The 144179-nt window shown below is 41.4% G+C and overlaps 5 protein-coding genes and 2 long non-coding RNA genes across 16 annotated transcripts; 4 read left to right on the top strand and 3 right to left on the bottom strand.

Moving 5' to 3' along the window:
• The first annotated feature begins 4496 nt into the window (after positions 1-4496).
• Positions 4497-26979, top strand: ZFP30 (ZFP30 zinc finger protein). 4 transcript variants are annotated; one of them, XM_050769065.1, is made up of 6 exons: positions 4497-4905; positions 5445-5609; positions 12438-12524; positions 15612-15738; positions 16979-17074; positions 25035-26979. In XM_050769065.1, the coding sequence occupies exons 3-6, from the start codon at positions 12516-12518 to the stop codon at positions 26357-26359; spliced, it is 1557 nt and encodes a 518-aa protein (XP_050625022.1). In that variant the 5' UTR covers positions 4497-4905; positions 5445-5609; positions 12438-12515; the 3' UTR covers positions 26360-26979. The 4 variants fall into 4 exon arrangements, with proteins under 4 accessions (XP_050625022.1, XP_050625020.1, XP_050625021.1 ...); XM_050769063.1 differs by having other exon boundaries at positions 16976-17074; XM_050769064.1 differs by having other exon boundaries at positions 4541-4905; positions 4988-5609; positions 16976-17074.
• A 17289-nt stretch (positions 26980-44268) lies between these two features.
• On the bottom strand, positions 44269-63927 carry ZNF540 (zinc finger protein 540). Of its 2 annotated transcripts, none has more exons than XM_050768979.1 (5): positions 63736-63927; positions 60413-60493; positions 58826-58952; positions 57473-57568; positions 44269-47388 (listed from the first exon to the last, which is right to left on the bottom strand). In XM_050768979.1, exons 2-5 carry the CDS (start codon positions 60419-60421, stop codon positions 45638-45640), a joined length of 1983 nt encoding a protein of 660 aa, XP_050624936.1. In that variant the 5' UTR covers positions 60422-60493; positions 63736-63927; the 3' UTR covers positions 44269-45637. The 2 variants fall into 2 exon arrangements, with proteins under 2 accessions (XP_050624936.1, XP_050624935.1); XM_050768978.1 differs by having other exon boundaries at positions 57473-57571; positions 63736-63753.
• Positions 63928-72108: 8181 nt separating this feature from the next.
• On the bottom strand, positions 72109-106037 carry LOC126942118 (uncharacterized). Of its 3 annotated transcripts, XM_050769354.1 has the most exons (6): positions 104956-106037; positions 94060-94118; positions 80122-80236; positions 77285-77363; positions 74307-74384; positions 72109-74126 (listed from the first exon to the last, which is right to left on the bottom strand). In XM_050769354.1, exons 2-6 carry the CDS (start codon positions 94085-94087, stop codon positions 74115-74117), a joined length of 312 nt encoding a protein of 103 aa, XP_050625311.1. In that variant the 5' UTR covers positions 94088-94118; positions 104956-106037; the 3' UTR covers positions 72109-74114. The 3 variants fall into 3 exon arrangements, 2 of the variants coding, with proteins under 2 accessions (XP_050625311.1, XP_050625310.1); XR_007721498.1 differs by lacking the exon at positions 77285-77363; XM_050769353.1 differs by lacking the exon at positions 72109-74126 and having other exon boundaries at positions 74193-74384.
• Positions 72707-97258, top strand: ZNF571 (zinc finger protein 571). Its single transcript, XM_050769017.1, has 3 exons — positions 72707-72793; positions 75081-75207; positions 93858-97258. Exons 1-3 carry the CDS (start codon positions 72785-72787, stop codon positions 95549-95551), a joined length of 1830 nt encoding a protein of 609 aa, XP_050624974.1. The 5' UTR covers positions 72707-72784; the 3' UTR covers positions 95552-97258.
• A 2219-nt stretch (positions 106038-108256) lies between the features above and the next one.
• On the top strand, positions 108257-123650 carry LOC126942162 (uncharacterized). Its single transcript, XR_007721515.1, has 2 exons — positions 108257-108770; positions 122399-123650. It is a non-coding gene; the product is annotated as an uncharacterized LOC126942162 (long non-coding RNA).
• On the bottom strand, positions 113586-140357 carry ZNF793 (zinc finger protein 793). Of its 4 annotated transcripts, none has more exons than XM_050769225.1 (7): positions 140070-140176; positions 138971-139109; positions 128536-128651; positions 127737-127782; positions 124018-124144; positions 123120-123215; positions 113586-119678 (listed from the first exon to the last, which is right to left on the bottom strand). In XM_050769225.1, exons 4-7 carry the CDS (start codon positions 127749-127751, stop codon positions 118696-118698), a joined length of 1221 nt encoding a protein of 406 aa, XP_050625182.1. In that variant the 5' UTR covers positions 127752-127782; positions 128536-128651; positions 138971-139109; positions 140070-140176; the 3' UTR covers positions 113586-118695. The 4 variants fall into 4 exon arrangements, with proteins under 4 accessions (XP_050625182.1, XP_050625181.1, XP_050625183.1 ...); XM_050769224.1 differs by lacking the exon at positions 140070-140176 and adding an exon at positions 139731-139825; XM_050769226.1 differs by lacking the exons at positions 128536-128651; positions 140070-140176 and adding an exon at positions 140272-140357.
• Positions 140358-140428: 71 nt separating this feature from the next.
• LOC126942155 (uncharacterized) lies at positions 140429-142898 on the top strand. The gene is made up of 3 exons (XR_007721507.1): positions 140429-140536; positions 141351-141545; positions 142242-142898. It is a non-coding gene; the product is annotated as an uncharacterized LOC126942155 (long non-coding RNA).
• The last annotated feature ends 1281 nt before the right edge of the window (positions 142899-144179 follow it).

The raw sequence follows: 144179 nt of genomic DNA, 5'->3' as shown, positions 1-144179 counted from the left end.
CGTAAACTAAGAGCTTCAGCGTGCAAGGAGCCCTCCCTACATGGAGGCACACACAGTCCCACATCTTTTGAGCTCCAGAGGTCAAAGCTCTGAGTGTGGCTGGGACCTGCTTCCCTTCTCTCTCATCATCTTGGGTCCAGTTAACCATCACCAACCACCTGGGAAATGGAAAAAATGGGACCTCATGGCCAAAGAGGCTGTTCACTGCTTATGGCACCCCTACAACTGGACCGGAGACTCTTGCCAGGGCTGGCACGTACAGGTACAAGCCACACTTACACTCCATTTATGACTCAATAATGACTTCACTTCGATCTCATAGTGAAATTCCCAACTGCTTCCACAGCACCAAGTCCCCAGCACAGGCAACACCTCCCCTGGAGAAGTCCCAGCCAACAAGCTCTGCCATTCTTCTCCCTGCAATTCTGCCCTGAAAATGTCTGGGCCTCAGTTCTGTGAAATAGGGCAATTTCTGCCCTACTCTGTAGCCACTTGAGAAATCAAGTCAAAGAATTTACTCACATACTGACATCCTGCAAGGTAAGGCTGTGCCTTTTTTTTTTTTTTTTTTTTTTTTTTGAGACAGAGGCTTAGTGTGTTGCCAAGGCTGGAGTGCAGTGGCATGATCTTGGCTCACTGCAACCTCCGCCACCTGGGTTCAAAGGATTCTCCTGCCTCAGCCTCCTAAGTAGCTGGAATTACAGGCACCTGCCACTATGCCTGGCTAATTTGTGTATTTTTAGTAGAGACGGGTTTCACCATAATGGCCAGGCTAGTCTCAACCTCAGGTGACCTGCCTATTTTGGCCTCCCAAAGTGCTGGGGTTACAGGCGTGAGCTGTAACAAGGTAAGGCTGTACCTTTTATGGGTTGTTAGCAGCTCAATGTCTTGCTATTAAAACAAGAGGTTTACTAGATATATCCAAACATGAGAAGAGTGGGGCACAGGATTCTACTCCAGACAGCAACACCAGCTGTGCGGGCTCCTTCCCCACAGGGGTCACAGCAGTCCTGGGACGGATCACTGTAGAAGAAACCAGCACTCACAGACCAGGACTCTGTTTATGAGTTCACTCAGAGATCTAACTGCCCCATCTCCTACTCCAAGAGAAGGCTTATCATTGGTCCTGCATCACGTACCTTGCATGGAAATTCTGACTGTCTTCAAAGGCAACCCTGCAGTAATTGAAGCAAAGCAGATGTCTATTGCATCAGAGTGACCCAGTACCAGGCCACATCCCATTGACTAGCAATGCCCAGCTGACCATGGGGCTTCTGGAATGGAAAATTCATGGAATAGGACAGTACATCAGATTCCTGTCAAGATCCCTCTCCATATACTTACTAATAATTTTATAGTTGGTGAAAAGGTAAGGCATGTTCATAGTTCTTTTCAAAAGCAAATCAAACTGTTAAAAAGGGTGTCACATTAAAGGTAGGTTTCTCTCCTATTCTGACCAATCCCTCAGTTCTACCGGAGTCCCAGAAATCCACTTAATCATTTTCTTGCATCTCATTCCAGATATCCCATCCTCACACAAGCACATGTATGCATCTAAGTGTACTTCCTATTTTTTGCATTTTTTTTTTTTTTTTACTTAAACAATTGTTATTCAATTCCCGTATTAAACTTTCTTAGAGACTATTTTATTTTTATTTTTCTATTTCCGAGACAGGGTCTCACTCTATTACCCAGTCTGGAGTGCAGTGGCATGACCATAGCTCACTGCAGCCTCAATTTCCTAGGCTCAAGCCATTCTCCCACTTCAGCCTCCTGAGTAGCTGGGACTACAGGTGCATGCCACCATGCCTGGCTAATTTTTAAAATTTTTTGTAGAGATGGGAATCTCATGTTACCCAGGCTGGTCTCCAACTCCTGAGCTCAAGCAATCCCCCTGCCTAGGCCTCCCAAAGTGCCAGGATTACAGGTATGAGCCACCACTCGCAGCCTCTTAGAGACTTTTTTTTTTTTTTTTTTTTTTTTTGAGAATCAGGGTGTCTCTATTACCCAGGCTGGAGTGCAGTGGCGTGATCTCAGCTCACTGGAACCTCTGCCTCCCAGGTTCAAGCAATTCTCCTGCCTCGGCCTCCTGAGTAGCTGGGATTACAGGCGTGTACTACCACATCTGGCTAATTTTTGTGTTTTTAGTAGAGATGGGGTTTCACCATGTTGGCCAGGCTGGTCTCGAACTCCAGACCTCAAGTGATCCACCCAAAGTGTTGGGATTACAGGTGTGAGTCACTGCACCTGGACTCCTTTGACTTTTAAAGGTGTCTCAGTAGGCAATAAATTAAATGGTCAATTACCAGAAGGGTGAGGCTCTGGAGACAACAGCCAGCTATGGAAAGCCATCCAAATAATCTCACCTGCTCTTTTCTCCCTTCCAGTGAGCAGGGAACATCCCAGAGAGGTGAGGGTGAGATAGACTACAGAAGCAGCCCAGACACTATCAGTGAACACCTCCAGTCCCATCTGTCCATCAAGGGGGCAGTGGGCAGCTGTGTCTCTCCTTTAGGAGCCAAGTGGAACAGCGAAGGGTCAGCAGCCAACAGAACCCGGTGGACAATGGGATCTTCTCTATGGTTGCATTCAAGTGCTGGAAACATCATTTCTTTGAAGACATCAAGTGGCCAGACCAATTCTTACATCACCAACCCTGATGAGTCCATCTGGACTTAGTAAGAAAAGACGGATACAGCTGGAGGACCTTGAACTGTGAATCATATACCGAAGTTTCAGCCTCATGCCAGTGGAAATGCTGCAGCCTCAGAGATCTGCAGATCAAAGACTGTGACGCCATCATGCTTATTTAAAGAGGCTGATAAGAGCCTATAAGTTCTCAGGGATAGCCATGCCCAAGCTAACCATGATCTAGATGCCCACTGGTCCTGTCTCTACTTCGCACTCTCTCTATCAAGATCATTGTGATGTTTCGGAAGCATAAATATGAACCCAGCCCTCCCGTGTTTAATTCCTGCTCCCCATTACTTACAGAATGAAGTTCAAGTTCCTGTGCTTGGCATTCAGGGTCTTTGAAAATCTAGACTTTGTTTACCCCTGTAGTTCCCCTCCCCACTCCCTAAAGGCACCCCACACTTCAGCCATGCACAGACATTTGCAAGTCCCCAAATGCTGACTGCCAGGTCATACCTCCATGACTCTTGAGTCAACAATCCTTTTTTTTTTTTTTTTTTTGAGATGGAGTCTTGCTCTGTCGCCCAGGTTGGAGTACAGTGTTGCGATCTCGGCTCACTGTAACCTCCACCTTCTGGGTTCAAGCGATTCTCCTGTCTCAGCCTCCTGGGTAGCTGGGATTACAGGCATGTGCCACCATGCCCAGCTAATTTTTGCTTTTTTTTTTTTTTTTTGATGGAGTCTCGCTCTGTCGCCAGGCTTAAGTGCAGCGGTGTGATCTCGGCTCACTGCAACCTCTGACTCTCTGGTTGAAGCTATTCTCCTGCCTCAGCCTCCCCAGTAGCTGGGATTACAGACACACGCTACCACGCCCAGCTACTTTTATTTCTAGCAGAGACACGGTTTCACCATGTTGGCCAGGATGGTCTCAGGATCACCTGAGGTCAGGAGTTTGAGACCAGAATGCTTGGAGACATTGAATTTATCCAAGAGTTCATCTAGGAACAAAGGAGAAAAAACAAATCTCATTTGTTAGAATATTCCAAGTCCAGGTATGGAAGAAAATAAAATGCCTCTCCCTCCCGTTTCATGGTGTCCTATTCATTTCAATTTTCTGACACAGTCCTACAAGTCCATCATTTGGAAGTAACAGCAACCTTATTCCTTTCCAATTTTTTTTCCTGCAATTGTTTTACTTGCCTAACACCACAGTCCTGAGGGTACACAAGGGCCAGATGCAGATAATCAAAATCCCAACACTCAGTTTCGTAGAGACCCACAAACCGTCTCCATGGAAAACCAGAACCAGAAGCGCTGCCCTAGCAAAAGCATTCTGGAAATAACACGGGACGAGGCAGAGCCACAGTCACAGATCCGATCTCAGGTACGTCACAAACGCAGACACAAACCGCACAGATCCCAGAGACCCCTACAGCCGGCGTCAGACTCGGGCACCACCGCGCAGCTCTCTCTGCGGCACCATCACAATCCCCTGCAGGAGAACGGCACACGCGCACTCATCATCCCCCGTGCCCGGAAACACTACTCCGCCTGCGGCCAGGCACTCGGTCCAGGTGCGCGGGGGCGCGGCGGCCGTCACTCAGCAAACACCACAGGGAGCACGCGCTGCGCCTTGGTCCAGGCTCGCCACACTGGGGTTTCCTCCATCCAGCTCACCGCCAGGGTCACGGCTACAGGCCTAGGTTTGGACACTCCATCCCCATCGGGATCCTGTAGCCAACCTCCACCCACCTCCAAATCTCCCGACCCCTCTGCACGTGCGGCCCCACGCGTCTCCCTTGCTCCCTGAAGAGCCCCCAGGTTCGCCCCGCGCGCTTGCGCACTCCGGGCAGAAGCCGATTTCCAAAGGATGCAGTGAGGCGTCGCTGGGGGCGGGGCGGGGCTCGCAGCTTCCGCCTGGCGCCGAGCTGAGAACCAAATGAAAAATAAAAAGCCGAAATATTGGTTTTTTAAGTTTTGGACCGCAGTGTCCACAGGGGAGCAGGCCCGGATTATCTTTAATGGCACTGGTCAGTCACGGGGCCCCCAGTAGAGGTAGAGGCCTGAGGCAAGGGACACTACCGTCCCTCTGGGTGCAGCTCCCCCGCCGCACTATCCCTGCCGAGACCCTGCCCCACGCGCCCCTCCCACTCCGGAGCAGCCGCGGGACTTGCCTCCGCCCCCCGCGCGCTTGCGCATTCGCGACCGAGACAGACGCCCTCCCGTATTCTGGCGCCGCTGACTCCACGGCTGGACGATCCTCGGAGTCCGGTGAGGCCGGAGCTGGGAGTCGGGCGCCGCTGTGGCCGCTACTTTTCTGAGGGAAAAGAGCGCGGGGTGGGTTATTTTGCAGGCAGGACCGGAGGTGGAGAAAAGGTTCCTATGGAGCCTCAGGCCGCTGTGCGTTTTTTCCCGGGACTGAGCTGCTGCAGCCCTGAGGCCTGGAGGCCCGGACGGCAGTAATTGTGCCGGGCCCGGTTCATGGGTGCGGCCTATGGTGCAATTGGACACCCAGGCTCCGCGCATCTCCTTCCGCTCTTCAGTCGCTTAGGCTCGGCCGTAGCGAAAAGGTCCAAGAGGGAAGTCACAGGTGAACGCCCCAAGATGAAGGTCCCCTGCAAAACGCTGGGACCTAGATTTGGGGCGGGTGTCTGGGGTCTGGGAGGACACCTGGACAGTTCCGAAAAGACACAGTGGGTGGTCCCGGGGCGTGGGCAACTGGGTATGGAACTACAGCGTACCCGGAACTTCGAACCCAGACGCGGGTGATTGCGGATCCTCTGCCCTGTCGTTTCCATTTGTGCATGCAGGTGGCGGTTCGCTGGGGCCAGGGAAGCGTGGAGGGGGGTGGTTCCAATCAAGAAAAGCCTGGGGTGTCCTGAACCGTGCCTGCTTCCCCAGCCCTGCCGGTTTCCAGAGGAGGCGCCTGAGAAGGAGAAACGAATCGCTGCTGCTCTTCTAAAAGCCGGTTCCGTGTGAGTTCGTGCTGCTGCTTTGTTTCTGTGAAATGCATTCGACTTCCTTCCGTTTAAAATCCTGCTTGAGAATGATCTATTTATTCATTGATTTGGGCCTTAGGATTTCCCTACCTCGTTAACGACAGGGGACCTAATTAATAGATTTCCCTTTTTTAGTGCCTACTTCATGCTGTTCTATAGTTAGTTACGTGGTTAGTTAACTGTATGTTCAGTTACTCTGTGAGCGCTGTTTTTCTAAGGATTTTGATGATATGGAAATACCCTTGCTTGAGATTAATGTTCATACTTTGTTTTTGTTAAGGAGTTTTCTAGGGTTTAGATATGTTTTAATGATTCCGGGGTAGAAAGATGATGTCTTTTTTTCCAGGAAATTCATGAGTAGAAGTTTTTGGTACCAGCCAGATGTGATTTGAGGTTTGGCAGCATGAGTTTATTTTGGGTATATCTTTGGATCGACTGACAGAGGTGTAGTGTAGTGATTAAGTATTTCGAGCCTAGATTAAGTGGATTTGAATCCTGACTGCCACTTAAAGCTAAACGAGTTTAAGCAATCTGTGCTTCAGTTTCCTCATAATTGTAATAGTGTATACTCACGGTGTTGTTTTGAAGATGACATGAATTAATATTTGTGAAGCTCTTAGGAGAGTGCCTGGCACATAGTGAGTCCTTAATTCATCGTAGCCACTGGTATTAAAATGATGATGCTCAGTCATTCCCTGTCAGCTTTGTTTATTCCCAAGAGCAATGCAAATGTGAAGGTAATTATGATGGATGCTTGCAAGCAGGAAAATGAGCCAGACCCTCCAGTGGACCAGAACAGGGATTGGTAACATAAGTCTTTGGACTCTGTTTATGAGCTTTCAGGGCAACAAAGATATTTTAAGATTATATCCAGAATTGTTGTATGTATTTGTAAATGGTTAATTTTTGCAGGGGAGCGAGGAAGCCTGTCATTGCATGGTATTATCGGAGTTATATAAGCTTCAACGACATTGATAATCGCTGTCTAGAAATGACATAACTGGGAGTGACTTTTGGGATATTCTTTTATAAAATTAATATCTAGCAATATGGAAATAGTTAAATCACACTCCATGTGATGGAATGTTATGCAATAATAAGAATTGTGTTTATATTTAGTCATAAGAAAAAAGTATAATGTAATATTGAGAAGTATTGATGTAAATAAGAATCGCCAAGAAATTGTTGTTACATATGAATGTTGAATACAACAATAAAGATTTTTAAGTTGTTTTGCAACAATGTAATATTTAAATATTAAATCGCTAGGTATTTAATGATATTTATTGGAGCTGAGGAGGGGTAAATGCAAGTTATTAAGTAGCTGCTGTGAAATGAGCATTTGTTCTTGTCTGCCATTCTTACTGGCTCTTAATCACTTTGGAAATGACATGAACCAGGATTGTAATCCTTCACAGAACTATTTCAGGGTCTTGATGAGATACAATACTCAGGAACTGGTAGAAATTATTTTTTCAGTCACACTGATTTCCTTGTTGTCACCATTTGTGCAGGGCCTGTTTAATCACAATTTTCTTTTCTTTTCTTTTCTTTTTTTTTTTCTGAGACAGAGTTTTCGCTTTTGTTGCCCAGGTTGGAGTGCAATGCTGAAATCTCAGTTCACTGCGACCTCGCTGGGGTTCAAGCGATTCTCCTGCCTCAGACTCCCAAGTAGCTGGGATTACAGGTGCCCCCCACCATGACCAGCTAATTTTTTGTATTTAGTAGAGACGAGGTTTCACCATGTTGGTCAGGCTGGTCTTGAACTCCTGACCTCAAGTGATCCACCCACCTCAGCTTCCCAAAGTGCTGGGATTGCAGGCATGAGCCACTGCACCTGGCTCCCAATTTTCTTAATGACTTTAAGGTAGCCTATCTTCCCAGTCATTTAAAATTTTTTGGAATAGCTTTTTAAAATATTTCTGATGATAGAATTAATACAAGCTTGTGAAGTATTAGTAACTATGGAACCTATAAAGAAAATTAAAATGATCAATGGTCCCAATGTCCAGAAATAATCATTATCAATGTTTTAGAGCATATTTTCCCAAAATATTTCTACAAGCCTGTGTGGTTTTGTGTGTGGTTTTATTTCTTTATTTCTTTTTTTTTTTTTTTTTTTTTTTTGAGGTGGAGTTTCGCTCTTATTGCCCAGGCTGGAGTGCAATGGCGCGATCTTGGCCCACTGCAACCTCCGCCTCCCAGGTTCAAGCTATTCTCCTGCCTCAGCCTTCCAAATAGCTGGGATTACGGGCACCTACCACCACGTCCGGCTAATTTTTGTATTTTTAGTAGAGACAGGGTTTCACTATGTTGACCAAGCTGGTCTCAAACTCCTGACCTCAGACAATTCACCCGCCTCAGCTTCACAAAGTGCTGGATTACAGATGTGAGCCACCATACCCAGCTGGTGGTTTTATCTCTGAAGAATAGGCTAAGACTCATAGAAAATTTGAAAGAAACTAAGACCTCTTTTAAACTAAGTTTAAACGAGGAATTCACTGCTGTTGTGGATTATAACTCCATGGATGTATGGAGAAAAGTGACATCCCAATGATCCACTTCTAGTTTGACAAACCTTCCAAATATTTAGTTCTTTAGATTATGGAAATTTCAGTTAAGTTGAGATTTAAATCTGATTTTAAAATTAATTTTAAAGTCTCAGAATTGAAATTTTAGGAGTTTTTTCCATCTGTTCAAGTCTGTTTCCCTTTAATGGTCTAAAAAATCTAATCATATATCGTGTTGTAATCTGTTTTTTTTTCTTTCAGTGTATCTTGAATATTTTCCTTTCCTTAACTGTTTTCTAAAATTTGGCATTTAGTGATTACCTTAGTATTCCATTTTATGGATGTTTTGTAAATTATTTAAGAAATCACTTATTGGGCAGGACTATTCAAAACTGCCCAAGCAATTCCTTCAGGAGGGTTTCTGGCTCCTATAACTTGATCAACTTTTCACCTCAGAGTCATGCGAATTTCAGCGATAGGCACATTTAGGAATTGACTTTTGCCAGGTGGGATACAGGTATTTGAAGTATTTGACTGTATTTCTGAAGGATTGATTTTCATTCTCAGAATATAAAATAGACAACTGTGCTATTTTATTTTTTATTTTTTATGTTGAGATGGAGTCTTGCTCTGTCACCCAGGCTGGATGGAGTGCAGTGGTGCGATCTTGGCTCACTGCAACCTCCCCCTTCTGGGTTCAAGCGATTCTCCTGCCTCAGCCTCCCCAGTAGCTGGGACTACAGGCATGTGCTACCATGCTTGGCTAATTTTTTGTATTTTTAGTGGAGACGGGGTTTCACTATTTTAGCCAGGATGATCTTGATCTCCTGACCTCATGATCCACCCGCCTTGGCCTCCCAAAGTGCTAGGATTACAGGCACGAGCCACCGTGCCCGGCCAGCTGTGCTATTTTATACCAGGAGCTTCATCCCTCAATTACATGATTCGGGGAAATGAATTAATGACAATTTCTTTGAAAACTAAACTTACAAAAAAACAAGATCATTTTAATCTCAGAAAAAAAAGTCTTATGCAAAGAAGGCAGAATAACCTGAGTATACTACATAGTTCAGTTGGTAACAATGTTTAGTCGCAATAATATAAACTGAATTTAAAAACGGATTTACTCTGAAATAGAATAAAATCATATTGAGGCTGGGTGCAGTGGCTCACACCTATAATCCCAACACTTTGGGAGGCCGAGGCTGGTGGATCACGTGAGCCCAGGAGTTCGACACCAGCCTGGCCAACATGGTGAAACCCCATCTCTACAAAAAACACAAAAATTAGCTGAGCGTGGTGGTGTGCACCTGTAATCCCAGCTACTTGGGAGGGTGGGACAGGCGGAGAATCACTTGAATCCAGGAGGCAGAGGTTGCAGTGAGCTGAGATTCTACAGCCTGGGTGACAGAGTGAAACTCTGTGTCAAAAAAAAAAAAAAAAAAAAAATCATATTGAAAGGACAAAGGGACTGTAACTGTGCATATGTGGGTGGGAGACGAGTAGGTAAAAGATAGCTAAAACTGTGCCTGCCATAGTAGTAAGGGAATATATAATGATTACAACTAAAAATTCAGAAGTAAAAATATTAGCATGGTTTTTAAATGTATGGAGTTTAAATACCAAAAGGAACAGTTAATAGAGGTAAAAATTGTTGCCTCTAGATTTGGAAGATAGGGGCATAGTAGCAGGGATGGAACTGTTGGAGCTTTTTGTGATATTCCTTGCATAGCTGTTTTGAATTATTGTTCAGGTATAAGCAATACAAATTTTTAATTAAAAAATTCAGGCCAGGTGCAGTGGCTCAAGCCTGTAATCCTAGCACTTTGAGAGGTGGAGGCAGGTGGATCACTTGAGTCCAGGAGTTTGAGAACAGGCTAGGCAACATAGACTGGCAAAAAATACAAAAATTAGCCAGGGTGGTGGCATGTGCCTTTAGTCCCAGCTACTCCAGAGGCTGAGGTAGGAGGATCGCTTGAGCCCTGGAAGTGGAGGCTGCAGTGAGCTGAGATCCGAGATTGCACTTTAGCCTGGGTGACAGAGCAAAATCCTGCCTTAAAAAAATTGTAAAGACTCCAGGGAAGAATAAATAATTATCACCTAGGACTCAAGTAGAGGTAACAATAAAATTTTATTACAATTCACAGATCTTTTTATACACATGCATATACATATATACACATGCATATACATATATGCATATATGCATGTATACGTAGTTTACCTGCCAAAAGACAGTTACATTACAATCATATTTTCTAACCTGTCTTCTTCCCCCAACAATATGTAGTGGCTGTCTTCCCATGACATCAAATATGAATTTTATCTTCATTTTTAATGGGTGTTTATTTTTCTTTTCTTTCTTTTTTTTTTAAAAAACAAAACAAAACAAAACAGGGTATCGCTCTGCTGCCCAGGCTGGAGTTCAGTGGCATGAACAGGGTTCATTGCCGCCTCAACCTCCTGGGCTCAGGCAATCCTCTCACCTTAGCCTCCCAGGGAGCTGGGACCACAGGTTTGCACCACCATGCCTGGCTAATTTTTTGTAGAGATGGAGTTTTGCCATGTTGGCCAGGCTGGTCTTGAACTCCTGGACTTACTAAGCGGTTACCTGCCTTGACCTCCCAGAGTGCTGGGATTACAGGCATGAGCCACTGCACTCGGCTGTTTAATTTTCCATTGTGTGAATGCGTGGTAATTTATTTAACATTGCTGAAGGATATTTAGGTTCTTTCCAGCTTTTTTGGTCCCATTTTAAACACTTTCTATCCACAAATTATTTCATTCTTTCTACATCATATCATTGAGTATCCATTTCCCCAACAGCTTAGTAATTATGAGGTGTCATAACTTTTTCAAATCTGCCAATACAGTTCCTTCAATATGCTCTCTAGTTACTAGTATATTTTAACTGATAAGCTGATAGGTTCTTTCTTTTTCCTTTTCCTGTTTTGTTCAAGGTCTTACTCTGTCACCCAGACTGGAGTGCGGTGGAAAGATCATAGCTCACTGCAGCCCTGAACTCCTGGGCTCAAGCAGTTCTCTTGCCTCAGCCTCCCAAGTAGCTAGGGATACAGGCAGGTGCCAACACACCCAGCTAATTAAAAAAAAATTTTTTTTTTGTCAGAGACAGACTCTTACTATGTTGTCCAGGCTGGTTTTCAATTCCTGGCATCAAACAATCCTCCCATCTGGGCCTCCCAAAGTGCTGGGACTACATGCATGAGCCACTGCACCCAGCCTGTTTCTACCTTCTAGAACATTATCCATGCTCAGGTTTCATAAATTTACTTCTTTAAGTCTGAGTACCAAGAAAGATTGCTTGGTAATTGAGATCATGCAGGCAATATTGATCCTGAATAGGAAAATAAGGAGCAGAGAGCTCTGAGTTAAGCCTTGGGGAAGGGATCCCAATGTGCACCTGTGGTTTTGCCATAATCAAGGCTGCTATATAGCCTTTCTACAGGTGTTTTATACCTGTGGTTCTCAAAGTGTGGCATCTGGACCCGCAGCAGCAGTATCACCTGGAAACTTTTTAGAAATGCAAATTCTCAAGTCCAATCCCAAACCTACTGAATGCCAAACTCTAGCAGTGAGACCTAGCAAGTTGTGTTTTAACAAGCCCTCTGGGTGATTCTGATGCATACTCAAGTTTGACTACCAAACTTTGCTGCCCATTAGAAACACCCATGGGAGGAAGAGGTAATTTAAAAAAATCCTAAATCCCACGTCACACTAATTAAATCAGTGTGTTTAAAGGTGGGAGCCAGGCAACAGTATAGTTTAAAGGTATCCAGGTGATTCCAATTTGAGCAAAGTTTGGGCAGTTCTTGTCTATGCTATGTTCTGTCTTCGTGTTTGGGGAGGCCAGCCAGATTCCTAAGGCCAAGAAGGAGAGTTTTGGTTTAGATGGTGTAACCCCTTTTCAGCTGGGAAGGTGGGGATGGAGGGAGGAGGATCTGTTCAGGACAGGTCTGCGCAACCCATTCTGTGGTCCAAACCAGCATGCCCTGGGGTCGGAGCTGAGGACCAACTGGCAGCCCTCCTGCTGAAGTGTCTAGACATACGCTTTGATGCTGCAGAGTCTCTGCTCTGCAATTCCTTGTGCAGCTGAGCTGATTTCGCTGTGGTTTTGGGGAGGACATCTTTGTCTGAACTACCTCTTACTTATCAAAACTTGTCTGTATGTTGGGGGTGGGAGTTGCATATAGGAATGGAGTAATAGTATCGGTTTTTTAAATTTGGAAACTCTGAGGCAATTCTGTTCTCATGATTTTACGCGTTCTTTCTCCAGCTCTGGCATCTGTGGACCCTGCTTCTGAAGTAAATGAACCTTGAGGAACATTGACCCGGTTCTTTCAATTCTAAAATCATGGCTCGTGTAAGTTGGAATTTCTCTCTACTTGGAATTCTGTCATTTTTTTCAGGTTATGTGAACATTCTCATTTGTTACTCGGCAACTTTCTAACAGAGCCCCATTCAACAGCTGCTCCCCAGTCTTCCCCATTCCAGCAAGGGGTGGAGCCAGCCAGATTCCTAAGTGCCCCCATCTTCTCCATGCATATCTTTAGTAGTCCGTTTTCACACTGCTGATAAAGACATTCCTGAGACTGGGTAATTTATAAAGAAAAAGAGGTTTAATGGACTCAGTTCCACATAGCTGGGGAGGCCTCACAGTCATGGCGGAAGGCGAAAGGCGTGTCTTACATGGTGACAGGCAAAGAGTGAATGAATGCCAAGAGAAAAGGGAAACCCCTTATAAAATCATTAGATCCTGTGAGACTTACTGCCACGAAAACAGTATAGGGGCAGTGGCCTCCGTGATTCAATTATCTCACACTGGGTCTCTCCCACAACACATGGGAATTATGGGAGCTACAATTCAAGATGAGATTTGGGTGGGGACACAGCCAAATTGTATCAGTATCCATGTGTGCATTGACCAAATCATTCAGCATCTCCTGTGTGCTCCTTATCTGTCTAGAGCAGAGATGGGGCAGAAATGAAGTTCCTAGAAATGGGCATTGTATCTGAAATTCTCAGGATTAAAATAGCACTGTCTAAAATAATTGTAATTCAAGCTACATATGGAATTTAAAATTAGTAGTCAAATTTTGAAAGTATAGAATGGTATGCAAGGCCAGGTATTTTAGTAAACATTTTAAATACTTTAGTAGTCACATTAAAAAAAAGGAAAAAGAAACACATGCAATTGATTTTAATGTCTTTTATTTAACCCAATATGGCCAAAATATTATTTCAAAGTGTATTCAATATAAAAGTCATGGTCAGGCCCTGACAGTGGTGGTTCACGTCTGTAATCTCAGCACTTTGGAATTGGAAGGCTGAGGCAGGAGGACTGCTTGAGCCCAGGAGTTTGAGATAAGCCTGAGCAACTTAATGAGATCCTATCTCTAAAAAACAACCACCACCACCAAAAAAAAATTAGCCAGACGTGGTAGCATATGCCTATGGTCTTAGCAATTTGGGAAGCTGAGGTAGGAGAATTGCTCGAACCCAGGAGTTCGAGGCTGCAGTGAGCTGTAATCAATAAATGGGCTGTGATTGTGCCACGCCATTCCAACCTAGGTGACAGAGTGAGACCCTGCCTCAAAACCAAGATAAAATAAAAAATACATACAAATCATCAATATGTTTTACCTTTTTATTTTCCTTCTAAAGTCTTCACTATCTGGTATCTGGTATATATTTGACATTTACAGCACATGTGGATTTGGACTAGTCTCATTCAAGTGCTCAATATCCACATATTGCTAAACTAGAGTGTTGGACATTGCAGTAACTTTAGAGATTTTTTGTAATGTAAATTCTAAATATAATTTAATATATTTAAAAGTATAGCTATATATAAATATAATCTCTATTAAGTGTAACATATCCATCAGATGGCGTACAGCAGTCCATCCTTACCCAAGGAGGATACATTCCAAGACCCCCAGTGGATGCCGAAAACCTCAGATAGTATGGAACCCTATATATACGATGTTGTTTTGATCTGATAATCAGGTAGTATATACAATGTTGATATGCTGGACAAAGCATATCACATCCGAGGTGGGCAGAGTGGTTAGTGTGAGATTTCATCATGTTACTGAGAATGGCATGGAGTTGAAAACTTAAAAATTGTTTATTTCTGGAATTTTTCCATCTAATATTTTTGGACCGTGGTTGACTGTGGGTAACTGAAATTGAGGAAGGCAAAACCACGAGTAAGGGGGAACTACTGTATCATGTAGTAAACTATAAATATTAAATAAAGCATCTGTTATGATAAAAATGCTAATGATACATTATAATAAAGTTATATCTGGAAGAAATTTTTAAGTTTTATGCAAAATATACTTTTTAAAAATAGAGATTTTACAGTTCATTTTTTGGGGAGAATCCCATCAATAATTATTATTGTTTTAATCTTTAAAGGAAAAGAAGATAGAGTAAATCCCACTTATTGAGAATGTTTTAGGTCCTTTGCAAGTACTGTTCCTATGAACCTATTTCAGTTAATTGAGAAATTCTGATAATTACCTGAATATGTCTGGAAATAAATAAAATTATCTTCTATTCCATAGTACATAGGAAGTTTTGGCTATAGCAGTGGTGGGCAAACTAGATACACTGCAGATTTGGCCCACAAGCTGCAGCTTGTTTCGGAACAGCCTGCAAGCTAATTAAATTCTGAAATAATTGTTACAAAAAAAAAAAAAAAGAAGAATGTGGAACAGAGACCATATGTGGTATACAGAGCCTAAAATATTGGCCCTTTACAGAAAATGTTGCCAAACCCTGGTCTTTTGTTTATAGAAATCTTCAAGAACATATATTCTGCTTCAGTCACACTCACATCTTTATTGCCACCTTCCCACATCACAGGCTTCCAGCACCAGTCTATTCATTTGATGTATGAAGTGAACATATATCATCAAAACCCATCAAACCTTTCTTCCACTTTTTTTTTTTGTGTGTGTGTGGAGACGGAGTCTTGCTCTGTTGCTCTGTCACCCAGGCTGAAGTACAGTGGCATGATCTCGGCTCACTGCAAGCTCCATCTCCCAGGTTCACTCCATTCTCCTGCCTCAGCCTCCCGAGTAGCTGGGACTACAGGTGCCCACCACCATGCCTGGCTAATTTTTTGTATTTTTAGTAGAGACGGGGTTTCACCGTGTTAGCCAGGGTGGTCTCGATCTACTGACTTCATGATCCGCCCGCTTCGGCCTCCCAGAGTGCTGGGATTACAGGTGTGAGCCACCGCGCCCAGCCTTTTTTTTAAGAGACAAAGTCTTGGTATGTTGTCTAGGCTGGTCTTGAACTCCTGGCCTCAAGCAATCCTCCTGCTTCAGGCTCCCAAAGCTGGAATTACAGGCGTTGAGCCACTACATCCAGATACCTTCTTCCATCTTCAAAATGTTTTCATTTATCTTACAAATAATACATGCGTTTATCATTTCAGGATTTGGTGATGTTCAGAGATGTGGCTGTAGACTTTTCTCAGGAAGAGTGGGAATGCCTGAACTCATATCAGAGGAATTTGTACAGAGATGTGATATTAGAGAACTATAGCAACTTGGTGTCACTGGGTAAGCATAGCATATCTGTGTCAAATAATTTAGAAATTCACAGGACTGAATTTCTGGGCTTTTTTTTTTTTTTCTAAGACAGAGTCTCGCTTGGTTACCAGGCTGGAGTGCAGTGGCGCAATCTTGGCTCACTGCAACCTCTATCTCCTGGGTTCCAGCAATTCTCCTGCCTCAGCCTCCCAAGTAGCTGGGACTACAGGCGCGTGCCACCACGCCAAGCTAATTTTTGTATTTTAAGTAGAGACAGGGTTTCACCATGTTGGCTAGGATGGTCTTGATCTCTTGACCTCGTGATCTGCCCGCCTGGGCCTCCCAAAGTGCTGGGATTACAGGCGTGAGCCGCCGCGTCTGGACTGTCTTTCTAAAAACTAGCTGTCTGCTTTGTGGTTTGACAATAGCTACCACTATTAAGCACCTTCATCTTTTCCTATTCATTGACCTTTACATTTTTCTTTGACTTTTCTGTTATTACCGGTCTTTAATGACAGCTGGATATAAATTCTTAGACACTCATGGCAAAACCATTGTTAAAGAAATTGGTTTTTATACTGCTATGGATAGTCCATGTTATTTGTAACTCATTTACAGTGAAAATAGGAAGACAGAGGTGTCTGGCTCTACATAGCTATTAAAACAGCTTTTATAGTGTATGTGATGCTGGGTTGAATTGAGAGTTTGTTAAAACTCAAGTGGACAGTATTCAGTTTCCTACAACAGACATACTTTAACTACTTTCTGATTAAGTTTAAAATACATGAATTTGAATTTAATATTGTATGCATATCCTGGCAAGAAACTTATTTTTCTATTAACAAATTAATATCAAAAAATAGCAAATGTAGTACCTCATGAACATATATAATGGTTAACATGTACCAGGTACTCATCTAAACACTTACATTAAATCAAATCTCACAGCAATGCTATGTATACACATTACTGTTATCTGCTTTTCACATCTGAGAAAACTGAGGTGCAGAGAGATTGAATTAGTTGCTCTACTGACATGGGAAAGAGAAGCAGGATTTGAAACCATTGATTTCAACTATTCTTTTCTCTCGAGACAGAGCCTGTGTAAGTTTAAATTAAGTATAAGACCAGGTCCCTACTTCTCTGTTCTTGTTTTTCCTTGTGATCCTAAAGTAACTGTGCTATGAATGTTTTTCAATCTTGATAGTCATCTTTGTTTTGAAGTCTTAAATAAATTCTTTATTATATTCTATTATTTATTTTTAAGCAGGATGTTCCATTTCTAAGCCAGATGTGATCACCCTATTGGAACAAGGGAAAGAGCCCTGGATGGTTATGAGGGATGAGAAAAGAAGATGGACTCTAGGTAAGTGCTGATCAGGCAGAGGTCAGCCATTATGGCATGGCCAGACCTGCTGGTTGAGGAGGAGACACACCCCTTAGATGTCAATTGTGAAGAAGAGACCTGAATCTTGGGAAGAATATTTAGATATTCTCAGCATGAGCCACCAAAGAAATTTCATCCATACTTCCACTTATCACTTGTTTCTTTTCTGTCTTGTTTCCCTCCCTTTTCTTATAGGGGAAAGCTTTCTTCCCTCGTGATTCCATTTTACCTGTATTTTGGATCTAATCCCTTTCTAGCTCATCTTTTGTGTTTTGACTTTTATGTATACATTTTTTCATTGCCCTCTGTTCATGGAGTTTAAATTGTAGTGGGGAGTCAGGCAGTAAACAAGTAAATCAGTAAATGGATTACTAAAATATCCTGAAGTAATTAGGTATTATGAAGAAAAGTGAGTAAGATAAGGATATGGAGAATCATAATGAGTGAGTGGAGTAATTTTAGATGGGGTGGTCAGGGAAGAAGAGCCAATTTGAAGAGGCTTCAGTTGTCCAAAGATGGGACTATTTGAATGTCATTACTATAATGACTACAATGTATTGCAATGCATAAAATACACTTAATTTTATAAATTCTTAATGATGCTAACAGCAAATTATTCATCATTGGAAGTTACTAGGCAACTAACATTTAAAAAGCATAAATTTAAAAGGAAAAGAAGTATTTATCCTGCCTTTCTTATAACAATTGTACGAATAGGTAGTAGGTGGAGGTATGTTTCTCTTAATGAAAGTATTCAGTGGGCCGGGCGCGGTGGCTCAAGCCTGTAATCCCAGTACTTTGGGAGGCCGAGGCGGGTGGATCACGAAGTCAGGAGATCGAGACCATCCTGGCTAACATGGTGAAACCCCGTCTCTACTAAAAATACAAAAAACTAGCCGGGCGTGGTGGCGGGCGCCTGTAGTCCCAGCTACTCGGAGGCTGAGGCAGGAGAATGGCGTAAACCTGGGAGGCGGAGCTTGCAGTGAGCCGAGATCGGGCCACTGCACTCCAGCCTGGGTGACACAGCGAGACTCCGTCTCAAAAAAAAAAAAAAAAAAAAAAATTCAGTGAATAAATGAAGAGGAAATGATAGAATTAGAATATTACCATTTTGGAGCCCATAAGAACTACTGGATTTAGATATTGAACATCAGTGCTGATAGCATCAAAGAAATAGAGACAATCAGACGTTGTTTCTCCTGATGAAAGAGCACAATATCACCTATGAGGTAACTTTGCCAACAAAGGTCCTAAGTCTTGTCAAGCATCTAAAGCCAATTCCCAACTTATGGGAAGAAGATAGAGGACTATGTTCTACACCTTGGGAATGTAGTGAGCAAAATTCAGAATATGGGAAACTACAGGACCAAAAACAGGTTCTTCAACAAATAAATTACAAGGGAAATCAAAAAATGATAGGAAAATCTATACATTAAAAGAGATGTAAAAGACATGTAACAATTGTATTCTGTGAACTTTGGATGAGTTATTCTTTTTAGGTTGTTTAAAATTTTATCAGCCAGGGCTGGGCGTGGTGGCTCAAGCCTCTAATCCCAGCACTTTGGGAGGCCGAGACGGGTGGATCACGAGGTCAGGAGATGGAGACTATCCTGGCTAACATGGTGAAACCCCGTCTCTACTAAAAAAATACGAAAAACTAGCCTAGCCGGGCGAGGTGGCGGGCACCTGTAGTCCCAGCTACTTGGGAGGCTGAGGCAGGAGAATGGCGTAAACCCGGGAGGCAGAGCGTGCAGTGAGCCGAGATCGTGCCACTGCACTCCAGCCTGGGCAACAGAGCGAGACTCCGTATCAAAAAAAAAAAAAAAAAAATTTTATCAGCCAGATGGAAGTGTGGGCACTGATGTTTGATGATATTTAATAACTCGTTTTTAAGGTTTGGATAATGGTATTGTGGTTTTGTATAAAAGTGCTTTTTGAGATGCATATTTTGTACACATGAAACAATGTAATATCCAAGATTTGCTTCAAATAATAGGAAGGAAGTAGATTGGGGGGTTCATAGGCCAAGATTGGGCATGGGGTTAATGGTTGGTGCTGGATACATGGAGATTATTATGCTGTTCTGTCTACTTTTTGATATGTTAGAAATGCTCTCTTATAAAGGTTTTTCGTTTGTTTGTTTGCTTTAGAGTTATTTATTGAGAGACAAAAAGAAAATGGTGGTGAGGCAATGGTGAAAATAAGGTTAAACTATTCTTTGGATGAATTTTGTCATAAAGAGAAGCAGACACACAGTACAGGGAATATATTTTATGATGTGAAATTATTATGTGAAATATTTAACATGTTTATAGGCTATGAGAATGATTTTGAAGAGAGGAATATTGATGAAGTAGAGAGAGAGGGTAGTTTTGTAGGCAGTGACCTTCAGTAGATGGGAAGGAGTGGAACCGATTGATGAAGGAAAACCACATATATGGTAAGATTTCAGACATAGATTGATTGGAGAATGTGGTGAAGAGGAGAATACATATTTTTCAGTTGTTTCTGGTTCCTTGGTGAAATGGCAGTAAGATTATCATCTGAACCTGAGGCTTATTCAGTATTTCATTGGAATTCAGCATGGATTATGCAGTATTAGATCAGGATTATGCAGTATTAGATCAGTGTTAATTTTCAGAAGTACAATTTCATGGTGATAGGGTTTTAACATTTTCAGATCTCTGATGTTAATATAATTAGAACTGTCTTTGTCATAAATATTCTGTGTCCTGTATAATCTTGTATCAGCCAGAAAAAAAGGGATGGGGGAGACATTGTACCTCAGGAAACAGCATACTTCCGGGGATAATTATATGACAAGATAATTTGCTCCCTATTTTATTTTATTATTTTATTTTACTTTATTTAATTTTTTTTGAGATGGAAAACCATGTTGCCCAGACTAGTCTCAAACTCCTGGGTTCATGCAGTCTTTTTGCTTTGGCCTGCCAAAGTGCTGGTATTACAGTGAGCCACCATGCCCTGCCCCTCTTTTCTTTTTATTTAAAGCTGATGCCCTGCAAATGGAAATACTTCTTTCATTTTGATCTAAGATGGACTAATATTTTTTCACATTAGCAGTGTTTACTAGAATAAACTCTTTGATTCAGTGGCATCCAAACTAGTATTTGGCTTATTAATTTTATTAATTAACATTAATTAATATATTAATTGATATAAATTATATATTATATGATTAATAAATAATAATTAATATTAGCATTAAAATATTTTACATACATGTTTTAGGAGGTAGAACATTAAAATTGTCTCTCATAGTCCAATATTTTGATGTTTGGCCCAGCATTTTGTTTCAGTGTAGGTCTAGCCCATTCTGTCTTGATCAAAGTATATATGAAACATAGGCTATTCTTTCCAGTTTCAACTTCTTTGAAGTAGAGCAGGAATGTAAAGATACTTGTGAAGCAATCTGAGGGCAGAATCCTTGAATTTTTATGTTTTCTGTCTTTTATTATGTTTCTCACCCATGCCTACGTTGACAAAAATGCAATGTGCATGTATAGCCAATACTTCCAAAACATCCAACTTAGTTTTCATAGAAATAATTGTCTTTAAACATTAATAATTTTAGTTGCTTGCAGCAGTAGGAACTGGAATAGGCACATTTGGGAACGAACATGGCTGACTCTTTGGTGACATACAGCTCAGCTGTGTATATTATAGAATACCCTCCTAATTGAGAATGTTCAAAATGCCAAGATCTTGATCTGGCTTGTCACTTAAGTAGCCAAGATATTGATCTGGCTTGTCACTTAAGTAGGGAGCCATATATGACAATTTCAAGTTCACTTTATCAACATTGGCAATTTTTTTTTTTTTAATGAAAACCTTCAAATTTTACAGAACAAATTTTACAACCTGTTCTAATTTGGTTATTAGTGAATACAGACATTTTGTCCTAATTTGTTTATGCTTATATTTACTTTGTGCATTGTCTCCTCGCTTCCTGTATTCCATTACTGTTTCCATTGTGTTTCTTATGCCAATTTGTATGGGCTTAAATTTCTTGTTTTAAATTTTTCGAGATTGGGGTCTCATTACATTGGCCAGGCTGGTCTTGACCTCCTGGCCTGAAATAATCCTTCCACCCCAAGTGATCCCCCAACTGCAGCCTCCCCAAGTAGTTGGGGATTACAGGTACGAGCCATGGTGCCCAGTTTGTGTGGACTTTAATGCTGTGAACAGTAACACTTTCTCACTTTCTTATGAATGTTTTATCCTTTAATTTGATTTTTGACTGGCTTTCCTTTTATAGATTACTGGTTTTATTTTTAATTTGCAGGTAAATCCTTTGAAATGAGCATCTTATTTCTTTAACCTTTGTATTACCTTCATAACTACTTATTTACTACCATTATTTAATTATGATGCTTTTATTAATATCACTTATATCTTATTTGTCTTATTGAGGCCATAAATGGACTTTATCCCCAAAATTCTAGACAATTGCCGTAGTTTTGTATTGCTTTTTTTGGGTGGGGAGACAGAGAAAGAGAGAGACAGAGTGAGAGAAACACAGATTATATAACAGTATTTTCTGTTCCATTCATTTACCTGTCCCTGGTCACATTTTACCCACAGTATTTAAATTATTGTTGCCCTTTAGTATCTTTTTAGTGTATACTTTTTTTTTTTTTTTTTTTTTGAGACGGAGTCTTGCTCTGTAGCCCGGGCTGGAGTGCAGTGGCCGGATCTCAGCTCACTGCAAGCTCCGCCTCCTGGGTTTATGCCATTCTCCTGCCTCAGCCTCTGGAGTAGCTGGGACTACAGGCGCCCACCACCTCGCCCGGCTAGTTTTTTGTATTTTTAGTAGAGACGGGGTTTCACCGTGTTAGCCAGGATGGTCTCGATCTCCTGACCTCGTGATCTGCCCGTCTTGGCCTCCCAAAGTGCTGGGATTACAGGCCTGACCCACCGTGCCCGGCCCTAGTATATACTTTTTTAAAGTAAACTTATTGAAATATAAATACACACAAAAATATACAGATAATTAGTGAATTGGCACAGTGACCACACCCATCTAATTAGTACACAGATTCAGAAACAGAACTTTACTGGGATGCCAGAAGCCCTTCCTGACTTCTTTCAGTCATTCCTCCCCACCAAGGCTAACCACTGTCCTGACACCACTATAGATTATTAATTATCATTTTTAAACTTTATAAAAATGGAATTGTACAGTATATATTGTTCTATGTCTAGTTTTGTTTACTCACCATTATGTTTGTGAGATTAGCCCTTGCTAATCTTGCATGTAGTTGTAGATTGTTAATTCTCGTTGCTGTATGGTATTGTGATGTATTAATATGCCATCATTTATTAGCTGTTCTTCCATTGATGAATACTTGGATTCTTTCCACTTTGGGTAGATTGCAAATAATGTTGCTTTAACCCTAACTCTAATCCTAACCCTAAAGCAACAATATTTAAAATACCTTTTCCTTTTTAAAGAGTATTGAATTCCTGTTGCAAAGATTTTGAGAACGTGCACATTTGCAAAAAACATCTCTTTGCTCAGAATTTTACTAGCCTTTTACCATAGCATAAACCTGTTGTTACACCTGGAAAATCACTGAAATATTCTCTAGGAAGTACCCAGGTGGCATTATGGGGACTTCTGGTAAGATATGGGGAACCTGTAACATAGATGTGCACATTATGTAAACTCAAGTGAAGATAAATATTTAGAGCCTCTCATTACCTTGGTCGTGAATGGGGGCAAAGCTCACCTATGACTATGCAAAGTAGGAGTTGAACTGCAGTGGAGATACCTGCAAGTGTACATGAAGAGGCAAATTGGAAGATGATCAAGTGTAAAGAAATCACTATTTTCCATTTATATACTTACTGAGATAGCTTAGATGTGCTTGTTTCCCATCTCTGTAGGAAGCGATAAAAAGAATGTTTAATCAGTGTAGTAAGGTTTAAGATTGGAGGCAGGATATCATATGCCATAATTGCTGACTAATTATGAGAATTTAATTCATAGTTAACATGTACTGTGGATTTGTTATTCACTGGTGAGTGAAAAATTGTTTCTGCCCTTGGGGAAGTTTAAGGTAAGAAAATAAAGATAATAATAAGTGGGGAAATTAATGAATAACAACACAATTGAGAAAAGTGTTAAGAAATAAGTAGCCAGGCATGGTGGCTCGCACCTGTAATCCCAGCACTTTGGGAAGCTGAGGCTGGCAGATCACTTGAGGACAGGAGTTTGAGATCAGCCTGGCCAAATTGTGAAACTCAGTCTCCACTAAAAATACAAAAATTAGCCAGGCGTGGTGGCGGGTGCTCGTAATCCCAGTTACTTGGGAGGCTGAGACACAAGAATTGCTTGAACCCTGGGGCAGAGATTGCACTGAACCGAGATCATGCCCCACTGCACTTCAGCTTGGGCGACACAGTGAGACTCTCTCAAAAAAAAAAAAAAAAAAGGAAAGAAGTAAGCTGGGCGCGGTGGCTGACGCTTATAATCCCGGCACTTTGGGAGGCTGAGGCAGGCGGATCACGATGTCAGGAGTTCAAGACCAGCCTGGCCAAGATGGTGAAACCCCATCTCTACTAAAATACAGTGGTGGCAGGCGCCTGTAATCCTACCTACTTGGGAGGCTGAGGCAGGAGAATCACTTGAACCTGGGAGGCGGAGGTTGCAGTGAGCCGAGATTGTGCCATTGCACTCCAGCCTGGGAAACAACAGCGAAACTCTGTCTTAAAAAAAAAAAAAAAAAAAAAGAAAAAGAAAAAAGAGGCCGGGCACGGTGGCTCGTGCCTGTAATCCCAGCACTTTGGGAGGCCGAGGCGAGTGGATCACGAGGTCAGGAGATCGAGACCATCCTGGCTAACACAGTGAAACCCCGTCTATACTAAAATACAAAAAATTAGCCGGGCATGGTGGCAGGCACCTGTAGTCCCAGCTACTCGGGAGACTGAGGCAGGAGAATGGCGTGAACCCGGGAGGCGGAGATTGCAGTGAGCTGAGATCGCACCACTGCACTCCAGCCTGGGCGACAGAGCGAGACTCCGTCTCAAAAAAAAAAAGAAAGAAGAAAAGAAGAAGTGACTGGTATAGAAAACAAAGGATATATATTACATGAAGTTAGCAGGGATCGTTTTTCTGATTTTTAAAATGAAATCTGATGTATGAAAGAAACCCAGCCATGCAAACCCAAGTCAGGATTCCTGGGAGATTTAATAGCCAGTGAAAAGCTCCAAAAAGTGGAAAGATTGGGCCGGATGCGGTGGCTCATGCCTGTTATCCCAACACTTTGGGAGACCGAGGCAGGCGGGTCACTTGAGGTCAGGAGTTCGAGACCAGCCTGGCCAGCATGGTGAAACCCCGTCTCTACTGAAAATACAAAAGTTAGCCAAGCGTGGTGGCGCACTCCTGTAATTCTGGCTGTTAGGGAGGCTAAGGCAGGAGAACTGCTTGAACCCGGGAGTCAGAGGTTACAGTGAGCTGACATCATGCTGCTGCACTCCAACCGGAGCAACAGAGACTCTGTCTCAAAAATAAAAAAGAAAGATTGCGACACATTCTAGGAGCAGAAAGGAGGCAAGTGTGATAGGGACATGGACAACAAAGGGGTCAGTGGCTTGAGTTGATACCTTGTGGTTAACAGAGTCCATGTTACTCCTGATAAAGTATTTGCTCTTTATTCTAATTGAAAAGAGAAATTTAAAAAATTTAATTGCAGAGTCTCAAACTTTGATCTGCACCCAAATAATCTGGTCTTAACTCATCATTTTCATATTTCCTTTTAGCTTTTTTAAAGTTACCTGTTTTAGAGATTTTGAGCCCATTTACTTCAATTGGGCTTTCTTTTCTTTTTTGTGGGTGTCATTGATTTCTATCATAAAGTTTTTTGTTTATTTTGTGTAGAACAGGAAAATATGTTTTGGTCTTGTTTTCTTTCAGATTTGGAATCCAGATATGACACTAAAAAGTTATTTCAAGAAAAGGATATTTATGAAATGAACTTATCTCAGTGGAAGGTAATGGAAAGAATTAAAAGCTGTGGACTTGAAGGACAAGAAAGTCCTCATGAAGTGTGTTTCAGGCAAGTGACAAAAACCACTTCTGGAAAAACGCCTACCTACAGAAAACTCACATCTCTTCCTCTGTATCAGAAGAGTCATAACAGAGAGAAACCCTACGAATGTGGGGAATGTGGGAAGGCTTTTAGAGTACGACAACAACTTACTTTCCATCAAAGAATTCATACTGGTGAGAAACCCTATGAATGTAAAGAATGTGGAAAAGCCTTTAGACAGTGTGCCCACCTCAGTCGACATCAGAGAATTCATACTTCTGACAAACTCTATGAATGTAAAAAATGTGGAAAGATCTTCACATGTGGCTCAGACCTTCGAGTACATCAGAGAATTCATATTGGTGAGAAACCGTATGAATGTAAAGAATGTGGGAAAGGCTTTAGAGTTAGAGGACAACTTAATCTCCATCAAAGGATTCACACGGGTGAGAAGCCCTATGAATGTAAGGAATGTGGGAAGGCCTTTAGGCAGTATGCACACCTTACTCGACATCAGAGACTTAACATTGCTGAGAAGTGCTATGAGTGTAAGGAATGTGGTCAGGCCTTTCTGTGTAGTACAGGCCTCCGAATACATCACAAACTTCATACTGGAGAAAAACCCTATGAATGTAAGGAGTGTGGAAAGGCCTTTAGAGTGCGGCAACAACTTACTCTCCATCAGAGAATTCACACTGGTGAGAAGCCTTACGATTGTAAGGAATGTGGGAAGACTTTTAGTCGTGGCTATCATCTAACTCTCCATCAGAGAATACATACTGGCGAGAAGCCCTATGAATGTAAGGAATGTCAGAAGTTCTTTCGTCGTTACTCAGAACTTATTTCACATCAAGGTATTCACATTGGAGAGAAACCTTATGAATGTAAGGAATGTGGGAAGGCATTTAGACTGTTCTCACAGCTTACTCAACATCAGAGTATTCATTTTGGTGAGAAACCCTATAAGTGTAAGGAATGTGAGAAGACTTTTAGACTGCTTTCACAACTTACTCAACATCAAAGTATTCATACTGGTGAAAAGCCCTATGACTGTAAGGAATGTGGAAAGGCCTTTAGACTTCATTCATCACTAATTCAACATCAGAGAATTCATTCTGGTGAGAAACCTTACAAATGTAAGGAATGTAAAAAGGCATTTAGACAACATTCACATCTTACTTACCATCAGCGAATTCATAATGTAACTTAATAGTTATTAGAACTCTTCCGTTGTGAATTTTATGTTGCGCATAGGAAGTACATTCTAGAGGAAAGGTTTTTGAACGTGGGAATCCCTTTTGCTTCATGCTCACAACTAAGGAAGTTTTATTTAAAGGAAAGAATACGTTAATGAACATATGGAAGCCTTTCATCACCTTTGAAACCATGTTATAGGAAATTCATCCTAGAAAGGAACTTTATTAAAGTACTGAATGTGGAAAAGCTTTTGATCTTACCTATTATTATCTCCATATTCTTCCATCTGTGTAGTATACACAAGGAGGTTGCCAGGGAACCACCTCATTCTGAAAATGTGCAAATGAAAGGAAAGTCATTTAGTCTGCATTTCCTGTGTAAACTGTATTTCAAGGCAACCAGAAGTTAATGAGGTAAAGTTCTTCTTTATTAGAAAATTCCAGGCTAATGAATGCAGAAAGAATAATAGAAAATTGTATTAGAAAAACTATTGTGTAACACATAATGAAATAATGGATTTAGGCATGATTCTTTGTAGAGGTTGAGACTATTCAGTGAAAGGTTGTGAACTTTACAATGAATAGATGAGACTGACAACATCTGAACCCACTGATCATCTTAACTTCACAAAAAGCAAGACAGTAAAAATTATGTGCCTCCTAATGTGATACAGTAAGATAAACACATCTTGCCAAAAATACTGAACCTGAATTTAAGCCTCAAGAACTAACTCCCAGTTTATAGAAAATTCAAGGAATGGAAAAGTAAATTACATGACATGAAAAGGAGCAATTAAATATAAAATAAGGGTAATTCTACAAGAGGAATCACCTGGTTTCCCAACCAATAAAATGGCATTTTAAGAAATAAGGTAGAACCCTTAGGTATTGACAGACTTGAGACAACATCAATCACATGCAATGAAAGAGTGGTTTTTACTTAGATCATGAGTTGAACAAACGTAAAAGAAGACATACTTATAATAATTGGGAGAATGGGAATATTGACAATATTAGATAATATTAAACTTTTTGTTATGTGTGATAATAGCATTGTGGTTATGTAAAAGTATTAGAGATAATTTCTGAAGTTTATACACAGGAGATGATATTCTGGAATGTCATTTTGTTCATGCAAAAGAAAAATGAGGATGAATAACAAGTTTGGCAAAATGATGGTAACCTAAGTCTTGGATACATGGTTTTTATTTGTTTTTGCTATTCTCTCTACTTCTGGGTTTTTAAAATTTTCCATGATGTTCTTTTAAAGATCAAATTATCCATGAAATTATAACCAGTTTAAAATGAATTATTAAAAAAAATTTCTGGCTAGACGTGGTGGCTCATGCCTGTAATCCCAGCACTTTGGGAGGCCAAGGTGGGCAGATCATGAGGTCAGGAGTTTGAGACCAGCCTGACCATCCTGGCAAAACCTCATCTCCACTAAAAATACAAAAATTAGCCGAGCATGGTGGCATGCACCTGTAATACCAGCTACTCGTGAGACTGAGACGGGAGAATCACTTGAACCCAGGAGGCAGAGGTTGCAGTGAGCCGAGATCATGCCATTGCACGCCAGCCTGGGCAACAAGAGCAAAACTCCATCTCAAAAAAAAAAAAAAAATTTGTACATATTAAAACTTGTGGATGTTGCCAAAGCTGTACACATTGGGATTGGAATATTAATTACACTATAATAACGATAAATGTATTCAGGAAGTTAAAATGTGGGTCCACATTTTATTTAGTTCACCTCTCTATCTCTGTATTATAGTACCCATGGTATGCACCTTTTTTTTTTTTTTTTTTTTTTTTTTTTGAGACGGAGTCTCTCTCTATCGCCCAGACTGGCGTGCAGTGCTACAATCACAATCTCGGCTCACTGCAAGCTCTGTCTTCCGGGTTCAAGCCATTCTCCTCCCCCAGCCTTCCGAGTAGCTGGGATTACAGGCGCCTGCCACCATGCCAGGCTGATTTTTGTATTTTTAGTAAACATGGGGTTTCACCATGTTGGCCAGGCTGGTCTCAACTCGTGACCTCAGGTGATCCACCTGCCTCAGCCTCCCAAAGTGCTGTGATTACAGGCGTGAGCCACCGCGCCTGGCCAGTACTTCATATGTTTAAAGAATGAGTAAAAGAAAGCAATTACTACTGCTAAATGTGGGAAATAATGGACTAGACCTGTACTGTCTAATATATGGTAGTCACTAGCAACCTGTTGAGCACTTGAAATTGAGTTATTGAGCACTGAAATGTGGCTAGTCCAAATTCAAATGGTGGTAAATGTGAAACACAAGATTCTAAAGACTTAGTTGTTTTTAAAAAGTTAAGTATCTCAGTTTTTCATATTGAGTACATATTGAAATAATATTTTAGATATATTGGTTCAAATAAAATACATTAAAATGAATATTTTTTGTTTTTAAAAAATGTGTTACAGGAAAATTTTATATCTGTAGCTCACATATTTCTGTTGTCAGCACTGGTATAAATAATAAAAAGTAGACTTGGTTGTTTTTGTGTGTTTCTTTAAAGGATACCAATATAATCAAGACCTTGGCAGTCTTGATCACAGAATAGAAATACGAAAGATTACACAGCTACAGCTATATGAATCATAAAAGCGGCAGCTATGGATTTTTAAAGTTATAAGTTGCTATACTATAGATATGTAATGTGTATGTGTATAGTGTGTAGGTATATATATTTATACACACACTATACATGTATTTTAAAATATTGAAAATCCAGAATTATTTTATGGAAAAAATATACTAAAATTTACTTCACATGCTGAAGAAAGCCTGAGTAGACCAACAAACAAAGGAAAAATTAAGACAGAAGATAATGCTTTCTAAAAGAATACATTTAGAATCTGACTTTTTTTTTTTAAATCCTACTCACCCGAGCCAGAGTAGTCTCAGAGAGACTCCGAGAACCTAATTTTTTAGAAGTAAAATATTTGAAGAATTGGTAATTGCTAAATTTTTCCAACATACTATTCTACAAGACTAACCTAAAACTGATTATATGAACTAGATGAGGAGGGCTGGGGAAACCAAAATCTAGACATTTCTCGTATAAAGAGAAATCTAGTAATTCTAATTTCTATGGCAAATTATATCCAATGGTTTAAATATAGAATAGAAAATCATGTGGAATATCTTGGACCAGATCCCTCTGGCTTTAATTATATATTTAGATTCTACGCATTCTACCTTCAGAACATCGTAATGATAGTGAAAGAGGTATGATTCTGGCCCAGTATCATCCCAATTGATGCTGATTGTCTTTTTTTCTTTAGCTTTCTATGTATTAAGAATGGAATAAATTTTGTGTATGTAAAAGTATAACCCAACACCTTAAAATTACCTTCTCAAAATTAATAAAGACAGAGTTCTTATAAATGATTACATCAGTTGGACTTCAGTGATTTCACTGCGGTCATCCATTGTGAACTGTATTTGCTGCTATAATTGGGAAGCTATGATGTTCAGTGTATTACATCATTATATTCCATTTCTGAAATGGAATATGAAACTTGATAGCATTTGAAACCATTTCCCAGGAAACGCTAGTGCTTGATGGCATTTAAAAAAAAATCTTTCTGTGGTTAAATGAGCATATTAAAGTATTGCATATTAAAATTAATAATTGTTTTAGAAAATAAAACTATAAGCTTCTCCAAATGAAGTAATGAGAGTTTAATTGATTTTCTTTAACTTAATATATCTGAAGCACCTTTTACCATGTAACTTTCACTCTCAATGCCTGTGAGTATGTTTGGGATACGAACCCATTTTAACAGATAACTTCTGTAACTGAAACAGGTGACGGCAAAGGTGGAAAGTTCAGACCTCATGCCAGGTGGTTAGTTGTGTTGGAAGGTGGATGTGAGGTATGTTTCCCTGGATGTGGCATCATGTTCTAAAGTCACCTTTTTGAATATTGAACTGTTGCTTTTCTGCAGAAATAAAATTTCTGAATCAACACTATACTACAATGAAAATGAACAATCTATGACTACGTACAACAATACAGATAAATCTCAAAAGTATAATGCTGGGCAAAAGAAGCCAGACATAAAAGAGGACATACTATACGATTATATAGAACACAAAAATTGAGAACTTTTTAATGTAGTTAGAAGTCAGGATACCGGTGGGGGTTGAGGGGGTAGGTAGGGGTACATAGCAGGAGGGATAGTGATGGAAAGAGCAATGGGAGGTTTCTGTAGATGCTAGTAATGTTTTGTTGCTTGGTTTGGGTGCTGATTACTCTGATGTATTCAGTTTGTGAAAATTCATTGAGTTGTACATTTGTATACTTTTCTGTACATTTATTATAGTTCAATTAAAAGTTTTTTTAACTTAACAAAAATAAAAACTATGAGTTCATATTGATACTTTCAGTTCAAATGTAATACCACATTATTTTTAACTTTAATTTTCTTCTTGCATTTTCTGCTTTTCCCCGAAAGTCTTGTTGGATTTTAACAATGAGCTAAGTACGTGCTGTGATTTATAAGCAGTATAAAATACTTACAACAGAATACGAGCATTACCACCAAAAATAAATGCTGAATGAAGTTGAAGATTTCTTGGCATCACTCTCTGTCCTTCAGATCATTCACTAACAATGTAGAGTGAAAATGCTTACTTCTAACCAACGTAATTTGCAGCTAGATTCATTTGTTTCTATTTTCAGTGTTCAAGGACTGCCATTTTTCTGATTTAATTTTACTTTTAAAGACTATAACATTTTCATGATTTTAAAGTTAAAAACATATAACAAAATGCGTTCAGAGAAATTTTGCATCAGTTTGTGTCCCATATAATCTGTTACATCAATTCCCTCTTAAAAAACCATTTTATTATTCTTTGGTCTAACTTTCCAGTGGTTCTTGAGAAGGATTTAAGTGCTCTGATGATTGCTGTGTAACAAGCCACCCAAAACTTCGTGCCATATGACAACCATGTGATTATGCTCATAGGTTTTGTGGATCAAAAATCCAGACAGAACACAGCAGGGATGGTTTTTCTCTGCTTCGTGATGTCTGGAGTCTCAGCTGGGGTTATTTGAACGACTAGTCCAGGTAGGGCTGGAATATCCACTTCCAGGCTGCTTCTCTCTCATGCTTGAAATTTGGACTTGGAGGACTTGAATACCAATCTAAGCTAGAACTGTCAGCAGGAGCACCTACATGGTCACGGATTTTTCACAGAATGTTTGTTTATTTCAAGATGAACATCCCAAGAGGGAACATTCTAAGAGAACCAGGTGGAAGCTGGCCTTTTCTGACCTAGCTTTGGAAGTATTACAACATCACTTCTGCATTTTAATGGTTACTAGTGAGACTTAAATCCAGCCCAAATTCAAAGGAAGGGGAATTTGAGTTCACCTCTTGAAGGGAAAGTGCTAAGAACATACTGTGGAAGACCATGTGGGATGGGAAATATTGTTGCATCTATCTTTGAAAAATACAGTCTGCCACATTTTGCCTCCTGGTCACCATTTGCCTCCTGGGCCACCATTCACATCCTGCCCTATGAAAATACACTCATGCACTTCCTTCAGGCTTCCAGAGTCTCATTACAGCATCAATTTGAAGTCTAGGACCTTATATAAATCAAATCGAACTAGATAAAGAAAATGTGTGTGTGTGTGTATATATATATACACACACATATATATACACACACATATATATATATACATGGAATACTACACAGCTATAAAAAAAATCATCATCCTTTGCAGCAACATGGATGGAGCTGGAGGCCATTATTCTAAGCAAGTTAAAACAGGAACAGAAAATCAAAACCAGCATGTTCTTACTTGTAAGTGGGAGCTAAACACTGAGTACACATGGACACAAGGCAGGGAACAACAGATACCAGGGACTACTTGAGGGTAGAGGATGGGAGGGTGAGAGTCAAAAAACTACCTCTTGGGTACTACACTTACTACCTGGGTGATGAAATAATCTGCACCAAACCCCTGCAACACACAATTTACCCACGTAACACACCTGCACATGTACCCCCTGCACCTAAAATTAAATTTGGAAAGAAAAAAATCAAGTGCAGGTGTGGATAAGCCTCCTTCAATACAGTTCCTGGGATACACTCCTTGAGTATGAGCCCTCTCAGTCCACAATATTGAGAACTAACTTCAATCTACAGTTCCCTGACACACCCACATCAAGCGGTGGAACAGGTATAGAAAAGCATTCAGATTCAAAAAGTTGGTGGGTAAAACTGTTGAAGGAAATTGTTAATCCATAGCAATTCTGAATTCTGGCTGGGCACAGGATAACCAGCTCCTTGATTAGAGTTCCCTGGAAATGATTTTCTATGGCTCTTGCCCTGCCATCTGATCTTTTGGTTCTGCTTTCTGAGTCATGCTGAGTTTTTCTTTTTTTCTTCATAAAAAGTAGCCCATGTTTGTGACTGAGTACTAGTCTCATACTTTTTTCTTGCAGATATTTGCGAATCCAAAGATCCTTCTTCACTTTGTGCTGTTTCTGCCCCTGTAAGCTCAAGCTTGTAGTGCATCAAGTACTACAATTCTCTGGAAAATTCTGTGTATTCTGTGAATTTTATTAGGGTTCATTAAATGAAACAAAAGACACACCACAGGCTCTTCTCTTTATTGTGCTCGTTAAGAGGCCACTGTGGAAAAATGACAGATTCTTTTATTTATTTATTTATTTATTTATTTGGAGACAGAGTCTCGCTCTGTGGCCCAGGCTGGAGTGCAGTGACGTGATCTCGGCTCACTGCAAGCTCCACCTCCCGGGTTCACGCCATTCTCCTGCCTCAGCCTCCCAAGTAGCTGGGACTACAGGCGCCTGCCACCACACCTGGCTATTTTTTTTGTATTTTTAGTAGAGATGGGGTTTCACCATGTTGGCCAGGATGGTCTCGATTTCCTGACCTCGTGATCCACTCACTTCGGCCTCCCAAAGTGGTGGGATTACAGGCGTGAGCCACCGCGCCCGGATCTCCTGACCTCGTGATCTGCCCACCTCGGCCTTCCAAAGTGCTGGGATTACAGGTGTGAGCCACTGCCCCCGGCCCAAAAACGACAGATTCTTAGAAGCCCTGCTGTTTCACAGAAAGAATAAACGTTGGCTTCATCTTTTCCCTAAGGCTACATTTTCATGACAGCACCATAGATGTGTTTTTCCCCCCACTCGGGCCCTTTATAACTTTGAGAACACTCCCAATTGCTGAGAGAGAGGTATGAAAGTTCTCAACTATAATTAGAGTTTCCTGTTTCTCCTTCCCCTTCTGATAGCTTTTCCTTCATGTGTTTTGAAACTTTGATATATGAGGCATAGCATTTAGGATTATTATGTTTTCTTGGTGAATTGATCTTTTTATAATTTTGGTTTTGTGTGTGTGTGTTTTTGAGGGCTCACTGCAATCTCTGCTGTCTGTGTTCAAGCAATTCTCCTGCCTCAGCCTCCCGAGTAGCTGGGATTATAGGTGTGTGCTACCACGCCCGGCTAATTTTTGTATTTTTAGTAGAGAGAGGGTTTTGCCATGTTGGCCAGGCTGGTCTCAAACTCCTGACCTCAGGTGATCGTCCACCTCAGTCTCCCAAAGTGCTGAGATGACAGGCATGAGCGACTGCACCAGGCTCTTTTTATAGTTTTATATAAGTTTATTATCTCTGTTCTGATTTTCTTTGAAACTGGCATTTTCTGATATTAGTAATGCCACTCAGCTTTCTTTTGGTTAGTATTTACATGGTGTATCTTTTTTCCTATTCTCTTTTAAGTTACCTATATCATTATATTTGAAATTAATTTATTTTAATTTTTAATTTTTATTTTTAGAGACCAGGCCTCAGTGTGTGGCACAGGCTGCAGTTCAGTGGCATGATCCTAGCTCACTGCAGCCTTGAGCGCTAATGGGGGCTCAAGTAGTCCTTCCATCTCAGCCTACTGCATAGCCAGGACTACTCACATGTGCCACCACATCCAGCTAATTACTTTGTGTTTTGTAGAGATGGAGTCTTGCTATGTTGCCCAGGCTGGTCTTGAACTCTTCCCATCTTGGCCGTTCAAAGTGCTGGGAATACAGGTGTGAGCTGCTGTCCCTGGCCCAGATCTTTTAAAATTGTGTCTATTTGGAGATCTCTGAGCTTCCTGAATCTGCATGTTCAAATCTCTCTTGCTAGACTTGGGATGTTTTCATCTATTATTTAATTAAATAGGTTTTCCAACCCTTTTGTTTTCTCTTCACCTGCTGGAATATCTAAAATTCTAATACTTGTTCTTGTGATGGTGTCCCAATATGTCATGTAGGTTTTCTTCATTTTCAAATATTTTTTTTTCATCTGACAGGGTTCTTTCAAAAGACTTGTCTTCAAGTTCTGAGATTCTTTTTTCTGCTTGATCTAGTGTATTGCTGAAGCTTTTGAATCTATTTTATATTTTATTCAGTGAATTCTTCAGCTCCAGAATTTCTGCTTTTTAAAATTATATCTATTTGAAAATGTCTCATTAATATCCTGAATTTTTTTTCTGATTCCTTTGTTTTGTTTTTCATTATTATCTTATTTAAAATCAATATTTTTGGTTGGGTAGAGTGGCTTCTTTAAAATCAATATTTTTGGTTGGGTAGAGTGACTCACACCTGTAATCCCAGCACTTTGGGAGGCTGAGGGGAGAGAATCACTTGAGCCCAGGAATTCAAGACTGGCCTGGGGAACATAAGGATAACCTCATCTCTAATTAAAAAAAAAAAAAAGTGGAATGTGGTGATGTGTGCCTGTAGTCGTAGCTATTCTGGAGGCTGAGGTGGGAGGACCACTTGAGGCTGGGAGTTCAAAGCTGCACTGAGCCATGATCACACCACTGCCTTCCAGCCTGGGTGACAGAATGACACCCCATCTCAAAATAAATACATAAAAGTAAGATAAATATTTTGAATTATTTTTTCAGATGTTATAAATTTCTTTTTGATTGGGATCTTTGTTGGAGGATTAATGTGTTCCTTTAGTTATGTCATATTTCCTTGCTTTTTCAAGTTTCTTGTGTTCTTACATTGAGATCTTCACATCTGGTGTAATAATCGCTTCTTCCAATGTTTTGAATTTGCTTTCATAGGGGAAGAATTTTTCTTGAAGATGTGTCTGTGGTGTTGGTTGGATGGGCACTTTGGCTTTGATTCTAGGTGCATGAAGTAGTGTAGTCTTTGGATGATTGCTTCAACTGCAAACAGTGTCAATGGTTTCTGTGATTTCCTCAGTGGCTCAGGGTGCTGTTGTCAGTGTAGGCTGTGGTGAAGTTTTACTTGGCACTGGGTTGCCAGCCACATGGACCAGTCTCCAGGCCCCAGTGTTGGCAGCAGTGGGCTAAGCATGCCTGTCTTTTGGTCCCAGGGTAGCATATGCTGGCAGTGGTGTTAGAGGGTCCAGGCAGATTGGTTCTTTTATTATTTAGACGAGATATCATTCTGACTCAAGCTGGAGTAGAGTGGTGCAATCACGGCTCACTGCAGCCTCAACTTCCCAGGCTCAAATAGTCCTCTCACCTCAGCCTCCTGAATAGCCATCACTACAGGCATGAGCCATCACACCCCGCTAATTAAAAATTATTTTTGTACAGATGGGGTCTTGCTGTGTTGCCTATGCTGGTCTTGAACTCCCGGGCTTAAGTGCTCCTCTCACCTCAGTCTTCCAAAGTGTTGGGATTATAGGCATTAGCCACTGTGGCCAATTCTTGGGCCTTCAGGTGGCTTGCTTGAGTTCCAAGAGTGGCAGCAATGGACTGGGTGGTTAGGTGGGTCCTTAACCTCCTGTGCAGCTGAATTGTGTGGCCTATGCCAGTAGCAGTGGTGGGACAACCTTCTGGAACCCATGCAGTCCATGCTGGTGTTGGTAGTGGCTACAATGGGCTGGGCAGACAAGTCCCCAGGTCTGCAGGTGGTGTGTGCAGGTGGATGCCAGCTGTGGTGGTAGTGGTAGTGGTAGGTTGTATGGGCCTGACCTCAGACCCTGGGAGGAGTGCTCAGGTGCCAACGGTTGTGGACTAGGCTGGGCGATCCCCAGACCCCTGGATGGCATTCTCAGGCCAGGGACTGTCCTTGAGCCATCTGGTGGTGCTTGCAGGTGCTGACTGTGGTAGGCAGGGATGGGGTTATCCCCAGGCCACCAGTGGAATGCACGGAGGGGCAGGGGGAGTAGCAGCTGTGCTACAACCATGCTACTGGGGACGTCACAGTTGCTTTCAAGTGGCAGCAGCCATAGGCAGCTGGGGGAAATGTGTTTTGCTCACCTCTTGGTCCTGCAGAAGCCTACAGTGGTGGCCAGTGCAGGCAGTGGATTTGTCCTTAGCACTTATGAAAATGTGCAGCCACCACTCTGCTTGTGGGAAGTGGGGTCACTGCCAGTGGCTCCTGCCTCATCCCTGCTGGGGCAGCTGTGGGTGGCAAATGCAATGGGGCTCCAGGGATGTGGAGATGCAGGGCCTGTGGGGCCCCAGGGCAGGATGCAATCTGGTGGGGATTGGGCTCTCAAAATGGTGCCATGCAGCAGCTGCTTCGGACTCGAGGGTTTGTAGGACCCAGCATGCACTCCCTCTCTGGAGCGATGCCCTTGTGCAGTCTTCAGGCAGGCACCTGTGTTAGTCTCAGGGCTCATGAGGGTAGAGTGGGTCTCCCTTGGGAAGATTAGCCATTGATGTGGACCACTGGGGGTCTCTCACTTATCCTTTCCCTGCATTAGGGAGCCTCTCCAGGCTCCCGGACTATCCTGGCTAAGCAGACTGCCTCTCCTTTCAGTTTTTCCCATCACTTCTCTGTTGCATTCCAGTGTTCTCCCTCAGATTTTCTATTTGAAATGTGATTATCTATATGCTAATTTGGTTCCTTTCTGTGGAAGAGGCTAGTACTAGATGGATCTAGTCAGCCACCTTGAAGCCCTTCAAAAGTAGATTACTCTGGCCGAGTGTGATGGCTCATGCCTGTAATCCCAGCACTTTGAGAGGCTGAGGCTGGAGGATCACCTGAGGTCAGGAGTTTGAGACCAGCCTGGCCAACATGGCGAAACCCTGTCTACAAAAAATACAAAAATTAGCCGGGCGTGGTGGCGGGTTCCAGTAATCCCAGCTACTTGGGAGGCTGAGGCAGGAGAATCGCTTGAATCTGGGAGGCAGAGGTTGCAGTGAGTGGAGATCATACCACTACACTCCAGCCTGGAAGACAGAGTCTTGCTCTGTCTCAGAAAAAATAAAAATAAAAAGATTAATCTGGGCTGGGTGTGGTGGCTTATGCCTGTAATCCCAGCACTTTGGGAAGCCGAGGCAGGTGGATCACCTGAGGTCACAAGTTTGAGACCAGCCTGGCCAACATGGTGAAACCCTGACTCCACTAAAAAATACAAAAATTAGCTGGGTATGGTGGCACAGGCCTGTAATCCCAGCTACTCGGGAGGCTGAGGCAGGAGAATCACTTGAATGCAGGAGGCAGAGGTTTCAGTGAGCCAAGATTGTACCACTGCACTCCAGCCTGGGAAACAGAGTGAGACTCTGTCTCCAAAAAAAAAAAAAAAAAAAAGTAGATAACCCTGGATTCTAAATTTTTCAAGAGTTGATTCTGTAAGTTTTTGCTTATTCATTGCTTTTGTGAAGGGATGAGTTGTTGGTTTCCTCCTCTGCCGTTTTCTTATTTATAGTGTTTTGGGGTGGATCACTTGTATCAATTTTTTTAGCAGTTGCTCTAGCCAAGCTTATCTTGACTTGCAGCCCGTGGGCCTCATGCAGCCCAGCAAGGCTTTGAATGCGGTCCAAGACAAATTTGTGAACTTTTTAAAACATTATGAGATTTTTTGTGTGTGATTTTTTTTTTTAAGCTCATCAGCTATTGTTACTGTTAGCATATTTTATGTGTGGCCCAAGACAATTCTTCCAGTGTGGTCCGGGGTGCCAAAAGATTGGACACTTTTGCTAGGCATTACATTATATATACATAACTTACAAAGTCTACTGGTTTGACATTTTTCCAGTTTGAATTAGGTGTAGAAACCTTCTTCCCTTACCAATCCCAAATTATAATCAAGTTAAATATTTCTTTTATATACATTGAAAACCACCTGAGACTGATAGATGATTTTTGCTTTAGTTGTCAAACATAATTCAGGAAACTCAAGGAAATTACTCATAATTTTGCTGTGTTTCTTTCTTCTACCTTCCTAATTTTCCAAGATTCCTTGTTTAATATTTAATTTCTGTTCTCAGATTTTCTTTAGCCTTTTCTTTTTTCTTTTTCTTCTTCTTTTTTTTTAAATACAGAGTCTCTGTCTGACACCCAGGCTGGAGTGCAGTGGCACGATCTCGGCTCACTGCAATCTCCACCTCTCGGGTTCAAGCGATTCTCCTGCCTCAGCCCTCCCGAGTAGCTGGGACTACAGGTGTGTACCACCATGCCCAGCTAATTTTTGTATTTTTAGTAGAGATGGGGATTTCGCCATGTTGGCCAGGCTGGTCTCGAACTCCTGACCACAAGTGATCGGCCTGCCTTGGCCTCCCAAAGTGCTGGGATTATAGGCGTGAACCACCCCGGGCCCAGCTTAGCCTTTCCTTTAGGGTAGTTCTGGCAACAAATTCTCCTAGCTTTGTTTCCTCTGAGAATGTTCTTGATTTCTTCTTTCCTGAACATTATTTTCATTAGGTATGAAAGTCCAGGTTCTCCATTTAGTTGGCATTGACACCATATAGAAGGGGCTCATTACTGCCTGATGAAGATGAAAGACCCTGGTTTCACACTGGGCTTTTTCCAAGACTACTTGGTCAGGAAGTTTGGGTACCTTGTTAACAGCCTGTAAAGGTAAAAGTCTAGACTCTCCACTTGGCCTTTGGTGTTAAGGGTGGTGGGGGGGCCACAGATTTTTCTGTGGCATTTGGCCAGGGTAAAGGGGTTATTTAAAAGTTCCCTGTCTTGGTTGGGCGCGGTGGCTTATGCCTATAATCCCGGCACTTTGGGAGGCTAAGGTGGGCAGATCACTGGAGGCCAGGAGTTTGAGACCAGCCTGGCCAACATGGCAAAACCCCATCTCTGCTAAAAATACAAAAATTAGCCGGGCATGGTGATGCACGCCTGTTATCCCAGCTACTCGGGAGGCTGAGGCAGGAGAATTGCTTGAGCCCAGGAGGCAGAGTTTGTAGTGAGCTGAGATCATATGACTGTACTCCAGCCTGGGCAACAGAGGGAGACTCTGTCTCAAAAAATAAAATAAAAATAAAAATAAAATAAAATAATAGTTTCCTGTCTTGCTAGACTCCCTTTCCTCTTTCCATAGCTATAGAGAGTAGGCTTTTCTGTAGAAATTTTTTTTCCATCTCTGAATATTGTCATTTTAGGGTTGCCAGCTTCTTTAGCTCCAAGTCTGGGATATAAATAAAGTCCATGGAACTCACGACTATGTCATTTCTTGGGTCCTGTGGTCCCTAGCCAGTCTGCTCTCTTCTCTTCACCTTTCAGAGTCATCTTGTGTTTGTTTTATATCTAATGTTCAGAGTTTTGAGCTGTACTTAGTGGGAGGAACAGGGAAAAGGACATCTCTTCCATTTTCCCAGAAATGGAAGTCCCTCTATTAAAGATTTTATTTCCACAAGGACATTTAAGTAATTTTTGTAATCTCTAGTTGATTTTGTTATATAGATTTGCTATTTCCCATCATATCATTTTGAGGATGCTGTTCATACTTACTCTTAATATTCGTACTTAAACAAAACTCCCGTTTCGTTTATTCTACTACTGCCTTTGTAGTATTTCCCATTGGGTCAGCACTGTTTCTCTATTATATGGGAGTCAGCTTTTTTTGGAAATGTCTGGTAATTCTGATGTGTGTTTAGCTTCACAGTGGAGAGTACTTTGGATGTAGTCTGCTTCGGTGCGGGAATAGGATGTGCTACTCTGATGTGCATTCTGACTTGTTTTTAGAGAGACAGAGGAGTGGCAGCGTTTTTTGTGCTGCAGCATGCCTGGCCCGCTAGCCCCAGGCATCGGGATGCTCCTATTTCCCCTAGGACAATACCAGTCACTGGCCTCACCTCCTCCTCCTGGAAGGAGAGAATAGTGCTTGCTAACTGGGTTAAGGCAAGGTGATGTGCCAGGTTAAATTACTTTACTTCCCCAAGCAACCAATCTCACTACTGTCACCATCCCCACTCTCGTCCCTTGTGACAAACCCTAGGCCCAGCCCCACCTTATTACATCACATTCACCTTTTAAAGTAGTGCACACTCTTGTGTTTTGTTTTCTGGTTCCCTTAGATGATCTAATACCAGTGCTTCCTCTATTTCAGGTGTTCTCCATTGTTCCTGATTCACCAAAAGTTGTTAATATTTTCAGGAGCTGTTTATATGTGTGTGTGTGTGGTATATGCATGTGTACGTAATAGTCCCAATACCATTTATAAAAATTTAGGGCCAACTGCAGTGGCTCACACCTGTAATCCCAGCACTTTGGGAGGCCAAGGCGGGTGGATCACGAGTTCAGGAGTTGAAGACCAGCCTGGCCAACATGGTGAAACGCCATCTCTACTAAAAACACAAAAATTAGTATGGATCACAAGTTCAGGAGTTCAAGACCAGCCTGGCCAACATGGTGAAACACCGTCTCTACTAAAAATACAAAAATTAGCCCAGCATGGTGGCAGGCACCTGTAATCCCAGCTACTCAGGAGGATGAGGCAGGAGAATCGCTTGAAACCAGAAGGCAGAGGTTGCAGTGAGCCAAGATCGCACCAATGCACTCCAGCCTGGGTGAAAGAGCGAAACGCCATCTCAAAAAAAAAAAAAAATTAAATGAAAAGATTATTAAAATGCCTTTCCCTGACAGTTGTTTTCAGGAAATTCTTGTAAACATTAAATTCAAATAAGTCTTTGTGTCTGGTTTGTGTATATGCATGTGTGTGTATATATATATATATACCATATCCCATCAAATATAAAATGCTTTGATGCTGGCACAAGGCTTATCTTACTAAAAATATCAATGCACGTTTTCTTTCTTTTTTTTTTGAGAGCGAGTCTCCCACTGTCGCCCAAGCTGGAGTGCAGTGGCGTGATCTCAGCTCACTGCAACCTCCACCTCCCTGGTTCAAGCGATTCTCCTGTCTCGCCCTGCCGAAGTAGCTGAGACTACAGGCATGTGCCACCACACCTGGCTGATTTTTTTTTATTTTTAGTAGAGACGGGGTTTCACCACGTTAGCCAGTGTGGTCTCAATCTACTGAACTTGTGATCTGCCCGCCTCAGCCTCCCAAAGTGCTGGGATTATAGGCGTGAGCCACTGCGCCTGGCCAATGAACGTTTTCACAAGACATTGTATTAGTCCATTTTTACACTGCTATAAAGAACTACTTGAGACTGGATAATTATAAAGGAAAGAGGTTTAATTGACCCACAGTTCTACATTGCTGGGGAGGCCTCAGGAAACTTACAATCATAGCGGAAGGTGAAGGGGAAGCAAGGCATGTCTTACATGGTGGTAGGAGTTGGGGGGGTGGTGGTGAACTGCCAAACACTTTTAAACCATCAGATCTCCTGAGAACTTACTCACTATCATGAGAACAGCATGGGGGAACCACCCCCATGATCCAATCACCTCCCACAGGGTCCCTCCCCCAACACGTGGGAATTATAATTCAAGATGAGATTTGGGTGGTGCTTTTTAGCATTGATGAAATCAGGAGATATCAGTGATAGTAAGGCTAACATATATATATAAAAGCCACATATATATATATATATATATATATATATATATATGATAACGAATCGATGAGAATAGAACTGGAGCAATTCTCTTTTTCCATAATTTAAGCTGCATATGTATAGAACCAGAATATTCCAGTGTCTGCACATTTCATATATATTTACTGAAAAATTATATCATTTTGCTGACATTTTATTTAGCATTTTGATTTTTCTCTTTAATTAGAACACATTTAAATTTTGGTTTTTAGTAACTATTCTCTCTAGTTTTATTGTTTGGATTATGTCAGCTATGTATCATGAGCCGGGAAAATTCTGGTAAGAATTTTATGCTTGAATTTTTTATCAAACTAAAACAGATTGTGCTAGCAGACTGTTGTTCTAGCTTGTTCTGTAGCTTAAGCTGAATTTAAGTTTTCCATTTATTTACTAGTTCACTCAAGCATGATTATGTTGTATGAATTTTGGTGAAGTACATTTTCTAGAAAATACTTCATTAGCTCTGGAATTTTATATACATTGAAATGATAGTACTTTCTTATAATTTAAAAAGATGACATCAATTATCTCTGGTAATGTCCTTTTTAAATTCACGATGCTTTTAACTGTGTCATTTTTTTTTTTTTTTACTGGATTTGGAAAAATTGAATAAATCCATAATCTGCTTATTCTTATTACTTAATTTCTAATTTTAATTGCATTAATTAGTTCCTTCTTTTAGCATCTGCTTTATTTGGTACCTCTTTTTGTTTCTTGAGTTGAATACTTATTTTTTTCTCGAGTTTTATCAAGTGCCTACTATGCAAAAGGCATCACAGTAGTGTTGAGGATACAGAGAACAAAATGTTCTATCCCCAAATCGTCGTTTTCTGTATGCATTAAGGGATGTTAATTTACCACTGTGTAGAGCCTTGGCCACATCCTACAGATTTCAATATGCAGGCATTTCAATATCATTGCTTTCTGTTAAATCAATATTTAACTTTTGATTTCCAGTTTAATCCATGACTTGTATTATACATGTAGATGATTGTAAATTTGCAAAAGGAGGTGCAAATTATCACCCAATTACTTACTAATTGCAAAGAAAATAACATACCTTTACAATGGAGAGATCTGGCAGTCACTACCTTAACCAGTGATCAAATGTAGCATCACTAATAAAAGAACAACCTGCCATTATATGCCTCCTGTGTGTACAGAACGTATTACATACCTAGGAAGTGTTCTTCCTAAAAATGTTTGACCAGAAGCAAATCAAGCTGCTATTTAAGTTTCAGTTTGGAGACAGAGGAAAAAGAGGAACAACATTATGCAGAAATAAAATAGACAAACCCAGAATCCAGGATATTCTAAGACAACTGTGAGGGACTCTTCTAAAAGCCAATAAAATGAAATAAAGATGAGGGGCTGTTCAGTTTAAAGTGACAGAACAGGCTGGGCACAGTGGCTCACACAAGTAATCCCAGCACTTTGGGAGGTCAAGGTGGGTGGATCATAAGGTCAAGAGATCGAGACCATCCTGGCCAACATGGTGAAACCCCGTCTCTACTAAAAATACAAAAATTAGCTGGATGTGGTGGTGTGCACCTGTAGTCTCAGCTACTTTGGAGGCTGAGGCAAGGTAATTGCTTGAACCCAGGAGGTGGAGGTTGCAGTGTGCCGAGGTCACGCCACTGCATTCCAGCCTGGCGACAGAGCAAGAGTCCGAAAGTCCCTCTCAAAAAAAAAAAACAAAGTGACAGAACCACCAAAATGTTACAATGTGTGATCCTGAGAGTAAATCCTTGTTAAATATCCATGAAATATATTCTTGGAAAATGGAAATTTGAACATGGAATGGATATTATAAGATTCCATGGAATTGTTAATTTTTAGGGTGTGATTTGACTACTTTGGTTATATGCATTAACATTACTTTTAGGAGATACAAACTGATTTAGGGGCAAAATGATATGATGTTTGTAACTCTCAAATGGTATAGCAAAAAAATTTTATTTTATATAAAAACAAAGCAAAGTATACATTTTCAAATCTAGGTGGAGGGTAAAATGGGTGTTCATTATAGAATGCATTCTATGTTTCTGTGTCTCAGGGCATTTTCATAATAAAATTAGGAAAAAATTTCTAAATACACAGCTTTCTTTTTTCGATTTTTTTTTTTTTTTTTTTTGAGACAAAGTCTCACTCTTGTCCCCCAGGCTGGAGTGCAATGGCGCGATCTCAGCTCACTGCAACCTCCACCTCCCGGATTCAAGTGATTCTCTTAGCTCAGCCTCCTGAGTAGCTGGGATTACAGGTGCCTGCCACCATGCCTGGCTAATTTTTGTATTTTTAGTAGAGATGGGGTTTCTGTATGTTGGCCAGGCTGGTCTCGAACTCCTGACCTCAGGTAATCTGCCCACCTCAGCCTCCTAAAGTGCTGGGATTACAGGCGTGAGCCACGGTGCCCGGCCAGACAGCTTTCTTTTTTCCATCCATTTAATTTCTATATTATTGTGGGTAAATCCCCTCACACCTCTCTCTGATGCTTCAACAGCTATATTCTAAGGTTCTCCCACTCACTACATCCTTAGGGTTTCTCTTCATCTTTAATTTTCTGGTAGAACTTAAGCAATGAGGTCTGAATTCAGATCTTTACATTTTCTTTATATTCTAATGGAGTGCCTTCATTATTCTGGGCTGCATAACTAAACACCATAGACTCAGTGGCTTATAAACAACTGAAATTTATTTCTCACAGTTTTGGAGGCTGCAAGTCCAAGGTCAGGGTGCCAGCATGCTTGGGTTCTGGGAAAGGCCCTCCCTCTTTGGCACTGTAGACTGCTGACTTCCTGCTGTATCCTCATGCGGTTGAAAGAGCTAGCTGGCTCTTTGGCTTCCTCTAATAAAGGCAGCGATCCCATTCATGAAGGCTCCACCCTCATGACCTGATTTCCTCCTAAAGGCCCTACCTTCAAATACCATCACCTTGGGATTCATGTTTCAACATAGGAATTGTTACGGGAACACAAACATTCAGCTCATAACACAGATTTTATCAAAGAAGTCCTTCATGAAATATACGTGATGAGTGACTTTTCCAAATTTATCATCTCCACTGTGTCTTCCTGTTAAGAAATCCACTAACAATAATGTTGATGATAATAAAAACAGTAATATCCAATGTTAATCCAAAGTAGTATGGGCCAGATAGTTGTTGCTGTATTATACATGTTGGAAACAATTAACCACACTTTTAGGTGTGTTTCATTTTACAGCTGAGGTACCAAGAAGCAAATATTTTGTCTAATATCACACAGATAGTAGAGTAGTGGAAGGGCAATGATGATAAGTATATGCTGTTGCTAGAACACTTTTCCACAATTGTTACATTAACAGCTTTATTTTCTAGTGTGAATTTTCCTAAATTTAATGAGAACTAAGAGATATTTAAGACTCATACATTTATTAAGTTAATATGTCTAAAAAAAGATCAACACATTGACAGAACTTCTTTCTGGCCATAAATATTTTGATATTCTATAAATAGAGCATGACATGGAAACCCTTTCTTATATTAAATTACATTATGAGTTTTCTGATGTTGATAAAGATGTGAATATTGTCTAAAGGCCTTTCTACATACCTTACACTCATAGGGTTTCTCACCAGTGTGAATTCTCTGATGTTCAGTAAGGTGTGAATTAAGTCTAAAGGCCTTCCCACATTGTTTACACTCATAGGGTTTCTCACCAGTATGAATTCTTTGATGTATTCTAAGGTCTACACTACGACTAAAGGCCTTCCCACATTCTTTACATTTGTATGGTTTTACACCCGTATGAATTTTCTGATGTTCAGTGAACTGCCCACGCCGACTAAAGGACTTCCCACATTCTTTACAGTCATAGGGTTTTAAACCAGAATGAATTTTCAGATGTTCTTTAAGATTCCCTCTACGAATAAAGGCCTTTCCACATTCTTTACATTTATAGGGCTTTTCACCAGTGTGAATTCTCTGGTGTTCAGTAAGGTAGAAACCAAATCTAAAGGTCTTCCCACATCGTACACATTTGTAGGGCTTCACATCAGTATGAATTTTCTTATGCAGACTAATTTGAGAGCGCACTCTAAACGTCTTCCCACATTCCTTACATTCATAGGGCTTCACACCAGTATGAAGTCTCTGATGTTCAGTAAGGACTGAACGAAGCATAAAGGCTTTCCCGCATTCCTTACATTCATACGGTTTCTCTCCAGTATGAATTCTAGAATGTACTCTGAGGTCACCACTATAACTAAAAGCCTTCTCACACACCTTACATTCAAAAGGTTTTATACCAGTATGAATTGTTTTATGCCGATTAAGCGGTCCACGCATATTAAATGATTTCCCACACTCCTTACATTCATAAGGTTTCTTACCTGCATGAGTTCTTCTGTGTTCAGTAAGGTAAAAACTAAGTCCAAAGGTCTTTCCACATTCCTTACATTCGTAGGGTTTTACACCAGTATGAATTTTCTGATGACGGGTAAGTTGTCCACCTACACTAAAAGCTTTCCCACACTCCTTACATTCATAGGGTTTCTTACCTGTATGAATCCTCTCGTGTTCTTTAAGGTAGAAAACAAGTTGAAAAACTTTTCCACATTCTTTACATTCATAAGATTTCTCACCAGTATGAATTCTTTTATGTTGAGTAAGTTCTAATCTACTAAAAAAGCCCTTATCACATTTCTTACACATATAGGGTTTTTTACCAGTGTGAATTTTCTGATGTTGATTAAGTTGTGAGTAAAGAAGAAAGTTCTTCCCACATTCTTGACATTCATAGGGTTTCTCACCAGTATGAAATCTCTGATGCAGAGTAAGTTGATAGCTATGACTAAAAACTTTCCCACATTTCTCACATTTACAGGATTTTTCACCAGTATGAATTTTCTGATGGAGAGTAAGCTGGCAGACATTATTCAAGGTACTCCCACGTTCTTTACAATCACGTTTCACATCAGAATCTGTTTTCCCATGTTGAACCAAGTTTGAGTCACAACTTTTCTCACTATTATGAATTCTCTGATTCAGAGTAAAAGAGGGATGTTTTCTACCAGTTGACATTTTTTTAGAGACGATTTTCTTTTGACTGATAGATCTTTCTTCAAGTCCCTGCTGACCCTCAAACTCACTTTTGCTCTGCCACTCATTTCTCAAAATGGATCCTTTCAGACGAAGAGTTTTACTTTTTTCTATTATACTCCCTTTGGATAAACTGATTTCATGAATGTCCTTTTCTGAAGGTAATTTCTTGGTCTTATGCCTGGATAACAAACCTGAAAGAAAACATAAAAGCAAACAAAAATTATTTTCCTGTAGCCAGCATAACATAAAGTTTACATTTTCAAAATTGGAAACAAAGTGAAAACAGTTCTTACTGGAAGTCAATGGCTTAAAGAATATTTCAATAAAGTTATGTAATTTGAAATTAGGCAACATGAGCTTCGAAAATGAGAGATTATAGCCGGGCGCGGTGGCTCATGCCTGTAATCCCAGCACTTTGGAAGGCCGAGGCAGGTGGATCATCTGAGGTCAGGAGTTCAAGACTAGCCTGCCCAACATGGTGAAACCCCATCTCCACTAAAAAAATACAAAATTAGCCAATCGTTGTGGCAGGCGCCTGTAATCCCAGCTACTCAGGAGGCTGAGGCAGGAGAATTACTTGAACCCGGGAGGCGGAGGTTGCAGTAAGCTGAGATCACGCCATTGCACTCCAGCCTGGGCTACAAGAGCTAAACTCCATCTCAAAAAAAAAAAAAAAAAAAATAGAGATTATATAAGATTGTGGTGATATGGCAAATAGTTTATTTACATCAGTGGTTCTAAAATTTTATTGTGGATGAGAATCATCTGAGAATTTATCACAAATACTGCTATTTACTTACCACACAAGTGAACCAAATCTATAGGAGTAATTTGGTATCTGAATTTTTAATAACTCCACTAGATGATTCTGATATAGATCAAAGTTTGAGAATCTCCACTTAACAATTTTAACAGTTTTTCTTTACTCTTAGAATAAAATCCAAACATGTTACCATATAATATAATACGGTCTTTGGTTACCTAAAGCCCTCTTTCAAAGACATTGTCCTCCTTACCCCCTCTTCTTATGACATTTGCTTCTATTCAGCTCCTCGATTGTGTCATAGCATTTCCCATTTCATATAGTTTTCTATGGGATTTTTCATCTCCTAAAAATAATCTGTGCTGGGCTCTGTGAAAGGCCAACTCCTTCTCATTCTTAATGGTTGGTTAAATGTCTCTTACACAGAAAGGCTTGCCCTACTGACTGTAAGGCAGTCTATGTCCTTTATTCTCAATTCCAGCATCATGTTTCATTTCTTCATTTCACAATTTTCAAATGCATATCCACTGATTTTTCTTTTTGCTCTTTTGTTGATTTTCTGATCCCGAAACCTTCCCAAAGGAAGATGTAATCCTTATTTCATTCAACAGTGAATAACTACCCACTAGCATATAGCAGGCATTAAACAATTGACTGTACAATAAATTAATCATTGTCTTAAAGGAAATTATGATGATGAATGACAGATAAGCCACGTATAGGACAACTGAATATCAGGACAATCACTTAATTTTTATATTTTTGTTAACAATTACAAACTAGCTCTAATCTCTCTCACCTTATTACAGTGATTAAATGCACTCTTTCCTAGCTTACTTCCTTTACAGATCAGAACAAAAGTAACTCCAAGGTAGCTCAACCAAATGTATAAAATGAAAAGGTCCTTGTTTTGCCTACTTATCCTTTAAATGGCTATCCAATTAAACAGAGATGTTTCCAACCCTGTTGTTCACTGCCTCCTGTGCAAAGAGATGTGTGTTTACACAGCTGAGTTTTACTGTTATTCAGCCACCTACTGGATGCTCACTCTACTCTTTTTTTCTTTTCTTTTCTTTTCTTTTCTTTTCTTTTCTTTTTTTTTTTTTTTTTTTTTTTTTTTTTGAGATGGAGTCTCACTCTGTCACCCAGGATGGAGTGCAATGGCACGATCTCGGCTCACTGCAACCTCTGCCTCCCAGGTTTAGGTGATTCTCCTGCCTCAGCCTCCTGAGTATCTGGGATTACAGGTGCATGCTGCCAAACTCAGCTAATTTTTGTATTTTTAGTAGAGACGGGGTTTCACTATGTTGGCCAGGTTGGTCTCAACCTCCTGACCCCAGGTGATCCACCTGCCTCAGACTCCCAAAGAGCTGGGATTCCAGGCATGAGCCACCGCGCCCGGCCACTCTACTTTTTTTTTTTTTTTCCCCGAGACAGAGTCTTACACTGTCACCCGGGCTGGAGTGCAGTGGCACCATGTCGGCTCACTGCAACCTCTGCCTCCCAGGTTCAAGTGATTCTCTTTGCCTCAGCCTCCCAAGTAGCTGGGATTACAGGCACCCACCACCACGCCCAGCTAATTTTTTGGTATTTTTAGTAGAGAAGGGGTTTCACTATATTGGCCAGGCTGGTCTCGAACCCCTGACCTTGTGATCCGCCCACCTCGGCCTCCCAAAGTGCTGGGATTACAGGCATTAGCCACCACGCCTGGCCCACTGTACTTTATAACCTTTCTCAGAGGATATCTCTTCTGTTCCCTTACATCTAAAACCAACCATTTCTATACTTAATAGAGAAGTATTTAAATGATTTTTTTAGATATTGTAACAGGTATGTGCCATGTTGAATGGTTTCTGGAAAAAATGAACAAAGAAACAACAATTTTAGAGAGAACACAGTAACTGAATAGTGTGAGGCAATGGCTGGGAGACTAGAAGTGTCAAGGAATCTTATTAACACAGATAAGTTAAATGAAAGCTGGAGGGTGGCAATCTAAATAAGACAAGAGCCTAAAAAATCTAAATACCGCCAGGTGCGGTGGCTCACGCTTGTAATCCCAGTACTTTGGGAGGCCAAGGTGGGTGGATCACCTGAGGTTAGGAGTATTTTCTCTTCAAGTAGATAGATCATAACCTGCTGGGGTTTTATTAGAGCCTAATGACATAGAGGAAAGAAAATACCCAGCTCAGCCCTCTAAGCCATCCCGTCACACCTAGCGATGGGGAAAAAACTGGAAGCACTGGTTAAGTTCCGTCAAGTGGCACAGGTGCACCAAAAGACTGAGACCTAATTCTGGGACTAGGGAACACTCCTCTCCCCTTACACCTTATCACTACATTCCTAAAGGCCTATTTACTATGTTTCCCTTTACCCAGTACATCATGTTTACCTTCCAACAAAAAATTAGAAGGAAAACTAAAAGGCAAGAAACGGTTTGATGAGACTAAACAAGCATCAGAATTAGAGTCAGATATGGCAGGAATGCTGGAATTACCAGACCAGGAATTTTAAAAGACTATAAGAAATGTGTTAAGGGCTTTAATAGAAAAAATAGACAACATCCAGATGGATAATGAAAACAGAGAGATGAATATTCTAAGAAAGAATAAAAAAGAAATGCTAAAGATCAAAAACACTGTAATAGAAATGAAGAATGCCTTTGATGTGCTTATCAGTAAACTGGACACAGCTGAGGAATCTCTGCACTTGAGGCTGTGACAAGAGAAACTTCCAACACTGAAAAGAAAGAGAAAAAATACTGAAAGAAACAGAACAGATATCCAAGAACTCTGGGGTTAAGTATAAAAGGTGTAAATACACATGATGAAAATACCAGAAGGAGGAAAAAGAGAGAAAGGAAAATAAGCAATAAATGAAGCAACAGTGAATGAGAATTTCCCCAAATTAATGTCAGACACCAAACCAGAGATGAGGAATCTCAGAGAACTGCAAATTAAAACGAAGAGATAACTACCTCACACCTGTTAGAATGGCCAAAATCTAAAACACTGGCAACACCAAATGCTGACAAGGATGTGGAGCAACAGGAACTCTCATTCATTGCTGGGGGAATGCAAAAATATTATAGCCACTTTGAAGAACATTCTGGCAGTTTCCTACAAAACTAAACATATTCTTATCATACTACTCAGAAATATTCCTTGGTGTTTACCCAAATACAATGAAAGCTTATGTTCATACAAAAACCTGCACACAAATGCATATAGCAGCTTTATTCAAAACTTCCAATACTTAAAAAACAACCAAGATGTCCTTTAGTAGGTGAATGGATAACATGTGGTACATCCAGAAAATGGACTATTATTCAGTGCTAAAAGAATAAGCCATCACAAAAAGATGTTGAGGAAACTTAAATGCATATTACTAAGTGAAAGACACCAATCTTAGAAGGCTACATACTATATGATTCCAACTACATGATAGTCTGAAAAAGGCAAAACTATAGAGACAGTAAAAGGCTCCGTGGTTTCTAAGGGTTAGGGTGGAATGAGGGATGACTAGGCCAAACAGAAATTTTAGAGCAGTGAAACTACTCTGTATGATACTACAGTTGTGGATACATGTCATTATATATTTTTCAAAGTTAACAGAATTTACAACACCAAGAGTGAACCTTAATACAGACTGTGGACTTTGGGTGATAATGATGTGTCAATGTAGGTTTATCAACTGTAACAAATGTACCACTGTAATATGGAATGTTGGTAGTTGGGGAGGGTGTGTATGTTTGAGGACAGAAAGTATATAGGAACTCTGTACTTTCTGTGAAATTTTCCTATAAACCTAAAACTGATTTTAAAAATAAAGTTTGTTAATTAATAGAAAGTTACTCCAGAAACTAGTAAAATATTGCAAAATATATATCTAGATCTAAACTAATAAAATACTGCAAAATATATATCTGACAGAGGTTGATTATAAGATATATAAAGAACTCTTACAAATCAAGAAGATAAACAAAATGGATAATATCAATGGGAATTTTTGTGTCCGTGTATGAGAAAAAGAGTTCTTAGATACAAAAGCACAATTCATAAAAGAAAAAAAAGATACATTTGGCTTCATCAAAATGAAAAATGTTTGTACTGCAAAAGATAAGATTAAGAAAATGAAAAGATATGCCATCGCAATCTAGGAGAAAATATTTGCAGATCATATATGTAAATAAAATGCTTCTATTCAGAATATATTTTTACAACTCTTGCAACTCAATAATAACACAAACAACCCAATATTAAGAATGGGCAAAACACTGAACAGCCTTTCCACCAAAGAAGCTGTGCCAGTAGCTAATAAGCAATTGCTCAACGTCAACCACAATTAGATACCACTACACACACACTGGAATGGCTGTTCTCAAAAAGACAGGTAATAGCACGTGTTGGTGAGAAGACAGAGAAACTGAAACCCTCATGCCTTGTTATTGGGAAGGTACAGCGATATAGGTAGTTTAGAACACATTTTGGCAGTTTCTTATAAAGTGAAAGTTATATTCATCATATAACCCAGCAGTTCCATGCCTATGAATCCAACTAAGATGAATTGAGACATATGTCCACACAATGATATGTATGCCCACGTTTATAGTAGCATTGTTGATAACAGTCCCAAACTATAAACAATCCAAAAGTCCATCACTGGTAAATAGATAAGTAAAATATGGTATATCCCTACAAAAGAACATATTTGGCAATAAAAAAGAATATATTACTAATACATGCTGCTTCATAAATGGACCTCCAGAACATTATGCTAAGTTAAGCCAGATTCAAAAGACTGTACATTGCATGATCCCATTTATATGAAATGTTCAGAAAAGGAAAATCGACAAACATGGAAGGTAGGTCAGTAGATGCCTAAAGCTGGAGGTAGAAGAAGGGATTAACTGCAAAGGGGCATAAGGAAACATTTGGGGGTGATGGAAATATTCTAAAACTGGATTGCCATGATGGCTGCCTAACTATAAATTGACTAAAAGTCACCAAGTGTGCACTTACAGTGAGTACATTTTATGTTATGTAAATTATACCTCAATAAAATTGCTAAAAAATTTAATGGATAAAAATTCTAAACAGACACTTTTTACTAAAGGAAATAAGGGAATGGCAAATAAACGAAAATATATTCAACATTAGTCATTAGTTAAATGCAAATTAAAATCACAATGAGATACACCTACATATCCACTAAAATGACTAAGATTAAAATGACTGACAATACCACAGGCTGGCAAGAATGTGGAGCTATTAGACATCTACTGGGAATGCCAAAAAATATAGCCACGTTGGACAGTTTCTTTCTTTCTTTTTTTTTTGAGACAGAGTTTCGCTCTTGTTGCCCAGGCTGGAGTGCAGTGGCACGATCTTGGCTCACTGCAACCTCTGCCTTCCAGTTTCAAGCGATTCTCCTACCTCAGCCTCCTGGGTAGCTGGGATTACAGGCATGCGCCACCACGCCCAGCTAATTTTTGTATTTTTAGTAGAGATGGTTTCACCATGTTGGCCAGGCTGGTCTCGAACTCCTGACCTCGTGATCCACCCGCTTTGGCCTCCCAAAGTGCTGGGATTATAGGCGTGAGCCACCACACCCAGCCCAGTTTTTTTTTTAGATAAAGTTTTTACAGGTGTGTACCACCATCCTAGCTAATTTTTGTATTTTTAGTAGAGACAGGTTTGCCATGTTGCCCAGGCTGGTCTTGAACTCCTGGGCTCAAGCGATCTGCCTGCCTTAGCCTCCCAAAAAAGTGCTGGGATTACAGGCATGAGCCACTGTGCCCGGCCCAGTTTCTTATATACACTTATATAATCCATGAATCCCACCCTCAGGTGTTTAACCCAAAGTAACAAAGCATACATTCGAAGACTTGTAAACAAGCACTCATAATAAACAATTTAGATGTTCATAAACTGTTAACAAGTAGATATGAAATACTATTCAGCAAGAAAAAGGAATTAACTACTGAGACTTCTAACTACTTGGATGAATCTCATAAATATCAGAAGTGGAAGAAGTATGACACAAAATACTGCATACTCTGATTTATTTGATATGAAATTGTAGAAAAGACACAATTAGGGAAAGAAGGCAACTTAGTTGCCTGTCACGGGCTGTGCTGAAAATGGAGGAAGGGTACTGACTGTAAAGAAACATAATAGAAAGTGTTGACATGGTGGACATATTCTAGATCTTGACTGAAGTGGTGATGATTTTACAAGATTCATGCGTTTGTCCAAAATAACTAAACAGATACAATTAATGAATTTTATTGTATATAAATCATATCTCAATAAAGCTGATTTGAAAAAAAAATAGTAAGGCTATTTTCCAAAGCTCTATGTAATGCTCTAAACAAAATAACCTGTATATTCCAGAATAAAAAATTTTAAGGAAACTATTAATTTCCTGTATTGACCACAGAAGAAATAAAAAGCCTAAGCAAATGAAATTCCATTGTGAAACACCTATCCTTGCAATTTCATAGACGTCTATAAAAGTTTTATAGAACAAATAATTTTAAAGTTAGTTTAGCTACTCAAGAAAAGAGCAAAAAGAAAAGTTATCTTATCTTTTATATAAAATCATGATAAGCAAAACAACTAAGCAGATTTAAGAATTTTAGAGGTAAACATTTTTAAGTAAGAATGAAAAACTATCATGATTTGCAAATGATCTGATTATATACAACCCAAGAATTTCAACTAAAAAAACTGCAAAGAAAATACAAATCAGAATTTGGCTTGATATAGAAGAATCAATACACTGTATAGAACTTAATAGCCTTTTCTTCATATTTTAAAAAATACATTATTTTTTACATTGATAGATAAAATTATATGTATTTACTCTGTACAACATATTTTGAAGAATATATACATTGTGAAATGACTAAATCTGGTATACAGTAAATAATAAATGCTGTTATTATTATTAACTCCTGATTAATAGAAAATAAAAAGTGAATGAACTAGTGAGATGCAGGTAAACTGAACACCAGTATTCAAAATATATTTACATCTTTCACTTCAAACATAACTCTCCCTTCCCTCCTGCCAATTCTTAGCTGATGATCTCCCTTATTCTTCTAATAAAAATGAGGCATTGAAAAGAAATACATAATACCACATCAACCCACCTATATCCACTGTCGTATCTATAGTTCTCTAAATTTTTCTTGTGCACTGGATCCTACCTCTTTGTCCTCCAATTTCCATAATTATCCTTCCCTCTACTACAATTTTACCCCTTTCTATAGAATCATTTTCATCTTAAAAATCTCACATCTTGAAATAGACTCCTGGCCAGGCGCGGTGGCTCACGCCTGTAATGCCAGCACTTTGGGAGGCCAAGATGGGTGGATCACCTGAGGTCAGGAGTTCAAGACCACCCTAGCCAACATGGTGAGACCCCATTTCTACTAAAAATACAAAAATTAGCCAGGTGTGGTGGCAGGCGCCTGTAATACCAGCTACTCAGGAGGCTGAGGCAGGGGAATTGCTTGAACCCGGGGGGTGGAGGTTGCAGTGAGCCGAGATCGTGCCACTGCACTGCAGCCTGGGCGATAAGAGCAAAATTCCATCTCAAAAAAAAAAAAAAAAAAAAAAAAAGACTCCTTACATCCCGTATCCTCTTCTAGCTACTAACCCCTTATCTAGTTCCCTCCTAACAGAATTCCCACTGGAAAAATTTTCTACCTCACTGTCATCACTACCTCACCTCCCATTTTATTTCAGTCACATCTGGCAGGCTTTTTCACCTCCAGCTCCACTGAAACCTTGTCCGCTTAACACAAGGTCACCACCAGCTTCTTTCCTGCCATATCCTACAGGCAATTTACAGTTCAGTGGACCTCACAGATAACTACTCCCTTCCACTTGAAACATTTTCTTCATTTGACTTTTTTGGTACCACTCTCCAGGCCTACTTGTTCTCAATCTGCTTGCTGCCTCCTCTTCCTTCTCTAAATAGAGTGCCCCAGGCCTCAGTCTTTTTCTTATCTGGCTCCCTTCATTCTGTCAAACTCATTCGCTAAAGGCAGGGAATCAGCAAACTGTCTGTAAAGGACCAGACAGTCGATATCTTATGCATTGCGAGCCATATGACTTCTGTCTCAACTACTCAACTCTGCCATAGACAATACATTAAATAATTAAGTGTGGCTACGTTTCAATAAAACTTTATTTACAAAACTAGGTAGTAGGTCAGATCAGCCCTAAGTGATCTCATTCAGTCAGTTCATTGGCTGGACACCCAAGTTAATATAACTTGTCCTACCATCTCTCTGACTGTTCAACATCTCAATTTTGATGACAAGTAGGCATTTTAAATATATATACCTAAATCAGGACTCTATTTCCCTCTTCCAAGCTATCTTTCCCATATGTCCATCTCAGCAAATTATATACACTTAGCTGCTGGTTCACCTATGATTTCTTGTTCACTCATACCCCATGGCATGTCTGTTAGCTCTACTTTCAAATTATAAGATGAATACAGCATCTTCTTACCACCCCTCACCACTACCATCCCAATCCAAGCTACTATCACTGCTAATCTAGATTTCTGAAATAGCCTGATAACTGATCTTTCTATTTCCAATCTTGCCCCTGTTTAGTATGTTCTTCACAGAGCATCTACAGCAATCATTTAAAAACATATTTTTGATTATGGCTTTCAATCACTCTTGGAAAAGAAAAATCCAAATTTCTTACTATGATAAACATAGTAAGATAGATAGATATGATAAGACCTGACCCCTGCTCAGCTCTAAATTCATATTTAGTTACTCTTCCCCACTCTGAATCTGCTCTGAGCTGCTTCAAGTTCTTCAAACACACAAAACTCACTTCTCCACTGTGCTTGGAATTATTTTCTTCCAGATTTTCACATAGCCTAAGCCTATACTGCACATCTCTGCACATATATTCACTCTTCGAAGAGCCTTCCCTGGGCAACCCACCTAAATTAAACCTGCCCAAACTCCATCTCCTTACCCTTCATAGGTTCCTTTCATAGCATGCATCATTATTTAATGTTATATATTCATTTGTTTACAGTTTACTATGTATCTCCCCTACTACAATGTTAATTCCATTAGTATAAGGAGGTTTTGGCCTTATTCACCAAGGTACTGATATATGCTGAATATGTGAAAGACTGAACTTTTAGACATTAGAAACAAGCACACATATCAATGGAGAAAAGATAGGAAGCAACTGATTGCACTGGGAAAGCGCATTCTCTTTACTGAAATGGAGAGTAATATGGGTGGAAACAAAAACAGACAGGTGGTAAGTAGGAGCCAAGATGAGGTTCTTTTGATAGTTCATGCTAAGATGATCTGTTTTCTTCACTGTCTTAGGCCTTTTCTCCAAAGGCCTGAGGCCTCTGAGAGGAACTACCTGCACAGCATGCAAAGCCTATGTATGCTCCCTCACCAGCTGGCCGCGACTGGCAATGAGGGCTTCCATCTGCCTGATGAACTCTCAACTCACCTGGGTACTGTCTTCCTGTCACATCCCTCACCGCCACGCAGGGCTCTTTCCCTTGCTCCAATAAGGTAATCACATCTGGCTTTGAGCCAGAATATCCTGCTTCCAAGAAAGAAATACAAGAATATATAGAAGTAAAACATTGCACGTTCAGAAACATTTTGAGACTTGGTTAAATTCATATGGATCAATGTGATTTCAATAAAGACTTCAGAAAAAACTGACAGGATTAAAGAATATTCAACTTAGTGTAACCTCAGGATCCCAGAGAATAAAGAAACTTGATGGGCAGGGGAATTAAAATTCATCCAGGAGAATTTTAATTCATTTTAGAATTAAAACTCATACAGACTGGGTCTATTGAGAGGCAGTAGTTATTGAGGGCACAGACTCTGAAGCCAGACTACGTGGGTCCAAATTCTACTCTGCTACCTATTGACTAATGATTGTAAACAAACTGGTTAAATTCTTTGGGCCTCAGTTTTTTCATCTGTAAAATGAAAATAAAAGTAGTACCTTTTATTTTCTTTTTTTCTTTTGTATCTCATAGCTAATACTTAGAATGGTGCCTGGTATTCAGTAAGCACTCTATTAGCTATTATTATTTTTGTTGTTGTTAATTTACTTAGAGCAAAACAAGAAGCTTCCTAAGATATTTCTAGGTTCTTGCTAAGATATTCATTTAAAGTTAGATGCTAAGTTAGTAAATTTTATTTTACTCTAACTAATTTCAACTTTTATTTTAGATACAGGGCCAAATGTGCAGGTTTGTTACCTGGGGATATTGTGTGATGCTGAGGTTTGAGGTACATTTGATCCCACCACCCAGGTACTGAGCATAATGTCCAATAGGTAAAACTTTCAATCACAAATCAGTAAGAGAAAATGTTTGTTTTAGGAAGTAGAATGCATTCACTTTAATTTTAAGTCAATTTTATTGGTCTGAACCATGGCATGTAAATTGTAGACCCTGGGTGGGGCTGTTATCCTCGCAGGCATGTTACTAAATAACAGAGCATCCATAGCAATTCTGAACTCAAATGCAATGTGAAACCTGATTTCATTGACATTGGCTTTGGAGTAAATGCCCCAAAATTCAAATCCAGTCTCTTAACTATTAAGGGAGAAGCAACTACAGGAATGGATTAAGGAACATTTCATGAGGCTCAGTGAGGTATGGTGAAAATGAAAGCATTTAGTGCAAGTGCCATTCACAAACCATCAAAGTTCAGTCCAGTCCTTGAGGGAGAGAGAAGAAATTCAGCTAGTTTCTTAATAATGACTCCTAAATTTGTGGAAGAGAAAGCTACTATTTCAGAAAACGGAGTCTACATTATTTGAGATAGGTGACCTTACCCAGTGAGACCAAGTTACTATAATTCTCCAACATCACATCTCTGTACAATTTCCTCTGAGTAGTGTCCAGGCACTCCCATTCCTTCTGAGAGAAGTCTATAGCCACATCCCTGAACGTCACCAATGCCTGAAACCATAAACCAACATATTACTGGTGAAATTACACAACAAGTCTTTTAAAAAGAAGCAAAGGAGATAAAAGGTTTCATTGCAGCAGGGGGTACCATACTAAACTCTAGGCTGGGGCTGAAAGCTTATGATAAAGAGAGAAGAAAGGAACCAGGTGTTCTAAAGCAGAGTCACCTCATTTTCTTGAAGAATCCAGCCAATGTATGCAAAATTTCCTGTATATTACGGGGTTCTTTACTCAAAACATTCCTGGGAACAAATAAATGTTTCCCAATTCAATTAAACAGTGGATACAAGCAAATAAACTATATTTCTACCTCAAAAATTCTCAATAAATTATTACTTAATAATAAATCCTTTAAGAAAACCACTTAATAAATAAAAAGAAAAAAGAATCCTATATCTTCTTTTTCCTTTAAGTTTATCTATCTATCGATCAATCAATTGATCAATCGATATGGGGATCTCGCTCTATTGCCCAGGATGGAGTACAGTGGTGAACTCAGAAGTTCAAGGCCATAGTACCTCACTGCAAATCTGGGAGAATACAATTATCTAATATTTATGTATCTGGATGATTTTCTTTTTTTTGAGACGGAGTCTCGCTCTGTCGCCCAGGCTGGAGTGCAGTGGCCAGATCTCAGCTCACTGCAAGCTCCGCCTCCCGGGTTCCCGCCATTCTCCTGCCTCAGCCTCCGGAGTAGCTGGGACTACAGGCACCTGCCACCTCGCCCGGCTAGTTTTTTGTATTTTTAGTAGAGATGGGGTTTCACCATGTTAGCCAGGATGGTCTCGAACTCCTGACCTTGTGATCCGCCCGTCTCGGCCTCCCAAAGTGCTGGGATTACAGGCTTGAGCCACCGCGCCCGGCCTGGATGATTTTCTTATAAGTACTACACACCTTCTTTGTTCTTGAGATTAAGAATACCGATGTAATGAACCAGAATCATCCTGATGTCAAGACTAGCACATTTCGTTTAACCACAAAATGCATCTTACTATGGGTTTTCACCTCAGAGATTCTCAGGAAAGATCCCGTGACCTCTCTATAAGCAGGCCCCAACCACATACTGAAACTGAGGCCAATCAATATTAAACTGCGTTTTATCTACAGACACAGGATCTGTGGAAAACTGCAGTGCTTTCCTATGTGTAGTCAAATGAGTCCATTCTTGGTTTCATTACACCTCAGATCCGACAAAGGATGGTAAAGTACCTCCATCTAGGAACTTCATGTCTGTCCATCCCTGCTCTAGACAGAGACTGAGTACCCTGAATGATCTGGTCAATGTGCACATGGATACTGGTTAGAAAAGAGAGGGGGCATAAGGGAGGAGCTTGGGAATGTGGGGATTAAGAAAAAATTGTGTTAGGAAGTGTCAGCATAAAGAGCGAAAATGTTCACATGATCTTGAAAAACAAAAGAATCTAAAGAAAGAAAGAGAAACTGTAACTTACATGGGCCATGGTTTTAGACTCACAAGAACTGCTCAGTCTTCCACAGGATTATTCTGCTGGGGAAGCAAAGTTCGGAGAAGCCTGAATTAGAGAAGAAAAAAAAGAGGCAATGAGACTAGGTTTGCCTCAGAGGTAACAACATGATATAAATTAATAATCTTTTATTTTCCATTGTTGCTTCTAAACACCTCCCCTACACTTCCCTCACCTCCCTCCAACACACTCTTACCACACCAAGGGAACCTGGCTTACGAGGATGGACACAGTGCAGAGGTTCTCCTGCGTTAGAACACACAACAAATATTTCAGCAGGAGAGTTCTGGGCCAATCCCCACTATGAGGATACTGATCTAGACCCAAGGCTGGGATGTTCAGAACTGCCCAGAGTAGATTCTCTTCCCTCGATTCTCACCATCTAAAGGGGACAGACCACATTGTCCAAAGCAGACTGCCTTCATGGCCTTAGGAGCTTCCTGGCTTCCTCAGACTTAAAGACGAAAGATAGAACAGACTAGGAGTTTGCAACCTGTGGCCCATGGGCCAGATCTGGTCCGCCCACATGTTTTTGTAAATAAAGTTGGAATAGAACACAGCTGTGCTCATTTGTTTACTTCTGACTATGGCTACTTTCAGAAAGCTACAGTAGCCAAGTTGAGTAGTTGCAATGGAGACTGTATGGGCCACACAGCCTAAAATACTTCCTATTTGACCCTCTATAAAAACCATTTGCTGGCCGGGCATGGTGGCTCACATCTATAATCCCAGCACTTTGGGAGGCTGAGGTGGGCGGATCACCTGAGGTTGGGAGTTCAAGACCAGCCTGACCAACATGGAGAAACCCTGTCTCTACTAAAAATACAAAATTAGCTGGGTGTGGTGGTACACACCTGTAATCCCAGCTACTCAGGAGGCTGAGGCAGGAGAATCGCTTGAATCTGGGAGGCGGAGGCTGCGGTGAGCTGAGATCGTCCCATTGTACTCCAGCCTGCGCAACAAGAGCGAGACTCCGTCTAAAAAAAAAAAAAATAGTTGCTGATTCCTGGCATAGACAATCCATGATGGCCTTTATCATTGCAAAATTATACTTGCACACTGGGATCCCTTTTCCTAGCCTGAACTAGAACTCCCACAATCCTCAGCGCTCACCACTACCCATTTCCTTCAATCAGAAGAGTCCCCAGGGTCCCTGCAGGACATCATTCACCCTCCCTTCTCCCTCAGTACTCAGAAGGAGAAGTAAGTTTATGGCCCTGGAAGCAATTTAAAAAATCAACTTTTATGTGATGCATACCTTATATATAGATATTTAATCCTTAGAACATCTCTACAGTGTCATTATTATCTCCACTTCAACATCAGAAAAACAGAAACCTAAATCCACTGTTAATAAACAAGACATCTGAGTTCTGAATCCACAATTCTCCAACTACAAAGCCAGTTTTTTTTCAACTGTGCTCTTGTCACTGATACCCAGATTTTCTTATTATGCCTAATAAAACCTGAGCGTGAATAATGACTCGGGTTTAATGACTAAAAGCTATTAAATGCTGCTACTCATTAAGATAATATACGTTAGAGTGGCAAATAGCATTTTATATTTACAACACGGGAACATTGAAAAGACTGATAATAACATGTTGAACTGGAGTAAAATAGATGCCCTCACACCATGTTATATACTGGTGCCACCTTAAAGAGGGTAAATTACAAATTTATATTAGCAGAATTTAATAATGTGAGCCAGATGTTTCAGTAATCTCACTCCTATGACCCTGTCTAAGGAAAATAATTATATATGTTCACTAGGATATATGCAGACAGGTGCAGATAGACTAATTTTAAAATGGAAAAAGCTAGATACAAACATAAATTAGACTTCAATAAAGAACAGGTTAAATAAATTCTAGGGTATCCATATAATAGAAAATAAAGTAGCCATCAGAAATAATATAGATTGGGAGTCTGCAAACTTTTCCTGCAAAGAACCACATAATAAATATTTCAGGCTTTGTGGGCCAGCTGGAGGATCCCTTGAACCCAGGAGTTCGAGATTGCAGTGAGCTATAACGGCACCACTGCACTCCAGCCTGGGTGAGACAGTGAGACCCTGTCTCTTTAAAACAAATACAGTATCTGCAAAGTGCAATAAAATGACGCACAATAAAATGAGGTATGCCTACATTATCATTAATGTTGACACGAATATCTTCAAACAAGAGGGAAGAAAGTACATTTGTCTATAAAAGGGCAACACAACAGATCCTTGTGGTGAAGGAAATGATCTGTCTTGACTATCAATGTCAACATCCTGGTTGTCATATTATACTACAGTCCTGCAAGATGTTATCATTGGAGAAGACTAGGTTGAAGATAACACACAATGTCTCTATTATTTCTTACAACCTCATATGAATCTGCAATCATCTCAAATTGAAAAAATAATTTAAAGAAATTTTAAGAATTTCATTTTCAAATATTTGCTAGATGAATTAAGTTTTTACCCCCTTCAAATCCTGAAGGCAAATTAATGCTCCAGGTTGTACTGTTCAATAGGAAGACTGCTAGCCATATATAGCTGTTTACATTTAGATTTATTAAAATTGAACACAATTTTACAAATTCGTTCTTCAGTCAAACCAGCCATATTTCAAGTTCTCAGTAGCCATATGTAGCTAGTGGCTACTGTATTGGAGAGCACAGATATACAAAATGGAACCCAGTTTTGCAGAAATTTCTGTTAAAAAGCATTGTTCCAAAGTGTTACACGACTGATACCCTCACTTTGCAGGTGAGAAAACTGAAGCCAGGAGATATCTGTATAACACAGCGCTGCTCATTGTCACAATATTATGCTCACACACTTCTTCCCCCGCATCCACTGCCACAAGTGAATTCTCAGTGAATCATTCACTAAATTTATGTAATTTCATAGGAATGTATTTTAAATTCATGACCATGCAAAGAAAAATCAATTTCTTACAGGATATAAGATACTCAGTCGCAGGCTGAATCTGATTAAACAGACATCACCCTCAAAGCTATAATCAAACCATTCCCAAGACCCTTCCGCACACAATTCGAATGCGCCAATAATAGCCTCTCCACAGTCTCAAGCATAATCTGACGCACATCACACAGGCATGGCCACTATCCAGTCTGCCCCCACAGAGGACACTCGGACACGGACACGCGAGCGCACAGACACAGACACACACACACGGCCTTGAAGAATGCGTCACACTTCCGAACCCCGGTGAGCAGCAACCCGGTATCGTGGCCACTGCGTCACGGCCAGAGCTGTCAGAGAGAAATCCAGACCTTACCTGACAGCCTTTTGCAGCTCTTCTAGCCCGGGACGACATTCACCTGAAGGCACCACGGCAAGATTCAACCTCTTTGTGTGAGATTCTCTGGAATTTCTGGGGCGTTACTTGAGTATAATGGAATAGGGTAGGCTCAGACCATAGTAGGGTAAGTCCCACAGTTCGAGCAAGGGAGCCTCAGTGATCGCTGTGTTCTGGAGCGCTGGACCTGATCTTAGCCGCTGGGCCTGCGCAGAGACGACCCGGCCGGTTTCCAGTTGTAGAGAGAAACGTAGAGACTACGTTTCCCGAAGGCCCCTGCGTCGCTGCGCCCCGTCGTACACCTACGCTGTTACGTCTTGACGCACGGAGCCTGTCTGCGTCGGCCAGGTGAGTGGGCGGCCTCACCGGGAACCGCTGGCTGATTTTGTTTTGGCGCATTGAAAAAGAAGCTCTTGTATGGTGCTGGGAATACCGGGGTCCTGGCTTGGGCTCGGTGCTGACAGGAAAGGGACGGTGCTCTAGGCTGATTACTTATGGAAGTCGGCCTTGCGGATGCGGAGAGGTGTCGGCACCGTCACTTTGGTTCTGGGAGCGGCGGGGGCGTGGTGCTGCTAGTTGTGTTCCTTCGCTCCGAATTTATGAGTGTGCGCCTGGAGCCCCTGTCCGGGAATAAAATCGGCACCATCACTTTGGGATAGGGAGCCTAGAGAGAGAGGCGGTTGTTACTAGTAGTCTTCCTCCGCCCTGGACGTGTGCGTGTGCGTGTGCGCTTGTGCGGCCGCGGGGTGGGCTCTCCTGCCGCCTGGTAATGCTCCCAGCCCTTGGCCCTCCCGTGCCGCAGTACTCCTCGTGTGACACGGACAGCGTTACGCCAGCTGAGAATCGTGCGGTTACAGCTGCTGCAGTTCCTTTGCGGAGTAAGAGGCTCTTTTTGAAGTTTCCCTGATGGTGAGGCTTTACTCCGGAAGTGTCTTAGGAAAAAGACCACTGTTAAAGATGTCCCATTCTAGCTTGAGAGCCCTGTGGGGAAGACTAATCCTTTTCTAGAGGTTGGTGTGATCCTAAATTGTTTTGTCTGCTCCGAGAGCTCTGATGTTCTATGATTCTTTTTTCTTTTCTCTGTTCTGTGTTTTCGAAGAGAGGCACCCAGAGGAAAAGAGTATCGCACTTCTGAAAGTCTTGTGTGAAGTTCCTATTTTCTTTCTAACCTCAAATTTCTCCCTTTCCGAAACGTTTTCTACTTCCAGCAACATCTTCCTAAGGAAGAACCAGCCATTCTAGTGACTGGTCCTTAGGCACCCCATAAATGATGCTCCGGGGATGGGATCATCAGCTTAGCTCTACTCCCCAGCCACACTACACTTCCCCTTTCCACCCAGTGATACAACACTCCTTTCTGGTCTAAGGTTTTTTTGTTTTGTTTTTGAGACGGAGTCTCGCTGTGTCGCCCAGGCTGGAGTGCAGTGGCGCGGTCTCGGCTCACTGCAAGCTCCGCCTCCCGGGTTCACACCATTCTCCTGCCCCAGCCTCCCAAGTAGCTGGGACTACAGGCGCCCGCCACCTCGCCCAGATAATTTTTTTTTTTTTTTTTTTTTTTTGAGAGCCCAGGCTGGAGTGCAGTGGCCGGATCTCAGCTCACTGCAAGCTCCGCCTCCCGGGTTCCCGCCATTCTCCTGCCTCAGCCTCCCGAGTAGCTGGAACTACAGGCGCCCGCCACCTCGCCCGGCTAGTTTTTTTGTATTTTTTAGTAGAGACGGGGTTTCACCGTGTTAGCCAGGATGGTCTCGATCTCCTGACCTCGTGATCCACCCGTCTCGGCCTCCCAAAGTGCTGGGATTACAGGCTTGAGCCACCGCCCTGGCCATTTTTTTGTATTTTTAGTAGAGACGGGGTTTCACCGTGTTAGCCAGGATGCTCTCGATCTCCTGACCTCGTGATACGCCCACCTCGGCCTCCCAAAGTGCTGGGATTACAGGCGTGAGCCACTGCGCCCGGCCTGGTCTAAGGTTTTGATGAAAAATAACTGTACTTTCTGGAGGGAAATTTGAAGACTTTTACAATTTTAACTTTATTGTGGATGTTTTCAAGCAGGATAGAGAATAATACAAACCCCAACATGTTCAACACCTAGCTGTAATTAAAAACATTTGTAAATACCTTTGTATCAGTCCTTCCCCCTTTTTTCCTGTAGTATTTCAAAATCATATTTTATCCTCCTATAAGCATATATGACCAAAAAGACGTTATATTTTAAAATAACTACGATGCTGTTATACCAACATAAAAAAAAAAAACGAACAATAAGTTTAAAACAATAAGTTTGTTTCTTATGTTGGTGTAACAGCGTGGTGGTGATTTCATAATATGGTATACCCCCATATTCAAATTTTCCCAATTATTTCGAACACATATTTTTACAATAGGTGTGTTCAAATCTGGATCCAGAGAGAGTCCACACATTGCATTTGGTGGCCAAACCTCTTAAACTTATTTAATCCATGACAGTTTCCCTCCTGTGTTTTGTTTTGGTTTGTTTTAATTGGTGTTGTTGATTTGTAGAAAAACGAGATCATCTGCCCCGTAGAATATTTTGTATACTGCTTTTAGCTAATTGCTTCTTTGTACTGTCATATAATTTGTTTTCCGTTCCTTCATATTTCTGTAAACAGGCAGTTAGATCCAGAGGCTTGATTGGATTCGGATCAGGTTTTCCATAAATCACGTTTAATTCATAGTTGATGTTATTTCCTATGACATCACATCATGAGGCCCTTACAGTCTGGTGTCCCACTTTCAGTGATGTCATATTGATGTGTTTAAATGCTGCCCATGTAATCCTTTCCTTTTTTTTACCTAAAGCATGCATTCTCAGGCCGGGCGCGGTGGCTCAAGCCTGTAATCCCAGCACTTTGGGAGGCCGAGGCGGGCGGATCACGAGGTCAGGAGATCGAGACCATCCTGGCTAACACGGTGAAACCCCGTCTCTACTAAAAAATACAAAAAACTAGCCGGGCGAGGTGGCAGGCGCCTGTAGTCCCAGCTACTCGGGTGGCTGAGGCGGGAGAATGGCGTAAACCCGGGAGGCGGAGCTTGCAGTGAGCTGAGACCCGGCCACTGCACTCCAGCCTGGAGGACAGAGGGAGACTCCGTCTCAAAAAAAAAAAAAAAAAAAAAAAAAAAAAAGCATGCACTCTCAATGAGGGTGGAGGATATCGCCTTCCAAGGGGGTGAAACTTGGTTTTTGAGAAATAAGAGGACAAGAACTCTTAAGTATTACAATGATCTGTGGTCCTTCAAAGGGCCACAGTACATAAACATGTGTACAGTATATCTATGGTAATAAAATCTCATGAGAGTGGTGGCTTTTAGAGAAAAGTATCAAAAAGGCTCCTAGGGATATGACCATGAAAAATTTTAGAAGGGTTAAGCAGCACTGACCTAAAGGTTATAACGCCCAGGTACAATTGATACCAAGATCCATTCTTTCTTTTTCTTTCCCTAACTGTCGCCCAGGCTGGAGTGCAGTGGTACGATCTCGGCTCACTGCAGTCTCCACCTCCTGGGTTCAAACGCTTCTTCTGCCTCAGCCTCCTGAGTAGCTGGGATTACAGGCGTGTGCCACCACAGCTGGCTAATTTTTGTATTTTTAGTAGAGACAGGGTTTCACCATGTTGCCCAGGCTAGTCTTGAACTCCTGGCCTCAAGTGATCCACCCACCTCAGCTTCCCAAAGTGCTGGGATTACAGGTATGAGGCACCATGCCTGGCCTATTATTTCATTAACGGTTATATATGGTGATTTAAAAAAATTCTTTCAATTTCTTCTGTATTCATTAGTTATAGTTCTTCTATATATAAGAATTTTTCTTCGTCAAGTATTTGGTTATCTTAAAATACAGTCCATAGCCAGGCGCAGTGGCTCACGCCTGTAATCCCAACACTTTGGGAGGCTGAGGCAAGCGAATCATCTGAGGTGGGGAGTTCGAGGCCAGCGTGACCAACATGGAGAAACCCCATCTCTACTAAAAATACAAAATGAGCCGGGCATCGTGGCGCATGTCTGTAGTCCTAGCTACTCGGGAGGCTGAGGCAGGAGAATCACTTGAACCCGGGAGGTGGAGGTTGCAGTGAGCCGAGATGGTGTCATTGCACTCCAGCCTGGGCAACAAGAGTGAGACTCCATCTCTAAATAAACAAATAAATAAATAAATAAAGTTCATATGGAAAGGCAGAATAATTGATTTGATTCTTTCCCTTTATGTATTTTCAGAGAAATGAGTTGGTGCCCTTCAACCATCTAAGGAGTCCCAAAAGTGAGTGAGTTTGTTTTGAATACCGTATGTTTCAAACTGTTGTGATCATTATTCTGTTTTATATCAAACTGCTCTTTTTTAAGCCAGTGGTGGTCTTTTCCAGGCAGTTCTGTATCTTTCTGTCATGATTCTAGTAGAGTTGATAGCTGATTTGCTTTCTGGCAGAACAAATGATCCCAAGATCACCTTCTACATTTCCTGTGCCAGGCCTGAAATGAGCCATTTCTCTAAGGAGTTCTGATTCCTCTTGTGGTATATAGTGTACAGTGACCACTGTCTGGGCATTAGAGTTTCTCATTGCCATAGGGCCGTCATTTAATCTAGGTCATTTCAGGGAACAAAGCTAATAACTTGTTTTTAAAGTGTAAATCATGAATCATGAATTTATAATAATAGTTCAGACAAATTACAGAGTATTTTCTTGTTTGATTTTTATACTTGTATCTCTGTTTTATGCTAACAATCTTAGTTGCTGAAACATTAATATAATTTATGTTCTTTATTCTAAAATATAATTGTTTGAAAACAACAGAACTGTCACTACTGTTAAGATAGAGAGTGCATTTTAGATTTCTTTTGGTGTTTTTTTTTTTGCTATATTTAAGTTTCATGGATTACATTTGGTTATGCCTCTTTAGTCTTTTAATTAAAAATTAGAAATTTTTATTTTGATATAATATTACACTTACAGAGAAGTTGCAAAAATAGTAGAAAAAACTCTCCTATGCCCTTACATATTTATCAGTTTTTTAACATTTTGCTTTTTTGTTTGCTAATTCTCTCTACATATATACTTCTGAACTACTTGATAGTAGTTTTCAGACATGATTTTCCTTTATCTATAATTAGTGTATTTTCTGAGCACGGGGACTATAACTACAGTTCATTTATTAAAACAAAGAAGTGTAGCAGAGTTAAGTGATAACTATCTAATCCAGAGTTCATAGAAGAATTTCACCAATTGTTACGATTTTGTCCTTATAGCCTTTTTTTTTTTTGAAACAGAGTCGCACTCTGTCAAGGCTGGAGTGCAGTGTGGGGAGATCTTGGCTCACTGCAAGCTCCGCCTCCTGGGTTCTTGCCATTCTCCTGCCTCAGCCTCCCAAGTAGCTGGGACTGCAGGCGCTTGCCACCATGCCCGGCTAATTTTTTGTTTTGTTTTTTTTTTTTGAGTAGAGACAGGGTTTCACTGTGTTAGCCAGGATGGTCTTGATCTCCTGACCTCGTGATCCGCTCGCCTTGTCCTCTCAAAGTGCTGGGATTACAGGCGTGAGTCACTGCGCTCAGCCCCTTATAGCCTTTTTTGCCCCTTATCTGGTGTCCAATTCAAAATCATATCTAGGATCAAACATTTCATTTAATTAAAACATCTCTTTAGTCTCTTTTAATCGGAAACAGTTCCTGGACTTTTCTTTGATCCTTTGTGATCCTGACTTTTTTGAAAAGCACAGGCCAGTTACTTTGTAGATTGTTCTTCAGTTTGTATGTGTTTGATATTTCCTCATGATTCAATTCAAGTGTGCTTTTTTTAAAATTTTGAGACGGAGTCTCGCTCTGTTGCCCAGGCTGGAGGGCAGTGGCGTGATCTTGGCTCACTGTAACCTCCGACTCCCAGGTTCAAGCAATTCTTTGCCTCAGCCTCCCAAGTAGCTGGAATTACAGGTGCCCGCCACCACACCCAGCTAATTTTTGCATTTTTTTTTTTTGCAGGAATACTGCTTCAGTTTATTGGCCAGCACCTTCAGTTAGTTGCTTTTTATGTCCAGATCTGATAGGTGTATCTTCAAGGAATTTAGTCCAATAGGATCTTAATGATATTGGATTCAGAAGTCTTCTCAATTTAGTTTCAATTTGAATTTCTCTTATTTAAATGAGGATGAACATATTTTAAATGTTGAATGGCCATTGACTTTTCTTTTTTTATGAATTATCTGTTGCCTGTTTTAAATAATGATTTTTTATTTTTCTCTTGATTGTTTTCTCTTGTTTTTTAAAATACAGCTCTTTGGATTTTAGGACACTGTGTTTTTGATTTAAGTTGTGCATATTTTCTCCCATTTTGTAATTTGTCTGTGTTTGTATTCCTTTAGGCAATTTTTAAATATAGTAATATTTATTCATATGATTGTGAGACACAGAATTTTCCCCTCTTAACTGTGTCCGCAGTTAAGAAGGACACAGTCTATTTTTCCTTCTAGCATTTTTTTGATTTTTTTTTTTTTTTTTTTTTTTTTTTTGAGATGGGGTTTTGCTCTTGTCGCCCAGGCTGGAGTGCAGTAGCATGATCTCGGCTCACTGCAACCTCCACCTAGTGGGTTCAAACGATTCTCTTGCCTTAGCCTCCCAAGTAGCTGGGACTACAAGCACCTGCCACCACACCCAGCTAATTTTTGTATTTTTAGTAGAGACGGGGTTTTACCACGTTGGCCAGGCTGGCCGCGAACTGCTGACCTCAGGTGATCCACCTGCCTCAGCCTCCCAAAGTGCTGGGATTACAGGCATGAGCTACCACTCCCTGCCAATTTCATATTTTAATATTTAGATATCTTATATATTTGGAGTTAATTTTGGTATGTGGTATAAAATGAGGTTCCAATATTACCTTTCTCCAATAATATTTACTGAATAATCCACCTTTCCCCAGAGATCAGGGATTCTATTCTGTTACATTAATCTTTTCTTTCCATTCATATGCAGTATCCAACTTTTTAAAAATAAAATTTCAACTTTTATTTTAGATTCAGGGGGTACATGTGCAGGTTTGTTGTATGGTGTATTGTGTGATGCTGAGGTTTGGGGTATGATCCAGTCACCCGGTTAGTAAGCAGGATACCTGATAGGTAGGTAGGTTTCATCGTTTGCCGTCCTCTTCCTCTCCCTGCTTTAGTAGTTGCCAGTGTCAGTGTTCTCATCTTTATGTTCATGTGTACCCAGTGCTTAGCTTCCAGTTATACAGGATAACATGTGGTATTTGGTTTTGCTTCTGTGTTAATTCATTTAGGATAATGGCCTCTAGCCACATCTATGTTGCTGCAGAGGACATGATTTCGTTCTTTTTTTACAGTATCCAACATTTTAATGATAGGAGTGGTATTCTGAAATCTCTGCTGTCTTTATTATCAGGCATTTTCTTCCAATTCTTGCTTTTTAATATTCTTGCTTGTTGAATTTAAATTGAATATATCTGCTTTCATACTTGTATTTTTATTGGGGTCATAGTTAATTTGTATATCATGTATCAAATATCCTATTAACTTGCAGAGATTAACATCTTTATATCATTTTATATATATAATTTTAACCCATGGGATTTTTTTTTTTTTTTTTGAGATGGAGTCTCATTCTGTCACCCAGGCTGGATTGCAGTGGTGTGATCTTGGCTCACTGCAACCTCCACCTCCTGGGTACAAGTGATTCTCCTGCTTTAGCCTCCCAAGTAGCTGGGACTACAGGCGTGCACCACCATGCCCAGCTAATTTTTGTATTTTTAGTAGCCATGTTGGCCAGGCTGGTCTCGAACTCCTGACCTCAAGTGATCCGCCTGCCTCGGCCTCCCTGGGATTACAGGCATGAGCCACCACACGCAGCCAACCCATGTATCCTTAATGAAGATGATATTGCCTCAACGGAGTTGAAAATTGGTTAGTGGGGGGCACAAAATCTTAGCTAGTACAGTGGCTTTTGGCGCTTCAAAGCTCAACTATACCAAACAAAATCTTACTTAAATTATTTACTTGCTCTCTTACCGGGTTTTCTTGGTATCACACGAGCAACACTGATGTTAAGTTCATGGATTATACATGTACGCAAGATCAGTGCTACCAAAAAAAAAAAAAAGGATCAGTGCTACAAAACTATGGCAGGTAGATGGCTGTAGTTGGAGAATGTTCAATCTTGAAGTCATATTGCACGAGGCGGCGTGCTGCGCCCACATTGGCTGTCATGTGAATGTTGTTCATATTTGACCCTCAGTGCTTTTGTGTGTGCCATGGCTTGGAGAATTAGATTACAGTTAAAATAGTTTGTTTTGTTATTCGACAAAAGTTATTCAACCTGTGAAATAAACAAATCCAGACTTAGGTAAGGAATGACTATTTATTCATAGAAACATTGCAGTAAGGGAAGAGGTGTTGTAATTGGAAGAACACTACAACCGTAAGATCTGCAAGCATAGCAAAGGTCAGGCATAAAGGAATTTTCTTTTATAGGGAAGAGGAAACAGGCAAAAAAGAACTAGCTTCAGGGGAGTGGGATGAGACTGTTTTGGATCTGTTGACTCTGATGTGTCTGTCAAAATGTCTGTGAGTCTAGCTGATGTTCATGATGTCTGAAAGGAGGCCACATTTTGGTCTCTGAAGCGCCTTCCTAAGATTGGGAGCAAAGCACCTCACTTTGGGTCCAGGGGGATGGTGGGGGGCTCCCTGGGCATGCCCCTGTTCTACTGTGGAGGTGAAGATGCCATGGGAAAGTAACAGCACCTAGGGTCCTGTTCAACATGGACATTAAGGAAAGGTCTGGCCTGAACCCCTTCTGCAGTAGCTGGCTTCCACTGGGTTTGTGGAAGGACTGAGATTTTTTTCCAAATTCCCAAAAGAGGAGAAGTAAAGGTAGTTCTAAGTAGTTTTATTTTGTGGGCTGTGAGCCAACTCAATCTTGTGGCTTTTTTTCCTTCTCCAGCACTGGCTTCTCTGGACTTTGCACACCTCCAGGAAAGGAACCCAGAAAATCGATCAGTTCTGACAGTTCTAAAAAACCATGCCCCATGTGAGTTGCTGTTTCTTTCCTTCTTGAAGTACAATCATTTTGTTGTGTAATGTGAACACCAGATTTATTTATCCCAGAATTTCCTGCCTTGTTTGGTCCCTTAAGGGAACTGCTGCCAAAGTCTCCCATTCTAGTGAGTAATAGTAGCAAAGAGCCCAATTCTTCTCAGTGCTTTTCCCCTCTCCAAACAGTTTTTAGATGTTCATTCAGCAGATAATTCTGCATTGTCCACAGGCATAGTCTTCTTCCCAGAGCCCTGAGGGAACAGAAATACCTCCTTTTAAGAATGGTACACGTTAGTACCACGGTTTGGTGAGGTAGAGATGAGTGTTTGAATGTGACACATGACAAAGTTTGGTCTTCTCTACAAACTTGCGTTTTCCACTTGAAAGTGACAGCATTTTTTTGTTGGATGTTCCTAGTCTCAGTGTGTGGCAAGATTTTCCGTGAAACTTTGAGGATTGAATGGGAACAGGGTCCTGTGAAGGAAGGGCTCTTGTTCCTGATATAGTTTCCTGTTGCTGCTGTTACTAATAACCACCATACTTAGTGGCTTAAATCAGTATAATTATGATTTATACTTCTGCTGGTCAGAAGTCTGAAATCAGTCTGAAAGGGCTAATATCATAGTATTAGCAGAGCCATGTTCCTTCTGGAGGTTCTAGAAGACTGGAGAATCTGTTTCCTTGTCTTTTTCTGGTTCTAAAGGCGGTCCACAGTCCCTGGGGTGTGGCTTCCATCTGTTTTCAAAGCCAGCAATCACATTTCGACCTTTGCTTTCATCATCACATTTCCTTCTTTTACTCACCTGCCTCCCTCTATCACTTATAAATACATTGGGCCCAATCAGATAATCCAGGATAACCCCCTCTCAAGATCCTTAATTTAATTGCACTTCTAAAGTCCCCTTTGCCATGTAAGGTAAGGTATACATAGGTTTTGTAACCAAATTCAGGTCCAGACTACTTGCCACTTGAAAGCTCAAGAGATGAGCATTGGTGAAAGGAAGGTTAGCTTTATTCAGGAAGCCAGCAACCCAGGGGAGGCAGTGAACTAGTGTTCAAAGACCACTGAGTTCTGTCTCCATATCAGGGGATTTTAAGGGAAATTAGGAAAAATGATGATCAAAACATTCTTGTGAAATGTGCAGTCTCAGGTCATTGCTTTCTTGGTCATTGCTTTCTTGATCAGTGTTTTGTGGCCTTCTGTAGGTGTCGTCAGCCTATTCTTATCAGGCCGGTCAGCCCATTCCCAGAGTTGTTAGCCTGCGTATTTTAATTCTCTTATCTCTGTTGAAGGTCCTGTTTTCCTGAGACTGTTCTTACTGAATAATCTACAAAGTCAAGCAAAGTAATAATTATATTTAAGCAAGCAAGCTTTTCTTTAACATTGAGTCAGTACTGTTACTGTTTCAGGGATTAGGTTGTGGACATGTTTGGGGGGCCTTTATTCTGCCTCCCACAACCCTCTTGCCCAGGAACCAATGAGAGAGGATGATCATAGTCAAGTTCACCTTGGGATTTCCCGGAATGTACCAGTTCAGAGTGATGTCTCTGTGTGCCTGGACTGGCATCCGGTACCTTGCTGTAGCCTAGGAACAGGGAAAATAGGAGCAAATAAAACATGCCAGATGCATACTCTCAAGAATTATAGATTCTAAGAGCTCAAAGACATTAGAGAATTTGTCTAATTCAAATACTCCCAAATAAGCAGATCATTTTGTACATAAAATGGAAATATCGTATGTCCATTCTATTCTGTGATGTAATAACTTGATGAATCTGAGTCTTCAAAAAATTCTTAGGTTATATTCAAATTTTATTTTCTAACCTAGGGATTTGGTAAACATTGGAAAAAATTCGTCCTTTTAAAAGTCTTTAAAGGCAGAAGGGAGAGCAAGAACTTGTATTGATTGAGAGTATATTAGTTATTGAGGATTTGAAAGCCTAATCTGCTGTGCAGTTAAAATCTGCTGTGAAATAAATGCATGCAGTATTTTATTTAATCAAGAAACTGCATACATCTGGACATCTGGCGTTTTAAATTCTCAGACCTTTCTGGATAATGGAATTGTTCTGTTGTACAAAGGAAGTTTTATCTGTGGCAATAGGAATGATAGAGAATCATGTTAATACTATGGTTTAGGCAACCAATTTCCTGTTGAAAACAACACAAAAAAGTAACACAAAAGTGTTACTTGCTTCCTTCAATTACCTCCTCCATTTTCTTCTCATTTCACTTCAGAATCATTGCTGTATTTTCACAAGTAATGGATTTGTTGTTTCAGTTGTTGGTGACTTTCAGGGATGTGGCCATTGACTTCTCTCAGGAGGAATGGGAATGCCTGGACCCTGCTCAGAGGGACTTGTACAGGGATGTGATGTTGGAGAACTACAGCAACCTGATCTCATTGGGTAAGATCATCCTACATAATATTCAGAATTTGTTCCCCGTAATTTCTGCCTCATTCATTGTGAATTTCTGATCTCCATTCCCTGAGGAAAGGCTTACATTTGAGTAGGAGGAGAAATGGACAGCTCCACTGTGTACCTTTTATCTCTTATCCTTTAGACTGTCACATTTTTCTCTGTCTCTTCCTGTCAGTGTCTCCCTTCTTTGATGGCCAGTGGACTAGATTTGAATCTGGGAATCCCCTAGCAAGACCATGTACCACTTCCCTTCTTTTAAGCTGGATGTGCAGTCCCTAAGCCAAATGTATTTTCCTTACTAGAGCAAGGAAAGGAGCCCTGGATGCTGATGAGAACCATGACAAGAAGACAGAGCTCAGGTGAATAAGGGCTGGTCAGTGTCAGCTATTGCTAATAATACAGCTGATCTGTAGGTGGCAGCACTTTGACATGTCTGCATGAAGCTCTCTTCAAAGGCCTGTGGAAAGAAGGCTTGAGACATAGGGAGAGCAGGAAGGTTATGTCTGTGAGTTCCCAGTGGAACCTCCCTCCCAACTCCCATTTGCCACTCTTCTGTTTTACATTCCATTTTTGTTTTAATAAGGGAGCTACCTTTGGTCTGGTCTCTTTTGGGGACAATGCTTTTATCTGTTTTTCCAATTATGTTTTTTCCCAGTTGCTCTTTTATAGTTAAACTTGGATAAGTATCTCTAGCGAGTACATACCTGCTGAGACTTTGCTATGTTCATAGGTTAGGAGGACCAGGAATGATAGCTCTGGGGAGGTAACATTTGAATTGAGACCTGAATAAAGTTGGCTATAAATCAGGGAAATGTGTGTTCAGGCAGAGGGAAGAGAAGATCCTGAGAGAAACTGAGCTTCACTTGTTTGAGAATCAGCAAGAAGGCCAGTGTGGCTACTGAAAGTGGAAATTCAAGGTGAGGTCAGATAAATAGGCAGAGATCAAATCATGTAGGACCTTGTTGGTTGTTGCAAGCGGTGAGATTTTATTCTAAGTGCGATCAGGAGCCCCTGGCTGATTTTTTGCAGATAAGTAAAGGATCTTTGTTTAAAGGTCACTCTGAGTGCTATGTGGACAGTGAGGATAAGAATGAAAGCAGGAAGACTAATGAGAGGACTACTTCAGAAGTTCACACTAGAGATAACAGTGACTTGGAATTGGGTTTAATATGTGGAGGTGATGAAAACAGGTAATATTTTGAAGGTAGATTTAATACCTTCATAATGGAGTTGTTTTGAAGATTGGCAATAGAGGCCTCAGGGTTTGGAAGGCTGGAGAAGGAAGTCAAGAGTTATGTATTTGATATGCTCATTAGATATCCATGTGGTAAAGTTAGATAAGCATTTGGAAGCCTGTGGGTGGAGGGGATAGTCAGGACTGAAGAGATAAATACAGGGTTAATCTCTGTACTGAGGAACTGAATGAGATTATGGAGCGAATTGGTTTAGATGGAAGGCAAGGTACAGTTCAAGGACTGAACCATGGGGTGTTCCAACATTCAGTCAGGAACAATCTAGCAAAGGAAATTGAGGACTAACCTGAGTAACCTGTGACCTAGGAAGAAGGAATGCAGTGTATTGGAAGCCAGCTGACAAAAGGATGAAGCAGTTAACTCAGAGAGATAATGCTAAGAGTTCAAGTAAGAGGAAGGCTGAAAACTGGCTATTGGATTTGGCAAGGTGAAGGGTGTTGGTGACCCTGACAAGGTGGGTTTGGAAATGAGAGGAACAAAAACCTCATTGGAGAGTATTTAAGAGAGTGAGAAAGAAGTAAGTCAACAATAAAAACTAGAGTGGGACAGTGAATTAACTCACCAGGCACTGTTGAAGGCCCATTTGAGGAGCCCTCAAAGTTACAAATAGAGTTTACAAATATTTTAGAAGGTTTTAAGAACACTGTAATAATTAGGGGAAAGAAATGTGATTACAGTTTGTATATGCAGTATTAGTTCAACTACATAAAAATCCGTGGAACAAATTTAGGAAGGAAATATGGCAAAATGTTAATTGTGGTGGTAGGAGAGAAAGAAAAGCAAAAGGTATAGACAGGAAGCGTGCATACCTCTTGAGAAGTGTTACCACTCTCCTGTCCACTGCAGCTCCTGTCCACTGCAGCTCCTGTCCACTGCAGCTCCTGTCCACTGCAGGGTGAACCACAGAATCAGGAGAGCTTTTTGTTTTGTTTTCAAAGGAGAATCTTTAAAATGGTGGTAGGCTGGGCATGATGGCTCAAGCCTGTAATCCCAGCGCTTTGGGAGGCTGAGGTGGGTGAATTGCTTGAGCTCAGGAGTTCGGGACCAGCCTGGGCAACACAGCAAAACCCCATCTCTACTTAAAATAAAAATTAGCAGGGTATTATGGCATATGCCTGTGGTCCTAGCTACTTTGGAGACTGAGGTGGGAGGATCATTTGAGCCCTGAAGTCGAGGTTGCAGTGAACCATGATCACGCCACTGCATTTCAGCCTGGGCAACAGCAAGACCATGTCAAAAAAAAAAGAGAAAGAAAAGGAAAGGAAAAGGGAAAGGGAAAGGAAAGGAGAGAAAGGGAAAGAAAGAGAGAGAGAGAGAGAGGAAGGAAGGAAAGAAAGGAAGGAAAGGAAAGGAAGAAAGCTGGAGGGGTGGTATAAAGGTAAATGATCTGGTAACTTAAGTGGTGGTGGTCAAAAAGGACGGTTGCTTGAAATTGTGCTTTAAGAGGTGTTATTGGTAATAACATCCTTTGACATTATGTATTATGTTAGTACAAGTTGTGCTAATCATTGTTGAAAAGAGACTATTATGGATTTGGCAATTGGGGGTAGAAAACATGATGTTTGGGAATGAAATGTTTAGAATATAAATAAATGGTCCTAATGTTGTAGGAATAGTGAAAGATGTAAATAAATTTAGCTTGCCTTTTTCCCAAGGGGGTCTCATGTTTTAAGCCTTCAGTGTTCTTTGGTGATGGATTTTAAGAATAGGCATATTTCAAAAATTTTAATTGAAGTAAACAGTGCTAGAATTACTGAAAAAAGTTATGTGGATGTTTTTAGTTTTGGTATTTAAACATAAATGCTGATCACTTTTCCAAGTGTTATGGTAAAACTAATTCAAGTGTAATAGGCGTCTTAGTTCATATTGTGTTACTATCAAGGATACCCTAGGCTGGGTAATTTATAAAGACCAGAGGTTTATTTGGCTCGTGGTTCTGCAGGTTGTACAAGAAGCATGGCACCTCTTGTCTGTCTGGCTTCTGGTGAGGACCTCAGGCCGCTTCCATTCATGATGGAAGGTGAAGGGGAGCCAGTGTGTGCAGAGATCACATGGTGAGAGAGGGGAAAGGTGACAGGCTTTTTTTTTTTTTAAACAGCTCTCTTGAGAACTAGTAGAGCGAGGGCTCAGTCATCCTTGAGGGAGGGCATTAATCTGTTCTCTGGGGACCAGCCCCCATGACCCAAGCACCTCCCACTAAACCCCATCTCCCAGGACGCCATACTGGGAACTAAATTTCAAGATGAGATTTGGTGGGTATAAACCACATCCAAACCATAGCAGATGATATTTCATGTTGTATATCCATCAATATAGTTAGAGTATTGTCATGGCATGTCTGATAAATCAAATGTTGTGGAAAGAAAGTCAGGCTAACACCTACAGATACAAAATGGATTTTGGCTGAGGTTGAGTGTATAACCTGAAAATATGGGAATCAGTGAATAAATCCTGTAATGGTGAAGACTGCACCTATCGATAGAACATGTTAGAAATGTGCTACAGCATACTATGTATCATGAGGATTGATGTCTGCTGATGAGTTTGAACAGTTCCTGTTAGGCCTCCAACTGTCAGCAGAAAAATAAAGCCTAAACCTCCTAATATAGCTGGAGATCATTTAATATTACCTCCCTGTGGGGTTGCTAGTCAGTTAAATACTTTAACTCCTGTCAGAATAGCAATAATTATAGTAGCTAGTGTGAAATACATTCTGGTATCAATGTCTATTCCTGCTGTAAATATATTGTAGTCTCATACGATAAAGCTTATGAGCTAAATTGATATTATGGGTCATATTATTTCTTTTTTTTTTTTTTTTGAGACGGAGTCTCGCTCTGTCACCCAGGCTGGAGTGCAGTGGCCAGATCTCAGCTCACTGCAAGCTCCGCCTCCCGGGTTTACGCCATTCTCCTGCCTCAGCTTCCCGAGTAGCTGGGACTACAGGCGCCCGCCACCTCGCCCGGCTAGTTTTTTGTATTTTTTAGTAGAGACGGGGTTTCACCGGGTTAGCCAGGATGGTCTCCATCTCCTGACCTCGTGATCCGCCCGTCTCGGCCTCCCAAAGTGCTGGGATTACAGGCTTGAGCCACCGCGCCCAGCCATGGGTCATATTATTTCTATATAATCAAATGGTTCTTTTTTTTCCAGAATAATAGGTAACAATATGTGAGATTATTCCAAAACCTGTAAAATAAGAATGTACACTTTTAGATAGACAAAAATATCAGAATAAATGTTGGTCTAAAAGTGGATCTCCTCCTCCAGCTAGATCAAAAAAAGTGTATTAAGGTTATGGTCTGTCAGCAGTATGGTGATGCTGGTTGCTAGTACTGGGAGAGAGAGTAATAAAAGCACAGCTGCAATTAATAGTGGTGTCTGGTATTAGATATGGCTGGTGGCTTTATATTTATAATTGTAATAAAATTAAAATCAGTAGCTCTTAAAATTGATGAAACACCTGCAAAATGTAATGAGAAAATGGTAAGATCTGCAGAGGCTTCTGCATGTACTAGATCAGACCATCTTGAGTTATTTTATATGGTGAAAGGTAGGGGTCCAGTTTCGTTCTTCTGCACATGGCTAGCCAGTTATCCCAGCACCATTTATTGAATAGGGAATCCTTTCCCCATTGGTTAAGGCTCACCTGTTTTCCGGTGTCACAGTACTGCTGCTTCCTGTAGAAGGGGCCTCCTCCACAGGGCCTGTGTGATTGGGTGTTGCGCTGGTGTCAGCTGGTTGGGTTGGTCTGACCTCAGGCCCTGGGGGAAACGGTCAGATGCCAGCAGAGTTGGAATGGGGCAAGTAGTTCCCCAGTTACCAGGCCCCTAGCTGGCCCACTGGACAGCCTGTGAGACCTGAAGGGGCTGGACTGCAGTCGTGCTAGCCCAGAGTTCAGGTGCTGGCTTTGATGCAGGTAGGCGGGACAGGTTGGTTTCCAGGTCACTGGTCAAACTCTCATGCAGGGTCCTACAGAATGCTTAGGTGGTGGGAGCCCAAGGGAATATCAAGGTATGTGGGGTTTGGATTTTCAGAAGGGCTCTGGGCTGCAGGTGAAATGTCCAGGTGGGGGCAGGGCGGCTGTGCTGTGGGCCTTTCACTGAAGAGGGCAGGACTCCTGCAATAGAGACTGGCAGCTGCCGGGCACGTGGCGCGCTTGCATTTCCCTCGCTTCCAAACAATGCCGAACTTCACTGTTGAGGGCATGCAGAGGTGCGAGGTGTTATCTGTTACCTCTGGGAGTTTTGCCCCAGAGGAACACAGAACCGCAGACCACCGCAGAGTTTAGGCGGAGGTGCCGTTGCTGCAGAGGTGCGGTTGCTGCGCTGGAAGACGGAGCTGGTGAGCCTTAGCCGCCTCAGAGGAGGTAGGGCAGGGGTTGCATGATCTGCTATCTGGGAGGTTCCTGGGGAAATGCGGAGCCTGCCTGCAGAGTTCTTGTGGAGAGGGTCGCTATGCTGCAGAGCTCAGGCGGGAGCAGGGTGGAGCCGAGCCTTGCCTGGCGAGGAGGGACTGGGCAGTCTGACCGCCCCTCAGCACTGTGACTGCAGCTTCCTCTGGGGTTATGGCAGCTGGCACCGAGCTGCCCAGGGATCTGGGGCTTGTGGTGCTCCACATGGGCTTGAGCAGTGCCTCTGCAAAAACTCTCGGTGGCTTTCTGTGTTGGTCTAGTGGCCCAGGGGTGGGAGTTGGCAGGTCCTCCTGTGCCCAGGATTGCAAAGGGCCACGTAGGAAGTGTGGTTCCCCCAGGGACACTCACTCTCCCACCGTTTAACCATGTTAGGGAGCTTCACCCACTCCATGCCAGTCCCAGGAAGGTGGCTGCCTGGCTTCTCTCCTCTCTGTTCTCTGGGAGTCCCCTGGCGTCTGTGGTAAATCCTGACATGGTCTTTTAGACCAGCGCTACCCCAACCTTTTTGGCACCAGGGACCGGTTTCATGGAACACAGTATTTCCGGCCGGGGGACGCGGGGCGAGAGGGGAAGGGCAGACTGGTTTTGGGATGAAACAGTTTTACCTGAAATCATCAGGCATTAGATTCTCATAAGGAGCCCGCAACCTAGATCCGTCCTATGCGCAGTTTACTACAGGGTTCGAGCTCCCGTGAGAATCTCAAGCTGCCGCTGATCGGACCGCTGATCTGAGCTCAGGTGGTGATGCTCACCCACTGCTCACCTCCTGCCGTGCAGCTGGGTTCCTCAGAGGCTGCCAAACAATACGGGTCTGTGGCCCGGGGTTGGGGATCCGTGTCTTAGATGATCCACTTAAAGAGACAGTATTTACTTGCGACTTTGTTTCCTCTCCCTGAGAGTGGTGCATACTAGCTGCTTCTAGTCAGCCATCTTGAGTGCCCCCTCTAGAGTTACATTTAAATTTACATTAAGGTTAAAATTTGAGTAAATTTAAAGTTGAACTGAAATTCTGTTCTGAATAGCCAGCTATCACCAGGTTTTCATCTTTACTCATGGATCTTCTCGCTATTTTGCTACATATGAGTCAGTCTGTGGGTAGCTTGTCTAGTTTTGGGTTTTTTAGCTAAAGTTCTCTTTGTAAAATTGTTGTTCATTCGTTACATAAAAGGTATAAAGGATTAGTTTTGCTTTTTTCGTCCTTAAAATTATTCTTTAATCTTTGCAATATGGTACTTTTTCTGTAGCACCTGAAGAAATTCCTTTCTCCTATACCTTATGTTGTGAGTAAATGTTTTGGTCTAAATAAATATAATTGTTAGCTTCTGTTGATTTGGGGGTAGGTCTGGTTCAAAGTGGTCAAATCAATATGAAATCTTCCAGATGTAGGCTGAGTTTAATAAACACTTTGGTTTATTAAAGCATATAGTATGTTTACTTTGTTATGACTCACCTCCTCATATATAAATTTATATTAATTATAAATTTGGATATATTGAAATATTTGAGGAGGGTGATGGATGGGTGTGTGCGTGCTTCATGGCCCTATTCAATTAAGCTCTCTGGTCTTAATTTACTATGAAATTTTCCTTTCGCCTCAAATTTCATAAAGTTTGTTGTGGGTGGAATGTTCTTTAATTAGAAAATATAGCCCATTTCTTTGTGTCTTATAAGCTGCACCATGACCTAATGTTTTCATGTAAATACTTGGGTTTAATACCTTTTAAGGTTTTGCAGAAGATGACAGTGTATAGGCTGAATTAGCAAGACATAGTGAGGTTTATTGGGGTTTATTGATTACAAAAAAGGGATATAAGCACTGCCAAGTCCTTTGTGTTTTAAGCTGTTGCTGGTAGTACTCTGGTGAATAACTTTGTTAATTTAATTAAGTTTATGGCTATGCATAGTAGGATATTTCTTCTCAGTTTGGGTCTTAGCTATTATGTATTCAGAATATATTAAATCACTTTCATTGTTTATTTTTATATTAGCTGTAGCTTTTTATGACCTAGTTAAGGTATAACTTTGTTTATAATCTTAAACATGTTTTATGCTGAGTTTTATTAATTTGGGTTAGTCATATGACTGCAAGCATGAAATTTTACCAACCCTGAGGAAAATTAATATAACTTAGTCAACCTTTGGTTAACTGCTTAATTTTTATCATTGCTGTTTTCTGTGGCTGTATTGGTAGAGTAAGGTTTTATGAGCTGCTAATTAGTGTGCCTGAGGCCTGCTCTTTTTGGTTTTTGTTGATCTAGAGGACATTCTCACTAGAATGCAGATAGTTGCAAGGGTTACTAAAAATGAAGAGGTCAGGACTAAACCTATTTGTTTATAGAGTTATATGAACTCATTTAGGCATTGTCAGTGCCTTGCGTTGCGAATTAAGCTACATTAGCTTATATGTAGGAAATTCCCTCTCAAGAAGAAATGGCCAAGTTTAAGTGCTGTGTCAGTATTGGTGGATGTTTTAGTAAATTTAGTAAAAAAACAAACTTTTAACCCAGAAAACCTAATTTTTAATTTACTTTTTGGATTTTGATAAATTCTTTAGGAGTTGGGCTAAAACTTAGTTCTAGATGAACTGTGTGTGTATGTATGTGTGTGTGTATGTGTATGTGTGTGTGTGTGTATGTATGCCTTACCTGTAGTTAATAAATATAAGATTTCCTGTTTTGAGGTTTGGCAAGAATAAAAGCCTTATATCCACAAGTAGTACAATAGCTTGAGATTGTGGAGTTAATTAACGTGAAATCGTGTGTACATGTTTGTGTCATGTTTTTTACTATGTCCACTGAACATGGAGTAATTAAACTTTATGGTTTCACTGTAGAGAAAGACTATTCAATTTCAGCTCAGCTACAGTTTGCTTTATTGTATCAAGTCCATGACAGCCATGTTGGATCATAACATTCCCTAAATTAAAAAATACCAAGTGTGTGACACCACCACAGTGATGTGTGATCATGGACTGGTTAGCCATTAGTCCATCGAGATGTCTTATTAAAGAGGAATGAATGGGCAATCTTAAGTCTGTGACCGTGAAGTAAGAACCTGATGGCAGGCGTAGTTTCATCCAAGTTTCATGGGCCCAGAACGAGAAGTGGGACACGTCTCAAGCAAGTTGCTGGTTTCTTGAAGCTTGGTACTAAAGAAATCCTGTTGGCGGTAATAAGCTTGTTGTCAAGGATTGATTTGTCTGAATGTACTGTGAATAATCAATAATTTCATGTCTTGTGTAAAATAAAGGATCTAATATATCGAACAGTATTTGTATTGGTAAATCTGACATATGTGGGTATGCCATTCAATGTGTTAAGCACTGTTTGTAATTTCATGTATATGCTTATATGCATGGGGAGTGGATCTTAATGTGTGATTACACATACATATACAATGTACAGTCAAGCATAATAGTACTAGTACATTATTAGGAAAAGCACATAATGCATCCATAGTTAGGTTTTATGTTTATTTTCTCAGTACTGACATAGCATTTAACAGTAATTTTTCTCAAGTAGAAGAGTCAGGTTACAGTTTAAGTGGAATTTCAGCTTTAGAACCCTGAGACTTGAGGTTCTAGTTTTGTTATTTGAGGTGTTGTATTGTTAGGTTTGTTAATAGAGTAATTTATAATTATGTGAATAATGGGTTATGATGAAGTGGAGGTGATTTTTGATTTGAAAATTTAAAGGATTGGGTAATTTTTGAGGGTGAAGAGTTTGGACTTCTTCAGGAAATTTCTATAGGTATAACAGTATTATATAGTTATGAAGGCTGATTCATGGTTGTGGTCAGTTGATCTTTATTTGTTGGTATCTTTATTGCTCCTGAGATTACTCTGGGAAATTAGATAGCTAGGAGTGTAGCCAATAAAAGTGAGATAAGGAAGGAGAAGAAAATAATTAGGAGATGGTTATTGAAACTATCATTTAGAAGTGAGAAATGATTTTTAGAGTGACTTTTTCTAGTCAAATCTAGTAAAACTGGTGCTATGTTTTGGTTTGTTGAAAGGTTTAGGTATGGTGATAAACCGTGAACAACTGTTGGGAAGGAACCTAGAAGGTTGGAAAATTTGTATATGTATGAGGATTCAAATTTAAGATTTTATGTTATTAGTTGAGTTCTAATGTTATAATGAAACTTAAGGTAGTTAAAGCATGAGCTAAGAGTTTTAGGTAGAATGGCATAGTCATCTGAGGAATAGTTACGGGAATAATATTTTTGGAGATAAAAAAAATTCAGTGGGCCGGGCACGGTGGCTCACTCCTGTAATCCCAGCACTTTGGGAGGCCAAGGCAGGTGGATCACGAGTTCAGGAGATCGAGACCATACTGGCTAACATGGTGAAACCCTGTCTGTACTAAAAAAATTACAAAAAATTAGCCGGGCATGGTGGCGGGCGCCTATAGTCCCAGCTACTCGGGAGGCTGAGGCAGGAGAATGGCGTGAACGTGGGAGGTGGAGTTGGCAGTGAGCTGAGATAGCGCCACTGCACTCCAGCCGGGGTGACAGAGTGAGACTCTGTCTCAAAATAAATAAATAAATAAATAAATAAATTAGTGAAAATAATACTGATTGCAAGACATTTAATTGAACTAGCTAGGAGGGGGATTGTTTTTGTTGATTTGACTTAAAGTTGAAAAGCAGAGTTGTCCCAGGATTGTAAAGAAAATAATTTGAGTACTATAGACAGCTCTTAGGGAGATGACAATAAGCATGATTTAAAGGGCTCAGGTGTTGGCATACTGTGTTTGCTGTTTTAATAATTAAATCTTTGGAGCAGAAGCCTTTAAGGAAGGGCATACCTATTAAGTGTAGGCTTCTGAAAATGAGTAAGGACATGGTAAAGAGTATAGTTTTAAATAGGCCCCCTAGTTTTCTAGAATATTTTTCATCATTCAGGGTATGAATAATGGATCCAGAGCATAGAAAAAGTATGTTTCAGGAATACATGCATACAGATGTGAAGAAATGCTAAATGTGGTTGATTAATGCCACTAGTGACAATTAGGAGACCTAGGTTTGAGGTAGAAAAGGCAAATGATTTTTTTAAGTCTTATTTTGTGTTACGGCACAGATTGCTGTGAATGAAGTGGTAATACCACCTAAGCAGTTTTGTTATTTTCTTTTTTCTTTTTCTTTTTTTGAAACAGGATCTCATTCTGTTGCCCAGACTGGAGTGCAGTGGCAAAATCACGGCTCACTGCAGCCTCACGCTTTTGGGCTCAAGTGATCCTCCTACCTTAGCATCCTGAGTAGCTGGGACCACAGGTGTGCACCACCATGCATGGCTGATTTTATTTTATTTTATTTTATTTCTGTAGACACAAGGTCTGTGTCTACTGTGTTGCCCAGGCTGGTCTTGAACTCCTGGGTCCAAGCGATCCTCCTGACTCAGCCTCCCAAAGTCCTAGCATTACATTTGTGAACCACTGCACCCCACTGTGTTTTCTTTTCTATTAGTAAAGTGTATTAATAAGAAAATTCTTGTTACAACTATTGTGCTTGAATGAAGTAAGGCTAAAACTGGTGTCGAGCCCTCTGTCACTGATGGTAGTTATGGGTGAAAACCAAATTGGGCAGATTTACCAGTTGCTGCTGCCAGGAGAAGCCTAATTAATGAGAGAGTGTCAGGATTGGGGTTGAGTATGGACGTTTTTTGGAATTCTTATGTGTTTGAGTGTAACAATCATGATGCTGATAATAGGAATCCAATATCTCCAATACTTGTATATAAAATTGCCTGGAGGCTGCTCTATTTGTGTCTGTTAGGCCATATCATCATCTAGTAAGTAAAAATGATATGATTTCTATTGTTTTTCATCCAATAAAGAGTTGGAAGAAAAAAAAAAAGAGTTGGAAGAGGTTGGTGGCATTAGCTACTATTAGCATGGTTGTGAGGAATATAAGTATGGACTTAAGTAATTGATTAATATTTTGATCTGAAAGTATATATCACATTGAAGATTCTGTAATCAATCATGTGATGAAAGAAGTTACTGGTACAAATATTAGTCTAACTTGAAGCTGAATGTCAGTTTTAAAGTTTGAATAGTCATTCAATGTCAGTTTGAAATAATTATTTCTTGCCCTGAATGAATAAATATTGGGGTTGGAAATAGGCTGGTGGCAAATGAGTATTTTTTTTTTAAATAGTTATAGTAATTGGTAAACATAAGTTGGTAAGTAAAATTATGATAGAAGAAGAGAAGAAATTTATTTTATTCAAAGTTGCACCAATTTTGGGCTCCTAAGGTCAATAGATTACTTCTAACTTTTAAAAGTTCAGAAAGCCACATGGTTATATATGGAGGCATGAGTTAGCAGTTCTTGCATACTTTCTTAGCAAATCATCAGTTCCCCCTTATCTGCAGGGTATACATTCCAAGGCTCCCCCAGTGGATGCCTGAAACCAGAGCTAGTACTGAGCCATACATATAATGTGTTTTTTGAATCTGATAAAGGAGATAGCTACTGGGTGGTGACTAATAGGCAGATCCTTTTTGGATAATGGCAAAATTAGACAATATGCTCATCAAAGGGATGATTCATGTCTTGAGCAAGATGGAGTAGGATGGTGTGAGATTTCATCATGCTATTCAGAATGGCACAGTTTAAAACTTATGAATTGTTTATTTCTGGTATTTTCCATTTAATATTTTGGACCTCAGTTAACTATGAGTATCTGAAACCACACAAAGTAAAACCTTTGGAACTACTGTAAAGAGTTTTAAGTTTCTATATAAGATTCACAACTGAACGTTTTATTTAAACTATATTTACAATATATGGGTCCTGGAATAATTTTGGAGTTAAGTGACAGGAGTAATAGAGGTAGAAGATGTATAAATATGAGAGTATTTTCTCATGTGAATAATGGTTTGATGTTATCAATGTGATATGTGAATTTTTCTCATTGCAATGTGATTGATAGAGGGACTATATGGCCATAATTAGTACATTAGTCCTATTTGGATAATGGCAAATTAGATCATAAAAATACTGATATAATTCCAAATAATTCTCCATTCAGGTTAATAGTTGCTAGTAAGGCTGTCAACTGCTAACTCAGGCCTCCATATAGAACAATGTGGCTTTCTGAACTTTTAAAGGTTAGAAGTAATCTGTTGGCCTTAGGAGCCAAAAAGTTGTTGCAAAAGGCTAGGTCAGTTAGGCTAGCCCGTACTTATCATGTTTCTGTTAAAGGAAATAATGTCTGTAGTCTGCGAGCTAATAGTACAGATGCTTCTCAACATACGTTGGGGTTACTTCTGGATAATGTCAAAAATATTATAAGTCATTCTGTGTAACCCCGTTGGTAAGTCAAGAAGCATAATGAATGTGTATTGCTTTCTTACCATGGTAAATTTGAAAAATCGTAAGTCTAAGTATCATAAGTTGGGGAACCTTGTGTCTGGTTTGGCTATGGATTTGTTCATTGTTTGAATTTGGTTTTTGTTTGTTTGTTTTGAGATGAAGTCTCGCTCACCCAGGCTGGAGTGCAGTGGTGTGATCTCAGCTCTCTGCAACCTCCACTTTCTGAGTTCAAGCAATTCTTTTGCCTCAGCCTCCCAAGTAGCTGGGATTACAGGCACCTGCCACCATCCCCAGCTAATTTTTGTATTTTTAGCAGAGACGGAGTTTCACCATGTTGGCCAGGCTGGTCTCAAACCCCTGACCTGAGGTGATCCGCCCACCTCAGTCTCCCAAAGTGCTGGGATTACAGGCATGAGCCACCGTGCCAGAATCATAGTTTGAATTTGTAAGGCAAAATCATTTTGATGTTGTGTGGTCATGGGCAGTTATTAGGGCTGTGGCTCCTATAAAACTTCATGGCATTTGGATGAGAAACGCTATAATTAGTAATGCTGTATGAGCTACAGATGAATACTCAATGATTTTAAGTCTGTTTAGTATGAACAAATAGAATTTGTTATAATTATTCCTCACAGTGATATTAGAAATGGATAGGCTATATACTTTTAGATTTTAAATTAGGGTAATTTGTATTAGGCCACAGCCTATTAATTTTAGTAATGTGGCTACAAGAACTGTGGGTGCAGCATTCGGGGCTTCTACATATGCTTTTGGTAATCAAAGATGGAGGATATAAAGGGGTGGGTTTTTTTGGTTTTTTCTTTTTTTACTATGAATGCTATAATGCCTTCTATTTATACGAGACTATTCAGGAGTTTGGTAGTATTTGAATTCAGTAGCAGGTTATTAAAATATTTAATGAATCCATGGTGTTTTAGATATAGATTAATTCTATAAGTAGGGGTAAAGAGCCAATCAGTGTATAAAACAGGAAATGAAAGTCCTATGTTTAATCATTCTGTTTGGCTTTCTCATTGGGTAATAACAATTAGAGTTTGAATTAGAGTTGCTTCAAGGAGACTATAGAATACAATTAGTTCTATGACGGTAAATGTCATGATTAGGAATATTTGTAGAAAAATTAACATTGAATTTTTTTTTGTATATCTGATTCCTTGGTGAGTTGGTGTTGACTTGCTATAATTATGTCTATCTTGGGAGAGGTTAGGTGAAGCAAGGCGGAGGGAAAGACATGAAGGAAAACATTGTTTCTGGCCAAGTAGCATGCTCAAAGTTTCAATGGGATCAAGAAGGTGAAGAAAATAATCAGAGTGGGGGCAGAAGTTGTAGAGGATTTTGTAGAAAGTACACAATGAATTCCAAAAGGCATAGTTTGGAGTGAAGTAGGACATGGATGACCAAGGACCCAGGAAGCCAAGGCTTTTAAGAGTATTGAGATAAGTCAGAGATATCAGGCATTACAGGATTGGCCTCTAGTGGTCTTTTAGGGGAAGGTGGATGGTTATTCCTTTTATAAGTTAAGGATAGTAGGGCTATGACACTAAGAGCTTATGGAAATTGAGATCTCCATGGAGAAGCCAGCCTTAATAGCAGGATGTGGAGGTCTTACCAGCACCCAGAGCTGTGGAGGCTTTGCTTGTAAACTGCAGTGGATGGAGTGGCTGTCTTAACAGAAGAGAGATTACTGGAACAGCATTGCTAGGAGCCTGGGATTGGGGACAGCTTCTCAGGAAGTGCAATGGTACATGAAGTTTCAGGTGAGCCCTGAAAGAATGAAAAGCAGGTAAGGAGACTGAGGGTAGAGAGAAGAGGGAAGAGCATTCCTAGCAGAAGTAACAGTGTACTGAAGACCATAGGAGGATGGAGCTTGGTGTATATGAGGTATTGAGAGAAGGCCTTCGCAGCTGGAGTCTAGTGAGGCAGAGGTGCCACAAGGGAGTTGGAGAGGCTGACTGGAGCCAGGCCAGGCAGAACCTGCTAGAGGTTGTGAATACGACCTAGAAGGTTATAAGCAGCACTTGTTGTTGTTTTTAATAAAACAGGAGATAAAATAACAAAATATGAATATATAATATAGCAAAGAGAATTTTATGACATCCTTGTTTTATGTTTGTGTGTGTACTCAGTCATAATATGTATTTCTTACTATGAGGTTGCAGTCAAAAGAAATTTGAAAAATACTGCAGAAGAGTTCAGATTTTATCCCCCAAATTTTTGCAGGCTGTTGAAGAATCTTAAGATGGTGACATAATGTGATTTTCATATTTACTATTCCATTCTGTCTGCCAGATGGAGATTAGAACAAAGGATCTTGTAACATTACTGAGTAGGTTTTTGTTGTGGTTCAGGATGCTCTGGGGCCAGGCGCAGTGGCTCATACCTGTAATCCCAGCACTTTGGGAGGCCGAGGCAGGTGGATCACTTGAGACCAGGAATTTGAGACCAGCCTGGCCAATATAGTGAAGGCCCATCTCTACTAAAAATACAAAAATGAGCCAGGCATGGTGGTGCACACCTGTAATCCCAGCTACTCAGGAGGCTGAGGCAGAATTGCTTGAATCTGGAGGCGGAGGTTGCAGTGAGCTGAGATGGCGCCACTGCACTCCAGCCTGAATGATAGAGCGAGACTCTCTCTCGAAAAAAAAAAAAAAAAAAGATGCTTTGGGCTTCCTGAGTGTCAGCAGTGGTGTTGGTGATAAGGTAACAGATTCAACAGCTACTTAGGAGATACATTCAGTAGGACTTGATAGGGGCTAGAATAAAATAAACCTCCTAAAATGAGGACTCCTTTTCAGACTCCATTTTGTTGTCTTCACTCATCACCCATTTTGCAGTTTTCCCTTTTTTCACCATATAGTTTTTCATTACTGACAATAAAAAGAGCTGCTAAATGTTAATTGAATACATTTTTATATGTACTCCTCATTCTGGGTACAGTTCTGAGACTTTCGTATTCTAATCTTAACTTTTTCTTTATTTCTCTAGATTTCTGTGTAGCACCTTCCTGTGTTCTCATAGTGCCTCCTACCCCAGAATCATATTAGATTTATATTTCTTCCCATTTTTATTAGGACACCAGCACATAGGTAGCTGTTTTGGGTCCCAACTGAATTTATTTGATTCCTTATAGTGTTCGCTTAATCACCATAAGCCCATTGATTTATTTCAAAGTGTTTTATAAACCATATTGTTCTTCTATGAAAGAAACAAAAGCAGGGTCTTTTTCCATGATATGTTGCTGACATGAATTGGTGTTAAACTGAGCTGTGCTGTGCATATGGCAGGTGGGCGGGGGGTAGTTGCTTTTGTTTCTACAATTTCTTTTTGCTTTTCAGCAAAAGTGTGTTTTCTCAAGTTTCAGAGGCTTATTTCTAAAAGACTGTTTAAATTTGAACTTACTGATGTGTATTTATTTTTCTTCCCATTACCACCAGTCTCTGTTATTCTACAACCTATATACACAGTGGTCAGAGACCCTGTGCCTGCTGATCCAGTTACATCAGATAGGTTTCTCTGCATTTGAAAAGTACACTTGTTTCCCAACTTCTTTGTTCAGAATGATATAACACCTTTATTGTGTAAACTTTTCACTATTTACAGGACATTTTGAGGTACTTCTTTGGGAAATATAAGAACATTTGGCCTTAAGTAAGACATGGAAAGAAAGATGTGAAAAACTGTATTAAAGAAATAAAACATTGTATGTATACTGTGTTCTGGGGACTAGCTATATAATAAAACATTCATTTTCCCTCTACACATGTAGAGCTTGAGGAGTAGAAAGATCAACATAAATAAATGAAATTTTAGAATTGCAAAAATTCAAACAAGAATTAGGAATAAATTACAGGTATAGAAAATACATGGCATGGACCTAACTAAAGTGATCCAGGACAGTCTTTCTCAGCAGCTGACATTTAAGCTAGGACATTTCACACACAAAGGAGGTGGCCACTTTGACAGCATTCTTGGCAGATGGAACAGCATATGGAAAATCTAAAATGGGAAAGAATTTGACATGTTCTTGGAGCTTAAATCAGGCCAATAAGATCAGAACACTGTTCCTGAAGATAGCAGTGGCTCAAAATGAGGCTTAAAAGGTAATTTTGAAGAAGTTGGAGAAATTTAAGAAAGAATTGGATCATAAAAGGGGCTTATAGGCCATGAATAGTAATTTGGATTTTGTTCCAAGTACAAGGGTAAACCACTGAAAGATTATTAGCTCTATTCTCAAACTTTGTGTTGTATGAGAAGCATCTAAGGAGATTTATGAATAAAGGAACATTTACATTTTAAAAATTATTGACAAATATTGAATGCCAACAAATGTGTAAGTAATGATGTTAGGCACTAGAGATAAAGCAGTATATGAAATGAAGTCCCTGCTTTGATTAAGCATGGGACAGACAGACAGTAGTCAAACTTTAGAAATGGTACGTCCATTAGTGAAAAATGCAATATAGGTAAAATTGTGTGTTGGATATTTTGATAATGTGACAGCTGAGCAGAAAACTGAAATGAGGGAGCAAGCCATGCGTGTATCTAGAGGAAGGGCATTCTAAAAACAAAACTGTAAACGGAGAGGCATATGCTTGACATTTTTTAACACCAAGGAAGCCATTATGACCAGAGCCAAATGAATAATTAGCGGAGTGGTAGGTGATGATATCAGAAAAGTGGCCAAGGGGGGAGATGACATAAGAATGGTGGCCATGGGCAAGTTCGTGTAGGGTCTTGTGAGCCATATTAAGGACTTTGGATTTTATCCTGAGATGGCACACTATTAATGGGGAAGATTTTTAGCAGGGGAATCATGATATAAACCACATTTTGAAAGAATTCCTCTGGCTGCTGTATGAAGAATAGATCATAGAAGCAAGGATGAAAGCAGAGAAACCAGCTAAGAGGTTATGACAATGAGAGATGGGTGACTTGGCCTAGGATGGTGGTAGTGGAGGTGGTCAGATTCTTAATTTTGACAGGAGAGCTGATAGGATTTGTTGATAGATTGTATGTCCAGCTAGACATCTGTTTTCAAGAGGGTGTTTTTATTACTATTTTTTTTTTTTTTTTTTTTTTTTTTGAGACGGAGTCTCGCTCTGTCGCCCAGGCTGGAGTGCAGTGGCGCGATCTCGGCTCACTGCAAGCTCCGCCTCCCGGGTTCACGCCATTCTCCTGCCTCAGCCTCCCGAGTAGCTGGGACTACAGGCGCCCACAACCGCGCCCGGCTAATTTTTTGTATTTTTAGTAGAGACGGGGTTTCACCGTGGTCTCGATCTCCTGACCTTGTGATCCGCCCGCCTCGGCCTCCCAAAGTGCTGGGATTACAGGCGTGAGCCACCGCGCCCGGCCTTTATTACTATTTTATAAGCCCCCTGGGTATTTCTAAGCCACTCCAAAGTTTAAGAACCACTGACTTAACCTATTTTTCTAATTGCCTTCTTTCCTATAAGCTCTCCTTTTTCTTTATTCTCTCCTTGTGCCTTTAAAGAAAAATGGCACAAAATATTTCTGTACTGTTTAAGCCATTCTATTCTTATGAGAATTATTTTCATCTATCATTTTTACTATAGAATTTTTATTTCTCCTTGTAAACAAAAGCAGGAATTTGTTTTCTTGTTATTCTACAGACTTGGAATCCAGTCGTGCAACCAAAGAGTTATCTCCAGAAAAGGAAATTTATGAAATGGAATCACTCCAGTGGGAGAATATGGGGAAACTTATCAACCATCACCTTCAGTACAATGGTCTTGGAGACAATATGGAGTGCAAAGGCAACTTAGAGGGTCAAGAAGCAAGTCAGGAAGGGCTTTACATGTGTGTCAAAATTACCTGTGAAGAAAGGGCCACTGAAAGCCATTCAACCTCTTCTACTTTTCATCGGATAATTCCTACCAAGGAAAAATTGTACAAATGTAAGGAATGTAGACAAGGTTTCAGCTACCTGTCATGCCTTATTCAACATGAGAAAAATCATAATATAGAAAAATGCTCTGAAGTTAAGAAACATAGGAACACCTTTAGCAAAAAGCCAAACTATATGCAACATCAGAGAATTCAGACTGGTGAGAAACCTTATGAGTGTATGGAATGTGGAAAGGCCTTTAGTCGTAGTTCTGATCTCATTCAACATCAGAAAATTCATACTAATGAAAAACCTTATCAGTGTAACGCATGTGGGAAAGCTTTTATTCGTGGTTCACAGCTCACTGAACATCAGAGAGTTCATACAGGAGAGAAACCATATGAATGTAAGAAATGTGGAAAAGCCTTTAGTTATTGTTCACAATACACTCTTCATCAGAGAATTCATAGTGGTGAGAAACCCTATGAATGTAAGGATTGTGGGAAGGCCTTTATTCTTGGCTCTCAACTTACTTACCATCAGAGAATTCATAGTGGGGAGAAACCTTATGAGTGTAAGGAATGTGGAAAGGCCTTTATTCTTGGTTCACACCTTACATATCATCAGAGAGTTCATACTGGTGAAAAGCCTTACATATGTAAAGAATGTGGGAAAGCCTTTTTATGTGCCTCCCAACTGAATGAACATCAGAGAATTCATACAGGTGAGAAACCCTATGAATGTAAAGAATGTGGGAAGGCCTTTTTTCGTGGCTCACAACTTACTTACCACCTGAGAGTTCATTCAGGTGAGAGACCCTATAAATGCAAAGAATGTGGGAAAGCCTTTATTTCTAATTCGAATCTTACTCAACATCAAAGAATTCATACCGGAGAGAAGCCCTACAAATGTAAGGAATGTGGAAAGGCCTTTATTTGTGGCAAACAACTTAGTGAACATCAGAGAATTCATACAGGTGAGAAACCCTTTGAATGTAAGGAATGTGGAAAGGCCTTTATTCGTGTTGCCTATCTTACTCAACATGAGAAAATTCATGGTGAGAAACACTATGAATGTAAGGAATGTGGGAAGACTTTTGTTCGTGCTACACAACTTACATATCATCAAAGAATTCATACAGGTGAAAAGCCCTACAAATGTAAGGAATGTGACAAGGCCTTTATATATGGCTCACAACTCAGTGAACATCAGAGAATTCATAGAGGTGAAAAACCTTATGAATGTAAACAATGTGGGAAGGCTTTTATTCGTGGCTCACACCTTACTGAACATCTGAGAACTCATACTGGAGAGAAACCCTATGAATGTAAGGAATGTGGGAAGGGCTTTAGTCGTGGCTCAGAACTTACTCTGCATCAAAGGATCCATACTGGTGAGAAACCCTATACATGTGGCCAGTGTGGTAAAGAGTTTAGACGTCCTTCACAACTTACTCAACATATAAGGCTTCATAATTGAGAAAGCCTTGAATGTGATTAAATATAAGAAAATCTTCATCATCTATTTCATATCTATACTGAATGTGGGACATCCTTTTGCTTCTGCTCAGAATCTACTCATTCTTAGAAGGCCTGTATTAACATGGATGCAGAATAATTTTAGAAACCCCTTATAAATAATTAACATCTCTATAAACCCTAGAATATAATGCTGAATTATATCCTTTATTAAGCATCATCTCCATTTCACCATATCCTAACTGAAATCAGATATATTTGTGTGTTTTTTTCTATTTGTAGAATACTGTAATTGTATTACAATGACTAAATTATAATTAAGTACATATAATTCCCTTTGGATGGTATCTGATGTTTATTTTTTAAATGATTGCCATTATCATTACATACTGTTAGAGAACTCAAATGGTGGGAATAGTTTATGATTACAATTAAAAGATGCAACCATTCTCTTATCATGTATCCCTTTTAGAACAACAGATACTTTATTTTAGAACAAAACCTTTTGAGTATAGTAAAGGTATGAAGAACTTCAGAGCACATCAGTTTTGCAGCATCAGATAATGCCAAAAAGAAACTTGCAGAAATTGCTTTAGGGCTGTTGTTTTTATGTATTTGCCTTAAATGGAAATATAAACAAAATTTACCGACTACAGTTTTTCCTCATTTGAATCTCACCCATTTCTGATATACTGAATGGTAAATTTTTAGAGACCCAGATCTCAGAGCCTACATTCCATTTTTTTAGCTTTTTGGCTTTTTTTTTTTTTTTTTTTTTTTTTTTTTTTTGAGACAGGGTCTTACTGTTCTTGTTTGGGCTAGAGTACAGTGGCACAATCACTGCTCACTGCAGCCTTGACTTCCTAGCTCAAGCAATCCTCCAACCTCAACCTGCCAAGTAGCTGTCACTATAGCTGTTTATCACCATGCCTGGCTCGGTTAAAAAAAATTTTTTTTAGAGATGGGGTCTCACTATGTTGCCTCATCTGGTCTTAAACTCCTAGGCTCAAGCAGTCTACCTACCTCAGCCTCGTGAAGTGTTGGGATTACAAATGTGAGCCATTATTTTATTTTTTATTTGTATTATTTTTATTTGGCCCCATTATTGTAAATAGGAAAAATAGTATGTTTTCAGTTCATTAAAAAATCCTAACCAATTTCAATTTGAATTCAACTTAAACCACCTAAATGACTTCTATCAGGGATTTCTGAATAATGTAAAACACTCAAAAGCCAGTTAACAGTTAATTACCAGATATGTTTGTGCATGCAGTGATTTTGAAAACTATTAACGTATGAATTATGCTTTCTTTCTATGCTTTAAGGAACAGATACTATAGTGACAATAAATGTAATATATTAGTATATAATGGACAGAAATGACAGATAACAGCTTTAAATAATTTGAACTTATTAATTAGAATGTTGTTGAATGAGGACTGATGGTCAGAAATTAATGACGGTCAGAAGAGGTTAATGGTGTTCAGTGAGTGAAGGTGAGTGAGAATAATATATTGGAGCAGCAATCAATGCCTACAGTTCTGTGATTCCAAGCATCTGGTGCACAGTATTCTCAGAACTCAAGACCTCAAAATTGAGTTACTGTGTACAAAGCTGTTCATAGAAAAACAAATGTTCCCAAGAAATACTTACCTTTTCTATATGCAGTGTTATCTGTTGTCTTCTAATACATTATCTTTTTTTATTTGTTTCAAACAAAAAAACGGAGTTTCACTCATGTTGCCCAGGCTGGAGTGCAGTGGTGCAATCTCGGCTCACCGCAATCTCCACCCCCCCAGGTTCAAGCAGTTCTCTGGCCTCAGCCTCCCAAGTAGCTGGGATTACAGGTGTGTGCCACCACACCTGGCTATTGTATTTTTAGTAGAGACAGGGTTTCTCCATGTTGGTCAGGCTGCTCTCAAACTCCTGATCTCAGGTGATCTGTCCGCCTCAGCCTCCCAAAGTGCAGGGATTATAATAGGCATGAGCCACTGCACCCGGCCTACATTATCTTTAATAAACACTGCAGCCCACTGAATTGTCATCACTCTGGAAACCACTGATTGTATATAGTGTATGATTATAATCTAAATGTTAATTCACTGTTTTAAAAACTGTCAAAAAAAAATTGGTAACTGAGAATCATTAGAACTCTGAATAATCTGTGTAACCACCATGATGCCACAACACTCATGCATTCTTCATCTCTAAAGTACATTTTGCTCAGATTGGATAAGTTATCCCCTCTTTGCTCAGTCATTAACAATTGAGAGATTAACATAATTGCAAAATTATAAATTTAAAGGAAAAGTTAAATGTCAGTAGACTGTTAGGTGCCCTTCTACAATGAAACATACTTGTATATTAACTGCCATTTGCAGAGAATATCTTGAGCCAGACTTTTCAAAAATATGTTCAAGAAATAATTCCCAGGCCGGGCGCGGTGGCTGAAGCCTGTAATCCCAGCACTTTGGGAGGCCGAGGCGGGCGGATCACAAGGTCAGGAGATCGAGACCACGGTGAAACCCCGTCTCTACTAAAAATACAAAAAATTAGCCGGGCGCGGTGGCGGGCGACTGTAGTCCCAGCTACTCAGTAGGCTGAGGCAGGAGAATGGCGTGAACCCAGGAGGCGGAGCTTGCAGTGAGCCGAGATCGCGCCACTGCACTCCAGCCTGGGCGACAGAGCGAGACTCTGTCTCAAAAAAAAAAAAAAAAAAAAAAAAGAAATAATTCCCAAAATACATAGAGAGGGTTCTACCTCATTGCGTATGATACAGTGCATAACCAAATTTCCTTACTGGCATTGTGAATTCCACTTTGAACAAACCAAATTAAAAGGTTGAGAAGACCTGCAGTAAAGAAAATACTATCTTTTGTTTAACCCATTGTTTCCCAGTCCTGACCATTAATCCTTTCTCTTCTGTATGCTTATTAATATCTTTGGCTTGTGAACACACTTTGAGAATTCCTTTTTAACCATAAAGAATGATGGTAAGGGGGAATTTTAGGCATTATGTCAGTTATTTAAATTTGATGGATGATATAGTGCTTTTCTGTTCTTCAATCATGGACTATGTGTTAGAGAGGAGCAGTTTCTGTAGCTCAGGTTTTTACAGTCCTCTACACTCCATCATTGTCCAGATCAATTTTATAAGGGTTTTGTCTTTTTTTGTTTAGAGGTGGGCTCTCTGTCACCCAGGCTGGAGTGCAGTGGCATGGCTCATTGCAGCATCAAGCTCCTGGGCTCAAGTGATCCTCCTGCTTCAGCCTTCCAAGTAGCTGGGACTACAGGTTTGCACCACCATACCTGGCTAATTTAAATTTTCTCTCTCTCTCTTTTTTTTTTTTTTTTTTTTTTTTGTACAGACAAGGTCTTGTTTTGTTGCCCAGGCTGGTCTCAAATCCTGGGCTTCAAATGATCCTCCTGCCTTGGCCTCCTAAAGTACTGTAATTACAGACATGAGCCCCCATACCTGACCAAGGCTTTTTCTGTTGTTACAAGATTGTTTAAAAGGAGAAACTTGAATAACTGTTAACTCTTTCAGCACTTATGCTTATTTCATAAATCATGTTTTCAGACAAATTTTTCTCAAAATGGTTGGGAGCAGGTAGGAATGTACACTAATCAGAGAATTACTAAGGCAGACAAAAGTAGTTGCAGCACTGCTTTAGTTGCTCCTTTGAGATCTGTTACCATCGTAACTGTTTAACATGAAACTTTACTTTCTTTACATCAATGTTTTTCTTTAAAAAAATAATTACATTCACGCCTGTAATCCCAGTACTTTGGGAGGCTGAGGCTGGCGGATCATGAGGTCAGGAGTTCAAGACCAGCCTGGCCAATATGGTGAAACCCCGTCTCTGCTAAAATTACAAAATTAGCCAAGTGTGGTGGTGGCATGCCTGCAATCTCAGCTACTCAGGAGGCTGAGGCAGGAGCATTGCTTGAACCCAGGAGGGAGAGGTTGCAGTAAGCCAAATCGCGCCATTGCACGCCAGCCTGGGCAACAGAACAAGACTCCATCTTAAAAAAAAATCATTACATTTATCTTACAAAGTTACATATGAAGTTTATCCTATACCAAGGAAATAGTGTAAAATTTATTTTTATTTATATTTTTATTTTTTGATTTTGAGACAGAGCCTCACTCTGTCACCCAGGCTGGAGTGCAGTGGCACAATCTCAGCTCACTGCAATCTCTGCCTCCTGGGTTCAAGCAATTCTCCTGGCTAAGCCTCCTGAGTAGCTGGTATTACAGGTGCCTGCCACCATGCCCGGCTAATTTTTTATTTTTCGGTAGAGACGAGATTTTGTCATGTTGGCCAGGCTGGTCTCAAACTCCTGGCCTCAAGTGATCCACTCGCCTTAGCCTCCCAAAGTGCAGGGATTACAGGTGTGAGTCATCACGCCCCAGCTAAAATTTTTTTTAAAAACCACCTTCATTGTATTGCACTCATCTGTTAAAACTTTAGTGTTTATTTTTTGATGTTTTCTTCTGTGCTCAAGTATGGGCCTCATTTCAGTCTGGTAACAGTATACTATAATAGGATAACTGCAAATATATCTGTCACTTTAATTTGTTTTAACTTTAGAAAATTTTAAATATAGGCAAAAATAAAATAGTACCATGTACCCATAACCTCTTTAATAATCACACTATTTTTTGCCTTTCTTGTTTTATCTCCCAATAAGTTTTCACTGGGATATATTAAAGACAACCAGTATGCTATATACTGGTTATATTTTCAGTATATATCTTGAACAGAGAAGTCAACCTTTCACAATAATAGTTGGTTTGAGTCCAGATATAAATAAGGTCTGTACATTACATTTTATTGGTATTTGTCTTGTGCACCTTGCTTTTCTTTTTCAAAATGTCTGCAGAATTAGACATGTAGCAACCTAGTAACAGCAATGCCATGAAAACTCTATCCATTCCCCGTAAGCTGAGTATTCAGGTTGAGTTTTCTGTTTCTGCAAACTAGTGCAATAATACCTTTATATGCTTATTCTTGGATTTTGTTTATATAGAATATATTACAACTGATTATACTGCCAAGTAAAAAGTATGTGTGCATTTTAAATTTTAATAGATTATGCCCAATTACTTTTGAAAATGTCAGTTTACATTCTCACCAGTAATGTGTGAGAGTTTCTTTCCAGTGACATCACCAGTGTCAAATAACATGAGCTTCTGTTGGAGCCATGATGGAATAATTGGTTTGTATAAGGACTGTGATCCCTGACAGAAGAGAATCATGTGGGCCAGGTGTGGTGGCTCATGCCTGTGTTCCCAGCATTTTGGGAGGCCAAGGCAATCACTGGAGCATGGAAGTTTGAGACCAGCCTTGGCAACTCATAGTGAAAACCCATTTCTACAAACAATACAAAAATTAGCCAGGTGTGGTGATGCATGCCTGTATTCTCAGCTACGTGGGAGACTGAGGTGGGAGAATCACCTGAGCTTAGGGAGATGAAGGTTGCAGTGAGCTGTGATCATGCCACTGCATTACAGCCTGGGTGACAGAATGAAACTCTCTCTATATATAAAAGTGAAGTTGTGCAATAGTCACACAAACTTTCTACTTGGAGACACATTCTGGATAATGAGAAAGCTGATCCCAAACAACGTGAAGTTCTTACTGTGTTGAGAAGATAACAGAGAGACTATGCTAGCTGGTACAGGGCAGAGTTCCGCAGAGGAAGGAGATAAACAGAAAAGATTTTCAGAAATGTGCACAGGGATTTTTTCTGGCGTCTTTTGAAAATATTAAATAGTACATGTGTAGAGTGCAGTTCCTCCACCTGACTGGGCACTAAGTGCAGTCAGGGAGCTGCAAGTTGGAAACTGCCCACAGTTCACATGTGGCCAAGAAAGGTTCTAATTCTGACCAGTGATCACCCACACTATTCAGTGGAAATCCCAGAAAGGTCACACATTAGGAGCAGAGCTCAACTATCTCTGAAGTAAAGACTTCAGCTCTTCTGTAAACTGCTTTTTAAAGAATTCAGAAGGATCAAGCCACTTCACAAGTATTTGCCTACAGATGAAGTTCAACATTGTTAGAAAAGTGTAATAATATCTACCACTTAACTGTAAATTTTACAATGCCCCGTGTCTATATAAAGAAGCGGGAAAATGTGACCCAAATAGGAAAAAATGTCAGCCCAGATGCAAGTGGCAGGGGAGATGGTATTAGCATAACAATATTAAAGAAACTGCAGCATCCTGAAGGTTTTTTTTTTTAAGCATGTACACAGTGAGAGAAATGGAAGAGAAAAGAACAAAGTGAGACTTCTGGAAAAGAAAAATATCTGAAGAGAAAATTTATTGGAGATTAAACACCAATTTTTGGGAGAAAAAAATCAGTGAATTTGAGAACATACCAGGAAAAATGAAGCACAGAGGGAAAAACACTGTAAGAGAGTCTCAGTGATCTGTGGGAAAATATAAAGCAGTTTAAGATATATGTAAATGTGAGTCTTAGAAGTGGGGAGAAGGCAGAAAAAATATGAAAAAACAATGGTTGAAAATACTCCAAATTTCTTGGAACCTATCACCCATAGATCTAAGAAGCTCAAAGAATTCAAGGCTAAACACAACACAAATTGCTGAAAACTAGTGGTAAAGGAAAATCTTGAGAACAGCCTGATGGAAAAAAGATACATACATGGGGACAAAAGTAACAAGATTCATAAACTTCTTGTGAGAATCTATGCAAGCTAGCAGAGAAAGGAATAGAGGGGAAACTCTGGTATTTCTGCACTTGGTAATAATATGAAAAAAGTGAAAACTTTTGTAAACAAGTGAAAGCTAAAGCCTCAGGGAAAAAAGAAATTGTGTTATTTGCAGCAACATGGGCACAGCTGGAGGCCATTAAGTGAATTTATGCAGTATCAGAAACCCAAATACTGTATGTTCTCACTTACAAGTAGAAGCTAAACACTGAGTACACATGGACACAAAGATTGGAACAATAAACACCAGGGCCTGCTTGAGAGTGGAGGGCAGCAGGAATGTGAGGGTCAAAAAACTGTCAGCTACTATGCTCACTACCTGGGTGGCAAAATCGTTTGTACACCAAACCCCAGGGATATGCATTTTGCCAGTGTAACAAACCTATATGTGTACTCCCCAAGCCTAAAATAATAGTTTCAAATGAAAAAAGAAATGAACTGTGAGAGAATTCATCACCAACAGATGCAGATGGAAACATGTTTTCATACATAGGAATGGAAATTAACAGAAAAGTTAAATATGGGTAAATATTGTTTTCCTCATATTCTCTTGAAAAAGTAATTGAGTTTTTAATGCAAAAGCAATAATGTATTATAGGGATGGTAATATTTGTGGCAATTAAAATATGAAAACGGCTCAAAAGGTGAGAAGGTGGAATGTAAGTATTATTTGTGTAAGACCCCAACAAAATATACGATACGATATAATACATAAAACTAGACATTTAAAGTTAAAAATGAATGTTGAAAGGCTCTATAAAAAAAGCATGCAAAATTCTAAAAAGTGCTGTAATCAATGAGCCAGTAGAAGTAAAATAGAATATAATTTTTAAAACTACAAAAATAGGCAGAAAATTAGAAAAAGAATGAAGGATAGATAAACAGAATAAAGAGCAAGTTGATTATTACAAACCCAAATATATCAATAATTACAAACAATGGTAATGGTCTAAATACTTCAGTAAAAAACACAGAAGAAAGCCGGGCGCAGTGGCTCATGCCTGTAATCTCACCAGCACTTTGGGAGGCCAAGGTGGGCGGATCACCTGAAGTCAGGGGTTTGAGACCAGCCTGGCCAACATGGTGAAACCCCATCTCTACTAAAAATACAAAAATTAGCCAGGCGTGGTGGTGGGTGCCTGTAATCCCAGCTACTCGGGAGGCCGAGGCAGGAGAATCGCTTGAACCCGGGAAGCAGAGGTTGCAGTGAGCTGAGATCATGCCACTCCACTCCAGCCTGGGTGACAAGGGCAAGACTCTGTCTCAAAAAAAAAAAAAGATGTTAGGTTATGTAAAAAAAGATTAAAATATGAAGACTCAGGTTAAAAAGTCAAAAGTATATACTAACTCAAATAGGTTAAAAGTTAAACAAAAACAAAAACAACCATGCAAACACTAATTATACCAAAATGGCTATGTGAATATAAAACAAATTGCCTTTTGTTTTTATCCAGAGTCTCACCCTGTCGCCCAGGCTGGAGTGCAGTGGCGCCATCTTGGCTCACTGCAACCTCCACCTCTCGAGTTCAAGCGATTGTCCTAGGACTACAGACGATGCACGCCACCATACCCGGTTAATTTTGTATTTTTGGTAGAGATCGGGTTTCACCATATTGGCCAGACTCATCTCAAACTCCTGACGCCAAGTGATCCGACCAACTCAGCTTCCCAAAGTGCTAGGATTACAGGTGTGACCCACCGCACCCAGCCCTCACAACAAATTGTCTTTGAAACAAGGAATATTACCAGGGATTTTCTTCTAAAAAAGGCATATTTTACAATACTATAGAAGCGTATTGACCAAGAAGACGAAGCAATCATACAAGTATTTGTGCCTAGTACCAGAACTAAACAATAAATTAAAAACTGCTAGAAATAAAAATAAATGGACAAACTCAAAATTATATTTTGAGATTTTAATACTATTCTCTCATTAATTTTTAAAAGTATAGAGAAAATCTGTAAATATATAAGATACTTGAACGGTGCTAATAACCAGCTTGTTGTAATTGATATTTATAGACAGTCCACCTAAGAGCAGCAGAAAGCAGCATTTTCACTTATACAAAGAACATTTAGCAAGCTTGTTTATATTGTGAGCCATAAATTGTCAATATATTGAAAAGGATTGAAATCAGAAAATCTGTTTTCTAACCACAGTAGAATTAAGCCAGAAATTAATGTCAAAATTCAAAAATGTTTGCAAATTAAGCAACACACATTTAAGTAAACTATGGGACAAGTAAAAAATACCTACTTGCAGTCAAAAATAAAAACAGCATATAAAATTTTGTGGAATGCAACTAAAGCAGCACTTTGAGGGAAACGTATGTTTTTAAATACACACCAATGATTTAAGTTCCTCCTTAAACAAAACAGGTGAGACTCAAAAAAGGAATTAAGCTTACAGCTGAAATCAATGACCCCCAAGAAAGCGAAAAACAAGGAAAGCACACCTGGAACCAACAAGAGGGCGCGTAAGAAAGTAGGCGGACTACAGAGAAACCGCGCTCCACTGCACGAGACACATTCCTTTCACCAGACACCACACACACTCACACAGAAAAACACACACAGAGACATGCAGCACTCGCGCAGAAACACACACAGCCAGGCAGCTCCTCCCAGGAGAGAGCAGCCCCAGGACACACAGGCAGGTGATACCTTGAAATCCCAGGAGGGACAGCATTCAAGGAGACGCGCCCCCAACACTGTCTGGGCAGGCCTGATGCATCGGGGAGATCCGATAGGGATCACGCGGTGCATCCTTGAAGCTCTGCTGGAGGTTTCTTTAGCCTGGTTTGGCTCTGCCGGACTCCTAGGACCGGGGGACCAAGGCGACGATCCCCCGGAGAGGAGGGGCCACAGCCCAGCGCCAACTTACTGCCACGGAGGGGTTCTGCTCCGCCAAGCTGCTGCGACCCGTCCCCAGGCAACGGTGGCGGTCACTGTGACGCAATCACCGGCTCGGCGATCGCGCCTGGTGACGCGCCCACGGCGCATGCGCATTCGCGTGCCCGGCTGGCGCTGCAGCAGCGTCAGGGCTCTCCGGCTGCAGCCCTATAGGAAAATGGTGGAGGCCGTGCAGGCGGCGGCCGGAGGAAGGAGTCTGAGTGAGACCAGCAGCGCAGGACCCCGACAATCCTGACCTCAGTGCCTACTTGAGCCCACTTTGTGTTCGGGTCTGGGTGGAGGAGGAGGCACTACAGACCGTGAGGTGGGCACTCAGGACTGCTCTCTAATTTGATTCCGGATTGGACGGTGTGGGCAGGAATCGGGTCCCATGGGGCTGGGGATCCAATCTGGTGAGGAGTGGAGGGGTCACTGGGGCAGCAAAACATATCTGAGACCCCAGTGGAGGGTGTGAGTAGGACATTCCCCCACCCCATGAGCTGACTGCCCCGCTTCGACCTGGGCCTCTCAGGGCCCTGTCCTGGTCTCCAAGCCCAGGGCCTCCTGCTTCTCAGCACTGCTGTGGAGAAAAGGCGGAAACAAGAACAAAGGCAAGCCCAATGCGGAGCAGAGGTGGCAACACCTGAAACTGGCATCCCATGGGGGCAGATAAGGTGGAGAGAGTGTCTCAGAGGCCTTTTGGGGTGAATTCAAGCCTGAAAGGGATGTCCAGGCATGCAGCCGAGGACCACTGAGGATCGCCCAAGAAAGCGAAGCACAAACAAAGCACACCTGGAACCACAGGAGGGCCTATGCCAGAGTCCAAGCCTCGTCCAGGGATTCCTGCCAGAGGAGCCAAGAGGATCCTGCAAACTGCAAACCACCCCAACTCCCACACCGGGATCACAACCCACCACCGGGCCTGCACCCAGCAAACCCCAGTCCCTTTTGCTCCGTGAAATCCGTGGCAACCAAAAGGTGCAGTGCTGAGAGGCAGTCCCAGCCAGGAACAGAGCAATGGAAGACCCCTCAACAATGAGAAAACACCAGCAGATGAGATGAAACATAGCCTTGATTAGAAGGCAAAGACCAGCTACGGCTGGCTACCTCTCATCCTATGTGAATCATGCAGCCAACTGATGCAACAGGGAGACCAAGAGTTTCCTTGTTGGCGGAAGCTACGGGCACCCACGGTTCCACGAGCGTCACAGCTATCCAGTCATTAAGAAATGCGAGTGTTGAGAAGGAAACACTCATCACGTACATCCCCGCCAAGGCGGTCCTGGACGAACTGGGAAACGTTTGCTGTGGAGGACATTCTGGAGGACTATGAGCCAGACCAAGGAAAACCTGGGCCCACGAGCATCAGGGAAGGCAAGAAAAGAGGGAGGACAGAGTAGAGGCCGCAGCCCAGGCAGGATCAATCCATCCCACTCCCTTGTGGCTCGGGGAACCAGGGTCCAACAGGGGACCTGGCAAGAAAGGCCACAGTTTGCGGTCTAAAGGATCTCTGAAATTCGTGTCTTCTGTCGCCAGCACAGCGCCATAGTGTGGACAAGGTTGTACACTGAAGAGGAAAAGGGGATGGTGTTGGAAGCAGTTTCTTTGACATCTTTCTGCACCTGTTCTGCAGGTGAAGGTGCCAGACCCCCTCCACAGCTCAGCGGATTGTATCCTCACCCCCATCTGACCTTTTTTCTGCACACATGCTTTAATCCAGAATGAAATCCGAAGAGGATGAAGGCGTGCCCGCCTCACGTCCTGAAGCTCCGGTTCCGCCAGTCACCGAATTAGAAGCGGGCTCAAGGGGGGGTCCTGAGGACAGGACGGCTAGGGTCCGTTCAGCCTTGGGTGCACCACAGGACCATGGACCCCCGGAGGAATTTGTTCTTGGGTGTGGTGTGCCCGTCTTCTTTCTGGAAGAGTGGCCCCCTTGGGGTGGGGAGGTGATTTGGACGCCTGCGGGTCTCAGCCAGCACCCCCACTTCACCGAGGCTTTAGGAACCAAGAGCAAAACAAAGAACGCTTGGCCCCGCAACCCAAGCCCGGCCAAAGAGAGGGGCGCATCAGAGAGTAGGCGCACTACAGAGAAACCGCGCTCCACTGCTCGAGCCACATTCCTTTCACGGGACACCACACACACTCACACACACACACACACACACACACACAGAGACATCCAACATTCGCGCAGAAACACACACAGCCAAGCAGCTCCTGAGGCTGCGGGGTTCTGCTCCCTGCCAGGAAGCCCTTCCGGGAAGAGAACAGCCCTGGGAAACACAGGCCGTACCTCGAAATCCCCGCGGGACAGCTGTCAAGGAGACACACCCCCACACCATCTAGTCATGCCCGACGCATCCTGGGGATCCTTAGGGATCACGTGGTGCCTCCTTGAATCTCCGCTTGAGGTTTCTTCAGCCAGGTTCGGCCCTGCCCGACTACTAGGATCGCGGGGACCATGGCGACTATCCGGCGGAGAGCGGACGCACTGCCACAGACGGCTTCTGCCCCGCCAAGCCGCTGGGGCCAGTCCCCCGGCAACGGCGGCGGTCACTGTGACGTGAGCTCCCCCCGGCCCTGAGTGAGACCAGCGCTGGCGCCTGGAGATCGCGCCTGGCGCATGCGCTTTCGCGTTCTAGCTTTGTGGGCCGCCATTGTCAGGCCTCGCAGGCTGCAGCCCAGTAGGAAGACAGTGGAGGCCGTGCAGGCGGCGGTTCTGGGAAGGAGACTGCATGCGACAAGCGGCGCAGGATCCTGACTGCCTGACTGTCCTGACCTCAGTGCCTCCTTGAGCCGACCTCGTGTTCGGGTCCGGGTGTAGGACGAGGTGCTTCAGACCGTGAGGCGGGCACTCGGGACTGCTCTTCTGATTTGGTTCCGGATTGGAGGGTGTAGGCCGGAATCGGGTCCCGCGGGGCTGGGGATCCGGTCTGGTGAGGTGTGGAGGGGTCGCTGGTGCCCAGAAACATACCGGATACCCTCGCGGCTGGGGGTGGTTCCAGCAGAACATTCCCCGGCTCCATGAGCTGACTGCCTCCCTTCGATCTGGGCCTCCCAGGGCTCAGGATTCCTGCGTCTCCAGCTCAGGGGCTCCTGCTTCTCAGCACTGCTGTCTGGAAAAGGCGGGAACGAGGACTAACGCAAGCCCCGTGTGGGGCAGAGATGGCAACGCCTGGAACTAGCTTTTCATGGGGCAGATAACGTGGATAGAGGGTTCCAACTACATCTCCCTTTATTCTACCCCATACTACTAAACCCCACCAGCTATTTGCCTACAAATTGAGTGTATCAGTCAGGACATTAGGACATCAAGATAAAGGACTAGAGTTTGGTAATCAACTACTGGCTTCTCCAGCAGCTCAGAATGTGGCCTGTATACATCACTTAATTCATTCAAGAAATGCGGACTGAGTTCCTACTGTGTGCTGGACACTTTCCTAGAAGTGGGGCACACTGCAGTGTGTGGGACAAAGGCTGGGCCGCTTATAGCTTACGTTCTAGTTGAAGAGAGAGTCAATCAACAACAACATTCTACCTTCAGACATTGGTAAATGCTCCAATGAAAAGACAAGGAAAATGAAAAGGTAAGAAAAGGGATGGAGAGAGATGGGATGAGGGGTGCCTGGGCAAACAACGCAATGATCTGGCGAAAGAGTATGACAATCATGAGGCTGCATGTTTTCCAGTTTCTGCTGCTGAAAAACAGCATCAACACTTCACATCTTTACTTTTCTGTTACATACATACTATTATTTAAATAAAAAATAGTACTAGTTAACTGTGAAAATTTCAATAGGGCAGATTAAACAAATCCTTTACATTTAAACAAATATTTTATGGTTTTTTTAAATCCTCTGATACATTGTTTCAACTGAAAAAAAAAAACCTTCTTTATTTGATATTTAAACTCTTTAGTCTATATTAATGTATATTCTTAAGATACATAAATTTAATACTTTTTTTCGAGACAGGGTCCCATTCTGTCACACAGGCTGGAGTGCTGTGGCTCACTGCAGCCTCCACCTCTCCAGGCCCAGATAATCATCCTGCCTCAGACTCCCCAGTAGTTGGGACCACAGGTGTACATCACCACATCCAGGTAATTTTTTTGTCTTTTTTTGTTGGGATGGGGTTTTGCCATGTTGCCCAGGCTGGTCTCCAACTCCTGGGCTCAAGTGATCTGCCTGCCTTGGTGTCTTAAAGTGTTGGGATTGCAGGCGTGAACCACCACATCCAGCCTAATTTAATATTTTTAAAAAGCAGAATGTAAACATGGTCATGCATTGTGTAATGATGTGGATACTTTCTGAGTAATGCATGGTTAGGTGACTTCATCATTATGTGAACATTAGAGAGTGTACATACGCAAACCTAGGTGATGTAGCCTGGCACACACCTACGCTACATGGTACAGCCTATCACTTCCAGGCTACAAATCCAAGTTGCCTGGATACCGTAGGTGATTCTACTCAATGGTATTCATGTATCTAAATATGTCTAAACATAGAAAGGGTACAGTAAAAATATGGTATAAAAGATAAAAAATGGTATACCTGCAACTGGCACTTACCATGAATGGAGCTTGCAAGACTGGAAGCTATTCCGGGTGAGTCAGCGAGTGAATGTGAAGGCTAGGACAGTACTGTATACTACTGTAGACTTTATATGTACTGTATGCTTAGGCTACACTAAATTTATTTGAATTTTTTCTTTGGTAATAAATTAACCTTAGCTTACTATAACTTCTTTACTTTATAAACCTTTTTAATTTTTAAAAATGTTTTGACTCTCTTGTAAGAAATTACCTTCAGACAAACACATTGTATAGCTGTACACAAATATTTTCTTTATATCATTATTCTATAATCTTCTACTTAAAATAATTTTTTTTAATTTTTAAAAATTTTTATTTTATTTTATTTTGAGACAGTCTTGCTCTCTCGCCCAGGCTGGAGTGCAGTGGTGTGATCTCAACTCACTGCAACCTCCGCTTCCTGGGTTCAAGCAATTCTCTTTCCTCAGCCTCCAGAAATTTTCTATTTCTTAAAAACTTTTTTGTTAAAAACAAAGACACAAACACATTGGCATAGGTACACGCAGTGCCAGGATCACCAAAATGTCATTAGGCCGTAGAAATTTTTCAGCTCCGTAAGAGTTGGAAGAAAAAATAATAATAATACAATTTTATAAAAAGAAAATTTTCAGCTCTGCTATAATCTTATGGGACAACTACTGTATATGTGGTCCCTCACTGACCAAAACATCATTATGTGGCATATGATTATAACAAATGATGGATGGCGAGGTGGTGAAGAAACTGGAACCCTTGTGCATTGCTGGTTGGAATATAAAAAGGTACAGCCACTGTAAAAAAAAAAACAAAAAAAAAACACAAAACAGTTTGGTTATTTCTTAATAAGTTAATCATAGAATTACCATATAACCCAGCAATTTCACTTCTAGGTATACACCCAAAATAACTGAATAAGGGGTTTAAACATAAACTTGTACAAGAATGTTCATAGCAGTACATTTCACAATACCCAAAAGGTGGCAACAACTCAAATGTCCACCAACTGATGGTATTACCCATGCAGTGGAATATTATTCAGCCAGAAAAAGGAATGAAGTACTGAGGCATGCTACAACATGAAGGAACTTTGAGGACATTATGTTAATATGCTATATACTGTGTAATTCTATTTATAGGAAATATCCAGAATAGGCAAATCATTAGAGACTAGAGACAGTAAGCAGATTAGTGGATGCCAGGAGTTTGGGGAAGGGGTGGGAAGAATGGGAAGTGACTGCTTAATGGATACATGGTTTCTTTTTGGGGTGATGAAAATTTTCTGGAACTAGATTGTAGTGATGCTTGCACAGCATTGTAAATGTACTACATGTCACTGAATTACACACTTTAAAGTGGTTTAAATGGTAAATTTTATATTTGTGTATTTTACCATGATAAAAAAAGTCACCTATCACCAACACTTTAGATCCCTTATTGACTCCTTAGACTTCCCACATCCCATGTCCCAGAGACTACCACTCTCCCAAATTCCAAGACCTCGGATACCTGACCCGCTGGGACACCCATACCAATCATAGCGTTCTCTGGACTCCTGAATCATTGAAAACCAAGTATCTGCATCCAGTCATTCATTGGACTTCTTTATCACTACATCCCAGAACTGATTCTCCTCCCCCAACTCCTAAACCCGATTCCTGCCACCCACTTCCCGTTTTCAGTCAATTGCATCCAATTTCTAAACCCCATCTCTCCACAAGACCACACATTGCCATGGTTTCCTCAAAGGACATCTCTCCTGTGGCTGCAGGGCCGCTGCTACAAACCCTCTCCACCCCGCCCCAAGGCTGCCACACACGCTTAGGTGCGGCTTTCTGCTGTGTAGCCAAATGCCCAGGGCGCCCCATTAGAATATGAGATGCTGAGTAATTAATTGCGTCTATGCAGTGAAACCAGGTAGCTGCACCCATTTAGCTGTTTCTCCCTGGGGACGACAATTTTCAAAGATGTGTCCTACAGTACCCACAAACTATCTTTTTCTGACTCCGAGGTTTTGGTTGTTCTAGATAGGGATTACACAGCTTACACTGACCTGCTACCATCCTTTCTGTGGGAACCCCACTCTGAGGCTGTCACTTCTGCAGGAAATCGCTGTCGGCATCTCCTCTCAATCAATACAGTGCTAGTTCTAAGAAAGACATTAGGCCGGGCACGGTGGCTCACGCCTATAATTCCAGCACTTTGGGAGGCCGAGGCAGGTGAATTGCTTGACGTCAGGAGTTCAAGACCAGCCTGACCAACATGGTGAAACCCTGTATCTACTAAGAATACAAAAATTAGCTGGGTGTGGTGGCTCATGCCTGTAATCCCAGCACTTTGGGAGGCCGGGGCAGGAGAATCGCTGAAACCCAGGAGGTGGAGGTTGCAGTGAGCTGAGATCGTGCCACTGCACTCCAGCCTGGGCTGGAGTGAGTGAGACTCTGTCTCAAAAAAAGAAAAGAAAGACAGTAGTGGTCTGCAACCTGCTGTCACTGGTGAATGGTAGGGTATACTGGGCGCCACTATTTTGGAGAAGGTGCCGAACAGCTTAGATTCCACTGCTGGGTGGAGGAACCCAGAAAGGCCATGGCAGAGGGGACTCCTTCCTTCCCATAAGCGCGAATGGCACTGGCCCTGCTGTGTGCCGGTCTGAGAAGAGATAGCTTGGACAAAGACTTGGGAAGGGCAGAGTGACAGGGAAGAAGCCACAGCTAAAGGGAGTGTGAATCCAATGGCACTTTCAAAATTCCTGACCCACAGACAGCGTGTGAGACGTTTATTGTCGTTTTAGGTCACTAAGTTTGGGGGACAATTTGTTATTCAACAAGAATACACCTTCCTTTCTGGTCTCCAACACTCCAGACACATTCCCTTAGGATGTTTGCATTTTTGCATTTCCTGTTCCCTCTGCCTAGAATACAATTTTCTAGACAGTTGCATTATTACATCTCTCATTTCCGTTAGGTCTTTATGCAGAGATCATTTTGAGGGCTTTCCTGGTTACTGCATATAAAATTTAACTCCCCTCCTATTTCATTTTGCTTCCTGACAATTATCAACATTTCTCTTTCTGTTTACTGCTTTAACCCCAGATCCTAGAACGGTGTCCAGTTCATAGTAGGCACGCAGTGTATTCTGTTTAGTGGAGAACTTCCAGCAAGCATATCTAGAATCTGTGCACTCATGGTGCCCAGCAGCAAGTATGTGGCTTACTTAAATTACTATTCCAATACAGTTGCCATTCTCACTCCTCCCTACTTTTTTTTTTTTTTTTTTTTTGAGACGGAGTCTGGCTCTGTCGCCCAGGCTGGAGTGCAGTGGTCGGATCTCAGCTCACTGCAAGCTCCGCCTCCCGGGTTTACACCATTCTCCTGCCTCAGCCTCCCGAGTAGCTGGGACTACAGGCACCCGCCACCTCGCCGGGCTAGTTTTTTGTATTTTTTTAGTAGAGACGGGGTTTCACCGTGTTAGCCAGGATGGTCTTGATTTCCTGACTCGTGATCCGCCCGTCTCGGCCTCCCAAAGTGCTGGGATTACAGGCTTGAGCCACCGCGCCCGGCCTCCTCCCTACTTTAAAATAAGTGTTTCCCTGATGAGGTGGGTGGACTCCAAGATGGCCCCCAATGATCTCTGCTGCCTGGTCGTCTGGAGAGGGAAATTACTCTCATGTGTAATTCCTTCTCTTTGAGTATGGCTGGGACCTATGACTTGTTTCTAATAGAATGCAGCAAAGGTGACAAGACTTCATTTCCATAGCCCTAACTCAACCTTAGACCAAGCCAGGGTGCCGTCTTGTCAGAAAATGGAAACGTTTTCAAGGCTTCATTTGGTTTGAAATGTTTTCCCCCTTTATTTTATGTTTTTCAAATTACAAAAGCAATATATGTGAACAAGACAATGCAAAGGTATTTAGACAACTTATTACCCTTCTCCACCAAGGTAACCAATGAATGTTAACACCTTCGTGTGTATTTTTCTACATGTTTCTATGTTCATATAAACATCCACATGCATATATACACACACAGGAGTTTTCACTTTTTTAAAAAATAGAATTGTATACATTATTATGAAATTTTCCCTTTTCACTTAACAATATATACCATGAACATCCCCACAAATTAGCAAAATTCTAGCTCCCCCATCCCCAGCCAAATTTACTAACTCACACATTTGTGGTATCACAAACAATTTTTCTTTTTTGGTTTTCCTTTTCCCTACACCCCTGACTCCCCCATATCCTACCTGCATTACCCACCTCCCTCCAAGTCAATGCATACCCTTCTACACTTTTCTTCATGCACATAAAATCAAATAAACATATATAGATACCGCTTATTGCTGATAAACACCTAGAGACATTTTGTTAATGATTTACAAAAATGGAGTCATATTTAACACACTTAATATCTACCTTGCATTTTTCACTCAGGAGAACATTGTGGAATTCCACTCAAGTCCACTAGCATAGTTTTAATTTGTGGCTATATTAACATTCTATGGAATGGATATACTATAGTTCTTTCCTTTCTCCAATTTCCCAATTGATGGGTATTTACTTTGATTCTAGTGTTTGCTTTGGTTTTGGGTGTTTATTTTGCCATTAGAAACAACTTTACAATAAACGTCCATGTTCACATGTTCATCTGTCTTTTATGTATTGGGGCTTTTATTTCTAAGGGAAGATTCCCCAAAGTGACATAAGTATTTTAATAATATTTAATAATATTAACAGATTTCTTTTGTTTGTTTGTTTGTTTGTTTTTGAGATGGAATCGTGTTCTGTTGCCCAGGTTGGAGTGCAATGGCACAATCTCGGCTCACTGCAACCTCTGCCTCCCGGGTTCAAGTGATTCTCCTGCCTCAGCCTCCCGAGTAGCTGGGATCACAGGCGCCTGCCATCATGCCCGGCTAATTTTTGTATTTTTAGTAGAGAAGGGTTTTCACCATGCTGGCCAGGCTGTTATTGAACTCCTGACCTCAGGCAATCTGCCTGCCTCGGCCTCTCAAAGTGCTAGGATTACAGGCTTGAGCCACCACGCCCAGCCTAAATATTACCAGATTTCTTTCCAAAAGAGTAACTTGCATTGTTTTTCAAAATTTATTTCTCCACCAGCAGTGTATAACATCTTTTGTTCTGATAGCTAAAAATGCTGTCACATAGTGTTATTTGATTTTAACTTTAAATCTGCATCCCCCAATGACTACTGAGGATAAACATTTTTGGACAGGTCCATCGGCCACTTAGATTTGCTCTTCTCACAATTGTTGCCTCATATTCTTTGCCACGTTTTGCTATTGGGATTTTCCCTGTCCATTTGGTGACTGCCTTCTCTCTGATCAGCTCTACAAATATTTCTCCACAATCTATTATCTCTTGAGTTTGTTGATGGCATCTTTTGTCACCCAAAAGATTGTATCTTTTATGTAGTCAAATGTTTATTTCCTTTTTTCTTTTGCTTTTTTTCTTTTTTTTTGAGATGGAGTCTTGCTCTGTTGCCCAGGCTGGAGTGCAGTGGCACAATCTTAGCTCACTTCAACCCCTGCCTTCTGGGTTCAAGTGATTCTCCTGCCTCAGCCTCCCACGTAGCTGGGACTACAGGCATGTGCCACCACACCCAGATAATTTTTGTATTTTTAGTGGAGATGGGGGTTTCACCATGTTCACAAGACTAGTCTTGAACTCCTAACCTCAGGTGATCCGCCTGCCTCAGCCTCCCAAAGTGTTGGGATTACAGGCATAAGCCACCACGCTCAGCCTTCTAATGCTTATTTCTAAATAGCTTCTGAGTGTCCTGTGTTGGTAATCTCTCCCAACTCCTAGATTGTACATGTAGGTTCCTTTGATTTTAAGAATTCTGTTGCTTTAAAATGTTATGTCTTAAATCCACCCAGAATTTATTTTTGTGCTGTTAATCCAAATTTTCTTCCTTTAATATTAAACGGTTCTTGTTCCAGAATTCTTTTTAAGTAAACTACTCTTTTCCCCTATGGTTTGAGATTCTACCTTTTTCACATATGAGAAAGTTCATATATATCAAAGTCTATTTCTGAATTTTCTACTGTGTTCTAATGATGTATTTACCTGTTCCTTTGCCAATACAATATTAATTTCATTAGAATGACTTCATGTTATCTTCTGGTATCTAGCATGGCATTTAAAATTTTTTAAATTATTATGGATATATAATTGTTATATATATTTATTGGGTACATGAGATGTTTTGATACATGGTATGACTTTTTTCCTATTTTTTTCTCAATGATTCTCAAAAAAAAATCATTGAGATTTAGTCTAATTCCAAAAAAAGTACATATAAATTATTACGTGTTTCTTGTCAGTATGGAGAAAGGCTCTTGATTTTGGTATCCTGCCTTCTTAAAAAGTTAGCTCAAAAAATAATTAGAGTCTTTTCATTTATTGGTGTACAACCATATCACCAGTAAAAATGGATAGTTTTACCTTCTGCTGTTTATACCAATTCATTTCTTTTTATTGCCTTCACTGGAATCTCTAAGACAATGTTGAATTCCTGATTTTTAAAGATGGCTTTGGCATAATACATGCTTTGGGGTTTGGGTGAATTTTTTTTTTTTTTTTTTTTTTTAAGAAAAACCTCTTTAAGTGGTTACCATCTATTACATATTAACACATTCCATGAAATGCCTTCTCAGTATCTGTTGAAAGTTCGTATGATTCTTCTTCTTTAAGTTGTTAATTTGATTGATGTGTTTCCTATTCCTGAACTGGCTTGACATTCTTGGGATGACTCTTACTATGTCATTCTTTGGGTATATGGCTGAATTCTATTTGCCAGTATTTTAATTATAATTTTTGTTTCTATATTCATGAGTAAGACTGGTCTGAAGTTTTCTTTTTTCTTTTTTTTTTTTTTGACAGAGTTTTGCTCTTGTTGCCCAGGCTGGATGGCACGATCTTGGCTCACTGCAACCTCTGCCTCCTGGGTTCAAGCGATTCTCCCGCCTCAGCCTCCCAAGTAGCTGGGACTACAGGCGTGTGACACCACACCTGGCTAATTGTTGTATTCTTAGTAGAGACGGGGTTTCACCATCTTGGCCAGGCTGGTCTCGAACTCCTGACCTCACGATCCACCTGCCTCAGCCTCCCAAAGTGCTGGGGTTACAGGCATGAGCCACTGCACCTGGCAGAAGTTTTCTTTTTTCAACTATCTGTATTTGATTTTGGTGTTAAAACTTATTCTGACTTAATAAAATAAATGAGGAGTATAGTTTATGGATTATATTATATCCATATAATAAATAACACTGGTATTACTCTTTCTTTAAAAGATAGATAGAACTAAGCATGAACTCTTCTGAGCCTGGAGCATTTTCCCATTATAGATCTTTAATAGCTTTTTTTGAGTTTTTCAATGGTAATTATTCTACCAAATTTTCTACTTCTTATTGCAGTTTTCATAATTTAAAGTTTATTAGAAAAGCATCCGCCTCCTCTGTTTAAAAAATATGTTGATTAGAATTGTATGAGTTATCTTTTTATCACTTAAAAAGTCATATTGATATCTGTGGTTATGTCTCCTTTCTCATTCTGGATCAGGCAGTCTTACATGGAGGCAAATCTTGAAAAATGTAGATTCCACATGGCCATTTATTTTCTTACATGGATGACATGGCAACTCAGGGAAGCAGTCTTCTTTCCAAACATTGAAATAATGAAGACCTTGGGATTTAGTGTCCAGGACACTTGCAAGGAAATATAAATGAAAAAAAAAAGAATATTCTTGAATTAATTTGCAGAAGAATAGAGAGAAAAGAAATTCTCCTTCAGTGGTCTATGCATGAAACATTTCTGAGTTATACAAACTGCATATAGAATAGTGTTATCTATGCTACTAATTTGCTACAAGACATTTTAAGCAAGACTAAGAAAATATGAACAGTGTACTGTATACCAGGGTGACACTACATTTTGTCAAATAGTTTACAGTGTTTCATTTACCCAATATCAGGTTCTTAAACTGTTCCTTAGCTTGCATTTTTAACATAAGTAACTACATTTTGGTAAAGTTTTTGGCCAAATTATCAAAATACATTTAAAAACACTGCAGAGGACAATAACAACCTCTATAGCCATTTACGTGTATTACAAAAAGTGGAAAAATGTAGCTGGTATAATAAAGTTCTTTTAAAGATAGTGGGCCATGTCGTTGTTGTTATTTTTTTTTTGTATTGTTAAGACATTAAAAGACAATGATATTTAAAGTGGAAAAGTTTTCTGAATGGCATTCTATATATTGTGTGACATGTGTCTGCTATTCAGATTTTATGTTAATTTCACATTTACAACTCCAAAATACAAATAGTGCTGATTGTATGGCTCACTGTGGAATATACCAGAGTATGCCTTTAAGACTCTTCAGAGATATTTTGTTTTCTGTTGTTATTCCATTTAATACATTTTTAAACATTTACATGCCAGGGTGACCATGCTTATGTTTTATAAAGTATTTTCCAGAAAAGTTTGTATCACAATTAGATCATGATTTCCATTATGATAAAACACTGTCAGTTGGGTGTGGTGGCTCACATCTGTAATCCCAGCACTTTGGAAGGCCGAGGCAGGCGGATCACGAGGTCAGGAGTTTGAGACCAGCCTGGCCAACATGGTGAAACCCCATTTCTACTAAAAATACAAAAATCAGCCAGGTGTGGTGGCAGGTGCCTGTAATCCCAGCTACTTGGGAGACTGAGGCAGGAGAATTGCTTGAACCTGGGAGGCGGAGGTTGCAGTGAGCCAAGATAGTGCCATTGCACTCCAGCCTGGGAAACAGAGAGAGAATCCAACTCAAAAAAAAAAAGCAAACACACATATACACTGTCCAAATTCATTAAAATGAATTCATTAAGATTTCTCCTAAGGATAGATTCCCTACATACCATGAAACCAGATATTTTGCTCAAGTATTTCCCACAATTATTAAGTTTTCATTCCTGTAGGCATTCTTCCGAGCATGAATTTTCTGATGTCTGCTGAGGTTTGGCTTCTGGTAGAAAGCTTTCCCACATTCATTGCACCCATAGGGCTTCTCTCCTGTGTGAGTTCTCCAATGTTTATTGAGGCAGGACTTCTGGCTGAAGGATTTTCCACATTCTCTGCAACGATAGGGTCTTTCTCCCGTGTGCATTTTTCGATGTACATTGAGGTATGACTTCTCACCAAACGATTTCCCGCATTCACTGCAGACAAAGGGTCTCTCTCCTGTATGTGTTCTCTGATGTTCTGTGCGGTGTGACTTCTGGGTAAAGGCTTTCCCACAAAAGAAACATTCAAAGGGTCTTACCCCAGTGTGAATTCTCTGGTGTTTGATGAGGGTTGACTTATGTGAAAAGGCTTTCCCACAGTCAGTGCAGCCATAAGGCTTCTCCCCAGTGTGACTTCTCTGATGCCTAATGAATTCAGACTTGTAGCAGAAGGCTTTCCCACACTCACTACAGACGTGGGGTTTTTCTGTAGGTGGAACCCTCTTCCGTTTGTACACGAGAGAATCACTTACTGCTGGTTTATACGTAAGTGCCGGGTTCTGGGTGAAAGCTTTCTCACAGTGACTGCAACCCCAGGGCTTTTCTCCATTCGGTCGTCTACCATGGTGTATACGCTGAAGCAATTTCTCATAACCATAACACTCATCTTGCTTTTTTGCACAGTTTCTCTTAAAACCAATCAAGTCTAAATTATGGTTCAAATTCTTTCCACAAGGGTTCCAGTTGTTAGGGCTCTGGATTGAAGAAAAAGGGTCAGTGCTCAGAAGTGATATTTTCCCAAACTTACTATATTCACGGCTTTTTTCCTTGGGCAGTGTTTTCTTGCTTATGGCTGCGCCTTGCCTCAAAAGCATGTCTTGCCGTCTTTTCCTCTGGATATTAACTTGCCAGATGTCTTCTGGAGAAAGTACAGTGAATCATCCTTATGAAACTTCATACTACTTGAGAAATGCTCTCAAAATTTAAAGAGTGCACAGCACACAAATAGAGAACATGAACCATAACCCAAAGCACAAACGCAGGGAAGAGTGTTCTATGAGGAAAGAGGATTCTGAACACTGGCACAAATGGAATACAATGTACCATAGAGTATAGAGACCAATAATTTCAAAGAAAACAGGATATTACAGAGCAGAGGGTGGCAAACTTATTCTTAAGGGGTCAGAAAGTAAAGGCTTTGTGGGCCATATGGTCTCCGTCGCAATGACTTAACTCTCCCACCATATCGTGAAAATATAGACGATACGTAAACATAAGAATGTGGCTGTGTTCTAACAAAACTTTATTCACAAAGCAGGTGGCCAATCGGCAGGCCATAGTTTGCTGATCACTGTTATAGAAGAAAGAAGGTGAAATGTTATACAGTACCTTGCTGTCCGGCATGTGGGTTTTCAAGTGGCAATTTTGGCCTTACTTGGAGCTTGTTAGATGTGTAGAATCTGAGGCTCCACCCCAGACCTACTTAATCAGAATCTGCGTTTTAACAAGATGCCCGGGTGATTCCAAACACCTTGGAGTTTAACAAGCACTGGTATAGCGGTCATCCAAGGGTGTATCATATTGGGCTAGTTAGTTACAATATAAACGGCAAAGCACTCTAAGGTGAACGAGATTAAAAAATAAAGTCAACAAAGCTAACTAGAACTTAAGCAAGAGTTCTTAACTTGGTAGGCAGAAATCAGCGGGCTTGTGAACTTTGATAGAAAAGAAATTACATTTTTGTTTTCACTGAGTTCCAACTACAATTGAACATTTTCTTTGACTATGAATGTAAGCAACAAAACACAGTAGTATCAGCACTTCCTGTGACTTGATACTAGTTTGTGAATATTGTTATTTTCAGGTCACATTATTATGTTTATAATCATCTCTTCTTTGAGATCATGATAGTTATTAGACCTGATGTTAGGTCTCATTAATGTATAAATAAAAAAGTACACGTACTATTATATTGCACATTTTGAAAACATTTTGAAGCCGGGCATGGTGGCTCACGCCTGTAATCCCAGCACTTTGGGAGGCCAAGGCAGGTGGATCATCTGAAGTCAGGAGTCAGAGACCAGCCTGACCAACATGGTGAAACCCAGTCTCTACTAAAAATACAAAATAAGCTGGGTGTGGTGGCACATGCCTGTAGTCCCAGCTACCCAGGAGGCTGAGGCAGGAGAATTGCTTGAACCCAGGAGGTGGAGGCTGCAGTGAGCTGAGATCACGCCATCACACTCCGGCCTGGGTAACAGAGCAAAACTCCATCTAAAAAAAAAAGAAAAGAAAATATTTTGATAACTATTTTCTATAATCTTATGAATTTTATTGTATTTTTATACAGAGAAGTGAGGTCTACAGCCTTCAAAAGAATGCCTAAGAAGTCCATGGCACAAAAATAATTAGTAACCCCTCAAAGATATTCAGTCGTGAGATAATCCAGGTCTGATTTTAGGAGATATCAGTGGAAAATTAAAAGTGGGACCAGGCACGATGGCTCACGCCAGTAATCCCAGCACTTTGGGAGGCTAAAGTGGGTAGATCATGAAGTCAGGAGATCAAGACCAGCCTTGCCAAGATGGTGAAACCCCATCTCTACTAAAAATACAAAAATTAGCCAGGTGTGGTGGCATGTGCCTGTAATCCCAGCTACTTGGGAGGCTGAGGCAGAGAATTGCTTAAACCCAGAAGGCGGAGGTTGCAGTTAGCTGAGATGGTGCCACTGCACTCCAGCCTGCGCGACAGAACGAAATTTCGTCTGCAAAAAAAAAAAAAAGTGGAGAAGGACTGGGCATGGTGGCTCATGCCAGTATTTCCAGCACTTTGGGAGGCTGAAGCAGGTGAACTGCTTGAGCCCAAGAGCTTGAGACCAGCCTCAGCGGCATTGCAAAACCTCTTCTCTACAAAAAAATATGAAAACTAGCCAGGTGTGGTAGCGTGAATGTAATCCCAGTTACTCGGGAGGTTAAGAGGTGGAAGGATCGCTTGAGCCCGGGAGGTCGAGGCTGCAGTGAGCCATGATCATGCCACTGCACTCCAGCCTGGGTGACAGAGTGAGACCCTGTCTCAAAAAGAAAAAAAAAAAAAGGCAGTGAGGAAGATTTAAAGCCATTTCTCAGAAGAAAAAAAATCAACAAAACCACACATATGAATGGAACAGTTAGAGTGAGTGGTAAAGGCAGAAGATTCAAAATGACCACACGGTAGCAAAGCTCTGAAATAAAAAGCAAGATGAAGTGGTGTGTGTGTGTGCGTGTGTGTGTGTGTGTGAGGTGAGTGTGTGGCAGGGGTACCAAGGACAAATGAAGACGATTTTCGTTTTTGACACACAAAGAACAGGGGAAGTGCACACCTGTAGTGTAGTCCACAGACTGGTTAAATGCGGGGCTGGGCAGAGCAAGGGGGAGAAAGGGGCCAACACGGCAAAGAGGCTGGTTGTGAGAATCATGTACTCTCAGAATGGGTGAGTTCTTTGAGAGGGTTACACCACTGGAAAGAGAACCAAGTTATGGAAAACAGAAAATGCAATCGTTCCTTGGAAGGAAAATGCTGGGTTTGAGCCAGGGAAATAGATAATAACAGAGTAGTCGGAAAAACAGAGGCTGACTAGATACATTCTTGTGGAATTTGCAGTTATGAAATTTTCAGAACAGAAGAAGAAAAGAAAAGCAGGGCAACTGATAACCAGGATACCACAGTCTCAGGACGGCTGAAGAGCACACTTTAATGGAGAAACACACGCCAGAGAGCGCCAGAAGCAGAAGTTCCGAGGCATCCCTAAGAGTGGGCCATCTATCAACCCTCAGGGTACCATGGGCATTGCTGGAATGTCTCAGAGCTGAAGGGAGAGGGGCAGTGAGTCTGAGTGTTAATCAGCAGTGGTTAAGATGGGCCCAGCTCAGGCATTTCCTTCACACCTCCCCACCCCAACATGGAATTCACCGCTTCCTCTTCTCTGATCCCACAGTCATCTGTCTATGGGAGTGATTTAAATTTGAGTGCAGAAATTAGGGAAAGCAGGTAGCTCTGAAGCATTTCATCTGGAAAGTGTCAGAACGCAGAACAGGAAGCAGGAACGGGAGAATCATAGAAGCTTTTATTTGTAAGAATACCTGCATGTGAAAGATTCTGGAGAAAGAGAGATGGACCGAGCACATAAGGGCAGAGGTGCAATCAAGTAGAGCTGAGAAAAACACTCAGATTCAGGTGTTGGGGTTGCATGGAGGTTAAAGAGGCATTAATGTGGCTGAAGTTCTCGGAGGAAGGTCAAGTCTTTTAAGAGAAGAACGCTGAACAAAATTCCAAAGGTGCCAGCCTCCTTCAGTACCCCTTTTGCTAGATTTATTACACTTACCCCAACAGTGGCAGCCCGGGCATGCTGCCTCACCAATCCATGGTGCTTCTTCCTGCTCCAGCCTGAGGATCACATCTGGTTTGGTGCCTTCATAACCTGTTCCAGGGAAATGATCCAGGCCTTGGACTGAGCTCCTTGGTCTTCAGGGCCTCTCAGGCAGCTTTAAAGGCTGCACAACAGATGTTATACTTGGGAGGGGACTAAACACACACCTTGTCCAGAACCAAATGGAATTAGTAATCCAGGACCACGGAAACTCAAGCCATACCCACTGAGGCAGCAGCACAGGGTAAGAATGCATTCTGTGCCGCCAGAACACTGAGGTTCAAATCCTGACTCTGTTATCTACTAGCTGGGTGACTCTGGGCAAGTTACTTCACCTTTCTGTACCTCAATTTCCTGTAAAAAAGTGGTACTAATAGTAACTACCTCATAAGGCTTTTATGAGGATGAAATGAGTTAATATTTTTAAAGTGGCTAAAACAGTTTCTGGCACATAGAAAGTGCTAGATAATTATTAAATAAATAATTATTTAATAATTCAGATGCTTTTTTTTTTTTTTTTTTTTTGAGACGGAGTTTCACTCTTGTTGCCCAGGCTGGAAGGCAATGGTGTGATCTCAGCTCACTGCAACCTCCGCCTCCCAGGTTCAAGCGATTCTCCTGCCTCAGTCTCCCAAGTAGCTGGGATTACAGGCACCTGCTTCCATACCCAGCTAATTTTTGTATTTTTAGTAGAGACAGGGTTCACCATGTTGGCCAGGCTGGTTTCAAACTCCTGACATCAAGTGATCCACCTGCCTTGGCCTCCCAAAGTACTCCAGTTGCTTTTAGCAACTGAGAAAGGAAAGGTGGTCATTTGAACATAATCTGCATTGTATGGTGAAGGTGTTCTTACCCACTGAGACGAGGTTGCTATAGGTTTCCAGCATCACATCCCGGTACAGGGCCCTTTGAGCAGGACTCAGCCGGTGCCACTCCTCTTGGGTGAAGCCCACAACTACATCTTTGAATGACACAGGTGTCTGTTGAAACAAAAATGACATTGAGTCATGTAGAAAAAAATGTTTGTGCATGGCCAGGCATGGTGGCTCATGCCTGTAATCCCAGCACTTTGGGAGGCCAAGGCAAGAGGATCAGGAGTTCAAGACCAGCCTGGCAAACATGGTGAAACCCCATCTATACTGAAAATACAAAAATTTGCCAGGCATGGTGATGCACACTTGTAATCCCAGCTACTTGGGAGGCTGAGGTGGGAGAATCACTTGAACCTAAGAGGCGGAGGTTGCAGTGAGCCAAGATCGCACCACTGTACTCTAGCTTGGGCTATAGAGCAAGACTCCATCTCAAAAAAGAAAAGAAAAAGAAAAAAAGTTTGTGCAAGAGATGGTGCTGATTTCCATAATGTTTATAAGTTAGAGCTTATTATCTATCTGGAAGGTCTTTTATATTCTTGGCTTTGTGTTACATATGGTGGGGAAAACGAAAATCACATTGGAAGCTATCTACTGTTGCCATTCATACTTTGAGTCAACAAAAATTGAAGACCTACTGTGTGTTGCTGGGATCACAATCATAGATGGGTCCTGACCTCAAGAAGCTCACTGTCTGGCACAGAGAGAGCAACATGTAAAGCCATCAGGGTAAAAGTGTCACAAGAGCTGTGATGGCAGGACATCTAGGCTATGGCATACAGAGAAGCGAATGGTCTGTTAAATTTTTTAGGGTCCGATTAGGCTTCAGAGCCCAGGGATATGGAAAGCTGAGTCTCCCCAGGAAGACGGAAAACTGCATTCTATGCAGGGGAGCAGTGGGAACAAAGACTGGGGGGCAAAACGGCGATTTTAGGGGTGGCAAGTTACCTTGTAACAAGAGAAAAGCATGTAGAGGTCGGCCAGCAATGAAATGATGCGCTTTAGGGCCGGGCGTGGTGGCTTACCCCTGTAATCCCAGCACTTTAGGAGGCTGAGGTGGGTGGATCACCTGAGGTCAGGTGTTCAAGACAAGCCTGGCCAACATGGTGAAACCCCATCTCTACTAAAAATAGAAAAATTAGCCGGACATGGTGGCGGGTGCCTGTAGTCTCAGCTACTCAGGAGGCTAAGGCAGGAGAATCGCTAGAACCCGGGAAGCAGAGGTTGCAGTGAGCTGAGATTGTGCCATTGCACTCCAGCCTGGAGGCCAGGCCGAGACTCCTACTCAAAAAAAAAAAAAAAAAAAAAGAAATGATGGACTTTAGGACAATGGAAACCCTATCCAAGAAGAAGTGTACGCAGAAAGCATATTCTAGAAGGCATGAGGTGAGCTTCTTGCATTCTATGTGAAGTGGTATAATGATAACTCTAAATAAACTGTGAAAAGTTAAAGACATATATTGTATCCCTAGAGTAACCACTAAATCATAATGAGAGGTGTACCTGATATAAATAAACAGAATTCTGAAAACTGTTCCATTCATCCACAATAGCACAACAAAAGAGAGGAAAGAAGAAATAGAGGAACAAAAGAGTAGATGGGATAAATAGAAAACAGACACGAAAATGACAGATATAAATCCTACTATACCAATAATGTAATTTAATAAACATTAAATGTAATATAATTTAATATAAGACTGAACACTCCAGGCCAGGCACAGTGGCTCATGACTGTAATCCAAGCACTTCAGGAGGCTGAGGCAGGAGAATCGCTTGAAGCTGGGAGGCAGAAGATTCAGTGAGCCCAGAAAGTGCCACTGCACTCTACCCTGGGTAATAAAATGAGACTCTGTCTCAAAAAAAAAAAAAAAAAGACTAAACACTCCAAAAAGGCAGAGATCGTCAGACTGAATAAAAAAAAAAAAAATGCTGCCTACAAGAGATGCACTTTCAATGTAAACTCAGAGGCAGTTTTAAAGCCAATGGATGGAAAGAGAAGTGTGGTGGGTGACCTGGAGGGAAGTGAGAGGAAAGACCCTATAGTAACCTGTGTGAAAGGTGATGTTCACAAGCAGGACAGTAACCATTAGAGAAAGATAGAACGCTGTAACGAAGAGCAGACCCCATTCTGCATGGGGTGATTATTTCACGTTGCATGATGCCTGTACCAAAACATGTTGCCATAAATACACAACATAGCCTACTATGTAGCCACAAAAATTTTTTAAAAATTAAAACAACAAAACAAAAAAAAGAGAGCATAAAAAGGAGAGGTGGCGGGCGCCTGTAGTCCCAGCTGCTCAGGAGGCTGAGGCAGGAGAATGGCGTGAACCCGGGAGGCAGAGCTTGCAGTGAGCCGAGATCGCGCCACTGCACTCTAGCCTAGGCGACAGAGTGAGACTCCATCTCAAAAAAAAAAAAAAGGAAAAAAGAACTGATAGCCCTGGAGATCCTGGCATAAGTTGTGAAGGAGCAGGACAGTCACTGAGGGAGACCCATGGGTACCAGCCTAGGAAGGTCCTGATGATCCTGTCTTGAAGTGACTGTGTGGTAAAGAATTTGACCTTGCCAAAAGAGAGGTGTGGCCTTTGCCCTCAGCTCCTGGGAAGTAATCTCTATACTCTTGGAATGTCCTCAGAGTGTCCTTGTTTACCTATTGGTCTTGGGCCACACTAGATAGTCTAATGATGTGGTTTATAATGAGGGCTTTAGGTCACAGGTATCAGCTCAACCTCTTGGAAGGGCTGGAAACTGAGGTCAGCAGTGGGAACAGTCAAGCCTTTCTACATGATCAACCACCAATAAAAAGTGGACACCAGGGCTTAGGTGCACTTTCCTGGTTGGCAAGGCTCCATGTGTATTGGCACACGTTACTGCTGGGAGGATTTAGCACTGTTTTGGGCTCCCTTAGGAGAGGACAGAAGTTCTATATGTGGAACTCTCCTAAACTCTAATTCATTGGCCTCTTCTCTTGGTTGATTTTACTTAATTAATTAATTAATTTTGAGACGGAGTCTTGCTGTGTTGCCCAGGCTGGAGTGCAGTGGCGCAATCTCGGCTAACTACAACCTCCATCTCCTGGGCTCAAGAGATTCTCCTGCCTCAGACTCCCGAGTAGCTGGGAATACAGGCACGCGCCACCATGCCCAGCTAATTTTTGTATTTTTTTTTAGTAGAGACAGGGTTTCACCGTGTTGGCCAGGCTGGTCTCACTCCTGACCTCAGGTGATCCAACTGCCTTGGCCTCCCAAAGTGCTGGGATTACAGGTGTGAGCTACCGCTAGCGGCCAGCTTAAAATCTTTCTGAGAATTATCCTTGGACAAAGGGTACTGTGCCATCCAAGGATATCTACCCTCCTGAGGCAGCCTACAATCAATGATTAGTTGATTTCAGAATATAAAAGCCTCCTTGCCTCCATTCACAACAATGCTGAAGGCCATCCCAGCTCCAGAGTATAATATTCCCTGAAGCCTCTGTTCAACAACTCCCTCAGCCCAATCCAGCTTCCCTCACTGCCTTACAGGGGTTCTAAGAGCCTGCCTAATAAACCTCCGGTGAGAAAAATCTCCATCTATGAGTCAGCTTCCCTGAGAACCCAGCCTGTATGTACAAACTGTACATACTTACAATGCATACTTTTTTTTTTTCTAGGACAGTTTCCCCAGGAAGGAAAACTGGGTTACTTAATGTGATACTCACCTGGTACTCGATCATTTTCTGCTGTTCTTGGAAAAAGATCTGACACCTGTAGACATGTGGGGGGAAGAAGATGGAGAAAGAGAACAGAGTGTAAGGGACTAGGCCTGTCTTAGAAATTGCAAATTTCCTTTGTAAATCTTGTACAAAAATCCATGCTTTTAGCTGGGTGTGGTGGCTCACACCTTATTTGAGGCCAGGAGCTAGAGACCAGCCTGGACAATATGGCAAAATGCTGTCTCTACAAAAAAAGAGAAAAAATTAGCCAGGCATGGTGTTGCACACCTGTAGTCCCAGCTATCCAGGAGGCTGAGGTGGGGGATCACTTGAGCCTAGGAGGTCAAAGCTGCAGTGAGCCATGATCCTACTACTGCAATCTGGCCTGGGTAACAGAGTAAGACCCTGTCTCAAAAATTAAATAATAAATAAACAAACAAATAAATATCCTTTATCTCTTACTTGTTTCAAATACTTTGAAATATTGTACAGGTCATAAAGCGTAGACCATAAAGCATGGTTGCCATAGTATCTAAATGCCCCACACCCCAAGACATTTAATGATTATAAAAGGAAAAGAAGTAACTTTTTCTTGGAAAAACTTGGCAGTATCGCTTAGTCAAGTGATCAGTTAACATGACCAGTAATGAGATATAAGACATCATGTGCCTTCTGATATAATGCACTGTGAAGGGTACAACATCTCTTCTGTAGTATTCACACCCCAAATGCATACCTGAACCTAATCAATGAAGAGAGACATCAGACAAAACCACACTGAGTTACAATATAAAAAATAACCTACCTATACTCTTCAAAAATGTCGACTTCATGGAATATGAAGACCGAGAAACTGCTCCTGATTAAAGGAGACTAAAGGGATGTGTCACCTGAAGGCAGCATATGATCCTGGATTGGATCCTGGGATGGAAAAAGAAAAGTTGCTATAGGGCCAGGCACAGTGGCTCACGCCTGTAATCCCAGCACTTTGGGAGGCCGAGGTGCGTGGATCGCCTGAGGTCAGGAGTTTGAGACCAGCCTGGCCAAGGTGGTGAAACCCCGTCTCTACTAAAACTACACAAATTAGCCAGGCATGGTGGCAGGCGCCTCTAATCCCAGCTACTCAGGAGCCTGAGGCAGGAGAATCATTTGAACCCAGAAGGCAAAGGTTGCAGTGAACCAAGATCACGCCATTGCACTCCAGCCTGGGTGACAAGAGTGAGACTTGGTCTCAAAAAAAAAAAAAAGAAAGAAAAGTTGCTATAAAGTGACAGTTGACATCTGGTTGTAGACTGGATTAGTCTAGTCTATATTCTGTATTAGTCTAGTTATCATGATTATTAAATCATTATAACACTGACTTAGTAATCAGTGTTAATTGCCTGGTTCTGAAAACTACCAGTTATATAAGAAAATGTTCTCATTCTTAGGAAATATACCCTGAAGTACTTATGGGTAAAGGAGCATCATGTCCGCAAGTTAGTCTTAAGTAGTTAAAGAAAAGAAAGAATAAGAATGATACATTTATGATATAACATAATCATCTATATACATATATATTTGTATATAGAAAGACAGCACATGTAAACATGGCTTTATATAGATGAACCTAGGTAAGGAATACATAGGAGACCACAGTAATATTCTTGCTTTTTTTGGGAAAAAAATTTCCAAATAAAATGTTTAGTTAAAAACAAAAGGCTGGGTGCGGTGGCTTACCCCTGTAATCCCAGCACTTTGGGAGGCTGAGGCAGGTGGATAACCTGAGGTCGGGAGTTTCAGACAAGCATGACCAACATAGTGAAACCCCATCTCTACTAAAAGTACAAAATTAGCCGAGTGTGGTGATGTGTGCCTATAATCCCAGCCACTCGGGAGGCTGAGGCAGGAGAATCCCTTGAACCCAGGAGGCAGAGGCTGCAGTGAGCTGCGATCGCACCATTGCACTCCAGCCTGGGCAACAAGAGTGAAACTCCATCTCAAAAAAAAAAAAAAAAAAAAACTGGTCATGCACGGTGATTCATGCCCGTAATCCCAGCACTTTGGGAGGCCGAGGTGGGTGGATCGCTTGAGGTCAGGAGTTCGAGAACAACCTGGTCAACATGGTGAAACTCTGTCTCTACTAAAAATACAAAAATTAGCTGGGCATGGTGGTGCATGTCTGTAATTCAGAGATTGTGCCATTGTACTCCAGCCTGGGTGACAAGAGTGAAACTCCATCTCAAAAAACAAAACAAAACAAAATTATATACAGTAGGCCCATAAATTCTGCCACCACCACCGTTCTGAGAATCCAGGGCCTTTTCTGCCTCTGAGTCAGGATGGAATGAACTCATCACATTCCAAGAGGCCAGGTGAGGTACCAAAAATGACAGGAGAGCAAATCTGGAAAGGTCCAGCAAGAATAAAGGAGTGGATGGGCCATACCCCATGCCACAAGATAGCAGAATGTACTGGGCTAGATGGATGTCCCCTTCTCCTGAAAGAACGTACCTATCGCACCTGCACTGAGACTCTGGCCTCTCTACCTCTCCCTTCACTCTGTCTCCCTGGATCTTGGGCTGACCCTCCTCCCTTCATGTAGCCATGGAGAGTCCCTGGAAAGAGTAACGTCTTCAGGTTGGTCAGCTTCTGGCTCAAGGATGAAGCTATTTCCTTTTATTTGGGAGTCTTTGCTCTGACAAGAGGTATGGGGTCTCAGTGATTCCTTCAGAAGGGAATTTTCATCCCAAGTTCCCTTCTCCTGGACAGAGGGTCTTTAACCTGGCCTGCCCAGGCGCTCACAGCTCCGTCTCTCAACAGTAACTCACACTCAGCTGCAGGGCCTTCTGTAGATGTTGTAACCAAGGTCCTGTGGCTCTAAGGGCTGGCAGGAGCTAGAGAACCCTAATGTCCAGCAAGGTGGCAGGATCCAAAGGTCTGCAGGGCACCCAGAGAACCTGAAGATAAGCAGATCCCATGGTGAGAGTCATCCACTCATCCCTCCCCAAACACTGCCTGGGGCCTCAGGGGGAAAAGCCTGCAGAGGCTGTGCAGGAGACATAGCTGAGTGATGGCTCTGCTCTGGGACTGCGGCACGGGAAAATGCCACAAAGACCCTTGTGTCTGAGTCACTCCCTGAGCCAAGGAATGACTCAGATACAAGTTTGAAGCCAAGCACTTCCTCTGACTAACTGAGAGAATCTGGGCTAGACATTTTACCTCTCTAGGCCTGTTTCCTCATCTGTGAAAACAGAAAGAGGCTGTCGAACAGACTTGAAAACCAGAAAACCTCAGTTCAAATGCAGGCGCTGCCATTTACTGATGTGTGATGTTGAATGAGTTACTTAGTCTCTCTGGGTCTCAATATCCCCATCATTTATTTATTATTTTACCCTCCTTTGATTTTTAATGGAGAAAGACATTTTCCCCATCTATTTATTGGTCATTTGCATTTCTTTTGTAAACAATCTGTTTATGCACTTATGATTTTCCTGAGTTATTTGCAAAAATTAATTTATAAGTGCTCTTTATATATTGAGGCTATTAATCCTTTGTCATATTTGTTATAAACATGTTTTTATAGATAACATTTGTCCTTATTTGTCATTTGTCCTTAAACTTGGGTTTATTAGTTTCCAAATACCAAACAAGTTTTATTGGTTATTTTTAATAGTCAACTTGTTGATTGTTTTCCCCTTATAGTTTCTGCTTCTGGTAGTATTTTCAGTAAAAGTCTTTTCCACAAGATTATTAAAATGGTCTTTTTGGCTTACAAGATTGGTAAAGGGCCGGGCGCGGTGGCTCAAGCCTGTAATCCCAGCACTTTGGGAGGCCGAGACGGGCGGATCACGAGGTCAGGAGATCGAGACCATCCTGGCTAACCCGGTGAAACCCCGTCTCTACTAAAAAATACAAAAAACTAGCCGGGCGAGGTGGCGGGCACCTGTAGTCCCAGCTACTCAGGAGGCTGAGGCAGGAGAATGGCGTGAACCCGGGAGGCGGAGCTTACAATGAGCTGAGATCTGGCCACTGCACTCCAGCCTGGGCAACAGAGCGAGACTCCGTCTCAAAAAAAAAAAAAAAAGATTGGTAAAGATGGAAATCATATCTCTTACACTGCTGGTAGGAGGGTAGGATATTACAGCTTTCTGAAGGGAATTTATATCAGAATTTTTTTTTTTTTTCTCTGTTGCCCAGGCTGGAGTGCAGTGGTGAGATCTGGGATCACTGCAAGCTCCACCTCCTGAGTTCACACCATTCTCCTGCCTCAGCCTCCCCAGTAGCTGAGACTACAGGTGCCCGCCACCACGCCTGGCTAATTTTTTTGTATTTTTAGTAGAGACGGGGTTTCACCACATTAGTCAGGATGGTCTCAATCTCCTGACCTCGTGATCTACCCACCTTGGCCTCCCAAAGTGCTGGGATTACAGGCGTGAGCCACCACGCCCGGCCCTATCAGAATTTTTAGAGTGCACACTCATTAAACCACTCTTCAACATCCAATAATGTGTCTCTAGGAACTAATACGTCTCACTAAAAGAAAAGATAAAGGTACAAGGATGTTCATCTCACCTTTGCTTACAAAAGTAAAACAACTGGAAGCAATCAAAATGTACCAACAATAATTTATTTATTTTTTCATTTATCTATTTCTTTATTTGAGATAGCCTGGAGTACAGTGGCATGATCATGGCTTGCTGCAGCCTCAAACTCCCGGGCTCAGGTGATCCTCCCACCTCAGCATCCAAGTAGGAGGGACTATAGATGTGCACCAGCGCACCTGGCTAATTATTTTTTTTTTTTCTTTTGTAGAGACAACGTTTCGCCATGTTTCCCAGGCTGGTCTTGGACTCATGGACTCAAGCAATCCACCCACCCTGGCCTCCCAAAGTGCTGGGATTATAGGTGTGAGCCTATAATCCCACACCCAGCCTGTCCCAGCAATTAAAAGATTGGCGGGCTGATATTGGTGAGCCACAGAATGGAACACAACGCAGGCATTAGTAATAGTAGTGGAGGCCGGGCGTGGTGGCTTATGCCTTGTAATCCCAGCACTTTGGGAGGCCAAGGCAGGCAGATCAACTGAGGTCAGGAATTCGAGACTAGCCTGGCCAACATAGCAAAACCCCGTCTCTACTAAAAACAGAAAAAATTAGCTGGGCGTGGTGGGAGGCGCCTGTAATCCCAGCTACACGGGAGGCTGAGATGGGAGAATCAGTTGAACCCAGGAGGCAGAGGTTGCAGTGAGCCGAGATTGCACCACTGCACTCCAGCCTGGGTGACAGAGTGACACTCCACCTCAGGAAAAAAAAAAAAAAAAAAAGAAATAGTAATGGAGTGGTGTACTCTGACTTGGAACTACATTTGTGATGTATTTTGAAGCAGGAAATACAAGTTATAACATACAATGTGAAGCATAATTCTATTTTTTTAATTATGTAAGTCCAAATCTATGAAAATATTAACAGTTGCTTTCTCTGAGTGAGGGGATTGAAAGGAATTTACATTGCATTTTTGAAGTGTTCATTTTCTAACTTTTCCAATAGCCTCATAATTATATATTTATTTAGATAATAGCAATAATAACAATAACAAAATTTACAATAATGACCAATCAAAACAAGCATGGTCTTACATAGGAAGAACAAATAAAACTATGACACATCATAGAAACTGACAGAAATAGAAAAGAAAAAAAAAAGCCTAGCTTGTATTTATTGAGCCCTGATCTCAACTTAGGCACTGTGCAGGTTATTTCCTCAAATTGACTCATTTATTCCTCACACTGCCCTCTAAACCGAGTCCTACTCCGTTTCTAGATAAAGACATAGTACCTGAGAGAGCTGAAGAACTAGCACACAGCAGCACTGAGATATACACCCGACTAGCCTGGCTGTGGTGCTTCGGTTTATAACTTCTTAGTCTTGCTGCCTCTCAGAGACAGATTTGCCTTCTAAAAGAGCAATGCAACATTTGATGTGCTTTTTTTTTTTTTTTTCTAAACAGAGTTTCTCTCTTGTTGCCCACACTGGAGTGTAGTGGTGCGATCTCAGCCCACTGCAGCCTCCACCTCCTGGGTTCAAGGGATTCTCCTGCCTCAGCCTCCCAAGTAGCTGGGATTACTAAAATCACCTCCAGCTGTAGATACAGACTAAAATATTAAGGCAGGAAACAGTAACTGGATACATATGGTAAAACTATGATGAATGTTTTCTTCAATTTCCTTCAACAACAAGGAAAAATTAGTAATTTTCCTTTTTTATTTAAAAACGGATTTTTTCCTACTGGGGATGCCCATCTGAACACGGAGCCAAGTGTGGCAGACAAAAGCAGTGCCACCTATCCTGATTAATAAGGAAATGTGAAAAAGTTCCCTTCCTCCCTCAGCCCCAATTCCTCCCTAAAACTGAGCAACTATGGAGAGAATCCGCGTGAAGATGAAATCAATCATTATCTTTCTTGGTAAAGAGTCAATCTTAGGCAGGGCACAGTGGCTCATGCCTGTAATCCCAGCATATTGGGAGGCCGAGGTGGGCAGATTGCTTGAGGCCAGGAGTTCAAGACCAACCTGGCCAACATGGTAAAACCCCATCCCTACTAAAAATACAAAAATTAGCTGGGTATGGTGGTACACACCTGTAGTCCCAGCTACACAAGAGGCTGAGGAAGGAGAATTGCTTGGACCTGGGAAGGAGAGGTTACAGTGAGCTGAGATCGCACCACTGTACTCCAATGTGGGTGACAGAGCAAGAATCCAAATTAAAGAAAAAAAAAAGAGTCAATCTTGGAAAGCAGTATTGCCTTGCAGTCAGTCACTCTTCTAACAGCATGGCAGCCATCTGATGGGCACTATCTCAGCATTGTGACATGATTGTGACTTACACACCCTTACCATCAGTCCCTAACATTTGAACTCAAAAGTCATATTTTGCCATATAGATACCATCATCTAGATGCTCTCAGTCACAAACTTAAAACTAGATCATAGGCCCGGCACAGTGGCTCACGCCTGTAATCCCAACACTTGGGAGGCCGGGGTGGGTGGATCACCTGAGGTCAGGAGTTTAAGACCAGCCTGACCAACATGGTGAAAACCCATCTCTACTAAAAATGTAAAAATTAGCCGGGCGTGGTGGCATATGCCTCTAGTCCCAGCTACTCGGGAGGCTGAGGCAAGAGAATCACCTGAACGCGGGAGGCAGAGGTTGCAGTGAGCCAAGATCGCGCCATTGTACTCCAGCCTGGAGAAAAAGTGGGAAACTCTTGTCTCTAAAAAAAAAAAAAATTTTAAAAAACTAGATCATAGGTCTCTCATTGCCACCCATTGTGGTTTCACAAAAGCGAACTCAGTATCTTCTCCCTCAACTTATTCTTCCTCTTAGGTTGTAGCCTCTGTCTCCTGAAGCTGTATGTTTGAAAGCTTTGTTTAGCACATTACCTCTTATTACTTATTTTTCATAAATGTCCTAGATATTCTTAAATGTTTCATCTTCAACATAAACTGTAGAATTATTCTGTTATAATTTGGGGCAAAGAGATCCCTTCTTAAGATTTTGCTTAACATTTCACTGAATTTGTCCATTCATGTAAGAAAATACTGACAATTCTGAAAATTGTTAAGCCTTCCAATCCAAGAACAAGGCTTCAATATTTACTCAAGACTTTCTATATATCTCAAAATGTAATGTTTTATGCTTTCACATAGGTACTCCAATTTTCTTTTCATATCTGTTACTGGATAGTCGACTGTGTTTTCAGCAACCTCCACATCCCAAGTACAAATGATTCTCCTGCCTCAGTCTCCTGAGTAGCTGGGACTACAGGCTCTCGTCACCATACCAGGCTAATTTTTGTATTTTTAGTAGAGATGGGGTTTCACTCTGTTGGCCAGGCTGGTCTCGAGCTCCTGATCCACCCGCTTCAGCCTCCCAAAGTGCTGGGATTACAGGCATGAGCCACCACACCCAGCCTTCAGTTTAGAATTTTGTCCTGGTGTTTGTGTGGTTTCAGAATTTCAAACAAAATTTCCTCATGGTATGAATGCCTTGGCTTCACATGTATATGATTCAGATGGAATCCTGTCAAATTCAATGAATATGAGTCAATCAAGTGGACTCATAGGGGATATATGAAATTCAGTTCAAATTCAAAAGCAGGCAAAAGTAATCCACTATATTAAACCCTAGTTACCCCTGGGGTGGCAGTAGGTATTGACCAGTAAGGACACCTTCAAGGTGTTAGAAGCGATGAATATCTTGATCTAGGCTGTGGTTACAGGATTCTGTAATATAAAAATTCATTGAGTTGTACCTTAAAGATAAGCCCACTCGACTACATGTATATTATGCCTCAATTTTTTTAAAGAATTCTTTTTTTTTGAAACAGGGTCTCACTCTGTCACCCAGGCTAGGGTGCAGTGGCACGATCATAGCTCACTGCAACCTTGAACTCCTGAGCTCAAGGAATTCTTTCACCTCAGCCTCTCCAGTAGCTAGGATCACAGGTGTGAGCCACCACACCCAGCTAATTTTTTTTTTTTTTTTGAGACAGAGTTTCACTCTTCTTGCCCAGGCTGGAGTGCAGTGGTGCAATCTCGGTTCACTATAAACTCTGCCTCCTGGGTTTAACTAATTCTCCTGCCTCAGCCTCCCAAGTAGCTGGGATTACAGGTACCCACCACCAACCCCAGCTAATTTTTTTTTTTTTTTTGTATTTTTAGTAGAGACAGAGTTTCACCATGTTGGTCAGGCTGGTCTTGAACTCCTGACCTGAGGTGATTCACTCGCCTTGGCCTCCCAAAGTGCTGGGATTACAGGCGTGAGCCAACATGCCCAGACTACCCAGCTAATTTTTAAATTTTGTGTAATGATGGAGTTTCGCTATGTTGCGCAGGCTGGTCTCAAGCTTCTGGCCTCAAACAATCCTCCTACCTCAGCCTACCAAAGCACTGAGATTATGGACGTAAGCCACTGTGCCTGGCCAAAAAGGGAATATTTAATGACCTGGAGAAATGTCTGTTATATAAATGAAATTATCTCCATTCAAACTTAGAAATTTTGTTCAAACACAGGCTGGGCACAGTGGCTCACTACTAAAAAATACAAATTAAAAATACACCTCTACTAAAAATACAAATTAGCCGGGCATGGTGGTGCGTGCCTGTAATTCCAGCTACTTGAGAGGCTGAGGCAGGAGAACCGCTTGAACCCAGGAGGTGGAGGTTGTGGTGAGCCGAGATCACCCCATTGCGCTCCAGCCTGGGCAACAAGAGTGAAACTCCGTCTCCAAAAAAAAAAAAAAAAGAAAGAAATTTTGTTCAAACACAGCCACATCTTGCCTCTCCCCATGGTGCTCCTCCCCTCAATGAATATCCCATTAAATTAGGGATCAAAAACAGACAAAACTAATCTGTAAGGTTAGAAGCTAGGAGAATGGTTCCCTCTGGCAGAGTAGTAACTGGGAGGGGCATCATGAGGGCATGGTGCTAGAATGTTGTTTTCTGATCTGAGTGCAATACCCAGGGGTATTCCCTTGTGACAATTCATTGAGCTGCATATTTATATACATTTTTGCATATATCTTATATCACAATAAAAGGTTTATGTAAAACATTTTTTTTGAAATTATTTGCTCTGAAACCTGGCACTGAGCACAGTATGGGTAGTGAAGGGAATCAACATGGAGGAAAAAATACCCAAACTCCTTTCCCTGGCTTATTACTTCACCCATGCTAAGCAGCTATCTGTCTTTGATTCTGTGCAAATGAAAAATAGGGACTATCTGCTTTTAAAACTAAAACATGACCTATGTGGGTTCTGAAAGATGTTACCTGCCTTAGCATCCAGCTGCCTTTATTTCTTAAGATGCTACAGGCATTGTGCTTTTTCTGAAGGTTACATAAAGATCAAATGTAATAATTTTTTAAAGTTAAAATATTGTTTTGGCATTGTACCTTTTCATTAGAGTAATGGTCAAAATCTTATTTTCTGACTCAGAAACTAAAAGTCAAATACTGCATGTTCTCAATTATAAGATAATAATGTGTACATATGGGCCGGGCGCGGTGGCTCAAGCCTGTAATCCCAGCACTTTGGGAGGCCGAGACGGGTGGATCACGAGGTCAGGAGATCGAGACCATCCTGGCTAACACGGTGAAACCCCGTCTCTACTAAAAAATACAAAAAACTAGCCGGGCGAGGTGGCGGGCGCCTGTAGTCCCAGCTACTCGGGAGGCTGAGGCAGGAGAATGGCGTAAACCCGGGAGGCGGAGCTTGCAGTGAGCTGAGATCCGGCCACTGCACTCTAGCCTGGGCGACAGAGCGAGACTCCGTCTCAAAGAAATAATAATAATAATGTGTACATATGGACATAGAAAGCAGAATAATAGACATGAGTGACTCTGAATGGAGGGAGGCTAGGAAGCGGGTAGGGAATGAGAAATTACCAGATAGGTTCAATGTACATTATTCAAGTGATAGTTACACTAAAAGCCCAGGCTTCCCCACTATGAAATATATCCATGTAACAAAACTGCACTTATATCCCCTACATCTATTATTTTAAATCTTATTTCCATTTTATTTGCAATCCCATCTCAGCCACTTTAATAACTATTAGTTCAATTTCAATTTCAGTGATGAACAGTTTCTAAAAGTAGCTTTAAATTTTGTTTTGTGGTTGTTGTGGCTTTATCTGTCTCGAATTTTTTCTGCCAGGACTTTATAAGGAACTGATTAGTGGAGGTTAAATGTGGCTATGCGTAAAATATATAGGACAAGGCAAAAAGACTCTCAGAATACAATAAATTCCAAATCTAGTTTCTCTTCCTTTGATAATTTATTTTTAAGCTGAGCCTAGATGAAAGTATTTTCTAAACACTCTGTTTGCTCTTTCAGCCAAATCTTTTACATTATCATTTTATTTTATTTTGTTTATTTGTATTTATTTATTTATTTTGAGACAGAGTCTCATTCTGTCATCCAGGCTGGAGTGCAGTGGTACAATCTCGGTTCACTGCAATCTCCACCACCAGGGTTCAAATGATTCTCCTGCCTCAGCCTCCAGAGTAGCTGGGACCTCAGGCGCCCGCCACCACGCCCAGCTAATTTTTGTGTTTTTAGTAGAGGCAGGGTTTCACCATGTTGACCAGGCTGGTAACTCCTGACTTCAAATGATCCACCCACCTTGGCCTCCCACAGTGCTGGGATTACAGGCATGAGCCACTGCACCCAGCCTACATTATCATTTTAGATACTTACTCAGTAAATTTGTTTTCTAACCACGGGCAAGGTCACATCCATCGCCGCTGTCACAGAGTCGGAATGGATTTCCAGAAACCAGGCTCACTCTTGGGATGCTGTCACAGATGCGTATGTCATTACTTTTGCCAGAAAGAACCTTAAAGGAAACAGGAAAAAATATGCATTAGATCACTAACAAGAACAATAGAAGCCACATCTTTAATAACATGGTACTTCAGATAAATTTAGCACGTGATCCTTTCAAATTATTTTCATTATTGTGGAGAACAATAAAAAGGGTGTGGGTTCAGAAAAGAGTTTTGAGATGGGCCTTGGTGGAGAGGAACTGGCTGCTATTCAGCTAGGGAGTGTCATTTGAGTGAAATGTGTTCCCACAGATTGAGGCTTGCAGCCTCAAATCTGTGATTTTCCTATCCCCAATCTCCACATTTCAGGACCCTCAACACCAACCCTTATAAGCCTCCTAATCAGACACACATAGTGTCCCCAGTCACCGGCCTCCAATCTCCAACCCTCAGAGGTTTTCATAGTCACTGATATTCCCGTATGTTTAAATCTGACCAGGAGAGACTACTGGTCAGTAACTACAAAGCACACTGATCCAATCTGATTGCCAGTGAATTTACACCGCCCCCAATCGTGAACCCACACTGTTCGCCAATGATATCCCAACGACTGAGGATTAATTGTTGATTCTCACAGTCCCACCCCCACCCACAAGTGACAGTCCGAATAACTGAGCCTCATTGAGGCGTACCTTTAAGATAAGCACACTTGACTCTATTCTCCATTCCCTGATCTACAAAAGTCCAATCGTTATTACTCTCGGATCCTCCACCGATGATATGAAGTAAGTCTCAATCACCGATGGCCCAAAACACTTCTCCAAATATTCATCACCACTGACCCCCCTCATAACTGAACCCCAAAGTTTCCACAATCACCAATTCCGTTACCCAAACTATTACTGCCCACAGAACTTAGAACCTCCGATCACTCATCCTCTCGGTCTCAGATCATTAACCTTAAAGTTCTCTAAACCAGTGTCTGAAAAATCCCAATTGACCCCAGACCCATGAAGACCACTATAACTGACCCCATGCACCCTGAAAATCAAGACATTTCACAGAACTCGCATTTATTGATTCCCACACACTCCCAATACATCTTCAGAGACTGTGCCATTGACTCCCGCCAACCTCTGCCTGCCACCACTGAGGCCCCGCGAGGCTCAGACGTCCAATCTCTTAACCCTTCAGTCCCTTTGTCGTTGACCCTCACGGGCACCCATAACTGACCCAGTCGGCCACCGTAGTCGGCAGCTCACTATCCTTCACCAGTCCCCAGGTTTGACCGTTTCTCAAACCGACCCTTCCCATTTATGCTGCATCCGCGCCCAGAATCTGAAATTGATCGTCCTGCCACACCGCCTCATCGCGGTATAAGGTCGTTCCATCCTGAATGGCCGGTGCGCAGACTCAATTGCGACTTTGAGGCTGTCAGCGGCCACCCGGCAACCTTCCAGAGAACAGGATTCTGGGTTTCTCAAAGCTGTAATGGGAGGTATGATGGCGACGCCCGCTTGACTCCTACCGGGGGCGGCCATGTTTAAAGCTGTGCCGTACAACGGATGATTACGCCCCTTCTTTGCCCGACCAAAAGATAAGGCTATTTTAGGACAAGAAGAAGCAAGTGTCCCTGGACCCCTAAACAGAGATGTCGTCTCTGCTCTTAACTCAGCATCCCAGATGCCAAAACCTCCTGTGACTAACATGGCGGCGCCCAGACATCAATGCTGAGCTTTCTTTGTTTCCAGCAGCCTGATAAGATGGCCGCGAACATTTTTACCGCTTCTTACGTGCAATGGGTGCAGCCTCTCCTAGGAGGAGTTCCCCTATGGCAATGTGAAACTTTTTCTGAGCCAGCTCTGGGAGTTACAGAGCAGCGAAGAGACTCGCTCTTCTTTTAGGGAGACAGAGACAGCCTAAGGAGGGGGCGTGACTTCACGGAAAGGGCGGAGCCACAAGGAAAGGGCGGGGCTGCCGCAGTGGGAAGAGATCTGAGTTCTTAGTGCATAATGGAAAGGAAATGTTGAAAGCAAGATTTTTTCCTAAGGAAGCTTGCCCGATAAGCCGACCTGAGGGAAGAATATGAGTGCAAGAAGTTTATTTGATAGGTAGGGGATGGAGAAGTGAGACGGGAGCGATGGGAACGACTATAGAGTGCGTCGGTGAGCCGATTAGCTCGATGATCAATGAGGGCTCTGTCAGCTTGGGAACTCTGGGGGATTGTGTAGAAACAACTTCCAAATTGTCACAACCCCCAGGCCGATGAAGCTGACATAAGTCTACACCATCTCTCTTCCCCATTGTTTTAGAGCCACTCCAGAGGTGTTAAAGCTCCAGCACTTCCAGCCTGCCTCATGGGAAGGTCTTAGGCTGAGTCTATAGGTGCCTGCAGTAAGAAGCCAGCGGTCTGCATATGATTGCCCAGGGGTAGTGGCTGGGTACCAACAGCATTCACTACAGGCCTGCCTTGGATGCCGCCTAACGCAGTGCTCTGCATATCACAGGTATTGGAACATCTCTAGAAAAGATTGCCTTGTCTTATGAAAATGGCTTTTTAAAAAAATCCTAATTCCAACTGGTTATCCTAGCAACTGATACAATAACTGACCTCCAAAATGTTTCCCAATGATTCCTACCTCCTACTATTCACACTCTTATGGAGTTCCCTCCCACATTGTACCAGGGTTGGACTGTGAGACTAATAGAATATAGTATCAGTGATAGATGTCACTGCTGAGATTAAATATAATAATAAAAGGCACATTGACTTCTGTCTTAAAGGCTGCTGCCCCCACTTTGAGAGAAGTTAGTTGCCATGTCATGAGGATACCGAGACAGCCTATGGAGAGGCCCATGTAGCAAGGAACTAAGCCCTCCACCCAATAGCCTGGGAGGAGCTGGGGCCTTCCTATAACCAAGTGGGTCACCCTTGGAAGCACATCTCCCAGCCCCAGTCAAACCTTGAGATGACTGCAGCCCCTGCCAATTATTTGACTGCAACTGCATGAGAGACTCAGTCACAAGCACTCAGCTATAGCAGCTCCTGTATTCCTGACCCTCAGAAAGTATGTGAGATACTAAATTCTTGTTGTTTTAAGCTTCTGAGTTTAGGGTAATTTGCTATGCGTCAACAGATAACTTCAATGCTGTGTTAAATGCTACAGTTGACATTTCTTATTCTTTCTTTTTTTTTTCTTGAGATGGAGTTTCACTCTTGTTGCCCAGGCTGGAGTGCATTGGTGCAATTTCGGCTCACCGCAACCTCTGCCTCCTGGGTTCAAGCGATTCTCCTGCCTCAGACTCCTGAGTAGCTGGGATTACAGGTATGCGCCACCACGCCTGGCTAATTTTGTATTTTTAGTAGAGACGGGGTTTCTGAATTCTTTAAATACAGTTTCTAAACTTGTGAGATAATTCTGTCAGAGGGAGATTATTACCAGTTTCCTCTTTTTCCTTGTGATGGAAAAATTAAAAGCCTATGGCACTGCTAGATTTTTAAAATTTAACAAAGATGTCAAGGGTCCTTGCTTCATTTGATTTAACATTAATATAAGTGGTTTATATGACAACACTTTGAAGTGACTATAGTAATTAATTTAAAATCACCATTTAGGATGCGCATGGTGGCTCACACCTGTAATTCCAGCACTTTGAGTGTTGTAACCAAGTGAGTTATAGAGAAACGCCACACTCTGAGACTAATTCAGGAGTCCTTTTATTGCCAGCGACCGAAACATGGCTAGAGCTCAAAATTCTCTCAGTCCCGAAGAGGGGGCTAGATTTCTTTTTATACCGTGGTCTAAATAGGGGAGGGGGAGTATAGCTGAAGCAATTTTTACAGAAGCAGAACAAGCAAACAAATTTAAAAAGATTAACTGCTTACAGTTACAGAAAAGTAAACAGTTCCAGGTGCAGGGGCTCAAACTATCACAAAGAGATAATGCAGAGGCTTTGGGTACCATCCCCCGAGCGCGTCCCCAGGAACTGCTGGTTCAGCTTGTCTCAATATCTCATCAGTAAGCACATTCCTGGATGAGCTTGGAGTCAGCTTGCACTAGTTATGTCCTTAAGGGATGGGGGGATAAGGGGGATGCAAGTGAAGAAACAAAAATGGGGTCTGTCCAGCTCTCTCGGCTAAGAGAGACAATCAGGTTAAAACAAGGTAGAGTATCACATTCCCCGCTCATGTTTTGGGGAATCAAATCATTGATTCCTCGGTTATAACGAGGGGGTTATATTGGGTCCTAAGATACATAAGTTTCACAGAAGCTATGCGCTGCTTTATAAAGTTAAGAAACCAATTTAATATACAAGACCCGAAAACTAAACCTAACAAGAGGAGGAGAAGGGATCCTGCCAATCCAGTAATTAGAGGATTCAGCCATGGATTCCAGTTAAACATGTTTTGGTACCAGGGGTGTTATTTTCCTGTTCTTGCTGGCGTCTATCTAGATTTTTTCAAAATCTTTGGAGAGGATCCTTTATGACTCCAGACTGATTGGCATAGAAACGACAACTCTCTCCTAGAGCTGCACATAACCCTTTTTGGGAGAGAAATAGCAGATCCAGGCCTCGGCGGTTTTGAAGGACTACTTCCGCTAGAGACTCTGCCTGGGAATGCGGCATATTTATGGCTGATTGGAGATTGCTTAAATCAGCATCTACTTGTTGAGACAGGGACATTAGTCCAGCTTCTCTCTGAACCAGGGCAGCCATGCCAATGGCTGCTGATCCAGCTATGCTAAGGCTGGCCAGAAAGGGTACAAGGAGTGGGGCGGCTCGGCGAAACCTGGAATGTAATTCAGGGGGAGCGATGAGAAGTTGCCCTTCTGGCCCGCTGTACACACAGACCTAGGGGAGCACATGAACCAACACGTACAGGAGAGGCCCAGGTTCAGTCCCATTGTTGCAGCTAGTGAGGCCTGAAGTATGGGCCAACCAGGTATTGTTAGGTGTCTGGTAGGAGACTGAGGTGTTTAAGGAAGTAAGTAGAGATTGATTACAGGTGGCCTGAAAGGGAGAAGCAGACAAGTTATACCTGGTGCTAATTAGACAGGAGGCGTTTCCTGACACGTATCCTAGTGTAAGGGCATGGGGGCGTGTACGACAAGGAAGAGAGTCAATTTTAGCCTGGCTTC

Source organism: Macaca thibetana, chromosome 19 (genome assembly GCF_024542745.1).
Source record: "Macaca thibetana thibetana isolate TM-01 chromosome 19, ASM2454274v1, whole genome shotgun sequence".
Classification (NCBI taxonomy): domain Eukaryota; kingdom Metazoa; phylum Chordata; class Mammalia; order Primates; family Cercopithecidae; genus Macaca; species Macaca thibetana.
This window is presented reverse-complemented; position numbering and strand designations above follow the sequence as displayed.

Bases quoted from the DNA above. Each gene is read 5' to 3' on its own strand.
- ZFP30 (XM_050769063.1), top strand. The intron at 15,739-16,975 runs GTAAGCATAGCA...TTTATTTTTAAG, and splicing joins TAGCAACTTGGTGTCACTGG to CAGGATGTTCCATTTCTAAG. The intron at 17,075-25,034 runs GTAAGTGCTGAT...GTTTTCTTTCAG, and splicing joins GAAAAGAAGATGGACTCTAG to ATTTGGAATCCAGATATGAC.
- ZNF540 (XM_050768978.1), bottom strand. The intron at 57,572-58,825 runs GTAAGGTCACCT...CTTTCTTGGAAG, and splicing joins TAGTAACTTGGTCTCACTGG to CAGGATATTCTGGCTCAAAG. The intron at 47,389-57,472 runs GTGAGTTGAGAG...GTTTTCTTTCAG, and splicing joins GACAGGAAGACAGTACCCAG to GTTTGTTATCCAGGCATAAG.
- ZNF571 (XM_050769017.1), top strand. The intron at 75,208-93,857 runs GTAAGATCATCC...GTTATTCTACAG, and splicing joins CAGCAACCTGATCTCATTGG to ACTTGGAATCCAGTCGTGCA.
- LOC126942118 (XM_050769353.1), bottom strand. From the start codon at position 94,087: ATGGCTTTCAGTGGCCCTTTCTTCACAG. The intron at 77,364-80,121 runs GTGAGCCTTAAC...TTCACCCTGCAG, and splicing joins ACTGTGACACCGGAAAACAG to TGGACAGGAGCTGCAGTGGA. The intron at 74,385-77,284 runs GTATGCACGCTT...CCCTGTTCCTAG, and splicing joins GTGGTAACACTTCTCAAGAG to GCTACAGCAAGGTACCGGAT.
- ZNF793 (XM_050769226.1), bottom strand. The intron at 123,216-124,017 runs GTAAGAACACCT...TCCCTGGAACAG, and splicing joins TAGCAACCTCGTCTCAGTGG to GTTATGAAGGCACCAAACCA. The intron at 119,679-123,119 runs GTAAGTGTAATA...TACTTTCTCCAG, and splicing joins CCCGGGCTGCCACTGTTGGG to AAGACATCTGGCAAGTTAAT.